This window comes from Pleurodeles waltl, chromosome 6 (assembly GCF_031143425.1).
Source record: "Pleurodeles waltl isolate 20211129_DDA chromosome 6, aPleWal1.hap1.20221129, whole genome shotgun sequence".
In the NCBI taxonomy this organism is placed as follows: domain Eukaryota; kingdom Metazoa; phylum Chordata; class Amphibia; order Caudata; family Salamandridae; genus Pleurodeles; species Pleurodeles waltl.
The window spans coordinates 823,404,274-823,548,452 of NC_090445.1; the positions used below are offsets into that span (position 1 = coordinate 823,404,274).

Genomic DNA, 144,179 nt, shown 5'->3' on the forward strand with positions numbered 1-144,179 from the left:
AACCGTATGGTAACAAGGGTATTTCCCATGAAAGGGCCAACCCTGCGGTCTAACCAAAGTAAGTTGCTAGACAAAGGGTGACTTAATGACATTACCACAGCCTCCAACTCAGTTGCAATGACACACCATCTCTTAGAAAAGCTGTGCACTGGTGGTGTTGGAGGGAGAATACATCACAGATAACAAGTAGAGAGTTTAAACTGGAGTTGAGAACCAGCAAATCAGCTATATTTTACAGCACAGCATTATAGTGAGATCGGAGCACAACTGCCATGCCTCCCATAATCTAGCCTACACTGCACTGTTGCCATTGGAACCAGGAAAACTTTGCATCATCATCTCAGGGTGATATGCTACCAGCATATCAAATTTGAAACAATGCGCTAAAAAATATTGTAGCCAAAAGATCAACTATTAAAATATCTTGAAGGAAAGTAGAGATAGGTAATACAGATGTATTATACTTAATTCAATAATGACATATACCTTGACGATCATCAAGGTATCTAGACAAAATCAATGTATTGTCAAAACGTGTGGATGAGAAGTTAAGAATAGTAAATCTGTGCTTACCTATATACACTTACCTTCGTGATATTGTGGTTTTATAACACAATATTTTTGTGTCTGATATTTTGACATAAAGCAATAGTGGCCAACTGAGGAGCGAGAAGCGATTGAAACAGAAATGAAAAGTTCCAAGATCAGAACAGAAGCTTAAGAACAGGCCAAGGAGCATTTGTCCTTTCAAAATGGAGGCCATCCACCTAGGCACATTCCGTCCACTGATTCATCCCTCTGGGTTTTAAATGCATCATTGCATCAACAGGTGACAGTATCACACAAGTACACCTTGGGCTTGCTTCATCAACTTTGCCTCCTTGCTAGATAAACTTGAACACCTGCATTCTTGAATACATCTTACTGAGTCTTATGAAATAATATACTATATTTTACACTGTGGATAAAATCGAAACTGTTATGCCGCAGAGTGGGAGGCGTAAGATGTTTGATTTCAAAGCTAGGCTATCATGGTGGAGATTAATAAAGTAACTGAATAACTAATGATGATTTTGGCTGAACTGGTTGGGGAACCTCCCATGAGATAAGAAAAATCACACATGGCATTTCTTAGGCTTCTTGTGGAAAATGTAAAGATATAAATCTACATGCTCATTAGATCTTGCATCAGCCAAGAAATTCTCAGTTTAGTAAAATTATATGCATAGTTTACTTATAGGGGGTTTCATGCAGGCCTCTTCTTCATTTGGTCTTTTGTTGTGGCATTCCCATCTTTATTCTGCCCATTTTAGCTTATGTCATGGGGGCAATGGATCAGCCCACTTCAGCTACTGGCTAACTTCACTGTGAGTGATCTTGCATAATGTTCACTTACATAGATAACGTTGTCTCCTTAAGTGCCAGAGACTACTGGTCAGTCCAGTGTCTGCCTTTTGATGAAACAAAAATGGATTTTGAATTACAATTTTACAATTACAAAACCAAAAAAAGCATTGGCAAAATCAATAGGTTGTCTGCCAATGCCAGGCATATTGGTTTTGCAAATGCTTGTTTTCTTCTCAAAGTCTCCCTGCTGATAATCTACTAAATAACAGCATGAGAAGAAGAGACCATAGCACCAAGCACTAAATTTGGGAACTGCGATTTAACCCATTCTGTAGCTGATCACTAAATCACTTTACAGAGTGAACTCAAAAACTACTGGCCAATCTCCCTGTTCCCCTTCCCAGCAAAGGTATCTGAAAAAATCATGAGCAAGCAAATCATGACACACCTGGATCAGAACCAGTTACTTAGCACCTCCCAATCTGGCTTCCACTGCAATCACAGCACTGAAACTGCCCTGATCGCAGCCACCGCCAACATCTGAACCCTTCTCAAATGAAGAGAATCAGCAGCTTGACCTCTGGGCAGCATTCAACACCGTATGTCACCACATGCTGATCGAAAGACTCCACCACATCGGCATCCAAGGAGAGGCGCTCAAATGGATCACCTCCTTCCTCACTGGAAGAACCCAGAGGAACCACCTGCCACCTTCCATCTCTGAACCCAAGGAGATCGCCTGCGGTGTCCCCCAGGGCTCATCCCTCAGCACCATGCTCTTCAACACATATATGACCCAGCTGACCAACACCGTCATATCCCATCGTCTCAACAAAATTTCCTACGCAGACAACACCCAACTCATACCTTGTCTCATCAACCACCCCACCACCACCAGACCCAACATCCACAGACACATTAAAAGCATCGCCACCTGGATGAAGAACAACTACCTACAGCTGAACACAGACAAGATGAAAATACTAATTTTCGCAAACAGCAGCAACACATTAAATAACTCCTGGTGGCAATCAGACCTAGGACCATGCCAGCAACCTCAGCCTCATCATTGACGACAGGCTCACCATGAAATCACAGATCAACAACGTCTCCGCAGCCTGCTTCCTCACTCTGCGCATACTATGTAAGATCTCCAAGTGGCTACCCTTGCACACAAGATGCACTGTCACACAGACCCTCATCACCAGCTGACCTGACTACAGCAATGCCCTCTATGTAGGAATCGCAGCTCACCTCCCACAGAGACTTCAGACCATACAGAACGCCGCAGCCAAACTTATCCTCGACCTTCCTCAACTGATCCAAATCACACCCCACCTCAGGCATCTCCATTAACTCCCCGTACTGAAGAGAAGCCAATTCAAGCTTCTAACACACGCACACAATACTCCACACAACCAAGGAGCCGCCTACATTAACCATGGCCTGAACTTCCACCAACCATTGAGAAGACTGCGCTCTGGCTCCCTTGCCTTACCTATACTCCCCACATCTACTGAAGCAGAAGTGGAGGACACTCCTTCTCCCACATCGCAGGATGGTCCTGGAACATCCTCCCCATGCAACTCCGGACCACCACCTCACTTCCAGAATTCCAACGGGCCTTCAAGACCTGGCACTTTATTAATCCTGATTGATTGATTGATTTTCAAGAGATCAAAGATCTCACAGCAAAGGAGTGTAATATTTGAGAAATATAGATCTGTGTAGATCACTACACATCTGTACACGAATTGAGCAAAATAGTTCCTATTGCCTGTGTGTACCACAAACTTCGAAAACACAGAGGGAAGGGCTTAATGGCTACAGGAATATTTCTGTGAACGGAGAGGCAGCTCAGTGTCAATGATAGGCATCTGCTCTGTTAACATCACGTCAAGAGGCTTATCCAGAGGATGCATGTTGTAAATGTAGTGAGTCATTCAGTCATCATAGCTGAAAATTGACTTGAAGGAAGAATCCACTGCACTACAAGGAATCAAAAATCCTAATGTTTATACTTTTCTCCTCGTGTGATTAGGAGTGCTTAATTTCAGTTTTTTTAAGGGAAGTGATTATAGAAGATACTCCACCTATTACAGTTCAACAGCAGTAATTAAACTGATGTGCCTGTAACAGGGTTACTATACCCCTTGAAGAACGGAGAGGAGATCTCGGAGAGCCACGCCCCCCGATAGAAGCAAAGATGGACAGCAGAGGCAGACTTCAATCTTGGAACTCGATAACCTGCTACGTCCCCAGAGGGACGTGGCTGGAGCAGGTACGTGCCCGCATACGGGCTCAACCACATTTTTGGTGCATAAGGCATACCTACGGGGAAAGATAAGAACGGAAAGAGGGTGGTGGGGAGGAAATATAATAGAAACCTTAGCGAGAAGCAAGGAGAGTACCTAATTGAAAACACGAATGCAAAAATATAAGAACTATTGAACTGTTTGTTGTCATTGTAATCACTTACACAAATTCACCGGGAAGACCCACCAATAGAAATAAAAAGATTTATCACAGAGAGTTCACGATTATTCACTCTCCCTTACGTACCCTACCTCTAATACGCATGAATGAGGAATAAAACCCTGGACTTACTTCCTGTTCCTGTATCCTTTGTTCTCTCCTCATGCTCCAGAGTGATGCCCACGGGACCCTGAGCTGTACCTAAAGGAAAAACAAATCAGAGACCGTTAAGAGAGAGAAAGAAAAGGAAAAGGAGACAGAGCATTACAGAAGAAAGAAAAAAGTAACGGGGAAAGAAAAAAGGAAAAGACTGGAAGAAGGAAATAGGAAATCCAAAGAAGACTTTCGAACACAATCAACCAAATAACTTAAGGAGGGTAACCAATAAGTAAAAATAAAGAAAAGTGCCATATTATACATCAAACCCAGTGTTCTTTATCTTGTGAGACCTTGGGAGGGGACTGAAGTAGAAAGAGGGTTTTCGTAGACTAGCCCACTACAGTGCCTAAATCAGTGGTCTTCAAATTTTTTAATGCCGCGCCCCCACGTTGAAAAATAAAAATCATTGGCCCCCCTCAGAATTTTGCACAAATATGTTATAAAGATGGCAATGTTTCAATGTGTCTAGAATTATTTAATCATTGCAGTCAAGTACTCTTACCTTTTTTTAAATGCAATTACGTTTCTGCTTAAAACAAAACACTGTTATCTGTGTAATGCTTCTTTTGGCCAGAGCCTGCCCCCCCCCCCCCTGCTGGGATCACTTGATGCCCCCCCCCGGGGGGCCGCCCCCAGTTTGAAGACCCCTGGTCTAAAGTATCTTAACATATTTGTATCCATAGGTTGCTAATGTCTCCTTGCACTTCACAGTTATCCATCACAGTACAAAGCGTCTTTTAGGAAAACCTTCCATTGCTGTCCTTAATTTTCAACTGGACTTCATTGTGCACTTCTACCAGGTGCTTTCTGTAAGGCTTTCTGGGATATAATCCATGTGCAGGCAATAGAACCCTTTATTTGAATAATATCAGTTATATCTATCAGTTATGTAGAAATGTAACAAATACATATAATCTTCGTGACCTTATTACTCATGTATAATTAGACTCGCTGAAGAGGTAATTTATATTACTAAAACAGAAAAAAAAGTCTGGTGAGATATCTAAATGAACAAGAGAACTTTAGGCAGATTTCTCCTAGCTCTCTGTGGCTCAAGGGCTGTTAGGCAAGCCCTACACCAAATAGTGGCATGTCCTTGCAAGAAAGGAATCTGATATTACTGCAAGCTCACTGAATAGTCAACTACCTCCTCTTTAAACTTTGACTTTCAGCAGATAGTAGAAGGGTTGAATGATCAAGGCTTACTGATGGAGGGTAGTATGGGGTAAATCAGTGCTATGAAATGTCTTACCATCACAAGTAGCACTTTATAAAACATTTGAATTAAAAAATAAGTAAAACAAGAATAAATCAAAGACTGGTGTGGTGCACTCCTCAGGAGGGATGACCTTTGGCAAAAAAAGGCAGGCTTCCAGAAATTTGACAGGCTTTCCAATGGAAATTAGCCATGCCCCAAGTCTGAAATAGGGCCATTATATCCTGAACGCATTTCAGCCTTTAACAGGACCCGCAGCATGCTCTTATTGCCTGTATGCATTCAGACCTCAGATTTGATGATGATGTTGACCTTTAAATGAGGACGAGAAGAGGTTCCTAATGTGCCAGGAATCCATACATTCTGAAGATAACTTTCAGATACTTATGATATATATTTGTGAATTTGTTGAAACTAATAGAGTGCACCTGACTCCAAGTAGCTGTCTGCCGCTAGAAACGCAGTAGAAAAAGCAGTGCATGACCAATATTAGATTAGGAGGACCCATGTTTTAACAAAGTTTAGTAATTTTACGAGGACAGACATCATCCTCACTGTTTAGACCTTAAGTGATCAACCTAAAAAAAGAGCTTTCAGGAGTATTAAGAAGTGGGGCCTTGGCTCCACCCACATGGTGGTAGACAGGAGTACATGTTTTGATTGGCTAGAAGTTGTGTGCTTCTACAGAGACATTGCTTCCTCTCCATGCATTATTTTGTTTGTTTATCCAGCTGCCTGAGGTAGCAGCAGCATGCATGGATGCCTAGAGAAGGCTCACTAACACACATAAAGTATCAAACTTACAATCAGATAGAGTTTGAACTTCGAAAGGCACACATACGGCCCTGTTAAAGTGTCTAACATAAGTAGATAATTTATGGTGTTTGCTTTTCTCTGGCAGCATCACAGATGCCCTTCCTTTTCTATCATTAACTTTAAACTTCAAAATGCAATTGAGTATTCGAGAGCAGTGGGGGATACCCATGGCTACAGTAATCCACATGCCTTTTTTTGGTCTCCCTTGACAGAGTAGCTGTCGCTGGAACTCATATGATCAACAGAAACAATTTCAGCTTAATACTGACAAAGGTGCTTAGATTTAACTCACAAGTTGGTTTCCCAGAGGAGTTGATTGGGCTGATGTGTGCTTCCACTAAAAACAGTGCTTTTAGGAAGCTTTTCGGCCTGTAGCAAAGCTTATAATCAATACAGCAGGACTGAATTGGTTATGGGGGTAAACCAATAATCATGGCTTTAGTCTTGATCTGTTTCTTCTGAAACATTACATTTATTTATTGTTAAAGTCAATATGCATTTGAGGGTGGATTGTTATTACTTTGCATTAAAGCCTACAGATAGGCATTTTATAATATGAAATCTCACACATTACTGTAGTAGGCAAAGGTTTTAGTGTTCGTTACCCCCTTGTACATACCATGGATTTAGAAGACTTGCACTGTGAGAATCCTTGTTAAGCCTTTTTAGAAGAGGTACTATTTTGCTTTTCCAAATGTAATTTCTATACATTTTTATGCCTAATGGTTTCTTTGTGTGAAATGGTAAAGGCTATAGGTTTTGTTGGTTCAATGGGAAACGTGATGTGAGATTCCTTAGGAGTGATCTGTTTAATATGGAATGTTAAGGCATAGCAAGTAGGCCTGGCTTATGTATTGTGAAAAACATGTGTTTAAGGGAATAGACTTTTAAGGGTCAATTGTTATTACACCGTGCTTAAGTCTGTAAGCAGGTATTTTGTTACAGTGAATCTCGGAGATAACCCTAGAGGGCAACCTAACAAACATGACCATAGAATATTCCCACTAAAAAGATCCCCAATAGACTCTATTAGTATGGATTTGACATTGTTTCTAATGTTATTGCTGATATTCTATGGTTGCCTTGTGGGAAAGCATACGCCTAACACAGTAGGTCTGAGTGGGTTATGGTGACAAGCCAATGGTAAAAGTTATAGGCCTGATTGTTTATTATGAAAAGTTATGATAAAGGCAGCAGGTTTGGCATATTGATAGTGAAACCCATATTTTAAATTCAAAAAGCATTTAAAGGTGGATTGCTATTGTTCTGTATTAGTGCCTACAGATCAGTATTTTGTTGCTGGAATCTCACAAATGACTATGTTACAGGCTGTAGACAGGTATTTGGCTATTTTTAATGTACAGATTACCATGGTAGTGTTTTTGGTGGTGAATACCACCTCTGACAAAGCCTGATAATAAAAAATGTGATGATTCTTGCTAGGTCCTATTGAGAGGGGTTGTATATTGTTTTACCAACCATACCTCTATACATATTTATAATTTTATAACTGTATGCATGAGGGGTTGCCAGGTCATGCACACTTCCGTAAGTCTGTGTTGGTCTTAGTGTCATGTCAATGGTCAATGCGATGGGCCTTATCTGTGCAATGGGAAAAGTTATGTTAGATTCCTTAGGAGTGAGCTGTTTATGAGGAAAAGATATAACAAAGCAAGTGGTCTGAATAACATATTATGAAAATCAAGTATTAAGAGTAGTAGGCTTTTAAGGATAGATGGTTATTACACTGGGCTAAAGCCCATAGGCAGGTATCTTTCGGTGATGTGCAAAATTCATGTAATTTAATTTGCTTTTGCATAAATATGCAATATTGTTGGAACATTAAACAAAATTAAATCTGTCATTTAGCATTATAGTTTAAGCTGAAATATATCCTCATGTCAATTTAGAATGCAAATATTCATTTTGCGCAAAAAAAAGCACAAAAAAACACAGGTGCAGAAAACAACAGAAGCTTGTATTCTAGTTGTTCACTTTCTTCCCACACTACAATTTTGCCACAACTGGGGTGTAATTATGAAATGCAGCGTAATACCAGCCTAATTTAAATTCTTCTAGGGGTCTAGCATTTGGTTACATAGAATCTGGCACAGTATTATAGGAGTCAAAGGGTCTTCATTAGTAAAGATTTTATATTATTTTGACAAGTGTAATTTTGTAGGTATTTTTAATTTTACTGGAGTACACCTGACGGATGCCTTGTGAGAAAACTTATGACCAACACAGTAGGTCTGAGCTGGTTATGGTGACAAGCCAATGATAAAGGTCATATGCCTGATTGTTTATAATGAAATGTTATGATAAATGCAGTAGGCATGACTGATTGCGAAAAGTATATGTTAAAGTCAGAGAGCAATTAGGATTGATGATGGTCTGTATTAATGCCTACAGATAGTTATTTTGTTACATGAAATCTTAGATTACCTTTGTAGAGAAGGGTTTTTGTCGTTACTCCCTCTTACCAATCGTAGAAGTCAAAGATTCCCACTGTAATAATTCTTGCTAGAATCTCTCTAGGAGGCCTGATAGGCTTACCTGTCTGCCAGGGTCTTGTAATGTGCTTCAATGTCAAGGCAGGTCGGCCAGTCCTTAACTTTTCAACTTTTCTCTTTTTATAATTACCATTTCACTTTGTTGATTCCCTTTTTATTTTCATTTTTCTTGAGAGGATAATACAGCTCTCTAGGCAGTGCTAACGAGTCACTTGCTTGCTTCTCATTTCATCTGCAGTGCACCACATCGCATGTGGCCACTTTCTCTAAACTAACGTGACCATCATGGAATGCCGTTTTACCATTCCGAAGGGCAACACATTGGTTCTAAACATGGCGGCCATAATAGAAATTTAAAACAATGATAGACTATGTTCAATAACTCTGCAAGAGAAACACCCGTTGTACATTTAATTTTGCTCTTGCAAGCACATTCCCGCTGTCTTTGGATGGCAGCGTGTTTTCTTTTTTCTACTTGCATTATTTTAATTTACCTTGCATATTTTGTTGACTGGGTGCGTTTTATTGAGGTTGTTTCAGGGGCTGAATGCATAAATTAGTTCGTGAATGCATGAATGGAGGCAAGAGTACAAAGATGAATGACATGGTGCATGAATGATGACTTACTGAGTGCCTGAACCCATCGATGACACACACTGAACTTTCATTTATCAGCCAGATCTACTGCCATTCCCAATATTCATTTTAACACATATAGACCCTTAAAAAGGGCTGCCTCTTCCTAAAGACTAGAATGAATACTCTGTCCCAAGAGGTGCCTGTTATTAAACAGAAATGAGCTGATTGTATTGGTAGGCACTTGTAAGAAAATGAACATTCACATTCTGTTGAAATTTTACTACTGCAGATGGCAACGTATACAGCCTAGTCAGGGGGTCGTGTCACTGGTAAGAATGCGTACGCTCTGGCGACAGGTGCTTCTCAGTAGTAGGAGCATCATAGGCTGACTTAACGTGGCCGTGAGAGGGAACACACTCTGACAAGCTGTGTTATCTCACTGAACACAGGTTGCAATATGGCGCCGGCCAGGCCTTGGTGACATCAGGAATGTGTGCAGTCTTCTGAGAACTGTCTCTGTGATAAGAGGACATTCATGGTTCTAACCACGCACGTGGTACTGCACTGCAGCTGTGTGTACCGAGTGGCTACTGTCATGCCAGCGCCGATCATGTCGCGGACAGGCAGACCTTCATGGAACATTCTGCAATACAAAGTGCTGCCTGACTAAAATGTGAGAATACCTACAATAATGCTGATCACACAGCTGAGCTCACAATATTTACTTCTGACACAATGATTTTCTTCCTCCAAGCGTGACTATCTTTGCAAATCTTTCCCGTAGTTTTGTCTGTGCGCGTGCGTGCCTTTATTCGTAATGCCATCTCTTTAATGGAGCCAACAGCCTTCCCAATTGGCTTTGTCAGTGCTTGTCTGTGAGTGCTTTATCATTCTGGCCTGCACATATGGCATTTGCGTATCCTTCCATTTTCCCACGCACTGCATGAAGAAGCAGTTATTCAATATTATATTTCTCAGTAGCCTAGAGTTAAACCTGCCCTGGGTACACACGTCAAACCAGTTTTTCTAGACTTCGAATGCATTCCTAAGAGGAAACACGTATTTTACTGTTTTTAAAACCGCATTCACTTTAAGCCGCCTCCGCCATTACAATTGTAAATAAAACACAATACTTTTGCTGTGCCTTCTACAGTAAATCGATACCTGCTTCGCCCCAGAGCTAACAAAGCTTCAACAGAGAAAAGGCGCCCACAGATTATAAACTTTAGAGTAGAAGATTGCCGATACAACAATCAGCGTCCAAAGAAAATGAGCCCCGATCATTCTTTTCATGAAGCTTAAAGCATCCACTAGGATTTCGCAGAACAGGCCAAGAAGGAAACAGGCCTCACCCCTTCTCCTGTCTGTACTGATAGCATAACCCATCCATTGGACCGCAAGGGGAGATTGGGGGAGCAGCAATGAGCCGTGTACTCCTTCCCTGCAGACGAAGGTCACACGGAGGAGCTTCAGGGAAGGCGATAGAGCACGGCCACTGGGGCGGAATAATTGATATTTCTGCCCTGTCATTCAGTCCTCAAAGGGTGACAGTTCCCTTAAGTCGGATGTCCCCCGGAACTTTCAGCTGCAGGAAACTGGATAAGTGTGTGGTAAAACTTCGCCAGGAGGAGCTAAACCTTAATAATTAAACTTACAAGGGGACGCGAATAGGTCGATGAACCTTTTGACTCGTATTAAGAAGTTCTTACCATAGCTCCAGTACATAATCAAAGTAATCAATAAAATCAAGAATCAATAGAGTCAGTAAATGTCACGCACCATGACCTTTCAGCCATGAATAGCCATACCTTTAGTAAAGTTTAGTAAGTTTATTTCCCTTATATTAACAATACTAAGGTCATGTAGATTACTCTCAAAGTCAAATGAAACATATATATAAACAATACTGGTTGCCCAAAGCGGCGGAAGAAACGCAATCTAATCAAAGCTTGAATCACAACACATTCTAGAGCTACAGTGCAAATCAATAGCAGAGTCAGTTGCGACAAACTTATAACATACATAGAATTCAGCAAGGTAATTCAGCAATCACTGGTCCCTGTAATTTGTCAGTCAATTGTGAGGGCCCTTAACTAACATCAAGTTAGCATCAGCATGTTGAGCTTCATGCAAAACAATTTAGAACACAAATTTAGGAAAAAACATCTAACTATAGATCTGTCAAAACAGTGCAGTTGGTACCTAGAAAGAAAAGGCATAAAAAGCATAACAGTCATGTATCATCATATCTACCTATCCACGGTATGGGTCAGCAAATCAGAATCAGTCTTCGTCCTCAGGTCATCAGTCGATCAGCAAAGCATCAGACTCTAAGTCGAGAGTATGAGCCCAATGACAGAATGAATCTTGAATCGCTTCTAAGTCTCTTCTCTCAATATCTGAATAAGTCTCATGGCAAAAATCTGAAAATAGGTCTGAATAATTCTCCTCTGTCGCATTGTTATATCAAAATCACCTAAACTATCCCCTAATTCCCTATTGGTCAGTTAATCGTACGTTTATACTCTACCCAATAATATTTCTATACCAAATCTATGAATTCTTACATTTCTATGATCACATGCAGTTGATTGGTTCACTTTACGATGTTCTCATCATCCGGCTCGTCAGGTGACAATATTGTTGCATCTTCAGCGCCAGTCAGTATCTTCATTATTCTCGTCCTGGGAAAGTACATCTCACACATATTACACATAAGTTGTTACACTAGCGGGAACATCATCTCCTTGTACTCAGTTCTCACGGAAAGCTTCTGTTAAGCACTTTTAACAAGACAATGGACATTTCACAGTTTAATTCACTCGGTCAGCATTTTTATTAACCGCTAAAAAATACAGCTTCTGCATGAGGCCTGGCAAGACTAGGCCAAGACACTCGCTAAGTTAAGGCCTACATTTAATAAAACTAAAGCATACTTCATAACCCTTAATATAACATATTACTACATTGATCAAATACATTTTCAATATTTCATAAGTATTAATCATTAATTAGTACATTTCGTGAACATTGGTGGCCATTCTTCGAGGTCACATTTTCAACACGTGCATTATTTTTCTATGTTAATTTATTTTCGACATAATTCAATTATCCAATATATTTAAACACTCATTAATAATTTCTAGTTAAAACACCTCTGTAACACCTTCATGAAGGATAACGTTTTCCAACTTCACTTGATTGCTTTGGTGAAGCCTGTAGTTCAGCCACCACACTTTGGTCAGTGCCACTTTTTTGTCACAGCGATGATGCAGAAAGAGCAGGAGGGGCTCCACTCCAGCCAGCGTGAGATACTAAGGGCTTGGGTTCAGGGGGAGTAAAGGCGTCCTCAGTGGCAACCCACAGCCGACGGGAGGGGGTCATTGTGCAGGCATGGGACGGATGGCCAAGTTCGATCTCAAAATCCTACATGAGAATTGATCAAGGGAGAGCCCCAAAAGTTATATTTTGGATTTAAATACTCGAGAAATGTTGATAAGTGAGGACAAAAGGAACATTGCCTAAGGAGACCCAGTTCTTACAAGGGCGTTGGGTGGCAGGATGCCTGTAGGCAGGGCTTTTAGTGGGACTGGTTCCTCTGAGTCTCAGACCCAACAGTAAATAAGAACGGACATTAAAACGGGTCCTATAAGCATGTCCTTAATTTTAATGACAAAACAGTAATTGACTGCTAAATAATCAATGTGAGAAATATTAAGGTAATCTATATCAGCGATTTGGTTCTGATTTAACTTTCGCGCATTTTACTTAATCTTGCATTCCCTAAGTGGGTTAGCTATTTCCAGGATGCTGTGTTTTTGTATTTTTTTGTGCAACATAGTACTCTTGTATAGTGCATAATCTGAACTGAGTCAGCTCCAGGTGTTCATATTGGGTCACAATTGTAAGATCTGGGGTTGAAGCCGAAGACAGTATGAATTTCTCACAGTGCCTGTCAATGGGTCAAAATGGTGTTCAGAATACACGGTCATCCAGTCCTTGGCCTCTCTGCAGAATGCACAGAGCAATGGTCACGTTTCCAATTACAGTTGTGGTTCTTGGCAAATGTGTGTGAAGGAGGTACAGTTTTCAAAATATTATTAAGGTAAATGTAAAAGAAAATGCAGTGTTTGCAGGAAAGTGGGTGTGTTGTGTGTTTGGGAGGGGGTGAAGTGAATCCACTGTCCTCTGCAATGTTAACTTTACAGTCTCACAATTTCAGTATTGATACAAGTTCGATATCAATATTTAAAATTAATGTTTTGGATAAATAAGTAACAACAAATTCATTGTTGTTACTTATTGTTCTAAAACAGCTTTGGAGCAATGCATCAGTGCTGAGCCGTGCAATGTCGGAGCTGCATCAGAATCCGGGAATTATGTGTTGTTCGGTCAACAATGCGGTGTCCGCAGCGCAGTCAGCAGCGGCAATGCATAGGCGTCAAGAGGAAATGAATCTGTTCTGATGGGCGCAATGCCATTGATGCGTTGGCTTTCTTGAGTTTTTGCACAGATACTCATTACCAAGGGCTGAGGACTTGATTGGTTGGCAATGCAGTGTTGGCGACTTGGGCAGCAGCAGCAATGCTTTGGCATCAAGAAGAGATTCACCAGTTCCAACTGGCCCAACATCGTCAACGCAGAACAGATACTCACTTCTATGAGCCCAGGACTTGATTGACACCACTTGGCAGATCAGGACTCACAGCAGACAGAGTCCAGGTGCTGGTTGCAGGCAGTCTTTGATGTCTCTGAGACTGCAGAACAGGGGGCAAGCCAAAAAGCTCTCGGAGTCACTCTGGGTTCAGAAGAGAGGGGTCCAGTCCTTCCTCGGCATGGCAGAGATCAGCAGAGAGAGAGAGCTGGGTAACTAATCAAAACAAAGAGCAGTCCTTCTTTGAAAGCAGTCCAGCAGAGTGGCACTCCCTGTAGCACCATAGTCCTTACTCCTGGCAGAGTTATTCACAGGCCCACTAGTGTACTGATTTGGTAGGGTCAGACACCCAGTCTTTATATCCAAATGTGCCTTTGAAGTGGAGGTGGCTTTTAAAGGAGGGTTGTGGAAGTGCACAGAGGTCCTTTGTGCCTCATCCCCAGCTCCAGACTATCAGTAGGAGGTAATCAGCCAGTTGTGTGGGGAGAGGGACTTCCTATTCAGGTGTAAGTGTCAGCTCCCCTCCACCTTTCCAGCCCAGGAAGAGCCATCAGAATGCAGATGAAATTGGGTGAGCGCTCAGACACACCTAACCTTCCTGTGTTTGTGGCTTTCTAGTGAGTATGCACAAGGTGTAGCTGTCACTCACCCCAGACGTGCATTGGTGACAGGCTACAGGCACTCAGATCTGTAAGAACAATTAAATGCCCGCTTTCTAAAAGTGGCATTTCTAAAATAGTATTGTTAAATCCAGCTTTACCAAGAAAGAGGATTTATCACTATCATTCCAATTATATGAATCATGATGCAGCTACTCCTTTCTGATCAGGAATTAAAGCTTAAAAGTATATGAAGGAGTTCCCAGTGCTGGCTTATGAGAGAAGCAGGCCTCACAAAAGTGACAAATGGCTTTGGGAGGTTTTCACTACCAGGACATGTAAAACCTAAAAGGAAATGTCCTACCTTTTACTTACATAGCACCCTGACATGTGGACTACCTAGGGTTTACCTTAGGGGTGTCTTATATGTAATAAAAGTGGTTAATAAGGCTTGGAAAGAGGCTTTAAATGCCAAGTCGTAGTGACAGTGAAACTGCACAGACAGGCTCTGCAGTGGCAGGCCTGAGACATCTTTAAAGGGCTACTTAAGTGGGTGACACAATCAGTGCTGTAGGCCCTTTAGAAGCATTAAAATGACAGGCCCTGGGTATATGGTATGCTACTTTACAAGGGTCTTACTCGTGAATAAAATATGACAGTTGTGTATACAGCAATTAAGCACTGGTTAGCAGTGGTAAATTGCTCAGAGTCCAAAGGCCAGCAAAAATATGAAGCAAATAGGCAAACAGTTTGTGGGAAGACCACTCTGGAGCTGAGAGGTCTAACAACCTCTCTCTATGACCAACCCGCTTAACACCTTCTAATGTACTACTATACTTGTCTGTGTAAAACAAAGATGGTTGTCATGATATATATATATCTGATTCATGACCTACCTGGAACTGACTGGGTAGCACTCTTTTAAAATAAACACCTGTCCCTCACCCTCCTCTTCCTCCATTTTAGACAGAGTAAGAAACATGAACCAACCTGGAATAGGGAACCTGTAATGGCCAAGTCAGGGTCCAGCCCCTAGAAAAAACACTCCACCACGTGTGAGGTTATAATTGGTGCATTGGGGTAGAGACATGGGTATAGAACTGCCCATACCAGAACACAAGGGGTTATGTCTGTTCAGAGAGATACGGTTTCTTTAAATAACTACTATGAGCTTGAGCTACATTGTTTCTATTATAAAGTGGTTGTCACATGGACTTTGGGAGCTAGAAGGCAGCCTGTGGAAATAACACTTACTTGGACATTTTCACTGTAGCAATAACTGCGCTACATGTTTATTAGTATATTTGTTTCCAATAGCATGTTTTATCGGGGAACATTTATTTTTACAGTCATGGTCTATATATGTAAAAACAATTAAAATTAATGTGAAGGAGTGGGTAAATACTATTTCTTGAGGGTTTCGAAAAGGAATGTATTTGTTGAGACACTAAGCATCTGCCCTTGCAGTTTGCTCAGCTGGTGACGGTGCAGTGCCTCGAGGGTCAGTGGATTAGGACGCCACCATCACCACTCACCTTACTTTTGTAACAGACGTGCACCTTCAGCTAAAATGTCATAGAAACCAGTTCGGTCGAGATTTTTGCATGAGCATTCCCTTCTATGCAGATGAAAGAGGTGGGGCGGATTTTTCTTGTTTACTGATGACTGTGTCAGTGGGCAGCACGCCTCTGCGTTTGCAAACAAGCTTTTCCCGAGCAGTCAGGTGGAAGGAGCCGAGCTTACCTGCAGACTGGCGATACCCTGTCAAACTTCTACACACACAGCACAGTTCCAAAGAACTGCCAGGCAAAGTCACTGCCAGAAGCTGCAAGGAGACCGGGAATCGAACTAAAGACAAGGGACAGTCAACTTTTTAAGTTACCTCAAATTGAGAGAACGACAACCAGCTCAACTATTTCCTCTGGTCTTGAGAGAACCACAGCGCTCACTTCAGATTTTGCAAAGCATATTGAGCATTCTTGACAGAAGCACCAGTTAAAGTGTGCAGGCCCCAGCTTCTGAAGTATCCTATCTGATCGTGAGAAGAAGGGGAAGAGGCGCCTGTGAAGATGGATAAATTCCGCATGATCTTCCAGTTCCTTCAGTCCAACCAGGAGTCCTTCATGAACGGCATCTGCGGGATCATGGCCTTGGCCAGCGCCCACATGTACTCGGCATTCGACTTCAACTGCCCGTGCCTGCCGAGCTACAACATGTCCTACGGCATGGGCATCCTGATTGTGCCACCCATCGTGCTGTTCCTCTTGGGCTTCGTGATGAACAATAACGTGTCAATGCTGGCGGAGGAGTGGAAGAGGCCCACGGGCATGAGGCAGAAGGACCCAGCCGTACTGAGATACATGTTCGCCTCCATGACGCAGCGTGCACTGATTGCGCCGGCTGTCTGGATCTCGGTGACCTTACTAGACGGGAAGTGCTTCATTTGTGCATTTAGCACCATGGTGCCTCTGGAAAAGCTTGGAAATACGACTGACATCGGCTTATCAGATAAAGAACTCAAGAAGATTCTGGCACGGCTTCCATGCAAAGAAATCTACGAAGGACATGAGATTGTCGCGCGAGAAGTCGCAACCAGATACCTGCGCTGCATTTCCCAGGTAAGAGAGGCTCTTGCAGTACTGCATGTTATGCATGGTGGGGCCTTAAAAGATAAGTTAGGTGGCAAAGGTAACAAGGGAAGAAGGAGACTAGTGCTAAGGTTTAAAATGACAGCTGGGAGACACTGCGCGAAGTGATGTGAACACAATGTGAAGGTTGTAAGTGCCAGACTGCATTCTGCAATCACAAACCCAGATACCTGCTAAGTCCGAGGACTGTGACTGCAAAACAGTGTTGAGCCATATACTAAACCCATTTGAGATTCGGTAAAGCCTTTCCAATGCAACCTGGTTTTAACAGCTCATTCCGGATTGCACATAAAAGAGGGTGCTTGAAAGGAGGATCCTGTTTGCAATTTGCAATTAAATGTATCACGGGTTTGTAACCGCATCTGCGAATCATTGAAAAGGTACTGGCTCTACAAAGAAGGTGGTGGGATAACCCATTTGCAAAGGGAAAGTTCTTCCTGTAGGACAGCTTCCTCGTAGGGAATTGTGTAGGGTGGCATCGCCAGTGACCTTTTTCCCCATTGTGCTGCTAATCAGGAATAGTTTTTGGAAAGTGGCAGTGGCTTCTTTAAAAAGGTTAGGTGTAGAGCTGCAAACGCTGGGATGGTGAACTGCTGTTCCTGGCAGGCCAACAGCCCTTTGCTTACAGCCAGGACAAACAGCAATCGGCCTAATTAATATTTGTGACTAGAGATTTTGTGACATGACCTAGTAGTACCTAGGTCACACTGCAAACTTACAGACGTCTCAAAAAGTTGGTGCTCAGTTTCTGACCACTATTTATTACCTGTTTTTGTACATGAAGCCCTAAGTTCGCTTTCAGATTTTCATTGGTTGTTTAAAGGAGAGTGATGGATTGAAATGCTTCAATTAATACAAAGTCCTGGGAATTATTCTTTGCATGATTCCATTCCATCATTTTTATCACGTCTGCCTGCGTCACAAAGATCAACCAAAAGGAGTATTCCAGCCGTGTCCGGCCGCTGGGAATGGACCACAAACTAGCACAGAAATATCAGCCTTTATAACCCTCAGGAATAGGTACAGCTTGAGCCCACAGGCAGAGGTCCAGCTCTCCGAGGCTGATTACATTCGGAATTCCATCCTTCACTTCTTTGCTGTCTCCTTGGTTATAGTACGTGCTCCTTGTTGTCAGTGTGATCTTGGATGTTCGTTTCGCATTTAATTACCCCAATTAATTCATCTTAGATTACCACTTGAAGTATGGTTTGCTAGTATGTCGTGTGGCCTTCACTGTATCACATACTAACACCCTTCTCTGTACACAGAATTGTATAAAAGTGAAACAGGTCGCTTCTGCATTGGAACACAAATACAGATACGAGCCGTCATTGACAACAGAGAGCGTAGACTAATGATCTGGGTGATTTCTTTCTTACCTGAAATCATTAGATCTAATTCCATAACATCCTTGGCGTAAGGTGCGATTTTGGGAACATCATGTCAACTGTCTTTGCCTCAGTTCCTCGCAGAGTAATACTAGATAGCGCTTCAAACAGGAGGACTTGATTTATTCATTTACTATAGATCTTTCAAGTGATACACTGTCGGTGTGACTGTTTCTAGACCCCGTGCCCTACCTGATTTAATTTGAGAAGTGGAGAATGCTTACATGACAGATTCCTCAGACTGCAGACCTGGATTCTAACTCGAGCTTCTCCAATATGTCAAGATTGTGTCATTTTGGGGAAATTGTTTTATCTCTGAAAACAACAGTTCAATGATCACGCTGAATTAGGTCCCCTTAGAAACACTTTGATAGCATTAAGCATCACATTAAAAATACATGAATACATTGTCAACCTGTAAGCTTCAAAAAGCAGATAACTATTGTTCGCGCCATAGGGGTTTCCTGGGTCACTCAGGGGGTCTTCAGCGCACCTCGAAGTGTGAGATGGCAAGCGAGAGAAGGGCTGTCAGTGGCAGAGAAGAGGATGAAAGACAGAAGAGGCAGACAACGAGAGAAGGGATAGTCAGGCAGAAAGGATTGATCAGCGAGAGATGGGAAGGTCACTTACAGAAAGGACTGTCGGTAGGAGAAGGGATGGTTACTGACCAAACGAATGGTCAGAGATAGAAGGGATGGTCAGTGACAGAACGGATGGCCTGTGAATGAAGGGATGTCCACAGGATGAAAACTCAGATTGGCGTCACAACAGGATAAATTGTAAACTGCATGAGCATTGCGAAAGGCATAGGTGCAGAGTAAGTGCTTGACCAGGAGAGTGACTAAAGATGCCCCAACTTAGGTAAAGTGAGCTTTCCCCTCAGAGTGCTTGTGCACGAGGCTGAGCAATGTGAAACCACAAAAGCCGGGATCACCAGCCACAATAATTCCTTTGAGGCCCAGAGAGACTGCCACTTTCTTTGTCTATATCACTATTGTACACTCCTGGCATTTTGGAAGGTGGATGCGAGTTATTTCAGTGTTGAAAATAGAGACATAGTTTCAAATGAAGTTAACCTGCACATATTTCTCTATTACACGACTCTTCTTCAGTATAAGCCCGAGTGCAGGCCCACTAGACAAAGATGCAACTTAGACGATTCCATGACAGCAGGCATCTTGATCCCGGGGTCCCTGTCAGAGGTGAAGAGAATAGGAAATCAGAGCTCTCTTTTGCCAGGTAGCTGAACTCTGGAGCCCTGAGATGGTGGCACCAACTGTATCAGCGGTGCAAGAAAAATGCGTCTAGAAGGACAGAAATAGAAGACTTCATCCTTAAGCCATTGAGCTTGAAGGCACTTTATAGCGCCCTCTTCTCAGTTGAGAAGAGACCGTTCCCTAAGCCAGATTCCTGGCCTGGACTGCCAGCAACAAGTAGACGCACTGGCTTGTCACTTCACAGGGCTTAAAGCCCAGGCTACAGCTGCGCAGAAGGGCCATCAGTGGGAAAGCTGGCAATTTATTAAAAGAGGCTTTAAGGCAGAGCCAATGAGTGAAGTGGTGTTTCCCAATTTCATTCTTGGTCCCCTTTAGCTTAAGCAGGACTCACACCAGCTTGGAGGCTGGGATTGACACTCTCTGTAGGGCTCACGTGCCCCAGCAGCATCCTGTGGTCTACTGGCTAAAATGTATCAGGCATGCTAATAGGATCTGTGGTCTAGTAATGTTCTGCCCCATCATAAACCTCTCTCAATGAACTCAATATTGATGTCTGTCTATAACCTGGTCCCTGGGTCCGCACTGAAAATAGTCCCACCGTGCTTTGGGAGTGACATAAGTCTGCAACCACCTATTCCGAAGGACCGTAACGTTCAGAGGCCTCGAAACAAAACAGTCCCAGACACTGCTGATAATGGAGGACAAAAGTCCACAAATGTGGGGCTTTTAGAAGAAAGGATGAAGTGCTGTCGACTTGAACCACGATTGTTTTTTTGCCAATTGTATTTTGAGTAAACATTTGCCCCCAGAAAGACATCTGCTCCACAAGACCCTATGATGGCACTGAGAATAAACTAAGCTGGGGCCTGGAGGCGAGTGGGGGCATCTCTGGGTGTCACTTTCTGCCACACCAATGCTGAGATTTCATGACAGAATGTGTGAAGATTGAAAGTACCTGACACTGAGTTAAATAGGACATCAAGTGTAGAGCAAAAAAGCAGTTATCATTACTGAGTCAGCCCTGCATCACTAAGAAATCACTGACAATAAAAATGCCAGAATGTTCATCTGTTTGATGATGTCTGCTTGGGAGTAGAGACCGATTGTGAAATCATTCTACGGATTGTCCCCCTTAAATAAAAATTGCAATACTTTAGTGAAATAGTTTTTTTTGTGTGAACCATAATTGTCCTCATTGCTTTGATTTAGAAAGAGCAGTGTTAAAAAGAGTAAGTTTATGGAACTAGGTGGCCCCTTAAACAGTCCGGGTTCCTTGGAGCACAACATCTCATTCATGTGAGGTTAGGATCAAGGAATGGATGACATATCCCCACAAAAACTATCCTAACGGGAGCAAATCAGCAGACCTACTGATGCGTCGTTAGCAGGGCCTCGAAAAATGGCACAGTCATATGAAACAAAATTTTGGTAAGAGTGAAAAATATTTTTGAGAAGACTGGGATTTTAATTTACATTTGGCTCTAAACACCTCGAAACAGTTTTGTGGCAGTAATCCCCTGCATCTAACAGTGCTCTGGCCTAGCACTCAGTGAAACTGGCACTGTTTCGATACTGCCTTGGTGTAGTGTGTATGGAGCTGTGGGACATCCATAGCCACCTGGGAAGCATTGGGCCTCACGCCTCCTGGGCAATCTCTTTTTCGGGTGGGCCATGAAGACTCCTTCCCTTCTCTTAGCAGGCAGGCATGCTTCTAGGCGCATCAGAATAGGTCCACTGTGTCTCCAGTAGAAAGATCAGACTTCAGGTGATGTTCCATCACTTCTGGGTGATTTGATGTTAGGCAGACACCAGCCCTTTGGTCATAAAAGACGTGTGACCATGTAAGGTGGTTTGGGTCCCACATTTATACCCTATTTGTAGACAGCATATGTCAATCCACAGGCCCAGCTGTAGAACCTGTTTATGGTGTCTCTCCTTTCAACTGCCCTTGCAAAGCTGCTCTCTAGTCCTAGCATTTGTAGAGAGTAATGATTCTCACAGCAGCTAGCACTGGGGCTTTCTCCATCCTGTAGCACCCATAACATCAGCCCAGAGGTTTGAGGTTTCTGCACCTAGCTGTCATCAGGCCATTGAAAGGAGTAATTAGGGACAGATAAAAGGGTGGGCCTCGCCTACAGACTTCCTCTTTTTTCACAAAAGTCTGCAGTAACTTTCTTCATCAATACCATCCACCAAATGATAGTGCTGAAGAAGTCTCATCGCCAGCTCCTTTCTAAACAGAAGGGCTAACATGATTAATAAAGGGAGCCTTGTCTCTAGTCCGCTCACTTCAGTGCCTGGGTTTCCTCCCTTCAGCTACAAGAATGCGGGAATACACTTCCCCTCTCTGGTAGCACAGGTCTCACTCTCTATCTTTTGCTAGATCTGGCTAGGGATAGACATAATAGATTCTTATGGCGTCTATTGCTCACTCACAAACCATGCACGTGTAGCACTCACAATAGACACACTCACTCTTAACACGTCCTCAGGATATAAGTGTAAGAGTCTTGTCATGCACACGGGAGCACAAGTTTACATAAATTGGCCAGTAGGCCTCAACTTGAGTGACACAAATAAAAATGTCAAGTCATACTACAGATTTCTCTTATCCACAATATGTTACCACCACTGCTCAGTGCACAATACAGAGCGGAGACACTAGTCTGCTCTCAGTAATGAGGGCATGCTTAGTGTGTGCTTGCAGACTGCCTGACAGATCCAGGACCTCATATAGTCAGGGACAGTTTTAGGCCTCTGTGCAGGGTTTTAAATTAGCAAGCCATTAGGGCCCTAGCACCCCTGTGTACCATCAAAATGAGCCTGGGGCGCCTTGCACCAAGCACAGTGTTCAGGAACCACTGGGCCATAAACAGAAAAATGTTGCATTGTTAAGAACTCTAGGATGTTTTCTTTCGTTAGTCAGACGTTTCTAGCAAAAGATTTTACATGGAGATAGGAGTTGGTACAAATATTTATTGAGAAAGGAAGTGGCAGGTGGTGTATTTACCAGCAAAATAAGCCACTCTTATTTTCCAAAACACTGCTGGGTTCAAAGATCAAGTTACAGAAGGAGATGGGAGTTCTACTGAGAGGATTTGTTTGGAAATTTTCCTTCATACTGTACATTTGCAAGCACATTAGACAGGTGTTGGTATAAAACATTAGGTTTAAGGCTTGCCTGATGCAGGCAAAAGCTGGAATATTTTGCAACTTAACTCAGGAGTAAGATGTGCACTATTGAATGACAGCTTGTGTGCAGCGGCAGCACGGCAATGCGCATACATTTTGGGAATGAAGGCTTGAAAATGTCCTGGTCCTTGCAAGTGGGGGGCAGGCTACTCGTCTGTTCGCCCTCTTAACCGGTCTCTGGAAGTAACACACACAGACTGCTTACGCAATATAAGTGTACCTGCAGATGCTATATTGCCCCTGGCGAACGGAGCGCACATACACAATAGGGGCGTAGAAAGTAGGGGTGTCCCAGATGCTGCAGCATCTTCAGCTCTCTTAATGTCACAGATGAACCAGAACGTGGGATGCCCAAACCAAAAGAATCAAAGTCCAAAAATGTGTCCAAACCAAGGTGAAAGGAAAACACTGGTAAAGGCAAAGTGTGGTGGAAGCTTCTGGGAGTCCAGGAAGGGGCTGGCAGAGCACTGATTTCAGTGTCATCTCGGAGCTGAGAGGAGCAGCACACTCCTGTCACCTCAGACCCCAGAAAGATGCTGAAAGTGCCTTACTGGGAACAAGGAGTGATGTGTGGTGCATTGATGGAAGCCCTGAGCTCTCCTGGCAGGTACCAGGCTCTCCCCACACACCCTCAGCTCAGGGGTCAAAGTCCATCCGAGACAAAGCGGTACCCCTCCGGCTTGCAGCAGTGCACTAGACGACGAGACATGCCAACAGGAGGCACAGACAGGAGAGAGCAGAGAGAAGATTCATAGACAGAATAGACAAGGTGTGTCGGCTGTGACATGAGGGGTGATTGTCCACACATGAGGCTTGAAGACAGAGACAGGACTCATGAGGGCACACACAAGACGTGTGAGGGCACAAACAGGAGGCCTGAGGACACAGTCAAGAGGCCTGAGGACACAGACAGGAGCACTGAGGGCACCACCAGGAGGCAAGTACACACGTCAGGAGGCATTAACACAAGCAAGAAGCATGAGGGCACATATAGGATACAAGAACAGACAGAAGGCATGAAGGCACAGGCAGGAGGCATGAGGGCACAAGCCGGACGTATGAACACAGACAGGAGGCATGAGGGCCCAGACAGGAGTCAAGAGGGCACACACAGGTGGCATGCGGGCATGGACAAGACATGTGAGGGCACAGACAGGAGGCCTGAGGGCACAGTCAAGAGGCCTGAGGACACAGACAGGAACACTGAGGGCGCAGACAGGAGGCCTGAGGGCACAGACAGGAGGCAAGTACACAAGCAAGAAGCGTGAGGGCATATATAGGATACAAGAACACACAGACAGGAGGCATGAAGGCACAGGGCAGGAGGCGTGAGGGCACAAGCAGGAGGCATGAACACAGTCAGGAGGCATGAACACACATAGGAGGCATGAAGGCACAGACAGGATGCAAACACACACAGACAGCAGGTCGGAGGACACAGGAGGCACGAGGACACAAACAGGAGGCAAGAACACAGTCAGGAGGCATGAGGGCACAGACAAGAGACAAGAACACATAGACCAGAGGCATGAATACACAGGAGTCATGAGGGCACAGACAGGAGGCATGAATAAACAGGCAGGAAGCAAGGACACACAGAGAGCGGGCAGGAACACACAGACAGGAGGCAAGGACAAACAGACAGTAAGCAGGAACACACAGACGAGGGCAAGACACAGATGAGGCATGAGGGCACATACAAGATGCAAGAACACACAGAGGGCATGAGGTCACAAGGGGCAAGGACGCACAAATAGCACACAGGAAAATACAGACAGTAGGCAGGAGCACCCGGCAGGTGGCAAGTCCACACAGACAGGGGGCAAGGACACACTGACAGGGGACAAGGACACACAGATGGCTTAGTTCCAATTATTTTCAGGAAGAAAAATCAAAGTTCTCCCAAGGCCAGTCTTACATCCCCCTACCCGCCAAACAAGAGTAACATAATGGGGAGCCACGGTCAATGATTAATAGGTCAAGGGAGCCACGGGTTGAAAGTGTTTGGGAACCACTGTGTTAGGGATATAATAAAAGTCACATTTTCTTATATTCATGCGCTTGGGCACTAATGGCATGGTAACTACCCAAATACTATACTGTTTACGTCCCTGTCCCAGAAGCCCTTCATATACCTCAGAATATATCACAACAAAAACTTAAAACAGGAATAAGTTTCAATTCTGAAATGCAAGGCACTGGAAATAATGACTATTTCTGAGACAGAATTAAAATGGCAAAATCTATATCTCCAAAATTTATGAATGCACATATTTATGAGGGTGTATGTGGTGTGAACTTGGCTGCAAAGAACTGGGTGCTGTAAAAATGGGGGTAAAGAAAAACACAACAGAGAAGGGACATGGAGTGAGGGAGGGGATGCACACAAAACGGGGGGGATTATGAACTGGGCCCCATTATCTGGGGTACTAGACAAGCACGAGGTTTTGCTTGAAAAGAACAGTATTAATTTATCTGACCTCCTAAAACAACTTTTGTGAGCTAATTTTTCATATCTACAAATTGAGTGTCTCCCGCAATTATTTAATTCGGGTTTTAACCCTTAATGCCCGTTCCAGGTTTGTAACAATACTCAAGTCTTTAAAAATGACTGGCAATGTCAATTCTACAGGGGTTTATACAGTGAAAGTATTTTCCCCCAGGTTTCACTTGCACATAACACAGGTACAGCATGTGTAGAAGCAATGCTATGTTTTCAAACACCAAAAACAGGCACAGGCAGGTGAAATTTCAAGAATAGAGAGTGGAGCAATGTACTCATAAACTCTTCGTTACTTTTCCAGTGAATCTGTCAGCGATTCGTGGCTTGTAGGTGCGAAGAAAGGCAGGATCTTTTTTTTTTTTTTTTTTACTGGAACCATATCAAGGCTGTATGAGCACATGGTGGAGTCCATGTTCCTGAAATTTTGATTTGAGGCAGTATCCCTATCTCTTAATAAAGAGATTGCGTGCATCGAGAAACGAGCTGGTTGAATGTTTGGCTACAACTCTGATACTAAAAAATGCAGAACCTTGAAATCACAATGGAACTTCATAACCTAAAAAGGAAGTCAATTTTAATAGAGTATAGACTCATAATTAATGTTGGGTGCCTCCATATGTCTTCTTCTACAAAGGTGTTATGGCATTAACACTGATGGCAAATGTCCTTCATCATTTTAAGCAACTAAAGGATTGCTGTCAAGGACTAAACCATGCGATTCGTGGTAGATAGGGGGGCCAGTCAGACAGGCTTCGGCATTTCATGTGTCTGTTCTGCATCTGAGCTAGTGCGGGAATCCTAAATGTCCCACTTTTGGCCCATCGTGGCAGACGATACAGGCAGAGGGACTTGTGAAGTCCAGCAATTTCAAGGAGTTGACACAAACAGCTGCCTTGAAGACTGTAGTGGTCCTGTTGGATGTCCCAGCCCTGGTACTGTGAACGCGACCCACCCAGAGGAGTATGTAAGTGGACATGGTACATGATGGGGAGAAGCTGCAGCAGAGATGTCCTACGCAACATGCTTTAGAACACACAATTTCTTTTGGCTGAGACAACACAGGGAAATGTGAGCACCTGCACTGAGGCGATCTTCAGGCTTGAGGTATCCACCCTAAAACCTACACCTTAGCCTGACTAAGTTAAAGGCTAGTCAGTCCCCACAGACAACGTATTCTGAGATTCCTTGATAATGAGAGTAATGAATCTGACCAATTTACTACTTATGAAATAAAAAAAATACAAATCAGTAAGATCAGGAATATTTGTTTTGGAATCTATTTTATTTTTTATTTTGATTACTTCTGGAAGTTTGATATGTCCGTACATATTTCTTGTAAATATAATGAAGGCCAAAGCTAGCACTCGAAGAATGGTATAGTGTTTTATTAACCAGAGACAATGCGATCGAGGTGGTCATTAGCTGTTCATTTCCCCGCCTTTAACCACACAAATTCTGATGAATTCATGAGCATGACAAATATTCTTGAGGCTTGTCCTGAGAACATGCCCTTAATGCTCATTTGCTGTGTTTAGCCTGTTTCGAAGCACTCACACAATGGTAGATCAATGATAGATTCGAAGGGAGAACATGATTTCCTAATATTGAGCAGTTTGGCCAACTCAGAAAACACGTAGTGAAATGCACAACTACTCATGCTAAGGCCCATAGCTGTTCCACTACACCTAACTCCAAAGTTCTTCCAACCTTTGTAACATTAGAAGCAGGGGAACATATTCAAAATGTGACTGCCCAAAAGCACACCATGTGCTTGCAAGTCGAGGTAAGGACTAAAGTGATTCACATTTCTAATTTTCCTGCTACAGCACTACTGGGATAAGAGTAGTATAGGTACAAGTTCAGGGAGTGCTATCTCCTGGGACATGTCTCTGCCGAAAGAGTCTTGTACATATGTTTAATGGAGAGTTCATTTCCAGTATATTTTGATAAAGTTATAAAGCGTGAATTAGATGTCAGGATTCATTGTTCCGTGACTAAAATGTACCCAAGCCACTTAATTTAGTGGTAGGACTGGTGCTGGTTGCCCATTATAGTTGACTTCCCTTCTACATGGAGAACCTGTTAAGTTTTTTTATAGCACGCATTATCCGCCTCTCTCTTAGCATCCACAATGTTTGCAAATAAGTAAAGAAATACAGAAAGAGGTTAGAAGGTCTTGACTTTGGGTCCTGTGGCAGTGGGTGCTTTGTTGGCAGCATCAGTGGTGGATAGTCTAGTTTACCATTGACCTTCTGAGGGCACACGATACCACTAAATTACAATTCAGCAACCAAGTTACTTTCTTTGTAAACCTGAATCTCCAATGACAGTGATATCGAGCAGCAAGGCTAACTCCATGAAGTGAGAGACAGATGGTAACTCAGGCACAGTGCGACAGCAATCACTCTTGAATGTCCGGTCAGAACTGTGTGTTTTAAAAATACTAGAAGCCTGGTTTAGAAAGTGGTGGTATGGAATGAAACCTTTAAAACAGGTTTGGTGAGTGACTCCCCCCAATAAATGCCTTTTGATGGCTCTGCACACAGCGGCGGATGGTACCCTTTAAAAGTGGTGGGGCAAGTTAGGTGCCCCACCACTCCCACCCCCAAAAAAAAACCACCCCCGCCTTCCAAAACCCCAAAATAAACCACCACTCCCTCCAAAAAGCCCAAACCATAACACTAAGTACAAAATAAACACGACGACTACACTTCCATGCATTACACACATGCATGCATTACACACACATGCACTACACATTTAAAATAAAAAATGGTACTTACCCACCGATGCCGGAAGAGCTACCCTAACCAATCCAGATGCTGCTCTCATGTTGTTAACTAGCATGTGAGCAACACCTGGATTGGATGGAGCAGCCTAGTTGGACGCTCGCTCCTTCAGGCCCTAGAGGCCTGTGCTGAATCTCCACCCAGCTGTCTTAAGACAGCTGAGTGGATAGCTTCAAAGTGAGAATGTCACTTTGGCTGGCACAAAACAGCCGGCCAAAGTGACATGCGCACTTTGGAGAGTCCAGTCAAGCCAGTGCTCCAGTCACGCCCAGCATGACACTGGGCTGGTAGGCGCTGCACCATAAAAATAAATTGGCAGTGAAAGCTTTTCGTTTCCATTTTATTTTTGTGTATGCGGCTCCCAGCAGGCAGTGGGGGCAACGCTCCCCCACCCTTGAGAAGAAACTGTCGCTGTCTGCACACCCAAAGCGTCTCTGTGCATGAGATGTGTCTTTTGAAGTGATAAAGGAAAGATGGTCACCCTAGACATAGGTTAACACTGCTGGCCATAAATCAGCTGTGAATTTCTAGAATATTGGCAAACAACAGTCATCTGCCTAAATCCGTCCATTGTGGGGAAGGGACGAAATGTGGCTCATGCTAAGGAACGCACAGGGGCGCAAGCTGACATTGTACTCTTGTCAAAGTATTTATAATGGAAGTGTTGGTGACCTTCTGTTTTTCTTGTTTGCATAGAAAATCAAGAAAAATATTTTTTTTAAAGGAAAATAAGGACAATCCTAACCCAGGCTCCCTTTCTCAGGGGAAGTTTTTACTGTTTTTTAAAGTCCACTCTAGATCCTATTTTGGTGGCAATAACACATTTTTTTCTCATTTTTACATAATGGCAATTTTAGCCATTAATGTGATTTGCTACTATTTGAAATGTACTTTTTTAGCTGGTAATCTTCTAAGAACAATAAGCAGCAAAATGGCTGGTGCTTGTGAGTGGATTCTCATCTTTCAGCGGTAAGTAGTAATTACAAATACTGCCAGCAGAATTCATGTTATCCCTTCTGTTACCAGGGCCATTGCATGTGACCGCTTGGCGAGTACTGTTTCACTGCATGGAAAAATGTGTCTCATATGCCATGTCAGAACACTGAGATGACTTCAAGATTATATCCCTTTGGATATCTCCAGCCATATTGCACCAATTATTGTACTATACATAATCCCTAACATGACACAGCAACGCCATCCAGAACCCAAAAACCTGCAATTGATGGGTATTTGAAAACTACTTCCTTGCAACTGAGGAGTGTCTTGGCATTGCCCTTAAAACACCTGGGGCCATATCATGAATTGGTGCGCCAGCTCAGAGCAGTCAAGCACCCCTTCTTTTGAGCATGAGGTGTCTAAAGTTCATACATATGACTCACAATGTCTCTCTATTAAGACATGAACTTAAGGCAAAACAACTCAAATACATAAAGAGATAATTCCAACTCACTGTCTCCAACTTGTGTTGTCTGCATTTCATGCATTAGTTAGGATAAATTCTGAGTTATATGCATATATGAACTTTAGACACCTGTTGTTGGACCTGGTCCTTTCTAAAGGCCATCCCGAGACCTTTTGCCTTCACTGCTCCAATTTTTGCTGAATTTGTTTTTGTTTGATTTAGGGCACTATACCACTGCTAACCAGTACTAAACTACACATGCTCTCTGCTTAAAACATGGTAACATAGTCGTATGACGAATTGGCATATTCAATTTACTTATAAGTCCTAAGTAAAGTGCACTACATGTGCCATGGGCATGTAAATTAAATGCTACTAGTGGGCCAGCAGCACTGATTGTGTCACCCACTTAAATAGCCCTTTAATCATGTCTCAGGCCTGCCATTGCAGTGCCTGTATGTGCAGTGTAAACTGCCATTTCAACCTGCAAAATAAATACTGATAAGTCACACCTATGGTAGACCCTAGATAGCCCTGAGGGCAGGGGGCAATGTATATAAAAAGTTGGACATGCATTTTTAAGTTTTACATGTCCTGGTAGTGAAAAATTCTTAAGTTAGTTTTTCACTACTGCAAGGCCTGTCCCTTGCATAGGATAACCTTGTAATTGCCTTATTATACTTTATAAGCGTAATTTCAAAATGGGAAGAGATAACCCCTTCAAGTATGGTGTCTCTGGAATCACAATTTAAAATCCTAACATGAGGTAAAGTCGGATTTAAAGTTGCAATTCTCAAAATAGCACTTTTAGAAAGTTGGTATTGTCTTGCCTTAGCCATTTGGTCCCAGCAGCCTGTCTTTGATCACATGAATGGGTGTAGTTGGCAGTTGGGCTTCATGTATTCCCCCCTAACCAGCCACACACCATGGGAGCTTAGGTGTGACTTAATAGGCCGTTACTTTCAGGATGGGAGGAAGGAGCTGGCCACAGCCTCAGTTACACCTAAATAGGTTGTGTCCTGTCCCCACACAAAGGGCTGCATACTCCCTGTGGTTAGTCTGGAGCCAAGGCAGGGAAGGCAGGACATCTGTGCACTTCAAAGGCATGTCTTTGAAGTCTCCCCCACATCAAAGGCATCGTTGGGTATAAGAACTGGACCTCAGGTACCACCACTTCAGTACACTTCTGGACCTGTGGATACTCTGCCGGGAAGAAGGATTGCTGGGGTGCTGAAGGACTGCCACTCTGATGGACTGCTCTATGCTGGACTCCTGCTTTATTGTGCTGACCTGCTGCCTGCTACCCTCTTCCCTGGAAGTGAGAAGGACTGGACCTGCATCTCTCCAACCTCAAACCCATAGTGACTCCAATGGCTAGTTGGCTGCCCACCTGCTCTGAAGTGTCAAGGACACAAAAGACTTCACACCACCCTGCTTTGGCAGCTGGACTCCTTCATCTATGGGTCTACTCTGCCAAGTGGTGCCTCCCCTGTCCTGGACACTTGAAATTGGGAGTGATGGGCTTCCCAGCTGAACCGACGCAACCTCCCTGCTGAGCGGTGCTTCCCCGAGCAGAACTGACTCATCTCCTCAGCTGAGCGGTGCACCCTTGAGCAGAACTGTCACATTGCTGCTGCTGCATGGATTAGACTCAGTGCAGAAGACTCGCATCTCTGCCGCATCCTGCATCTTTGGTTCAATGCATCACCTTAAAAACTGCCATTGCGCAACACTTCCCCAGAGAAGTCTTCACATCCCTCTTAGACAGCAGGCTCAACGACGATGCCAAAGCTCTGCATCCCAGCTTCACTGCTCATCAGAACTTACACGTCGCCACAGCTATGAAAGCATTCCCAACACCAACCTTCACATCTCAAGGCCCATCAATGGGATCCTCAATGTCGACGCAACAGGATCTCGCACGGCTGCCTCATTGCATCTCAGAACCAATCCTTTGCATCAGCTTTGCGCGCATCTTCGACTCGGATCCACACAACGCTCTGCAACCAGGATATAAGTTACTTTGTTCAGCAGGCCTAACTGGGTCACTGCAGCAGGCCCGCTCTCCATCACTGTTGGCCTGAACTTTTGACTTTGTCCTGCTCTGGCCGACCGGATAACCCTGATTGGTGCTTTCTGCTTTCACACGCTATTTCACTGTTTATTTTACAAAAATTCATAACTCAAGTTCTATTGATTGGATTTTCATCATTTTGATCTTGTTTTGACTTTATTTATTAAATCAAGTTTTATTTTTCTAACCTGATGTGGGATCCTTTTTGTGTGGTGTTTTAACTATCTTACTGCTTGAAGTGTTGCACAAATACTTTACGCATTGCCTTAAAGTTAAGCCAGATTGCTCTGTGCCAAGCTACCAGAGGCGTGCAGAGGTTAATTTGAGGTTTGCTTGCACCTTACCCTGATAGGAACTGTGTTTGCTGCTTGACCAGTGCTCACACCCCAGTCAACCAACAAACCAATTTCTAATACCTGTAATGCAAAAAAAGGCACTCGGCTATGTGGTGGGCCAGCGTAGCTGTTCATGATATGGTCCTAGTTGTCACTTGAAGTGCACAGAGCGGATATTTAAGTACTGGAAAACCAGAAAACACAGGAAAGCATTCAGTTTAGAAGCTCTTGCAGGCTTCAGCTCAGACAGTGCTGGACATGAGCAGGTTTGACTAAAATCAGAGCTGCAGGGCGGAGGTTTGGAACCAACCATAGTGGGTAGATGGCCCAATGAAGATATGTAGCCCAATATTGCCAAATGTCCCCACTCCAATATTAAGATGCACTAACTCAGTGTTGTTAAGGGACGTAGTAACCATTGGTATAACAGGTGCATTGGTGAGGGGGCCATCAAACTTTGCTGATTACTAAATTTTACTAAAGCAACGGCAGTCAGAGGATCCATTTTTCTTTCTTGCACCAGGGCCAATTGCCTTGTTGCTTCGCCGTTGTGCTTAATTTGTGCTGCTGGTCTCAGGTGGTGGGCATCAGTGCTTATGTTAGGGGATGGAACCTTTTTTTCTAGACTTTTGTCCCAAGTAAGATAGAAAAAGGCAAAAAGTGAAGAAGAAGAAGTAAGAGAATGACCCGAAAATAATGACAAAGAGAGAAGTTGGAATGAAAAGAACCAAGGAAGATTGAGACACAAAGACAGGAAGTGTAGGGTGATGGAAAAAAGGCATCCAGAGGAATTAAGATGCGGAAGTCTTAGTATTCCACAACCCCAGCATTCGACTTTTGGCCCATGCAATTTATTTGTTTCTAGGCACTGCACTAATTCAAGAAACATGCCCACTTGTTCTATGAAGAGCAGTAAAGTGAAAGAGTCTGTTTCTAAAGGCTTGCAGTGTTAAGCTGTAGATTGGGGCACAGGGTGACACACTTGCCGAGGATCACACATTTTTGTCAGACTAGTGGTCTGAGAATAGCGGTCAAGTCACCAATCTTCACAGCAGGCAGTGCAGCTAGCACACCTCCGCACTGGCAAACATCGTGCAATGCCAAGACATGTGCACAGTGACTCGAGCAGTATATCCTCTGAAGATTAACCACAAGGCTCATTGCAAAGCCACAGGGAGGATTCCTCACCATGGCCCCACGAACACCGCAAACACCTTCACTGAAGTACTTTGCCTAGTCTCCCCATGACACGGTCAGTTGAAAGGCGTGGCTGTCCACGGCCTTGGGTGGCACAGATGTGCGTCATTCGGTATTCACAGCTTCTGTAACCTGATAACATCGGTAGGATTAAAACAAGTCAAAGGCACTTTCAGCAAGCTGGGAGGAGAGAGGCGGCTTCAAGGGTGCAGGCCTGTGTGACTTCACAGAAGTACCTTGATTCCGCCTATGAATACTTTCTCGCATAGGTTTTTCTGTGGCCAGGGGGTACGTTCTGCTTTATATACCAGCACAGTTCTGAATTGGAAAACCCCACAGGTTTGGAATGCAGGTGTGGCAGTGGAAAGGGGGAGAGGTCACAAGGGAGGTAATAAAAGCCGTAGTCTGACACTTAAAATTCTACCACAAAGAAATTTGTGACAAGCACAAACGTGACAGACTGGCCCCTTCTGCGGATATCATTGTGTGGCAAACAATGTTCAGGGAATGATAATAAAGGTGGTTAAGGAACGTTCTGGAGAAATCTGTGTATTGTCTACTCACGGAGTTGACTCATAAATTAACGTAGAGGGTTACCGTGCTTGCTGCAAAGCACACCCTGTAACTCTCACATCACTGAGTTGTGTTTTATGTAGATAGGAAAGCTAGTTACTGCTTTTGACAGAGATGCTTTTGTAACTATTAGTTCATAAGTTGCAGTACTTCTAATGTAGCACAGTGAGCTATGAAGTGGAATCAAGGACCTGCATGCAAACAGAAAGACAATGGTGGTCATTACAACCCTGGCGGTAGGTGTTAAAGCGGCGGTAAAACCGCCAACAGGCCGGCGATAAAAAAAAATGGAATCACGACCGTGGCGGAAACCGCCAACATAGACGGCCACTTTAACACTCCGACCGCCAAGGCGGTACAAACAAACACCGCAGCGGTAACCGCCAACAGACAGGCGGAAGACAATGTACCGCCCACATTATTACAACAGTCCAATCCGCCACCTTTACCGGGGCGGATTCACCGCGAACAAAAACATGGCGGAAACAGGACTTGGAAGGGAAAACGCTCACCTCTACACATCCCATGAGGAACCAGGACGCCATGGAACCCGAGCTCCAGATTCTACCAGCCTTTATCTTCCTGCTCCTCTACCAGGAACAACAAAGACAGCGGCGAAGACCACGGTGAGTACTGCACCTACGACACAGGGGAGGAGGGAGGGGAAAAACAGTGACACATGCACGCAACACGCAACACTCCTACCCCCACCCTCACCCACTACAACACATACACTAATACATGTTGATACATTACATTAACAACCCCCAACCCCCCCTGGAAGAATGCAAGGACAAAAGGAAATCAGTCGAACAATTGTAATATATTCAAATACATTAATCAAAAATATATACATATGTAAAAATATTTACACTATAAACAAATATATACACCAAGAATACAAGCCCAAGGTATTCCACCATCATAGTCCGTGGACCACTGGGCCCAAAATGCATGGGCGAGGCCCACACTCAATACCCGAACAAGACAGAGAGAACACTGCTGGGGCATCAGATAGAAACAAAACAGGCACCTCAGGGGGAAGGGAAGGTGGGGCACCTCAGCCGGATGAGTGCACGACGCCAGATCCACGAGGGGGCTCCATGACCACTGCTGTATCCTGGGGAGTGCAAAGCCACAGTCTCTCAAGTCTTTTCAGTGGGTGGTTTGCCCACTGCTGCATCCTGGGGAGTGCAAAGCCACAGTCTCTCTCTCTCAAGTCTTTTCAGTGGGTGGTTTGCCCACTGCTGCATTCTGGGAAGTGCAAAGCCACAGTCTCTCAAGTCTCTACAGTGGGTGATTTGCCCACTGCTTTATCCTGGGGAGTGCAAAGCCACAGTCTCTCAAGTCTCTCCAGTGGGTGGTTTGCCCACTGCTGCATCCTGGGGAGTGCAAAGCCACAGTCTCTCAAGTGGATAACTGTCTCCACTGGTTCTGGAGGGGGCTTTGTGCCCAGAGTGTTTCATCCTGCCAAGGACTGAGGTAGTAGATGTGATACTCCACTGGTTCTGGAGGGGGCTTTGTGCCCAGAGTGCTTCATCCTGCCAACAACTGAGGTAGTGGATGCCTTTCTCTACTGGTTCTGGAGGGGGCTTTGTGCCCAGAGTGCTTCATCCTGCCAAGGACTGAGGTAGTGGATGTGATACTCCACTAGTTCTGGAGGCGGCTTTGTGACCAGAGTGCTTCATCCTGCTCGTGGCGGCCTCAGTAGTGTTGGAATCTTTGGCGCTCACTGGCCTGCAGTGCTTGTTGCGACGGTGTCCTGTTCAGCAGTGCTGGTTTGCCCACTGCTGCATCCTGGGGAGTGCAAAGCCACATTCTCTCAAGTGGATAACTGCCTCCACTGGTTCTGGAGGGGGCTTTGTGCCCAGAGTGTTTCATCCTGCCAAGGACTGAGGTAGTGGATGCCTTTCTTCACTGGTTCTGGAGGGGGCTTTGGGCCCAGAGTGCTTCATCCTGCCAAGGACTGAGATAGTGGTACCCCACCTGTGTACAGAGCCAGCTACACCTAATCAGGCTCCTGTGACATCCATGTGTGCAGCAATCAGGCATAGCCTTGTAACCAATGTCCCTGGGATTGATTAGGGAACTCCCAAGTGCACGGGGTAGTGCAGGGGGCTTCTATGTCTGTAGTGTCCGCCAATGGTAGCGGTATTGCATGCAGTCAACATGTCTTTCTTCTGTCTCCCACCCCCTTTTTGTGATCTCCATGCGCTTGTGTGCATTAGCATTATCAGGCGGAGGAGCAGTGGCACCGGAGCAGGAGGGAGCTGCATCTCACATGGCCCTAGAGGGCGAGACAACGGAGTCAGAAGCCACCAGTGGGACGGAGGGCGAGGGGAGCTCCACGGCAGGGACAGGAGCTGAGACCAGCAACACAGACTCCTCCTCTGATGGAAGCTCCCTTGCGGTGGCGGGCCCCTCTGTGCTCCCCACATCTACAGGTACAGCCGCCACCCCCCCCTACCAGCACCGCCCTCCCAGCAGCCCCTCAGCGTTTGCCCTGTGGCCCCTCACCCAGGAGGGTGGGCATCTCCTTTGCCCCAGGCACCTCAGCCCCTGCCTTGTCACCCCTGCTGCCCTCAGTGAGGAGGCCATTGACCTCCTCAGGTCCCTCACTGTTGGGCAGTCTACCATTTTGAATGCCATCCAGGGTGTAGAGAGGCAGTTGCAACAGACAAATGCATACCTGGAGGGCATACATTCTGGTCAGGCAGCCCATCAGCGAGCTTTTCAGACTCAGCACTGATGGCAGCCATTGTCCCTGTCTCTAGCCTCCAGTAGTAACCGGCTTCTGGAGTGCACCAGGCAGCAGGGCAGCCTGTGTGCCAAGGAGCCAGAGCACAGACAGTCCCCCACCTCAGAAGCACAAAAAGTTGGCCAGTGCCCGGCAGGAGAGAGGAAAAAAGTCTTCCACCAAAGCCGCTCCCAGGGGTACAGTTGGGAGTGTGAAGACAGCTGCGCCACCATCCGAGGTGGGGAAGGGGCACAGTAAAACAGGCAAGTCGGGGAAAACCTGCACGGCGGACGAGACCGCCACGAGCACCGCTGAACAGGACACCACCGCCACGAGCACTGCTGCCAAGGACACCACCAGCACCGCTGCAAAAGGACACCGCCGCCACCAGCACCGCTGCCAAGGACACCGCCGCCACCAGCACCGCTGAACAGGACACCGCCGCAACAAGCACTGCAGGCCAGTGAGCGCCAAAGATTCCGACGCTACTGAGGGCGCCACGAGCAGGATGAAGCACACTGGGCACAAAGCCCTCTCCAGAACCAGTGGAGTATCACATCCACTACCTCAGTCCTTGGCAGGATGAAGCACTCTGGGCACAAAGCCCCCTCCAGAACCAGTGGAGAAAGGCATCCGCTACCTCCGTCCTTGGCAGGATGAAGCACTCTAAGCACAAAGCACTCTGGGCACAAAGCCCCCTCCAGAACCAGTGGAGTCCCTGCTTCTTGTGTGTCCTGGGGACAGATGTATGGGCCCGCTGAGTGGGTGCTGTGCTGGTGTTTCCAGAGGGGGGAAGCTCTGTAGTGGCCTGTGACTGTGTGAGGGAACCGACTGTTCCAAGGTCCCAGATGGGCCGGGCTGGTCATCTAGATCCAGTTGGACAGAGCTGCTGTCATCATTGTGGGCCTCTTCTGTGGGTGGAGTGGACATGTCTGGACCCTCCTGTCCGGTGACGTTGGGTAGGGGTCCTGCAGGGGTGTAAAAGTATGATTATTGCATCTGTGTGTGCCATGGTGTGCAATGGGTGGGTGACCCTGTACCCCAGTGCTTGAATTCTTGTGTAGGACCTGGTGTGATAATGGTTTAGGGGGGTGTATGGGTATGTGCAGTGGACATGCTTTGGTGTTACATGCAGGCCTTGGGTTTGGGATGTGTGGTTTGTGATATTGGGACATATGTGAGGAGTTGGAGTGATGGGGGTGAGGGCGAGGGTGGGGTATGTGATAGCATGCAGGTGGGTGGGGGATGAAGTAGTGAAAGATTTGACTTACCAGAGACCATTCCTCCAGCTACTCCTGCGAGGCCCTCAGGATGCAGTATAGCCAAGACCTGCTTGTCCCATGTTGTGAGTTCTGGGGGAGGAGGTGGGGGTCCGCTGCCAGGCCTCTGAACCGCAATCTGGTGTCTTGAGTCCACGGAACGCACCTTCTCCCGTAGGTCATTCCACCTCTTCCTGATGTCATCCCTAGTTCTTGGATGCTGTCCCACTGCGTTGACCCTGTCCACGATCCTTCGCCGTAGCTCCGTCTTCCTAGCTATGGTGGTGTGCTGCACCTGTGCTCGGAATAGCTGTGGCTCTACCCGGATGATTTCCTCCACCATGACCCTGAGCTCCTCCTCTGAAAACCTGGGGTGTCTTTACGGAGCCATGGGGTGGTGTGGGTGATGTGTGGGGTGGTGTGTGTTGTGATGTGTGGGGTGATATTTAGAGGTGTGTTGTGTGAGGCGCTTGGATGTTGTGTGAGTGATGGTGTTGAGTGCCTGTGGATGCTATTGTTCTTTCTGGTGGTGTCTCTCTCTGGCCTTCTGTCACAATTGTTGTCGTAAGGGTTTGTGGGTGATGTGGGTGTGTGTTTTATATTGTATTGGGTCTGTGGGAGTGGTGTGTGTATGTGTATCAGGTGTGTGTATTTGGAATTGTCCTATGTGGTAGTGTTTTGTAAGAGTGTGTGTATTTTGAGCGCGGCGGTGTGCACCGCCAATGGAATACCGCGGTTGAAAGACCGCTGCGTGGATTAGTGGGTCGTGATAGTGTGGGCGTATTCCTGTTGGCGTGACGGTATCGGTTTTGTTATCGCCAGTTTATCACTGACCTTTGGTGTGGCGGACTTGTGTGGGTGTCTGGATTTTTGCTGATTCCGAGCTGTGGGTTATAATGGCTGTGGCGGTATTCCGCGGCCGCTGTGGTGTGTTGGCGGTCTTCTGCACGGCGGTAAGCAGCTTTTACCGCCAATGTTGTAATGACCCCTATTGTCTTTTTTTAACTGTCTGATCATCCTAAGGTTACTAAAAAGGGTTCCCTTGGTAGCAATAAAGTCTTATTGGTACAGACAATCCCAACCACGACATTACATTTTAAATCCTGATTTTGTGGTGCCCCAAATCATGCAGTCTTTATGTGCAATGCCTACCAGTAAAGACGATATGTAACTCCTACACCTTGTAACCCTCGTTGTTTAATGTAACTTTTCTTTTACAATGATTTACACACTTGTATTTATTGTGCCTGTATAATGTGTGTATTTGATGTAAAGGGCTCTGACACACTTCATTCAGATGAATACCACTATAAAAGTATTCAATAAAAACAAATTTGTAAGTGTTATTTAAATCATTATTTGTGCAATTACTCATGCTAAATACATCTGACATTCTTACAGTGCATACATGTCCCTTACATACAGGGGTGAAACAGTCATAGTTTCTCTTAAGCACTTGTGATAACCAGCTGTGTGCTTTTGTTTCCTGCCATGCATTAGCATCCAGGTGTTAGGCTCCAGATAGCTCCCAGACAAGATGATGCTCCAACCTAAGGAGGGCTCGTGGACCCTTAAAATAGGCCTTTGTTCTGGGCCCCACTGGAAGTGAAAATAAGAAAGCCTTTTATTGCTTGCAGGTTGCTGCTTAGAATGCTGAATATGTCCCAATGTGGGCAAATTACACCAGAACAAATTTAGCATATTTTACTGGGGCCTGCCCAGATACTGGATCCTGCACAATAGTAGCTGTGGGATCTGGGATCCCCATCTTATACACTGCATACAAAATGAAGAGAAGGGAAGGTAAAAAGTGGGGGACATGTGCCATTTCTCCTTGGAATATGAAAAATGGTTTCAATAACTTTGGAGGAGCGGCAACTATTCTTACATTTTCACCTCCCCAAAAGTGACAACATTCTCACCAGAAAAACTAAACGCAATTGAAAGAAACTGGTCTCTCGTGATCCTAAGTGCCTTCAACCCAAGGCCGGACTGTCCTGTTATTCCACCGGGCATTTCCCCAGTGGGCAGGAGCCGTCGGAGGCCGGTTAAGAAAACACAGGGCTGGGGCTGGCGCGCCCCTCACTTTCTCCAGCTCCATTAGGTTAATTGCAGCAAGCCGATCGGGTTTGGAGAGAGAGAGACAGAGAAAGGAAGGGGGGTGGATAGAAAGAAACAGAGGGAGAGACATAAAGGAGAGAGCTAGAGCAAGGAGAGGGAAGGAGTTGGGCAGGTTTCAGCATTTTTGCCAGGGCTACTTTTGGGTCTCTAGTCAGGCCCTCTAGTGAGACTCTCTCACTGCCCACCCCTACCTGGAAGGCAGCCGGCTCCACTCTCTTCGGGCCTGGGTGTGGAGGAGCAGCTGCCCGGCCCATATGCATGGGCGTAGGAAGTGTGGGGGACGCGGGGGATATGTCCCCCCCAGATTTTGGAGTGGGGGGGACACGGGGGACAAGGGTGGGGGGGACGAGGGGACAGAAGAATTTTCCCTTCTGTTCTGTAATTCGCAGGGCCATTAGCGCCGCGTGAAAGCGCTACCTATACTGGCCCTGCACTTGACCTGTGACCTGCCTCCAGGACACTTGCCCTCTGCCCTTTTGTTGTGCTGAGGCACCCAAGGGATTCCTTCTCACCTTGCCGCCACAGCTGCCTGCAGTCTGCACTTCTGAGAACAAAGGGAGAAGAGAGGCCCTTTGTTGATTGCTGTCTGCATCCCGTCCCTCCTGAGCCCTACCCTTCCCTTGAAAATCGAACCCTGAAGACAGCAGCAAGATTTGAGAAGGTAAAGAGGTTTGGGTAATTAAATAAAGTATTGCCAAGTAACTCCCTTTCTTTTTAAATCCAGTGCTGTGTTGCAGAGTATCTCCCTTTCTAAAAACAGTGTTTTTGAGTTACTGTGAGATATAAGCCGGGCAGGCTTTAGTGCGCTGGTGGCACCCTGTGCAGCAATGTTTGTTAGGGCACCAGTTTCTGTCACCACTCTCTTCTCTCCTCTGTCTCCAGCTTGCCTGCCCCAGAGCTAATTATTGTCCCCTAAGCTGACATCCTGCCTCCCCAACATTTCGGTCCCCTGTCTCTCCCTCAGCCTTCCTGGTATTTGTGAAAGCCCGCTCTAAAGGCCAAGGGCTGTCTGTAAATCTCATTTCCTGCCAATGGCCTGTGGATGGAAGCCAGCACTGGCGCAGCTCACAGGCTTTGCAGGACTTCACAGGCTGTGGTGGTACAGAGCCTGGCACTGCTGGATAGACGGCAGAGAGACTAGCACACAGCACGGGTCCCAGGAAGAACCAGATGGCCTGAGAGATGGACAAGGCTAGGTAAGGCAGCAGGGCCGGCTCTAGGGCGATGCAACCGGTGCCGCTGCACCGGGTGCTGACTTAGGATGGGGGTGCTGTGATTGGAAGTATATTCTGACTTTAAAAGCACCTGTTGGGTGTTCCTTGCCATCAACAGTTTTCAGGCAACTATAAAAATCTCAAGATAATTCCGGTGATTAATTGTCTTCCTGAAGAGAGATTGAAGTTTTGTCTAGTCAGAGTTTTGACTCATCATAACGTACAGGGTTACTATGCCTGCTACAAAGAACGTCTACATGCAGATCACAAAGTCTGTATAATGTGAATAGGTCAGTGGGTTACTGCTTTTGTCAGATGCAGGAAAGTACCCTCTTTTTGGCATGGTTACCCCACTTTTGACTGTGTTCACTGGGATCCTGCTAACCAGGACCCCAGTGCTCTCTCCCATTAAATTTGGTTGTTTGGACCACACACACCCCACATTTAGCGTACTGGTGCCCCTTATAAGTCCCTAGTTTATGGTACCCAGGGCATTGGGGGATCAGGGGTTCCCCATGGGCTGCAGCATGTATTATGCCACCCATAGGAGCCCATGTAAACCATGTCTGGAGGCCTGCAATTGCAGCCTGCGTGAAAAGGTGCATGCACCCTTTCACTTCAGGTCACTGCACCAGGTCACTCTAAGTCACCTCTATGGCAGGCCCTCCTAGCCAGAGGGCAGGGTGCAAGTACCTGTGTGTGAGGGCACCTCTGGAGGAGCAGAGGTGCCCCCACGAACTCCAGCTACATTTTCCTGGACCTCGTGAGTGCAGAGACGCCATTTTACGAGTGTACTGGACATAGGTCACTCCCTCTGTCCAGCTACATAATGGCAACTCAGAACCTGGGCATGTTTGGTAACAAACATGTCAGAATCATACCCCAATCCTATTGTCAGTATTGTTTGTATGATTCCATGCACTTTGGGGGCTCCTTAGAGGATCCCCAGCATTGCTCCTATCAGCTTTCTAGGGTTTTCCGGGCAGCCCATGCTGCTGCCACCCCTCAGACAGATTTCTGCCCTCCTTCTGCTGCTTGAGCAGCTAATGCTCAGGAAGGCAGAACAAAGGATTTCCTTTGGAAGAGGGAGGCAACACCCTCTCCATTTGGAAATAGGTGTTACAAGGGTTGGGAGGGGTACCCTCGCCAAGCTAATGGTATGCTCTGAAGGGCCTCCTTGCATAAACCAGTCTGTACCAGTTCAGGGACCTCAGCCCCTACTCTGGCGCGAAACTGGACAATGGAAATGGGTGTAACCACTCCCCTGTCCATCACCACCCCAGGGGTGGTGCCTGGAGCTCCTCCAGGTGGCCACTTGATTCTGCCATCTTGAATCCAAGGTGGGCAGAGGCCTCTGTGAGCATACGAGTGGCCAGGTCAGGCAGGTGACGTCACAGCCCCCTCCTAGGTGGTCACCCTGCTATGTGACCAATCCCCCTTTCTGGGCTATTTAGGGTTTGCCTCTTGGGTAGGTCCTCAGATTCAATGTGCAAGATTCCAGCAGGACTCCTCTGCAACGTTTACTTTGACTTCTGGCCACTGGAACCGCAACTGGACTTCACAGGAACCTACAATCTGCAGCTCCAGCAGCGACTTCACCCTGCAGCATTGTTTCTCCAGCTCCTTCCAGCAACTGCAACAATTAGCCCGGCTGTGCTTCCTCTGAGGGCAGCAAGTCTTCAGTCTGCATGAGAAGAAAGAAGGAAAATTCCTTGGAGCGAAGGAGTCACTTACCTGCATCTGCAGGCACCAACTGCAACAACGACCAGCTGCGTGGATCTCCTCTGCTCCTGAGCTGCGTGAATCCTGCATCAGGGGGTGATAGTCTGGAGTGGTCTCCTTGGTCCTCTCTACCAGCTGTCCAACTTTGGAGTAGGTAGGCCCTTGCCTTCCCATGCAGGACAGTACCCCCATGCACCGCGTCTCTTGCAGCTACCAAGGCCTGTTGATATCTCCTCCAAGGGATCTTCAGGCTCCATGTAGCCCCAGTCCCCAGCACTCTTCTCTGTGAAGCACAGCCCTCAACGTGCTTCGCCTGCGACATGGGACCTCTCTTCATGTGTGCTGCGTGGGCCTCTCTGCAGCTCCTGGGCTCCTTGCCTGTAGGTCTTCTGTGGGGGCTGCCTCTCCTTCTCCAGACTCTCTGCCTTGCTGAGGGTCACCTGGGACTCCCCTCCATGGGTTAAGTCCCCCTGGACCTTGCTGGTCCCCGGCAGCTCCACTTTTGTCCTACTGTGACATTTGCCTTTGCCAAGGCTTGCTGGTTGGTTTTTCACACCACAGACTGACTGCAATTCTTCATCCCGCATGGGACGTCGACTGCATCACCTAGGAACACTTCATCTGCTCCAGTGCTGCACTGCTGACCGTCTTCATCTCCGGGCCAAGCAACTCCTGCATCCACAGATGGGTGGGTAGTGGCTCCTGCCACGACCGGACACTCCTACGTAAACTGGACTTGGTCCCCTTCTTTTCCAAGTCTTCCTCTTCCAAGACCCACCTCTAGCTTCTTGCAGTCTTGCCTGCGTTTTGCAATATCCTTCTCTGAAGTCCTTTTGGTGGGTTGGGGAAAAACCAGTAACTTACCTCTTTTCTCCTGGTCACTGGAGGGCACTCTGGTACTTACCTTTGGGGTTTCCTAGTTCCTGCAGCTCCCCTCTACAGATTCCACTTCCTTGCGTGGGGACCCAGCTTTCGCATTCCACTTTTTTAGTATATGGTCTGGTCCCCCCTAGGCCTTCAGTATAGTAAAGTCACCTACACACTGCAAAGAGAGCAGAGCAGTTCCACCAGTTTCTCAGAGATGACCAGCGAGGAAGTGTTTATCCCGTGGGTTCAGACCAGGCCGTCCCTTGGGGGAAGGGCTCATTCTACCTGCGGTTGGCCTACATGTAGACTCAAGAGCGGACATGAAGTGCATGAGACGGCCATGTCCCCTGAATTACCTCTCGCGACTCCTCCAGAGAGAGCAGAAGCTCCAAATACGGAAAGGGCTATCCGGCGAATGACGTCAGAACAGGCCTCAGATCCCAAGCAGGCGCCAAGCAGAGGCACATTGTAGAGCGCCTACTATTGAAGAAGACTGACTAGAACAGGTGTTTTTTGTCAATGAAAGGATCCTTTAAAATTGATATATTGGTTCATCCACGCGTTCAGGAATCCAGTTCTGTACTAAATCTCAGTGAGAATGCAAGTACGTATATAAACGAAAATCTAAAGCCAGCGAAAAACTCTATGGACATTATTTAACGGACGGAAATGTTGTCCAGTCACGTACTTCGACGAGACCTCCACGCTCTAGGCCGTGCGTCCTGCTTCAGAACAGTAAAAGTAAACTCTGGCAGCCCTGGCACTGCCTGGAACGGAGGGGAGACCTTGGAGAGCGCCCCTGGCAGTACTGGGGTTCGGCCACAGCAGCAGAGGACGGAATGTGAAGAGAACTTTGACCTGTCGTATCTGTCAGGTGCGCGAGATTAACATAGAGATATGGGACATTTAGGACATTCCTGTCACTTCTTTGACCCATTGTCAAAATCCTCCAGTTTGCACATAAGGCTTCACTTGTTATGGCATTAAAGATTTCCTTTACAGCTTGAAAAGTCTGCTGATGGGAGAGAATGCTGTAATAATGTTGCCTTGAATACAGGCGTGCCACATACCACAGAAATACACCCCGGCACTAGCAGCCTTCATTTCTAGTGCGGCGCGTTCATTTCAGAAGAACAATGAAAGAAAAAAACTCGACCTTTCTAAACATTGTACCAATTTGGTAATGGTTATGAAATCTAAACTCCATAGGTGCAGAGTTTACCAAACCAAATGTTGGCAAACTGAATAGATGCAAAACACAGTTTCAATTCACAAAGTGTAATTATTCAGACGGAGCAGACACTATAAAGAGCCCCCACTTTGTGTTACTCTCTGGTGATTTAATAGCTTTGAAAATGACATTTGACTGCAGTGTATGGGTGTACAAGATTAATTTTCAAAAATCTGCGTTTCACAAAGTGCATTTGGTCGTAAATATAGGTTTATGGCCAAGTTTATCTTTTTGAAGCCAGCTAAGAATTTGTAAAGGGATTCCTAGAAGGCACAATCCCATTTATACGTGCACAGCTCTATACCAGGAGTCTCCACACCAGTACATTCCACTCAAGAGGTGGGAAAGAGCTCATTACACGGGAAGGTTGGTTGGCCTAGGAAGTTTGTAAATTCCCCAAAACAGCTAGATGTTGGCATTCACAAATTGCTGTATGTTAGAATATCACTGGCCAAATAACATCTGATCGAAGTATTGTGCTCTAACTACCGTTGACAAAAATATTACTCCACTGCCAGTAGAATATCCATTATTAAAACCAGTGTCGCAATATTTTTGCAAGCGATGTTTAATACATAATATTTTTGTCAGAGGTAGTTAGTGAACACTATTCTGGTAAAAAAAAATACCTCACTAAACTCCTTTAATTTTCCTTGCACGGTGGAAAGAGGCTGTTTTCTTCACTCCAGCCAAGCGCTGATGTTGATATCTTCTAGGGTCAGAACGGGAACGGATCAGAACCGGTGTTGAAGGGGGTGCAGGACAACGGCTTTCTCCATATGGAAACATTATCTCCTGCTGGGGAGAATTGTGGTTTCATATGGCATCCTATCCACCTGTGTGAAGTTCTCTGCTATGGAGGACTCCACACGCAGGGAACAGGACACTTTAAAAAAATCACCTGACCCCCTCACTAGTACGACTGCAAACCTGCACCAGGCGCAGCTATCCAGGCGTACTGCTGGGAATGTTCACGAGTGAGAAATAGTACTAAATATGCGCCCGCACATAGACGTAAACGTACTGGTGGGGAGGGGTGTGGCTGTGTGTGCGCGCACATGCGTTACATGTATTTATTTATTTATTGTCTTATATACTTCATTCAACTAGCTTTCTGATAGCTGCCCAATGCATATTTAAAACAAACTCACATTTATATCCTCTGTGGTAGCCTATAAATAAGCAATGTTAGCACGTATACAACATTTGCCACATAGCAGCACAACCGATCTGTACATATGATAAGGGAGAGTGATGCTTGTTAGTAAAATTACTCAGCAACAGGATACTAGTTGTATAGAAGTCGGTGAAGATAGCACCAGATCCCAGATAAGAGAGGAGGAGAGTATGCATGGATCCAAAAGAGAGAAGGAACCCCTCGTATATTCTTTCCAGAAGCCTCCCTTGCTAATTTAGAGGGGGCAACTCATTTGTTAAAAGGACCCTTACCCACAAGGGTAAGTTAGTGGCATGCTGCATTATCGGGTGCTCACCCAGGGTACCTCATGTACCTGGGTGGGCTCCACGTTGGTGAATAATGGAGCTCTTTTCATTATTTTCTTAAGGTGGGATCTGGGGTTAAGATTGCTTTTAGGAATCCAGTCAGTTCGAGTCCTTTGTTCCTTTATTGGCAAGATTGCAAACAGGTGGTCTGTTGTGAATGGAGTGATTATGGGCTCCTACATCAACGATGGTCCACATGTTTCAGCCAACACATGTAATGCCTTATGGTCAAATGGATTTCTTCAGGACCAGAAAGAAAAGTCTATCTCTACTTGTACTGTCTAATTAAGTTTTTGATTTTTGTACATCCTGCACTATTTGTGCTTGGCATTTATTATTAAATTACACTGATGCCTCATTCATACTTGCATGCCGTGCTTACAGACCATACTGGTATTCTCATCAGTTTTAAGCTGAAAGTTGAAGGGAGAGGCTTGGTTAAATTGTTCATTCAATATATACCTCTTTTGGTGAATGTTTGTGATAAGCACTAACATACAAATAAATAGTGAACTCACGGTGGTGCGCGTTATTTATCCAGACCACTCTTCTCTAACTCTATAAATACAGATGTTCTCATTCCAGACTCTTATAAAGGTGACATGGGGCCAGATGTAGCAAAGGTTTTTACCCATTCTGTGTCTATGGGAAAAAGTGTTCGTACATATGGCCCATGGTATCCTTTAAAACACGTGTGTAGCTCATGCGGTAACACCCACTCATAATGCATACATCCTCAATGTTTATATCCAAGCCCCATAGAGCCTTAAAGGTGGGCGGAGGCCCTAGTCGCACGCTGCAGGAGACAACGTTTGAGAGAAAGATGATTTAAAAGTATAATTCAATCCTTATTGTCTAGGCATACATGTTCTCAGAAGCCTTCAGCCCCCCTCACTTATTTCATCAAGGGAACGTGCCCAGCAGGAACCTTTTTGCGCCCTGCTGTATGCTACTTGTGTGTGCAACCTAATGCTAGTTAAGCATCTCCCTGGTTATGTGAGTTGTCAGTGCGATATGCTCATGTAATCGCTTATGTTTCTCTTGTAGCATTTTTTTCATCGTTATTCAGAAAAATGTCCAAAAGGTTGTGCCATAATATGGCATACAATGCTTCTGGATGCATAGTGCTCTAAAGGATAACACCCTGATTGTAAAGGAGTAGCCTACATTTAGTTATACACAATTGTGTATATGGCATTCAATGGTACAGTATGTATATGGTTCTACAGTGTAAAACCCCCGATTGCAAATGAGTAGCCTACATATACTTAAGCACAATCGTACTTACCATTTAAATGGGAAAGACTACAACTCAGGTCGGTATACTTACTAGAAAGTCTGCGCTTGTTTCTTATACCGAAATGCAGTATTCAATGTTGCTGGATGTCCAAGGGTCAATAATATAGCACCTTGATTGTAAAAAATAAAATACTTATAGTTATGCACAATTTTGCCCAACCATTTTGATCCTCAAGACTATAACTCAGGTTGGTTAAGCTCATCGAGATGTCAGGACTTATTTTTCTGGGAACTCCGGGTACGCTATATAGACTTGACCCATGATTCTTAAAAATATGTTGTAAGAATCTCTAACTTTTCCATTTCAAAATTGTTGTTGTGTGCAATCCTTAATTACAGTTGGGTTGATCCTATTTTTTGTGACATCCTGTCTGTCTGATTGGTTTAGGCTAGCAACCACTGGTTGCATGACCCCCTCCACCACAGTGTCTTAGGTAACTATCCTAGATGAAACAAGAATAATAATTATAGTATATTACTCCATGCAATATCATCATACAATCCTTTTGTGCAGAAAGCCTGAATGTCCATTTTCATACTTTTTCCAAATAATGTTGCTTCAGAGTTTTTGTTATCGCTTTCTAGTCACTCAATTACAACCAATTTTAGATCATCCATTGTGTGTCTCATTTTTATGTAGTGGCAGGCCATTTTAGTGATGGTTCTCTTAAATCTTATATTACTATGATGCTCCCCTATATGGATTTTTTCCTTTGTGCAGGTCATTCCCATATAACTAAGACTGCCATGGCAGTTGACCATATACATTATGTGTGTTGAATTGCAGTTTGTATGCCTCTTCAATGTCCATTGAACTTTTAATCCTAACTCCAATGTCTTGGTCGAGCTGGTGGGATGACATACACTACACTGGCCACATGGGTAATGTCCTACTTCTGTAGGAAGGTACCGTGCATTAGGAATAAGTTGTGCATTTGTTTTTCGTCTTTGTTCTCTTGTATGTGTCTCTGAGACTTTTTGCCCAAAATTTCAGTAGAGTGTTTTTGTCTGGGAGCATGTGATGCCTATCAGTGTGTAGGGCACCCAATAAACAGAACGTCATTAATGTGCCTCTTTCAAATTATGATGTTGTTCTGAAAGGATTTGAGGTATTAAGGATAATCATCCTTTCGCAGTCATACATGTATAAGCCTACTATACTGGGAGCAAATGTACTACCCATGGAACTACCGCAGGTTTGTTGATATATTGAGCCCTCATACTCAAAAACGTTTTTTGTCAATGCTAGTCTTACGCAGTCCATCAAGAAATGTCATGGGGTAAAATAATCCTAATGCGCAGAATAGAGGATTTCTTGTAGGACCTGTAGTTATCCTCCTGGAATAAGCTTGCACAGAAACGTTCTATATCTAAGCATATAAGAACATTTGTCTCCTGGGTTAATGCTGATGCTTTTTAGGACGACTAACACATTTGTAGCATCTTTTAGGTAGGTTGGAGTGATCTGTACCATGTGTTTTAGGAAGAAATCAACAAACTGTGAAAACGGTTTTAAAAACAGACCCTATGTCGGAAACTATTGTGTGTACCAGAAAGGGCATCCTGTTTTTGTGTACTTTACAGAATGTGTAAAACTATGTTGTTCTCAAGTATACAGTTGTCAAGAAATCAGCCTCCTGCTTACATATCCAGCTCCACATTTCTGCTTTTTCCAACATGGTTTTGATTTCCCTTTTGAGCTGAAGTGTAGGGTCTGTGTTTAGAATTCTGTAGTTCTTCTTGTCCCTGAGAAAGAAGATGCATTCCTTCCTATATTTTATGGTGGATTGTAATGTAATGCCCCCTTGTTTGTCAGCAGGTTTTATCACTCCTTGTCTGACCTTAGTACCTCTATTGCCTTTTTCTCCTCTCTCTACATATTATGAAAAGTCTTAATATCGCTGAAGTCTGTGGCTTCTACTTCATGAAATACTGCTTGTTCAAATGCTAAGATCTCAATCAGGACTGCCAATATTGATGAGCCGAAGGGTGACTTCTTTCCTAAGCCTGTGTTCACTTTATCACTCATATTCTCTATATTTTTAGAAAAAGCTTCCAGTGTCAATTTTCTGAAAAAATCCCCTAAATCACTATGGAATCAAAATTTGTCCGGAATGGAGTGGAGTTGAATCCTATGGCCAGATGTAGAAAGCCTTTTGCACGTCGCAAACTGCGAAAAACGCAGTTTGCGACGTGCAAAAGGCCTAACACGATGCACAACCTCAAATTGCGAGTCGGTACCGACTCGCAATTTGAGGCTGCGGCTCGCAAATAGGAAGGGGTGTTCCCTTCCTATTTGCGACCGCATCGCCATGCTGAGTTGCTTTGTGACCGCGAATGTGGTCGCAAACCAACTCGCAGTTACCACCCACTTGAAGTGGGTGGTAACTCATTCGCAAAAGGGAAGGGGTCCCCATGGGACCCCTTCCCCTTTGTGAATGACGAAAAAAATGTTTTTTCAGAGCAGGCAGTGGTCCTATGGACCACTGCCTACTCTGAAAAAACCGAAACCAAATGGTTTCGGAAGTTTTTCTTTTTGCAACTCGTTTTCCTTTAAGGAAAACGACCTGCAAAAAGAAAAAAAAAAACTGCTTTATTATAAAAGCAGTCACAGACATGGAGGTCTGCTGTCTCCAGCAGGCCACCATACCTGTGAGTGCATGGACTCGCTATGGGGTCGCAAAATGCGACCCACCTCATTAGTATTCATGAGGTGGGTCTTTGCGACCCCATAGCGAGTCGCAGAAGGTGTCTGAGACACCTTTCTGCATGCACTTTTGCGAGTTGCAATTTGCGAGTCGGTATGACTCGCAAATTGCAAGTCGCAAAATTTTACCTACCTACATCTAGCCCCTAGTCCCTTAATAAGGACTTGCAGTTTTGTTGGTGTAAGAACCCTTTCTGTTAAATTTGTTACACGTTGTATTTGTAGTTGTCCCTAGTGTTGGGCGTCTTGTCATGCTACTTGTCTGTACTCGTGGCTCCCTGTCTTCCTATTGGACGTCTGTGCATGTATTCTTCATGCCTCTGTGTCCATGTCTTCTTCCTAAAAAAGGAAGTCTGTCACTCTGCGGGACTCTCAGCAGTATCTGTTGATTGAAAGGAGTGCCACAGCCATAACATTGTGGTGAATGGTGGCAGAGGGGGCCTGGAAGTATGTCGCTTGTAAGTTAGAAAATTATTTCAATGTTGCTCTTTTCTTCCTCTCCGTCTACCTCGTTGTTCTTATCCCCTACTTCACCCTTCTGCATCTGATGATCTACCGTGCCAGGTCAGTGTCTGACCATTCATCCTTTTGGTGTGATGTAATGTGGTGCAAAGTACGGGTATATCCTTCCTTGAGAAAACTGCTTAACATCCTTTTGTAGTGTTTGTATCTTTGCATTAGGAAACGTTTGCAATCTGTCATTTTATTATGGACATCTTCAACTCTTTTTTGTAAACTGTGATTCTGATTGCTCTGCTGAATGACTCCCGTGTGCCTGTATTTTCGCTCCTAATGTCTCTCACAACCTCTTGGCAGTTATGGTTATCAGGATGAGGCAATCCGATCCATGGCGCTGTGCTAAGCGATCAGCAACCAACCTTTGCTAAAAGCTGATCCTCTAGTCATATGTGAGGAGCGTTGGAAAAAATTATGTCCCCGAGGGGCCCACATTAGATCTCCAATATTTGGTTACTACCCCACGTAGAATGGTCTTAACCTGATTGCGTTTCAGCTCTGTAGGTGTATCTGAGTCCTTTGACTGTGCAATAGTTTGTGCAATGTTAATATCATGAAGTAATGGAGGACCTGAAAGACCGAATAAAGGTCCTCCTCTGTATAGGGTAGTCGTAGTTTTGAGACATAGTAGTTGTTCCACCTAATATTTAGAGATAGAGAATATGGGCCTCCTTCTACGAGTTTTGTGCATGTGTTTGCTAATTTCAGGTTTAGTCTTTAGGTCAGATTACTAAATAGTGAAAGAAGAGTTTTCAGGTGTGTATATCTCCTACAGCTGTGCGCTGGCAACTTATACCAATTCTCAAAAGGGATGGGAGAGACAAGGTTAAGCCTGAGTTCCCTTCACTTCCTATTTATTATATCCCAAAACCTGAGAGAGGGAACCCATATTTGATCCTTCCCAGAGCCTTCCTCACTTTTCTAATGAGAGCATTCCCATTTTGTTGAAGGGACACTCACCCACGAGGGTTAGTTAGTGGCATACTTCATCATGTAGACACACACAGTGTAATATGATATCTGTTATCATTGTTGAGTTATGGGTGGGACCATGGCACAAAAGAGGCAACCTGGGCGATGATGGACCTCCCTTCCTTCACAAATGGTAATACATAGCATATTACACTCTGCACATATGCATATATGGTATATTCTGTTGTGTCAAGCGTAGTAGTTACAAGTAAAGGTAGCTTGCGCTGCTGTGCAACATGTAAAAAAAAAACCAGTGACAAAGCCAATAAATCTCACATAGACGAAACCTATTGGCTTTGACAATGCTTGTTAGGAACTGTCATGGAATATTTCCGAAGCTCTCTTTATGTGACCGTAGCCAGCAAAAGAGTTGCTGCTTTGACGTTCAGAAACCAAAAACTAATGCACACTGCCATGTGTTTTGCATGTCAGAGCTGAAACTTGACTCCCAGGCAAATCCAACCTCGTGTCCAACATTCAAAAGAGGAGTGCAGTGCGCATGCCCATGCTAGGAAAACAAGGGCTCGATAGAGAACATTTGAAATAGGAAGGGCTTGCTTATACTTTTCAACAAATATTTCCATGGACAAAAGAATTCCTTTGCAAAAGAAGAGATAACTGTAACAATAGTTAAGTAGTGCGGCAGAAACCTGAGAGCTGAACAGAATCGAATCATACCCTGGTGGGAAACAGAAGTACATTTCCAGAAGAAAGCGGATGCTCCTGGCGGGGCACACACCTCCAGATTGTTTAACCTCTTATACAAAAACATTAAAGGTTCTGTTACAAATTACACAACATTTACTCAATTCATTAGTTTGAAATATCTTAATTAAAATCACATATTTCTTTGAAATCATATGTTGGTTTGTGATTGTGCAACTGAAAAACTCAGATCTGTTATCTAAGCATATAAATGTTGCACTTAACAGCATTGTTCTATCTGGAACTCCAACGACAAACGCAATATCTTCTAGCATTTCTATCTTTTTTTTTTAAATCCAACTTAATTATGTAATGTTTTTCATATAGAAAAATTAGGAAACTTACTGAAAGTAACTTGTGACCAAATAATTATTTGATGATCCAAGACTGACAGGCTTGAAGTTGCACTCAAGCTTTTCCCCTATGCAAGAGGAAGGGGGGTCCACAAAGTACATTTGTGAGAAAATGTTTAATAAGCATCGGCAATGCTAATAGATCTGGCTTATAACCGTAAGCGTCTTTCAGTCATTCTTGATTTATGGACTCAATATGTCATCACACTTGCACTCTGTCTCTCATCCTTGCCCTCATGCATCCATTCGTCCACCCAAACTCAAAAAGGATATGTAAAATCAATTAAAAGTATAAAAGTAGCAAAAAGGTAAAAATACTGCTGCCTAAATGTGGTGAGTATATACTTGCAGTAGAAAATGTAAACATAACAGCCATCTTGGAAGGCTTTGTGCATCATGTATTTATAGTGTTGTAACATAGTGTAATAATCATTCACCCTTAAATGCTTATTGGTTTGCATAAAAACAGGTCAAACCGATGGCTTCTGACATAACGTTTCCCAACTAACCAAGTAGTCCTGTAGTATTTTTCAGTGGTTTGTCTCATAACCAACTCAATGCAACTGTGTTCAGCATAGGCATTTTCATGATGCCACCATGAGAGTTGCAGTCATAAAATTACAGCTATGTTCAAAATTACAGTTGGCAAAAATATACAAAAACCCTTCTAAGTGCACCTAACAAAGATGATCACTGTGCAAAACTACTCCCGCAGTTTGTTTGGGGGAGTAGCCAATAACAAAACCTTGCCTACTGTGGTAATCTTTGAACTTTCATGTGAGAAAATCCCAATTTATAGGCTTTTCTATTGGAGTAAATTTTGATTCCACAGAGTATACACAATGAGTCAAATCAAATCATACTGTGAGAAAGAGCACATACCATCATCAGAGAAATAAAGAAACAATGAAAAGGAATACTATGGCGGTCAATATAAAGTACAGGGTGCGCCTGATTACCAAACTATTGTAGAATAAACAAAAGAGTTTCGACAAAGATAATAGTTAATCACCAGCCTTGATTGACCCGAAAGCAGCTAAGCATCTCCCCCATTGGGTCCCAGAGTCTCATAGACCTATTCCTACCCTCATCATTGTCAATTAAGGAGATTTCAAGAAAGTCAGTATTCAAAAATTCATGGCACGAGAGCATAGGATTTGAGGCCTCCTTCAGAAGTCAGTGTCGAGCCAGCACTAATCTCGCTAAGGATATTGCAAAGAAATATACCCCACCTAATACCATGGAATTGTAGGGGAATGTCCTAATATTTGTAGCTTGCGGTCCCAAATCATGTTTTCCAGAATAGTCTGGTTAAACTTCCCCATAATTGAATCCCAATAAACTGTAACTGACAGGCAGACAACAAAGATATGCACAGCCCCTGCCTGCTCAGCCACACATCTGAAGCATTTTGCATCTTGTCTGATCTTCATAACATAGAGACAATAGAGCATAACACAAATATCGTTGACAAACTTCAGATAATGAGCTCTGACCCTCTAAACTTTCAGAACGCAATGCACCAGTAAGTTAGTGCGCTTAATATCATCTGAGGTTATTCTCACCCCAGAGAGTTGTTGGCTCCACTTATCTGCCCTAAATTGAAAACGGTCAGTATTCCGTCTTTCTTCAATTGAAGAATTCATTTTGTAAGCAAGGCTTATACTTCATTTGAGGGGGCATTTCATCAGCTAGCCCAGAAAACTGTTCAGATCACAACATATGTCTTCCGATTTGATATTGCCTAAGATATGCCGGACCTGAAGATACCGAAAGAATCCCATATTCTTCAATACAGTGTAATAATAATCCAGCCACTGAGGCCTATTAGATTTAACGTGATTTTATGTGTTGATTTTAAATATGTTAGACCTACTACATTTAGCATATCTTTTCAAAGTAAACAGATCAGACCTACTGTATCTGACATAAAAGTTCTGGTCATTGGCTTGTCACCATATCTAATTCAAGATTACTGTATTGTGTATATGCTTTCCCACAAATCCGAAATCAAGCATACAATCATAAAATTCCAAATTTGTCCAATATTACAGTTGGCAAAACCATGTATAAAGCCTTCTAAGCATGCCTAACAAAGATTTTCACAGTGCAAACCTTTTACACCCATGGAATATCAGAAACCCCTAGCCCACACAGCGAACTGGGATTTCATGTACCAAAGTCCCTCCCTAAAGGCTTTGATAAAGTGCAATAATATTTCATATTTCAGTCTTTAAGGCTATGGGCTTTAACATATGATTTTCACAATACATATGACCGATTGCCTTTGTCATAACTTACATAAACAGATCAAACCTGTTGCATCTAGCACAACGTTTTCAAATGAACCAATCAGGCATAGAGCCTTTATCATTTGTTTGTTGTCATAATAATCTCAGACCCACAGCACCAAGCATAAATGTTCTCACAAGCAGCCAGCAGGTATATTGGGCGGACGGGTTGCTCCATCACAAACTTGACGGATATTCCATCTGCTGTATTGCAATCCCATTATATCCTATGGGGATCGGAGCATTTGTGACAGAGTAACCTATCCGCCAAGCTCTAAATCAATCCCTTTGATATACAAACATCTGTATACAAATACAGTTGGCCTAGCAATGTAAAACATCAACTATGATTATCAGAGTGCCAATTCTTTACGCTCAGAGTTTATCAATGAGGGTAACCAACACCCAAACGCTTTGTTACATGGATTCTGTGAGATTCGATTTAACAAAATACATCTAAACAGACTTTAACACAATGTAATAACAATCTACCCTTCCTGTCAGCTGGCCCACGAGTGTTTCTGTCAGAGATGACCCACTCATAGCATTGAGACGCTTCAAGGGTGGAAGTTTCCGATGTCCACCGAGCATGGTTTGGGATGAAGAATAGCACCGCTATCGATGCGAGTGTGTAGGCAGTGTGTGACACCCGGGTGAAGGCTGTGTGTAAACGCCAGAGAACCAAGGTGAAGCAGCAGGAGGCTCGAGCACAAGCTTAAATTATGTGATGCACACTGGAGGCTCAGGACGACTCACACAATGTGGGTTCAGGTGCATTTTAATGATGATAGGAGCCTGCAATGTCTCTGTGGCTCTGAAGAGGAGGCCAGCAAACTAGCCCTTAGAGTCAGATCTAGTAGTCCTGTGCGCAGTTGTAGATGCAGGGCTCAATGGCAGAGCTGGCCTCTGAGGGTTCAAGGCAGACTCCAGGCTTTCTTCTGAAAGAGAAGTTTGCAGAAAAGTTCTTTGAAGTTCCATGAGTTTTTCTGCCTCCCCTGCCCTGGTTCCAAGCTGGCTGCACTGACAATACAGGGCTGTTAAGTCTATTGTAAGGAGACAGGACACCGCCATTTCAGGGGCAAGTTGGGCTGAGTTTAGCTCCGCCAGTCCCCCATCCTGCCAGTGGAAAGGCCATTCAGGCTCTGCTAATCACACTATTGTGTGACTGTCTGGAGGGAATTCACAAAGTCCTAACTGTCAGTAACACCTAGTCATGTGACCTAAGACCGGCTGCAGGCACACAGGGCTAACGGAAGGAGAATGCCAACTTTCTCAAATTGGCATTTTCAAACATGTAATGATAAAATCGACTTTACCACTGAAAGGGGTTTGTCATTACAAGTTCATAGGTATCAAACATGAAATATCTACCACCTCTCATTTAGGAATTACAGCTTATTAAATGTACTAAGGAATCCCCAATGTTATCCTATGGGAGGGTTAGGCCTCACAGTAGTGAAAAATGAATTTGGAGTTTTTCCCTACTTTCATGCAAAGCTTAAAAAACATGTCCTACAATTTATTTACACTGCACCCTGCCCTATGGACTACCTACAGCCTACCTTAGGGGTGACCTATGTAATAAAATGGGAGTTAAAGGCTTGGCAAGGGGTTTTAAATGGCAAGTTCACATGACAGTGGGACACTGCACTCAGGCTGCAATGGCAGGCCTGGGACATGTTTTAAGGTACTACTTAAGTAGGTGGCACAATAAGTGCTGCATGCATTTAATCTACAGGCCAGAATGCATGGTATATCACTCTACAAGGGACTTACAAGTAAATCAAATATGCCAATTGGGTATATGCCAATCAAACTATGTTTTGGGAAGGGAGCACAAGCACTTTGGCACTGGTTAGCAGTGGTAAAGTGCACAGAGTCCTAAGGCCAACAAGCAAACATCCAGCAAAAAAGTAAGAGGGTGAAGGCAAAACATTTGGGGTTGACCCTGTACAGAGGGCCATTTCCAACAATCACAAAACAGACTTACCCCTAAAAAAGCGAACTAAGAACTTCTTATTACAAAACTCTAATTCAGCAAGCTCTGTCATGGAGAACAGTAAGTTGCCCTTGTGTGGGATTCCCGAGAGGTGATCATGATGACTAAACTGGGACAGAACAGCAGCTGTTCCACTGCCAGTCGTGTAACACATCACAATTCAGATTTGCAAAAGGATCAGGAGACTACAGTAGGAGATCAGCAGTCATTTCCTTAATTTGAGAGGGCTAAACACCTTGATCTCGTTGACAGTGTAGTCGTCACCAGCCAGGAAAGGTTAAGTCTATCACAGGCTGCTCCTCATGATGATTTTCTGAGTGCAGCTATTGCTCAGTCAACCCTTTCACCAACTTGAGGTATTCTGGCTAAACTGGCACTTTCAATTCAGTCAACTGGTGTCAGGTCGCTAGGGGTTATGATTCCAGATCTACTATCACAGGCTACTAATAAATATCAACCATCTCAGCTATCTTTGCACCAATTATGTGAGAATATTTTGGAAGACATAAGGAGGTTCAAGGCATCTCAGAGGCAAGCAAGAGTAGAGTAATCTGAACAATATTGATCAGAAAAACTCTCTTTTCACACAAAAACTAGAAGAACTACAGCATAGGGTTTCAGACCTTGAAGATCATAGGAATTTACTTCTGAAACACTATGCGGCATATGAGAATTCGATTACAATGTTAAAAAATAAACATGAAGATCTGGAAAAGCATTCCCAGTGCTAAAATGTTAGGTTCATAGGAACTGATGAAAACTGTGAGAATGAATGTGGAATGATCCATTTAGAAGAGACACAAATATGAAAACAAAGACGGCTCATCGAGTTCCTGGTTAGCTCCACAATCTACAAGCCAAGTTTCGACATACCATTTTTGTCATTTTTTCTGATTACTGCAAAAAAAAGGAAATATTATCTAAGGTGTTACAACGAAAACATTTTGGGTTTGATGAAGATTTCAAATTACATTTTTTTTCAGAAATGACAATCATTTTGACCCGATGGAGGAAAGACTTTAGATACATGTTAGACCCCTTTAAGGCAGCAGGGGCACAGGCAACACGTTTTCAGCAATCTAAGTGAAAATTACTATACAAAGGCAAATTACACATTTTTTCCTCTGCCCACTGGCTTGGGATGTCTTAAAGTAACTGCCAGGGGATCATGCAGCTAGAAAATCAGGACTGTAATAGAATATTTAGTTTAAAATCTAAGTTTAAAAAACATTGTAGTACTTACCATAAGTCCATTAGTTCGATTATGTGCATCTTCACAATTCTTTGGAACTTTTGATTTTTGTTTTGTAACTGTGTAACTGTGCGCGGCAGAATGTGATCTAGGATGTCTATGGGCATCACGATTATGATCAGATTGTGATTTAGCCAGCAGGCTAAAGGATATTGTGTATAGAGTTTTAAGTGAAGATTGTCTTTTTAACTTAGTCATGGCAATTATTATTTAAATTTGATCTTCAGTGCCAGGTGTTCGGCATTGGCATTCAATATGAAATACTTTGTTGTGTGGTAAGGCTGAATTTAAAAAAATCCTTTCCTTTTTTTCTTTTTCTTTGGGACAAGAGTGAAGGCTTCATCTCCCATAAGAAGGCACACATGATGCAGTTCCATGGCACCTCATAATGTTTTTTGTTGTTGCAGTTAGAGGGTTTGTACAAGCACTACCCTCTCAGTAGGTTACTCCATGCAAACTTACTTTATGTGCAATTTCTTTCCAGATCCATAACATGACTAGAGATTGAAAATACTGCTGTGTAGCTTATTTCCAGCCTCAAAAACAACTCTTGCTGATGACCCCAGCCTATGACTGGCTGCAAAGGATCACACACACACACCCATTGCCTCTGATTGAAAATGAAATTAACTACTAAGCCCAAGCACTTCCTTAGATTTTGGTCAGTAGGTCCTACTGCAAGTTCCAAAACAGCCCTCCAAAATTATACTTAGAAGAGCATTCTTCCCCTAAAACCATCTATGAAATGCAAGCTCTACTATGTCTAGTATGTCTTAAAAGGACACAATTACTTAGTTGTCACCTAAATGAGACAAATAAACATAGCAGTGCTTAACAATGCCCCTTTGCAAGAAAAGTTTGGAAACTTACTTTTAAACACCTTGCAATTTGCCCATTAGCATCTTTTGTTGCTTTTAACAGAATGAGCTATAAGAAAAAAACTAGAAAGTGAGACAAATAGCAAATTGTTTCCCAATGTGGTAGGAAACTTTAAATATGAAACACAGAAATTATGTTCAACTTTCAGAAAGGGTGCTCTGCAGTGTTGAAACCAGAATGACGACAATCCTCTGGAATGTTAGTGTTCATAGAAGAAGGAGTGCACATCTCTATTCTTGGAACTGGAGACGTGCATCTGGCAAACCCATGTCTCATAGGTAAAATGTTCTGGAGCTGGAGGATGATCCCCATCCCTGGCCGCCCCAACCTCCTAGGCTTCTACAGTCTTGAATAAATGGCTAGAGATCTCAGGCTAAACAAGCATATCATTTCATTTAGAAGAAGACTACAAACAATACTATTCTCAGGGAGTCTAGGCTCACAGCAAAATACTGACCATACAGCGGCACCAGCACTTGCCTTGACTTGGTTCTGGAGCACCTGTCTGTTCCTGCTCTTGGCACATATCCTTCTGAGGCTTCTCAGGACAATGTGTTATTTGAGAACTGGTTGATCTCAGCTTGTCGGTTTCATCAAGGTGCTCCCTAATTACCCACGTCTTTTCATAAAGTCACATACTACTCAATTAGCGGATTCGGCCACTGCCACTCCAATGCCCTTTCGATTACCCGTTTTAAAGCCTAGGCATGTGATATTTCCAGTTTACCTGTACCACTGCGCAACACTCCTTCTCCACTCTGACGTACCCTTGAGGGATGCCTTACTCTTTAGCAACCAAACCCATGTTCTTTGTCTGCATTTGTGATACCGTAATCAAAGATCTACTGAAAATACATCTCCAGACACCAATCCTGGCCTTTTGGGCAAAGAGATGATCTTTCACAATGGTTGGGGGGAGACTGCATCTTTCACCTTAGGACTAGAATATTACTTTGAATGGATGGTGATCATCTGGGTGAAGAGTCAGAATTTGAAGAATATCCTTGTACTCTGGTTCTGGTGCATGCAGAGATCCAACCTGCCTGGTGGTGTTAGGATCAGTTGGCATTGACCAGAACAGATGATTTGAGTTAGAACAGGTTTTCAGAACTCCAGTGGGAAAGCGCAACACATAATAAAGCCTGAACAGGATGAAACCCTTGATTGGGTTCTCGATTAGCAGGAAGGGGAGCTGGTACTATTGTATAAGTAAAACAATCTGGCACTGAGGAGCTTGACAGAAATAATGAAAGGACAATCTTCAGATTACTTAGATTGAAACCTCGTTGTTTGCCTAGTGACAAAAATTGAAGGTGGTGTATCCATAAATCCATAAATCAAACCTGAATGGATCATTAATATAAATTGCCTTGTCCAGTAAGGACACAAGATAGGCAGGCCCGCAGTTCCTGTATAGTACTGCAATAACTAAACTTGACCACTCTACACCCATGAAATAAATAAATAACAAGCATTGTCTGCTCTGACGCACAACGAACACTACACACTAAAATGCATGGCAGCACAGGTGATTATTGTGTGCAGTTGTGCCAAAACTGTCATTTCCCCAAAATATAACTGGAAACTCTGAAATTTCAAGTTAATGCAAAATATGTATTTGTCTTAGTTTCTTTACCTTTTTTTCAGAGTCTTTGCTGTGATATGCAAACTCTAGAATGGCTGGTATGCCTTAAAGGTATGTTATTACTGATTTGCCACCTAAAACAAATAAACGTAGCTTCCCTGAACAATACCTCTTGAGTGATACGGTCAAAACCTTCCTCTTGGGCACCTTCATATCTGAACATCAGACATAGGACCATCCTGGGGAAGGGTTATTTTATAATTCAATAAAGGAGCCCCTGTCCAATATCCTCTACTTGTTTAAGCCTATGTTGATTGAAATTACCAGAGACACAAACTTTTTGGGTTTCACTATGGGGGAGTGTGCTGCCACAGTCAGTTCCAGGTCCCAAATTCCAGAAAAATACCTTACAACACCAGCTGTACAAATGCTATGTTTTCCAGAACTTTAAGGCCTACTATCTGGTCGCTGCTAGGATAGGGTGATACTACCAACCACTGTTCAGTACTTTTTTTCAAATCAAATATATTCAGTGGCATGACTGAAAACCATCATTTGTCAAAGAAGTGACTTAAAACTCAGCTAATTTTCAAGATTCTTCAGAAGGTGATTTAAATGGTTTCTGCAACAAATATATGTAGTGAAAAGAAGAACATACTGTAATGTTTAAACGTAAATGGCCAAATTCACTACCGAAGTGGACGTGTTTCAGACAGGTTGTATTTATATTGTAGTGTAGTGGCTATGTACTAAACACGCTTTTAGAAGAAAGATATTGCTGAAAGTTGTTGATTCTTAAAGCATCCGTGACTAATTAATTGAACAAATATTTTTAGAAAACAACACACTACTTATTCTGCCACATGCGAGCCCTCGGATCGGGCACACAAAATTATTTGTGGGGCCAAGTGCCAGGTAATACGGCCACATGCCTTGCGTGGTCGGGGTAATACCCTGGCCTCTCTGTCCGATGCCCTATGGAAGCCACCTGGAAATAATATGTGCCTCCACATTCCCGAATATGCTAATTTTAACGAAAAAGGGTCTATGTTTACCAGAGAAAAGCGAGGTTCAAATTTTGCTAAAAACATATAATTGATGTAAATAAATGTATTGTGTGAAATATATGTTTTAATTAAAAATCAAGCATTCATGCCTCTACACTGATCAGGCTCTCGATGCACAGCATCAGTGAATGTCAGATGTGATACACCAATCTATATTAAAAAATAATGCACGCATTTTTAACATTGAGTCGTGTGCCGTAATAAAAAGGACAAATAAAGGAACGCGAAGAACACTTACGCTCTATTTTGCTATTATCAGTCACACAGAATAGGGAACTATTCAAGTTAATATCCGCTATAACTGAGCATGAGAAATGATAACAGATGTGTGAGACATTATTGAAAGTCTGCCTTGCAACAGGAAATGCCAATTTCTACCTGGGACTCTTATGGGTGTGTTAAAGTGGTATGTTTACATTCGTGCTCAGAAGTGGCTATCTGTCTCTGAGAGCAGTATACAAAAATAACAAATAAACTAGATATGATCTGATATAAAAAACATTTTTTTTAAGTAGATGTAATTTTAGATATTGCAAGTCAACGTGTGTCTTTTGCACATATTTAGGGATAGCTCCGCTTATACATAACTCAAAGGAACAACATTTAAAAACCGAAGTTGACAGAAGAGATAGGTTTGACAAACAGTATTTGACCATGCCTGTGTTTGCAAGTGTGGGCACATTAAAGCCAGGCCTTTTGGATTTGCCATTACTTTCTGACTATGAATTCATCAACAGGTCTTTAGATGAGTAGTAGAGCAAGCAAGTGCAATGATCTTGATATTGGCAACTAAAAGAATACATACCTATACATAATAATAAAAACAAACTATGGCATTAGAAATAGTTTTCAGTTTTAAGGTCGGAATTCTAACAGGATAGGCTGAGAAGAACTAAGCTCTGCTGGGCAAATATTGGTGTTCGCATCACTTGGGCTTGTCTCTTTGTTTGGCAGTAATTGGCGCACTAACGCGCAGGCACTGAAGTTTAAACTGACATGCACAGCAAGATTTCTGCACTAATGCAGGCAATGCAAAAGCCTCAAGAGCTTTATTTGCAGCAAAGCAGATAGCAGTGAATGCTGTCAATGCAAACAACGGGCTTGGAAGTTTTGCAGGTTTAGCAACCATAGAGCACAAAGCTGCACTCTGACAGACAGCACAGGCCTTCCACTAGAAACTAACCTCATTCTTGGCCATTGTACAGAGCAAGTGTGACAAGAATTGGTGCCTTTACGTGTAACCATCCAACTCAAATGTAAATTACAAATTCCCTGAGGGTTAGCGTCATTACTCTGGCATGGGCTTAAAAACAAGATGAACATGGAACGTGTTGGCGATCTTGAACAAGCCTTGGCAAAGCCAATAGGTCTGGCCTATACAAAATATATTGGCTTTGTTTTGCCACGTTGTACACCATTGTGTCTCCAGTTCAGCATGGCTAATGATTAGTGGCATGAAGTGTCAGAGTGGAGTGAGGGAAAAGAGTGTTGTAGAGTGAGTTTGTCTGAATGTTGTGGTGTAGGAGGATTAGAGTGTTGTAGAGTAGAGGGGAGTAGGATTCAGTGGCAGAGATGTTGTGGAGTGGAGTGGGCTGGAATAGGGTGGTGTGGGTTAGAGTGGATTGAGGTAGTGGATTGGATTGGAGTAGAATGGGGTGGATTGGATTGGGGTGGCTTGAATGGAGTGGGTGGGTTGGTGTGGGGTGATTAGATTGGAGTGGGGTGGATTGAAATGGGGTGAGGTGGGTGGGATTGGGGTAGATTTGAGTGGGGTGGATTAAATTGGATTGGGTGGGTGGTTTGGATTGAAGTGATAGGGTTGGGATGGGGTGGATTGGATTGGAGTGGGGTTGGGTGGACTGGATTGGGGTGGTATTGATTGGATTGGAGTAGATTGGATTGGGGTGGATGTGTTGGATTGGATTGCGGTGGATTGGACTTGGGTGGATTTGAGTGGATTGGAATGGGGTGAATTGAATGGAGGTGGGGTGGGTACACTGGATTGGAGTGGGGTGGGCTGAACTGGGATAGGGTGAGGAGGTTTGTAGTGGATTGTGTTGGAGTGGGGTGGATTGGATTGGAGTGTGGTGGACTGAACTGGAATGGGGTGGGATGGATTGGGGTAGAGTATGGTGGACTGGAGTGGAACGAGGTGGGCTGGAGGAAGTGGATTGGATTCGGTGGGGTGGTGGATTGTATTGTATTGGGGTGGAGTGGACTGGGATGGATTGGACTGGGGTGGATTGCATTAAAGTGAGGTAGATTGGATTTGCATGGGGTGGGGTGTACTGGAGTGGGGTGATCTGGGGTGGGGTGTAATGGAATGGAGTGAGGTGTATTGGATTGAGTGGGGTGGATTAGGGTGTGATGGGGTGGATTGGATTCAGTGTGTTAGATTGGATTCAGGTGGATTGGACAGGGACTGGGTGGACTGTAATGGGATGCGGTGGACTGGATTGGGTTGTGGTGGATTGGAATAGAGTGGATTGTGGTGGATTGGATTGGACTGGAGTGGGGTGGATTGGAGTGAGTAGGATTGGAGTGGAGTGGATGGATTGATTTGATTGGAGAGTGGTGCACTGGATTGAAGCGGGTTGGATTAAGATGGTTTGGAGTGGGGTGGGTTTGACTGGAGTAGGGTGGAATAATGTGAACTAGATTGGACTGAGTGAGGTTAATTAAAGTGGATTGTATTGGAGTGTGGTGGACTGTATTGGATTGAGGTGGGTTGGGTTGCAGTGGACTTGATTGGAGTGGGGTGGATTGGATTGGAATGGGGTGGGTTGGATTGGAGTGGGGTGGGTTGGATTGGAGTGGGGTGGGTTAGACTGGAGTAGGGTGGATCAGCCTGCAGAGGGGGGATTGGATTGGAGTGGGGTGGGGTGGACTGGACTGAGGTGTGGTGGATTGGGGTGAGATGAATTGAATTGGAGTGGGATAGTTTGGACTGGGCTGGAAGGACAGGATTGGATTGGTGTGAGGTCGATTAGATTGGATTGGTGTGGGGTGGACTGTGTTGTAGTGGGGTAGATTGGAGTGGGGTGAATTGGGATGGAGTGGGTTGGATTGGGGTGAGGTATATTGGAATGGAGTGGGGCAGATTGTTTTGGATTGGAGTAGACTGTTTGGCATTGTAGTGGGGCAGGTTGGAGTGGTGTAGGCTGATTTAGATTAAAGTGGGACAGATTGGAGTGGGGCAGGTTGTTTTGGATTTAAGTGGAGCAGATTGTTTTGGATTGGAATGGGGCGTATTGGAGTGGGGCAGATTGTTTTGGATTGGAGTGGGGCAGATTGTATTTGGGTGGATTTGGTTGCATGGGGTTATTTGGATGGGAGTGGGGTGGATGGATAGGAGTGGGGTGAATTGGGATGGAGTGCAGTGGCTTGGATAGGGGTAAAGTGGATGGAATTTGAGTGGGCCATATTGTGTTGAATTGAAGAGGGGCAGATTGAAGTGGGGCAGACTGTTTTGGATTGGAGTGGGGCGGGATGGACTGTGGCGCATTGGATTGGGGCATATTGTTTTGGAGGTGAGTGGGGCAGATTAGAGTGTGACATATTGTTTTGGATTGAAATGGGCCAGATGGGAGTGGGGCACATTAGAGTAGGGCAGATTGTTTAGATGTACAGTGGGGCAGATTGGAGTGAGGCATATTGTTTTGGGGTGCAACAGATTGCAGTATGGCAGATGTTTTGGATTAGAGCAGATTGGAGTGGGGCAAATTGTTTTGGATTGGAGTGCGGCATATTGTTTTGGATTGGAGTGGGTCAGATTGTTTTGACTGGAGTGGTGCAGATTGCTTTGGAGTGGTGCAGATTGATTTTGATTAGAGGAAGCAAACTGGATTGGGTCAGATTAGATTGGGGTGGGTTGGGAGGATTCAAGTGGGGTGGTTTCAGTGGACTGAATTGGGGTGGTGTGGATTGGTGTGAGGTAATGTGGTTTGGATTGAGGCGGATAGTAGTAGGGCAGATTTGAGTGGGGTGGAATGGGATGTACTGCATGATTATGTGTTAAAGCATCATTTCAGAGATTACACATAATAAAGAAACACTGTCGCTTTGCAATATTTCGAACAAGTTAATTGTCATCTTTTGAAAACAGTGCCCACGAACAAAAACAAAAGAAAAGATGAGTGGAAAGTGAGAAAAGACGGCTTGGTGAAATAAAAGAAAGCTAGCTTTAGAAAATAAAATGTAACAATGTTGCATGTCCTGCTGAGCACTTTTTTGCCAGTCACAAGCCTTCTGTTTGTGGGGCACTAGAATTTAAAAAGAACAAAATAGTACCTCAATCACGTCAGGAGCAGCGGTCGGGCACTAATTAAGTTTAATCAATTAGTGCTTGATCCCTGCTCCACACAAAGGAAAATAAATTATGCCAGGTGTGCCTTTATGAATTATGAGGGGGTAAAGAAGAGTGTCAAGTAAACCAACAAATGGGGAATGACAGGTGGGCTCCAAGCCCTTTACTGAACACAACAGAGTTTCGCAAGCGAGACGCAAAGCAGCAGTTTATATTGCTCATAGACATACATGCAGATTCGTTATCTGCCTCAATAACTATTGGGGTTTGCTACCTCTATGATGAAGCAAGCTTTGTCACAGCGAATAGGCCCGGCATTCACAAGCTAGTACAATGCTTATTTTTTTTTATTTTTCATTGCAAACATATATTATAAAATGGAAAGAAATAAACACACATCTAACTACATGTCACCTCCATATGCGTGCTATAATAATTTAAAATGAAAAACATTCACTGATATGGCCATTTTACTAGTTATGTTTAGTAAATAACAAGCCTTTTAGTTGTGCCTTGTATTTTATTTTCATTTGTGAAGGAAATCATAATAAATTGTTTCCAATCCAAGTGCTCAAAATTGAGACAGCGTAAAATGTTACAATGTCCTTCAAACACCTTATACCAGCAGGTTTAAAAAAGAGATGGAAAATAAATCACCATCTAAATGGACATCTAATGTGCAAGCAAAATACATTTCCAGTACTTAAAGTTAATATATAAAACTAAGTAAAATAAAACACACTGTCAACCAGGTTTGTCACTGAAGAGAAGGGAAATATTTTAGGTGAGTGTAAACAATGTTTTCTGGATTTGGGAAGACAATCAAAGTGAAGGGAGTCAATGGACAAAACAACTGATCCATCGCCCCATGCAATATGGTGTAGATTCCTGAAGCAAAATATGACAGACAATTTAATAGACCCTTGGATGAAGCCCACTGACCAAAAGTCCCTCTGTAGGGGCTGTCTCAAAGCCCAGGCTCAAAAGCATGATAATGTCTGGAAAATTGATATTTGTAAGCGCTGTCAGCTTTCTTTGGAAAGATACAGGCAGCATTATACATATGGAAGGAACAATGACAAATCAACATGTGAGAGAAAAGAGGTAGTATTTGGGTGACAGCAATGAGGAGTAGACATTCCAGGGAAAAGCCGGAAGCCAAAAGGGAGAAATCACAAGTCAACACATGAGAGAGAGGAGGGAGGGTCTGGAGCAAAGTGGATCAAACACATCAAATTATACTCAAACAAACAAGTAATATAAGAAAACAATTCTGCTTGAATTAGGGTGAAGAAAAGTTTGGAACGTGTGGTTTGTATTTCATGTCTTATTTTAAAATAAAATTATATATTTTTAAAATAGTCTTTCTTATTAAACACAAAAAGTTACCTTCTTTGACATTAAGGGCCTGATTATGAGGCCAGCGGTCCAAGGACCGCCAGCTTCACTGTGACGGTCAGACTGCCGCAAATGTGGCGGTCCGACCGCCACATTACAGGCCTGGTGGGTGGACCTGCCAGGGGACCGCCGTCTCTGCCTGGAACGTGGTTCCCGACGGGTTCAACGGAGGGCAGAGATGTAACCAGCCATGGCGGCGCTGCCTGGCTGATAACAACCCACTTTCCACCAGCATTTTGATGGCGGGGACCCTGCCATTGAAAGGCTGGCAGAAAGTAAGTGCTGGGGGCCGTAGGGGTCCCAAATGTAGCAGAGCAGGATTAGGTATTTGCATAGTTTACATCTAGTGAACTATTGGCATTAAAATCGTTAATATGCTTGCAGACTCCCACTTAAAAGTAACTGAATCTTGGTGTCAGCTTATCTGGGTCAAATGGAAGACAACGATTGGACCTTAACATGGCAGATGCCACAAGTGAGTAGACGGAAGATTACAGAGTTCAATAGGAGATGAAAGGCAGTGAAAAGTGTAGGGTTGTTTAGGGAATGATGAAAGGGTACAATAAGGGCTGAGGAACCCTACAAGGGCTTAACGTCATCAGAAGTGAATAAAGGGTATACATATGGATGAGAAAGTATTGCCTAGAGCAGTGCTTAATTTGCGCTTGTTGTTTCCGGTGCGGAGCACCAGCACTTATTTCTGAGGGCCGGCACTTAGTTTTCTGTCTCAAGCATTTACTGCGAGCAAAAGACACATGGGAAAGATGGAGAAAGAGTAAAACAAAAAAACGTCAGAAAGGGGAAAAGCAGGAAGCTGTAAGAGTGAGCTGAAGGGACAGGGAGTGGCTGTAAATGGACTGAAGAGGCCCGAGGTGGTTTCGGGATTAGGCTGCATCAGAATTATGTGCTCACACTTTTAATTGCAGCAGCCGCGTGTTTAAGAGGAGAGCTTTGAGCACCGGCACCTTTTTATTTACAAATTAAGCACTGGCCTAGAGGGACAACTAGGGTTCTGGAGAAAACCAAGAAGACATGTATCGGTCTACATGGAGGATGGGCAGTGAAGAGTGTCAATAGCACGACAGAGAATAATAAAGCCCTGACTGCTCTAAACAGGATTTCAACTACACATGGGAGTTGGGGATAAGGAAAGAAAAATATTAGTCATCAAAGGGAATAAACTACATACACTAAGTTTCTGAGGCCTTCCACTCATGATGGCCCATCTGGAAATGAGACAGAGTTCTGTAAATGTGCAACCAAAGTAGGGCACAATCTGCTGGGCTCCAACACAGAGAAGACTTAAAAAAAAGCTCCTAGTTGAACTGTCCCATGAGGGCTTGACCCCAGCAGTAATTTATGTTATGCTGAAGAGAATGGGAAGAAATAGTGTTACTTGAAATGTGAGCAGAAGAATAAATTGGCAATCTGTCTGTTGTGGTGTTACTCAAACACCCAAAAATGTTAAATAGGTTGATTACTAATGCAAAGGCTCCATTTGAAGATGTATATGAGGCTGCAACTAATTGTGAGCCTTGATCCTTAAGCATTAGACTGAAAGGACTGATCTTAAATTAAAAAGTAATCCAATGACCACAAGTGTGACCTGAGGCGAGGAACGTAACTAACCAAAGTAGTGGAGAGTAAGTCACCAATGCTTGTGAGAGAACTGTGAGTGAGGAATCAGATGGTGCCGGCGGTAAATCTATGCAAGAGTACCCGTGCTGGCTCAGAGAATAAAAGGTATATCCTGGGCTATTCTGTTTCAACGATCTCCAACTATCCAGGAGGTACTACGTATCCATAACATATTTATTTGCCTCCCGGAACTCACTCATTTGAAGATTTCCCTGCGGTGTAGAGGATTCATGGTCTGGTTCCAAACTAGCATTGAAATGCCCTCATATCCGCACAAGGCCATCCCTAACCAGCACAATCTAGATTAAGATGATGAAAGACATAGGGTTCATCGCTACTAAATCCATGTACTGAGATCATTCAAAACCTAAATGAAAGGCATTGAGCAACTATTGCTGTCAATGTAGTCTTGACTCAATGTGCCGGCAAATAGAAATCTCCTGCATAGTGGAAACCATCTGATTAAAACCAAACTCATTAAGCAAGGACAGATCCTTTTATGCATTGTGAGTTTCCTGTATACTGATAATATCAGGGTACAAAGTCATAATTTTGGCCCTGAATCCTTGGCCTCAGATAGTCTCCCACACCATATCCTGCACCTCAACCAATACAAATGAGGGAAGAAGAAAGGCCAGAAAACACTAGCCACTGCTGGATATTTAAGTACTGGCTATCTGATTTTCTGCCTCCCACTGAAATAAATTCACAACCGACTGCAGTTTGCAGGTCATAAACACCAGCCATCATCCCCGCATCTCAGCAACCACCCAGCAGCTACCACGGTTTAGGTCTCAATAGATTAGAGCTACAGCAAGACTCCTGTGAGCACCAGCTAAGTGGTCTGTGATCTGATCACAAAACTCCAACACTCCAACAAAGTCTGCCATCCACAAAAAGTCTGGAAACTTCTGGACCACCTGGCACCCAGTGAAGATGTCAAGCATCATCATGTTAGGAGAACAAGGGGTGCACAGTACCACTTCTCCGCTCCTTACAATCAACTCAGGAGGCAAACAGCACAACAGCTAATCCTGTGAGTTTCTAAGCGCCATGAAGCTTAAACAGCCACTGTATTCCTGTAACCCAATCACTGTTGTTGCTATGAATGCTTTTGACTTCATTAATACTTTTTTTGTGAGTTAGTGTTTTTACTCCCATAAGACATGTTCTGCTACTGAATCTCCAAGCAAAAGCATACTTGCAAAAGAAGCTTTGCTGAGAGAGATGGAGTCTTAAATTTAACATGTCTGACTTACAGACAGATGGAATGGGGAGCAAAGAGTCCGCCACTAGAATCCATGACTTCTTACCCAGTACTTTCAACTGAAGGCCAAACCTTCTCCCACTAAGTAAAGGAGAACTTGTATTCAGGTTTAGCCACATTTTTGCATATCTGCCCCAGAGCATATATAAAGAACATGCTTCTCAATTTCAACGTGGCACTCATCATCCAAAATGACATTACATTATAATTGTACGAGTGCCTTTGACCTTTCACTTCTACCAGTAAAAGAAATGTTGACTTTGAGACATGATGGACAATAGAACAAAGGGATGAAATGTGCCCTTTCCACCTCTTCACTGGAACAAATGCATCTGTCGGCGCCACTGACTTGTGGAGAATAGGTTGATGCCTCCAGGTGGTTGAAAGGTGCTCATGAACTTGTGAAATGAGACTGTGAAACATCTGCTTTTCTCCAAGATCCTTCCTATTCAAATGTCTTGCCTCGATAGCACGTAACCCACCTTAACCCTACCTAATTCGCAGACAAACTAACAATATTTCCACAGTCCGCTCTGAAATACCAAGTAAGAAAAAATAAAGGAGGTGAAGAAAAGTGTAAACAAAGATATTAAAAAAACTGATTTGTGAGTTGGATACTCAAGCTTCACAAGGTAGATCCTTGTCTGTACTTAATATCAAGTGTTTCCACTGTGCTCTCCCTCTGTGAGCTTCACCAGGCACCACTGGAGCTGAACCTGAATCAGAACCCGCAGAACACATTGGTAGTAGGAGTATCCAGAAGCACATATTCTAGACAAAACATATTAGCAACCTGCTCACACCGACTTTAGCAGAATCAGTGCTTTTGTACATCTGGACCCACTCTCTACAAAGGGTGTGGTATGATTTATCAGGCTGAGATTTAAAAAAGCAGGAAACTTTGCTGCTCAAGCCTTAGAACTCCTTCCCCGGTGGTCTCCTCCCACTTTGTCCTTGTTACATTCACTCTGAAAAGATCACCTTTTTACTGCTCAACAGGTCTTCCTACTTATGGTATAAGTTTACATAGTATGTATTTTTTATTCTTTGCATTTATATAACACATCCTCATCACTTTAGTGATGATGCTTTACAAATGTATAGCATTAAATTAAATTCCTAATTGTATTATCAGTTAACCTGTAATTAATTGTTCTTTTCAAGCAGTAAGTACTCAGAAAACCGTTCTTTCCAGTTTATAGGTCAGTTTCGGGGAAAAGAGGACATCTTAGCTTACGACCAACCCTACTTTCCCTATCCCCATATTTTTCAAAAAGTAGGAAATGGAATTGTGATTGAAAACATTCATGACACCACCGCGGTGTTCAACATTCCCTGTTCCAGGCAGCAGCCTATCTTCGGGAGATAAGACAGTCACACACAACAATATTAGTCTATTCTTTGGGCGATATTTTCATTTGTTAATCCAGACTGTACCAGGCTATCACCATAGAGAGGTTATTTTGAAAGGAAACTAATATAAAACCCCAGACTTCGATGAGTGTCGCCTTAGTTAGAGTTTGTGGGACAGGACAAACATCGCAGATATTTCTTATGCAAGTATTACAAGTGCCACAGGCTATCATTCACCTCTTATTGTGATGGCATATCCCTTCCGCCAAACTCAAAATAAGGCACTTAGGGCCAGATGTACCAAAGGGTTTTTCCCATTCTGTGTCAATGGGAAAATGTGTTCGTACATATGGCCCTTAGATTCTTAGAGACACTTCTTACAAAGGGACTAGCAGGGGAGTGTTGGCAAGACAGCATTGGACGGATATCCCTTGCTGTATGCTGTTATCTCTGTTCCTGTATATGACAATTGTCTATCGCTCTTGCTACTCGAATCAATGTGTCTTGCCCTTGGTTTTCGATAACCAAGTCACATCCGGTTTAGTTGTACCTGCGTTTTAACTTTACTGTTACATGTGTTTGGGTTAAAAGTCTTCACCTGCCAGAAAGGTATTAGACAGACAGGAGTGGTTCATTTGAGAGAAACAAAGGGTGACTAGCTGGAGGCTCTGTCAGTGACGAAGAGTGGTGATCCGTATCTGCCACCTACGCCTTGGCTTCTGCCCTGTAAAGTACTAATTTAGTTTCACGAGTTTGCTGCACTCCCCGGTGAAGGTATGCATTACCTGCCTTTTTGCTTCATGAAGTGGAACTAAAGGAGTATTTGACAGCTGGCTAATGCTATATTCTATTAAATCTCGATGAATTTAAACACCAAACCATTCTGGACTTTAGGGAGCATATTAAATGATGTTGCAGTAGGATAAACACATACCCCCTCAACAATCAATTTATATTTGCATTTGCAGTTTTCCCACCGCTATGCTAAATGTTGCATGAGAAATCAGTATTACCACCCTCTGCTGATAATCATCTCTTGCAATGGTGGCTGGCCGCACCTCCAACACCTCTCTGGATTTTTCCACTAGGCAGTCATGTAGCAGGTGTTTAACAGATCATTTAAGCATTTTTCTCTGTTAAGAGTGGATTTTATTTTACATTTTCACATATTTTTCTTACACTAGTAACAATAAAATCAGTGGTTTTAGAATACTAATTGACAGGAGCAACTTCACTTGTAAATGTGGTATGAGAGGATTTTGGCTGTCAAATGGAAGCAGTAAAATGTGTCTTGGCCCTGATTATGCATGGGCCAGAATGGGGTGAGATACTCACCATACGTACATACCAAAGAAGGGAGAGATGAAAGATATATTTGTCCATCCCCCCAAACACTCAAGCCACTACCACAAAAAGGGACAAGGAAAACCGGCAGACCCTAACATACCAAATCAGAGCTCTACCATAATAAGAAGCATTGCTGGGTTGTAAACATTGCCCTCACCCACATCTTGTGGCATGCTTCATCATCGGGCTTTGCTTCAGCATCCCATTAATAGCCAATGTCTGGGATGGAGCCATAGGGGTGGGGATAGAGACAATACAAGACAAACATACAGTGATCCTCTCTGAAGAACACATACAAATTCTTGTTAAAACTGTCTCATGGGTATCCGGTCCAGTTTTTATTCATGCATCTCCTGGATAGGATTAAAAATCATAAATTGATGGTGATATCAGGAAATTACTGCCCATTTACCCCTCATATGCTACTCACCAATAAGCAGGATTTTCTATTGCCATTCTGGCCATACTAAATATGACCTGGTTACCCCTTTCTGATCAGACTCTACCACTCAAACAGTAGAGGGTAGTCTTAATGTTAGCCTATGAAAGGAGGAGGCCCCACAGTAGTGTAGTGGAAAATCAATTTAGGAGTTTTCCATAACCAGGACATATAAAACACACATGTACATGTCCTGCCTTTTACCTCCATGGCCCCCTGACCTATGTGTTACCTAGGGCCTACCTTAGGGGTGACCTATATGTAGAAAAAGGGGAGTTTGACTTGGCAAGTACTTTTCAATGCCAAGTCGAAGTGGCAGTGAAACTGCACACACATGCCTTGCAATGACAGGCCTGAGACATGGTTAGGGGCCTACATATATGGGGGGCACAATCAGTGATGCAGACCCAATAGTAGGATTCAATTTACAGGCCCTGAGCACATGTAGTGCACTTTACTAGGGACTAACAAGTAAACCAAATATGTTTATTGGGAAGGAATCAATGTTACCATGTGTAGGAGGCTGGCCTGGTATTAGTGGGTACCTTGTGGTACCTACATCTTGTGCCAGGACCAGTTATCCCTTATTAGTGTAAAAGAGGTGTTTCTAGCAGCTTAGGCTGATATAGGTAGCTATGACAAAGCAGCTTAGGCTGAACTAGGAGACATGCAAAGCTCCTACTATACCACTTATATCATATAGCACAATATCATAAGAAAACACAATACTCAGAGTTACTAAAAATAAAGGTACTTTATTTTAGTGACAATATGCCAAAAGTATCTCAGAGGATACCCTCACTTAGGAGGTAAGTAATATACACAAATTATATGTACACAAAGCCAAAACAGGTAAGTAACAGTAAGAAAAGTAGTGCAAACAATGAAGAATCACAATAGGATGCAATAGGTAGACATAAGTCTAGGTGCAACACAAACCATATACTCCAAAAGTGGAATGCAAATCACAAATGGACCCTAGACCTATGGGAGGTTGTAGAGGGTCACTGGGACTGTAAGGAAACTGTAAGGGTGTCCAGGATACCTCACCCCAAGACCCTGAAAAGTAGGAGTAAAGTTACCCTACTACCCCAGAAAAACAGAATAGTCGTGAGAGGGGATTCTGCAAGAACCACAAGCACCAGCAAAACACTGAAGACGGATTCCTGGACCTGAGGACCTGTAAAGGAAGGGGGCCAAGTCCAAGAGTCACGCAAGTGTCCAGGGGGGCAGGAGCCCACTAAACCCCGGATGAAGGTGCAAAAGGGCTGTCTCCGGGTGGAAGAACCCAAAGATTTTGCAACAACGAAAGGGGCCAGGAACTTCTCCTTTGGATGAAAGATGTCCCACGGCATGCTGGAGGTTGCAGAAGTGTTTCCAGGCAGAACTACCGCAAACAAGCCTTGTTACCTGCAAGAGTCACAGTTGAGGATTTTGGGTGCTGCTGGGGACCAGGAAGGACCAGGATGTCGTCCCTTGGAGGAGGAGACTGAAGGGGTGCTCAGCAACTCAGAGCCCCCAGAGAAGCAGGCAGCATCAGCAGAAGTATCAGAATAGGCACTTAGAAGATCTGAGGACAGCAGGCGACTCAGAGTCACAAAGGAGGGTCCCACGATGTCGGAGTCCAACTCAGCGAGTTGGGCAATGCAGGACAGAGTGCTGGGGACCCAGGCTAGGCTGTGCACAAAGGAAGTCTTAGAAAAGTGCACAGAAGCCGGAGCAGCTGCAGATCACGCAGTACAAAGGTTTGCTGTCTAGCATGGGGAGGCAAGGGCTTACGTCCACCAAATTTGGACAGAAGGGCCACTGGACTGTGGGAGACCCTTGGACCCAGCTCCTCAGGATGAGAGGGGACCCAGAGGACCGGTGATGCAGTAATTTGTTGCCTGCGTTGGCAGGGGGAAGATTCCGTCGACCCACGGGAGATTTCTTCTTGGCCTCCAGTGCAGGGTGAAGGTAGACAGCCCTCAGAGCATGCACCACCTGGAAACAGTCGAGAAAGCCGGCAGGATAAGGCGCTACAATGTTGCTGGTAGTCTTCTTGCTACTTTGTTGCGGTTTTGCAGGTGTCCTGGAGCAGTCTGTGGTCGATCCTTGGCAGAAGTCGAAGAGGGAAGTGCAGAGGAACTCTTGTGAGCTCTTGCATTCGTTATCTGAGGAATAGCCCAGAGGAGAGATCTTAAATAGCCGGAAAAGGAGGTTTGGCTACTGAGAAAGGAGGCTTGGCTATTGAAAGAGGTAAGCACCTATCAGGAGGGGTCTCTGACATCACCTGCTGGCACTGGACACTCAGAGCAGTCCATTGTGTCCCAACACCTCTGATTCCAAGATGGCAGAGGTCTGGGACACACTGGAGGAGCTCTGGGCACTTCCCCTGGGAGGTGCAGGTCAGGGGAGTAGTCACTCCCCTTTCCTTTGTCCAGTTTCGCGCCAGAGCAGGGCTGGGGGATCCCTCAACCGGTGTAGACGGGCTTATGCAAAGATGGGCACCATCTGTGCCCATCAAAGCATTTCCAGAGGCTGGGGGAGGCTACTCCTCCCCAGCCCTTCCCACCTATTTCCAAAGAGGAAATCCTTTGTTCTGCCTTCCTGGAACTGGGCTGCCCAGACCCCAGGGGGGCAGAAACCTGTCTGAGGGGTTGGCAGCAGCAGCAGCTGCAGTGGAACCCCGGAAAGGCAGTTTGGCAGCACCTGGGTTCTGTGCTAGAGACCCGGGGGATCATGGAATTGTCACCATTGTATGGTATTGGGGTGACAATTCCATGATCTTAGACATGTTACATGGCCATGTTCGGCGTTACCATTGTGACGCTATACATAGGTAGTGACCTATGTATAATGCACGCGTGTAATGGTGTCCCTGCACTCACAAAGTCCGGGGAATTTGCCCTAAACGATGTGGAGGCACCTTGGCTAATGCCAGGGTGCCCACACACTAAGTAACTTGGCACCTAACCTTCTCCAAGTGAGGGTTAGACATATAGGTGACTTATAAGTTACTTATGTGCAGTGAAAAATGGCTGTGAAATAACGTGGACGTTATTTCACTCAGGCTGCAGTGGCAGGCCTGTGTAAGAATTGCCTGCGCTCCCTATGGGTGGCAAAAGAAATGCTGCAGCCCATAGGGATCTCCTGGAACCCCAATACCCTGGGTACCTAGGTACCATATGCAAGGGAATTATATGGGTGTACCAGTATGCCAATGAGAATTGGTAAAATTAGTCACTCGCCTGCAGTGACAATTTTAGAAAGCAGAGAGAGCATAAACACTGAGGTTCTGGTTAGCAGAGCCTCAGTGATACAGTTAGGCCACACAGGGAACACATACAGGGCATACATTATGAGCACTGAGGTCCTGCCTAGCAGGATCCCAGTGACACAAGGGCAAAAACAAACATACACACAGTAAAAATGGGGGTAACATGCCAGGCAAGATGGTACTTTCCTACACCATGTTTAAGGGCCAGAGCATATGCACTTTAGCACTGGTTAGCAGTAGTAAAGTGTGCAGAGTCCTAAAACCAGCACAAACAGTGTGAGAAAATTGGAGGGAGTCAGGCAAAAAGTTGGGGGATGACCACCCAAAGGCTGTCAAGTCTAACATATGTCCCCCCCACCTGAAAGTGGGGAGAGCTACCCAACCCCTTGGGAGCTCTCATCATTAAGGCAGAAGAATCTGGAGAAACCATCAGTATTGGCGTGGTCAGTTCCCAGGCAATGTTCCACCATAAAGTCCATCATCTGTAGGGAAATGGACCACCTCCAGAGTATAGGATTTTCACCCCTCATCTGCATGAGCCATTTGTGGGCCTGTGATCTGTCTGACCCAGAAGTGAGTCCCAAACAGGTATGGTCTCAGCTTCTTCAGTGCCCAGACCACAGCAAATGCTTCTCTTTCAATGGCACTCCACCTCTTTTCCCATAGTAATAGCCTTCTGTTAATAAAGGCTACTGGTTGGTCTAGGCCCTCCTCATTCAGCTGTGCTAGAACTTCCCCTGTGCGATGCTCTGAAGAGTCCGCATGCACAATTAACTCCTTCGAGTAGTCAGGGGCCCTGAGCATATGTGCTGTGCACATGGCTTCCTTAAGAGAGTCAAAGGCTTTCTGACAAGCCTCTGTCCAATTCACCAACCTAGGTTGCTTTGTGGATGTTAGTTCTGTTTAGGGAGCCACTATGGTGCCATATCCCTTAACAAACCGACAGTAGTATCCAGTGAGGCATAAAAAGGCTCTCACTTCTGTTTGGGTTCTAGGTGGCTGCCAAGTCGTGATTGTCTCAATCCCTTCCCACCACCTACTAGGTGTCCCAAGTACACCACAGAACCCTGCTCAATCGGGCACTTCCTGGCCTTGATTGTCAGGCCTGCCTGTTGCAGGGCCTGGAGCACCTCTTGGAGGTGGAGCAGGTGTTCCTCCCAGCTGGAGCTGTAGACGGCAATGCCATCTAGGTAGGCAGCGCAGAATGCATCCTTACCAGCTAGGGCCCTGTTAACCAACCGTTGGAAGGTAGCAGGGGCATTTTTCAACCCAATTGGCATTAGTCTGAACTGGTAATGTCCCTCAGGAGGGGAAAAGGCAGATCTCTCTTTGGCCCGCACAGTCAAGGCCATCTGCCAGTGCCCTGATGTGAGATCAAAAGTACTGAGGAATTTGGCAGCGCCTAGCCTGCCTACAAGCTCATCAGCTTGGGGATGGGGTGTCTTTGTGACAGAATTGAGACCCCGGAAGTCCACGCAGAACCTAAGTTCTGGCTTAGCACTGGGTGTGGCAGCCTTGGGTACCAGCACCAGAGGGCTGGACTAGGGTCTGGTGGACTTTTCAATCACCCAAAGAGCCAACATCTTGACAAATTCCTCCTTGATACTGGCCTTCACCCTATCTGACAACCTGTAAATGTTGTTCTTTGCAGGGGTACGGTCTCACGTGTCAATATCATGGACACACAAGTGTGTGAGTCCAGGGGTGAGGGAAAACAGGGAGGAGTACTGCTCCAGTAACTGGTAGCAGTCCCCTCGCTGGTCCAGGGTGAGGAGTCAGAGAGATTGTCAACCTCCACTGACCCATCGCCTTCCTTAGAGAGGAAGTCGGGGGGACGTTCACCCTCCTCCTCCACACCCTCATCTTTCACCAGAAGCATGCTTACCTCAGTCCTCTCAAAACGAGGCTTTATTTGGCTCACATGGAGCACCCTTAGGGGGCTTCTAGGGGACTGGAGGTCCACTAAGTAAGTGGACTCCCCTTTACGCTCCTTGATCTCAAATGGGCCAGTCCAGCGGTCATGGGGAGCTCTAGGCTCTACTGGCTCCATTACCCAAACTTTGTCTCCAGGCTGAAACTCCACCAGGGTGGTCTTCTGGTCACACCAGCATTTTATTACCTCTTGACTGGCCTCGAGGTTGCTCTTGGCCTTTTTCCAGAAGCGTTGCATCTGGTTGCGGAGGGCCAGCATGTAGCTGACCACATCCTGAGGGGGTGACTTGGGAGCTTTCTACAACCACTTTTTCACAATGCTCAATAGAGAGGTTCAAAGGGACTGAACCCTACCCCCTTTGGAGGTAACTCTCAGTAACCAAAGAGAAGGCATGACAAGAGGACGTCTCACTTACTGTGATCATGCCTTTCAAGGTCTTGTTGAATCTCTGCACCAGACAGTTGGATTGAGGATGATAGGGCGTGGTGAACTTGTAGGTCACCCCACAAGCATCCCACATGGACTTCATGTATACAGACATGAAGTTTGTCAGACACAATTTCCTTTGGGAATCCCACACTGGTAAAGATCCCCATCAGAGTTCTGGTCACAACCGGTGCAGTCACCGCCCTCAGAAGGATTGCCTCTGGATAGCGGGTGGCATAGTCCACCAAAACCAGGATAAGCCTGTTGCCTATTGCAGTTTTGAGGTCCAATGGACCAATAACATCAATGCCCACCATTTCAAAGGGGGTGCCAACGATGGGGAGGTGGACCAGTGGAGCCTTGAGCCTTTTCCCTGTCTTCCCACTGGCCTGGCAGGTAGGACAGGACCTACAGAATGTATCTGAAGCTGTCCACATTCAGGGCCAATAAAAGTGGGTGACAAGCCTGGCAAAGGCCTTGTCTTGCCCTAGATGTCCTGCCAGGGGAATGTCATGAGCCAGGCCCAGTAGGAAGGCCCGGTAACACTGGGGGACCACCAGCAAACATGCTGTCCCAGCCTCCAATACCTTAGGCTCACTGTAAAGGAGATCATTCTCCCAATAGACAAGGTGATCACCAAAGGCTTCACCTGCTGCTTGAGCTGAGGCCTGTTGCCTCAAACCCTCAAGAGTGGGGAACTCTTTCTGCCCCTTGCAGAATTCTTCCCTGGTGGGCCCACCCTCAGCTTGCCAGCCAGCAAGCTCAGGTAGGTCACCTAGGGCAGCAGTGTCATCCGCAGTTGGCTTAGGGCCCTCCTCCTCAGGGACCCCGTCAATCACCACAGGAACTTCTGGGACTGGTTTCCCGCGCCCCTTGCTCCTCTCCTTGGCAGCTGTCTGGGCTATTCTTCCAGGTTCCAGACACCCTTAACTCCCCTCCCAGGCAGGCATGGACCTTGTTGTCATGAAGACCCACTCAAGCAATCCCAACATTTCCAATTTAGACCTTAGCTCTTCCTCCTTCCAGGTAGTGTGCTCAAGGTCATTGCCTAACAGACAATCTACAGGTATGGCAGGACTCACAGCTACTTTTTTTTTTATAAGCAACTTTATTAGTTTTGCATAACAACATAAAAACCAACAGGTCACATCCGCACTTCATTGACTTAACACTATACAAGTCCCACGTAAGCAACATGAGTTCACAGCTACTTTTAGAATACCAGAGCCCCCCCCACTCAAAGGGAACCAGAGCTACCAATAGGTGGCTATCACGATTGTCAGCAACTATGACTTGGTGGAATGTGATCGGGAGGACCTGCTCTGCTGACACCAGCTGACCCCTGACAGTAGTCATGCTCCTGTGTCATGCAGAGCCTCCACCTGTTGCCCAATGATGGTGACCCACTGCCTATACTTTGAAGTATTTGCAGGCATGTAGGCTTTTGGCACCATCTCTGCATCTCCCAGGGACACTAGGGTTACCTCTATCTGTTCCCCAAAACTAACTGGGACCACATTCTCCCCGAGCGCTACACTAGCTGACACAGATGTTTGCCCTCCAGTCCTCTTGGGACACTTGGAGTCGCCCTTAGAGTGACCATACTTAGTGCACTCTATACAGTGGGGTACAAACCTCCCTGGCTTTCTGACAAAGAACCCTTTCTTTTTAGACTCAGACTTGGACTGGTCACCACTATTCCCTTGGGAAATATTTTGGGGGTCTTTTGAGAACTCCTTATTTTTAAGTTTTTCTGCCCCTCTTTCTTCTGGTGCAAGCCATGACCACCTTTGTGGGTGTACCCCCAAGATCTCTTTTTGGATACTCTGGTGCAAGCCCAGAGGTCCGCCTCCTCAGCAAGCTTCCGGGGATCAGTCAGCTTACTGTCAATCAGGTGCTGGTGCAACTCTGTAAAGCAAAAACTGGGCATGTGCTCTCTCAGGACCTAATTATATAAACCCATATAATCATCTACTTTACTGCCCCACGGCCATCCATCCAGTACCTTGCTAAAAGAACCACATAAGTCTACACAAGTTTTGTTGGAGAGTTTGTCACTGTCCCTGAATTTCTGGCAATACTTTTCAGGGGTCAGTCCAAACTTGGCAATTAAAATGGCTTTCATGAGCGGGTATGTGTTCTGGTCCTTAATTTCTAATGTGAGAAGTGTGTCCCTCCCAATTATTGGCACGTGTTACCACAAGCCCACCCCACATTGCTCTTCAGGAACCCCATGAGCCCTTAGTGCAACTTCTTAAGCAGCAAACCACTTGTCAATGTCATCTCCCAACACATAACTTGGTGCCACAACTTTGGGTATACGAACCTTTTTGTCTCCAACAGGTCCTGTATGTCTGCTGCCACCATCACTGCTGGGTTCAGACTGCCTAGACTTGAGCTCCAGCTCTTTCAGACTCAGTTCATGAGCCAGAAGCAGTTTCTTTTCAGCCAAAGCCCTTTCAGCCTCAGCTTGTTTGGCTGCTCTCTCAGCCTCTCTTTCTGCTCTCCTCTCCTCCGCCTTCATGTTTAATCTGGCCAACTGCAGTTGAAACTCTCTCTCCTCCCTCCTTTCCACTGTGGTCAGGCTGTGACTTGAGACACTGCTCCCTGGTTTAGCAGGGAGCACAGATACAGGGGTGTCATCCCCCACTGTTGTTGGTAAATACTCTGGAGAGCCATCCTCTTGCTCTCCCAACTCAACATTCTCTCGTGAACGGGCTTCTGCCCAGGCCCTCAGAACCTTTTGGTACTCCTCCTTCTTGGAGGCACCTCAGGGAGGTTCTCCCATCCCCTTGCAGGACCATTTCAGCTGGCTGACAGTGTATGCCTCCAGCTTAGCTAGGTCAAACTCTCCAGCTCCTCCTTGAGACCCTGCCAAAGACATGTTGATTAGAATTTGTTAAGAATGTCAGCCAGGAAAATTGCAGCAAAAGAGAAAAAATGAAAATTGACCTTTAACTGTGGGTAGGTATCGTACACCTAGCTATTGTATGTCACTGCACAAACACAAGTCCTATCCTCACCGATGATCACCAGTGTTAGAAATGGGGTCTCTAGTTGGCCTTGTCCAAGTAGGGGACACAATCCTAGTCAGGGTAAATCACACACAATCCAAATTATCCTGTGCTCACCCTCAGGTAGCTTGGCACTGAGCAGTCAGGCTTAACTTAGAAGGCATTGTGTAAAGTATTTGTGCAATAAATCATACAGTGTCACAGTGAAAATACCACAAAAAGATACAACACAGTATTAGAAAAATAGCTGATATTTACCTGAATAAAATACGGTCAAAGCAATAGAGATTCAATTAGCACATGTTGAGATATCACTTTTGCCAGATTAAAAAGAGTCTTAAATCTTAGAAATCAACAGTTGTCTCTTGATTACACAAGTACCTGGTTTGCATCAAAAATAACATGCACGGAGGCCGCAGAGGTGGAGATGCATGGAAAAAGGTTTGCGTCCGATTTTCTGATGCGGCACAGACGATGCATCATTTCTTTCCACGCTACAAGGGGCTTGCAACATTTTTGGCGTGCAGTATTGGCTCTTCACTGTGATGAAATGATCTTTTTGATGCCCAGGGACGATGCAGGGAAAACCTGGATGCACTGGAAGGAGTCACAGGCGTTGCGTCAATGCGGTAGGGTGATGCTTCTAATTTTCTGTTGCACGGCAGGCACTGTCTTGATTTTCCACTCGAGGAATCGGCTGTGTCGTTCCAGTTCGGCTGTGTGTCGATCCGGTAGGGCTGTGCATTTAATTTTCTGTCGCAAGGCAGGCACTGCGTTGAATCTTCACTTGGGAAGTCAGGCTGTGTTGTTCTGGTTCGACTGTGTGGCGATTTCTCGGTCGCAAGACAACTGTGCGTCGTTTCTGGTAGGCTGTGCGCCAAAAATCGATGTTTCCTGAAGAGATTAATTCTTTTTGGCCATGAGACTTCAGAAAACAGGAGGCAAGCTCAATCCAAGCCCTTGGAGAGCACTTCTCAGCAAAGTCAGACGGCAGCAGGGCAACAGCAGGGCAGCAGTCCTTCTCAGCAGAGCACTCCAGATGAGTCCTTTGGGCAGAGAGGCAGTTCCTCTTGACATATTGCAGGTTCAGGTCCAGAAGTATTTGATTTGGTGGGGTCAGAGACCCAGCTTATATACCCAAAAATGTCTTTGAAGTGGGGGAGACTTCAAAGAGCGGTTTTGAAGTGCACAAGTTCCCCTTTCAGTACAGGACTGTCTGCCAGGGTCCCAGTAGGGGGTTTGGTAGTCCATTATATGAGGGTAGGCCACTAGCCTTCAAAATGTAAGTGTCAGACAGACAGGCTGTAAGGCACAGATGGATGTTAAGTGCAGAGAAATGCTTGCATTTCTAAAATAGTAATATAAAATCCATCCTCACCAATAAGCAGCATTTTCTATTACCATCCTGCCCATACTAAATATGACCTGGTTACCCCTTTCTGATCAGAGTCTACCACTTAAACAGTATATGAGGGTAGTCCTAATCCTAGCCCATGAAATGAGCAGGCCCCACAGTAGTGGAAAATAAATGTAGGGGTTTTCCACTACCAGGACATATAAAACACACATGTACATGTCCTGCCTTTTACCTACATAGCACCCTGCCCTATGGGTTACCTAGGGCCTACTTTATGGTTGACTTATATTATAAAAGGGGAGTTTAAGACTTGGCAAGTACTTTTAAATACCAAGATGAAGTGGCAGTGAAACTGAACACACAGGCCTTGCAATGGCAGGCCTGAGACATGGTTAAGGGGCTACTTATGTGGGAGGCACAATCAGTGCTGCATTCAATTTACAGGTGCTGGACACATGTAGCGCACTTTACTAGGGACTTACAAGCAAATCAAATATGCCAATTGGGAAGAATCCAATGTTACCATGTTTAAGGGAGAGAGCATATGCACTTTAATACTGGTTAGTGGTGGTAAAATGCACAGTGTCCTAAGACCAGCAAAAACAGTGTCAGAAAAGTGGAGGGAGGCAGGTAAAAAGTTGGAGGATGCCCACCCTAAGGATTTCAGGTCTAACACAAGCCATGCCAGGCTCAGGACATATATGGAACAACTAATGTGCAAGTGTGCACATATAGGCAAGGCAGGCTAGGCTCAGTATATACATGAAAACACAAATGTGTAAGTCGGTACATACTGGTAGGCGCCCCTTCCTAACTTATGTAGGGAGGGTGCGCACGCACTTTCCCACTGTACTTACAGTGGGAAAGTGCCCAGGGCTCTAAGGCCACTCAGAGAGGATCAGCAAAACCTTGAGGAAGAGCCAATCTCCTCGATGGGGAAACCACCTGGAGGTTCTCCCTTACCAGGGCATGGGACACCCTTGCGTCCCTGCCTTGCCTTCCTCCTACCACCTGCTGTGCCCTCTGGTTAGTAGCCTATGGGTAGTGGAAGGCCTACTCAGGGCTGGCCCCAGTGGGGAAGATGCCACCTTGAGTGTCGGCACACCTGTGCTTCCACAGGCCTTCAATACCAGGCCTCATACATGTTGGTCAGGCTACTGTGGTGGGTGGCACACTCAGTGCAACGTCCCACTAGTAGCCAGAGCCGTACCCGCCATGGGTATGTGTTGTATCTTTTTACAGGGCACTCCTGGGTACGGCACCTGAACCAATCAGGTAAGCACCTCTTCTTGGCATGAGTAGGAAGGGTGTGCGCACTTTCCCCCTGCAGTACAGTGGGAAAGTGCCCAGAGTCCTAAGACCAAGCACAGAGAGTCAGCAAAAAACTGGGAGGAAAAAGCCTAAGGTTTCAGGGAAATCAACATATGAAAGGCCAACATGAGCCCCTCCCAGGCTAAAGCCAGGGTGGGTTCCATCATTCCCTTGATAAACCACCCGGCTCAGAGGGATAAAACCTGGACGATGGCCCACCACTGCAGTTGTACCCCCTCCAGCCCTGAGCCTACTGATCTTCGAAGGCTCTCCCCTGCTGCTCTCAGGCCCACTCTAAAGCCATCTTTTTCTCTTCCATGGCTAGTCTCCTTTCAGCTAGGGCCTGCTCACTTTCCAATTTGTGAAGGACTTGCTTTTCTTCTAAGATGGCAAGGGCTAGTGCCCGCTTCTTGTTCTGTGTGACAAGTTCTGACTTTAGTGTCCTTTCTTCCCTTCTGTCCTCCAGCTCTTCAGAGGACATGACCCTGGAGAACACACTGCTATTGGTGGGCAAGAAGACCCTCCGCCCTGAAGGACAGGGGCCTCCCCCATCCACCGTTAGTCCATTCGAGAACCCCAGTGCCAGCTCATGTCCCTCCCCACAATCAGGTCTCTCCCACAGTTCACTGACCTTTCTGGGTGGATTTCTGCATTGCTCACATGGCTTTCTGGAGATCCGCCTTTGTGGCACTTCCCCTGTCAACCACCCCCCTCTCCTGGCAGAACCCTTCAAGTTGCATCAACATATATAGGTCCAGCTCCGCCAACTTGAACAAGTCCCCCTTAGAGATCAATGGGCGAAACAATCCCTGACACCAAGGGCAATCCATCCTTCAGGCACACTTTAGGAACAAAGGAACACTTTTGCCAATGTGACGTTGAGGCGCGCAGTCAGTTACCATGTGATGCTGAGCAAAAGCAAGTCCTATCCCACCGCTTGACAACCAAATGTTAGGCCATGTAATACCAAGATGTAACACATCATCCCCTCGCATTACTTACAATATTTATTTTGGTAGTGCTCCACCAGCACCACCAAAATAAAAAATATTACATTTTCTGGTGTGTTTATAGATAGATTATGCTAAATATTTTTGCCTCAGTTGTGCATTTACAAGAGGTTACTGGGTTTATAAGCGGGAGATAGACCTACCTGGTGCTGAATAGGCACCTCCCTTGCAGACCTCCAAGTCCCCCTCCCTGTGTTGCATGCACGCAGTGTGGCCTGGTGCAAGTTTCAAACGAGGTCACTGATCCCACTGGGCTCCAGGTAAGGTGGCAACTCCCAAGTCTGATAAGATCAGTGAGTCTGCAGCATACAATACCAACTGCAATAGGCCTAGCAGTTGCATCCTGCCAGTCAGGCTCGACTTTTCTGCGGGGTGCAGCACTCAATACAAATCCATAACTTGCAGAATATAAAATCTTAGGAGCTGAACTTTAGAAGTCTGGTAAAGAAATAAGGGACATTCTACTATTTACATTTAAATCTAAAAGGAACCTTAATTTCAGTGCAGATGTCTAAAACAGAATTGGCAGCACTGGGACCAAATAGAATCCACTTGCAATTGACCTACTAGAATTTCCCAGAAAATGAATGTGGCAGTGACTACTAATACGATGTGAGAAATATGCTATGCTGAAAAAGTACAGAAGTGGAATTTTAAAGTGGAGGACTGTAGTTGAGACAGTTGAATTGTTTTTCGGAGTTGTAAATTGTGATGTCTCAAATTGGAGCACTAATATCGAGGTTGGGATATACTCAGAGAAACCCTGACACCTATGAGTGGTTTGTTACATGATATACTTTCACATTTAGGGGGTCATTACAACATTGGCGGGCGGCTTCCACCGCCCGCCAATGGTGCCCATTACAACATCCCCGCTGGGACGGCAGGCGCAAACCTAGTTTACGTCCGCCGGCCCAGCGGGGATGCGGGCGCAACATAGGAGCCGGCTCCTAATGGAGCCGGCGGTGTTGTGGCCGTGCGACGGGTGTAGACAGTGAAAAGCTGCACGGGGCCCTGTTAGGTGGCCCCTGCACTGTCCATGCCAGTGGCATGGGCAGTGCAGGGGCCCCAGGACTCCCCTTACCGCCAGCCTCTTCCTGGCGGTGCAAACCGCCAGAAACAAGCTGGCGGTAGGGAAGTCATAATCCCCAGGGCAGCGCTGCTTGCAGCGCTGCCCTGGTCGATTATCACCGCCGGGGCTAAAACGGCGGGGAACCGCCACGGTCGAAATATGGGTCTCCGTACCGCCAGCCTGTTGGCGGTATGGACGCCACTTTAGCCAGGGTCGTAATGACCACCTTAATGTTTTCTCCTCCGTGTTTGAAATGAGGTCATTGGTGAGATATTTCTAATCATGGAAATAATACTGGACAACTATACATGTGTAGAAGCAACAGTGATGAATCTATCTCCAATAATGGTGGTCTTGGTATCAGACTTTGAGAAAGCCTTCAACATAGTTAATTGGGAATAGATATTTGAAGTGGTTCATGGAATGGGGGATAAGGTAGAATATGCTTGGGTGGATTAAGCTGCCTGGCTGAATAATGTCAGATCCCCTACAATAGTCAAAGAGGAACAACACAAAGATGCGCACTGTCATCTCTGGCATATGCACTAGCCATGGAGCCACGGATTAGCACACTGACAGCAATGCGCAGAAACATCTGAATCATAATCTCACATAGTAACACATGTAAATCCCTATTTCCAGATGGTGTCTTAATATGTGGCGTATTTAGAGTTTGGCAGATGAGTACTCGGTCAAAGCATGACGGAATTCCTGTCCGCCTTATTAGAAAGTGCCATAGCCTATAACGCGCTAGTAATATGGCAAACTGGATCTCCGTCACGTTTGTGATGGAGGGCCTATCCGCCAAACTTCCAAGATGAAAACAATGGGCGTGAGTAGGTGGTGGCAATACTGGAAGACTTTTGCTAGTTACAATTTTAAGGACTAAATATATGGGTAATGTTGTCCTAGAGGCTATTTTTCCCCACAAACAGTCATATATGATTTCTGGTGACATATGTACAACAGTGAATTGAAAGCAGTAGATACTTCACATAAATAACTATGCACTATTATTTAACCTTTTTTATGCCTGTTACATGTATCACAGTAATAAAAACATAACTTTTCCTAAATGAATTGTGATTTGCCTAGGATTGATACCTGGCGATATCTTCCCCCAGTTTTACTTCCATTTTGGAATGTGTTCTGCTTATTCCAGGGTTATTAGACAGCCCCACAAAATCACTAATAATTTTCTCCGTAAGTCCTTTTTAATATTCACTGCATAGAAGATTTTTCAGCACATCTTGGTTATTTCAATATACTTTAATCTGTGTCAGCACTGTGAGTAAATTTGACAAAGTGGTGCTAATTCACTGCTCGACCAACACAGGCCCAAGCACCCATACTAGTTGGAATCCGCTCTTTATGATAGAAGCCAAGAATCTTTAGATACCTTGGAGTGTAGACATATCTCTCCCCGGTAGATGTGGTGGAGGGAAATTTAGGCAAAGTGATATAATCCATGACAGATAACATAACTTTCTGTAAAACACTTCCAATTGCACTAACGGACTGGGTGGCACTATTGAAAATAGGTGTCTTATTCCATCTCTTTTACCGTTTCGCCAATTTCTTCTATTTAATACCTGGAAAAATTGTTAAGAACTGAACACAATACTGACAACTTTGATATTGAAGAATACAAGATATCGGGTGGCACTAAAGACACTCCAACTCCTGGTTTGAGTGCGCCAGATTAGAAGCTATATTGCATAGCAGAGCAGCAGCAATGAATGCTGGCAAGTTTGAATGTATACTTATACATAAAACAAACACACAAACATTTGTTTATATATATATAAATATACATATATATTTATACATAAGCAAAGAAAAGATAAATATAATACTCGCACACTCAGATTTCAGGAACAAAAAAAGATCAGTTTAATCTACACAACGCGTTTCGACTGACACAGCAGCCTTGGTCACGTGACCTTTGGGCTGATTGAGATCATACTTCGAGTACTTTTGTAGTCATATATTTATACATATGTATAGTGTACCACGATTAATAAAATAATGTATAAACAAATATCTATATATATATAATTGAACTAATAATTCTTCTTGACATCAATATAATGTCAAATAAATATTTGTATGAATTATATTAGACTATACATATAGTAATAAAAATAAAATAAATACATTTACATAATTATTATTCATTACAATTATTATCAATAAATAATGTTATTCAATTATTAATTAATTCACTTCCCACCCTACACCCCTACAAACCTAGCAGCCCACACCTAAAATACACCTTAAAAAATAAGTATTCCATAGTTTTAAAACCAATCAATTAATTAACAATTATTAATTAACTGATTGCTTAGTTAACTTCCCAGCCTAGACCCCTACAAACCTAGCAGACCGCAACTAAAATATAATTTAAAAAAATATATTCCATCATTCAAATCTTCAAAATTCAATAAAAATGTACAAATGATAATTAATAAGTAATGAATCAATAAGTATTCAATATTTTACATAATTAAGAATTAACTAAGTGGTTTTAACAAATTATCAATAAATTATTAGTTAATTATTACTTAACTTTCCACCCTAGACCCCTACAAACATAGCAGCCCAAAACTAAAATATAAACTATTCCATAAATTACATAATAAGATACAATTAATGAACAATTAATGATTAATTATAAAGTACTACTTAATTTCCCACCCTATACTCCCCCAAGCTGAACTCCCAGTAAATAAAATATTACGAAAATAAATATTACATAATTTACATAACGAACATTCATATAATTAAATAAAATGTATTAATTCATAATTATTATTAACTAATTAACTTTGCAGCCTTTACCCCTATCAACCCAACAACCCACTAGAACACTATAAATTACTATGAACAAATTAATATTTTTTTTAAATCACTTATATCAAGTAAAATAAATTCAAATAATTACAAAATGCAGTTTTAACCACTTTAATATTAAAAAGGATATTAAAAACATAAATATTATTTAAAACAATATTACGTACCTAAAAAACTTTAATATTGTCAACGATATTTGTGCATCACAATATTTATGTATCACAATATTTATTTCCGATTTTTTTAATCTTTATATTTTGTCCAAACACCAGTTTCCCAGCAAAACCTCACCCACTTTGGGCATTTTCAGATGGCCGAAGTCTTCAGCCACCCTAAACTTAGGCTCTAAGGGCTAGGTATGTGTATGGGGAGTGCACTATACTAATAATGATGTCCTCCCACATCTAACACTAAAACCAGTTTGAGGCCCCCCCTAACAAACTCACAAACAATTGTCTGGTAATATCAAAGCTGAACTTTCAGCAAACAGACCGTAAATGCACACAAAGTGATTTGGCATTCTGTTACCCTCCTTCAAAGTGCTCTCCCAAATGTTATTCATGGACCTAGCGGACCTATCACACAGGCTGCAACAATGTAATGTAAAAAAGAATGCTCACAGCCCCGTGGTCACTCGGCCTCAGTTCTGGGGCACCTGGTCCTGGGGCAGCTCTTCCTCTCACTGAGTAAGATACCTGGCTGATTGGAACGACAAAAGAGGAGGCAAGCCCAGGTGTGAGCTTCATCTGTGCTCCCTGTCAAGGGGAGGAAGACTCCTCCCCACAACCAAAGCCCATTGTCTGTGGCCTGGAAGCAATTTACACCTCACCACAGAATAGCCATTAAGCTGTCAGCTGTCTGGTGAATACTTACAGAAGGGCCTCCAGAGGTTTAGGCAAACAAAAGATAATTTTTCTACTCTACCTTTTCTGTAATACTGAGATAAAATTCGACTTTACCATTACATTCAATTTGTTTAACTATTAAATTCGAGACCTTGAACTATTTCTCTAGCTGTTTTCTAGGCAGAGATAGCATTTATTAAGATTAATATTGTATCCTGATTCTCTGGCGTAGCTCTACACCCATGTGTGACACAGCTGAACTTTGTATAATGCACCAGCGATGAATGTGAAAGACAGGCTATTGTAGCCCAACAAAACACTACTCAACATATTATTGAAAATAGAGATGTTGCTTTTGGGTTACTAATAATCCCATAACGGGATCAGGGGAATGTGGTAACAGTAACAGATCTTATTTCATTAGTCAAAATATCACAGACACTATAACAAGACAAATTGACACTTTTATGTAAAATGTATTTATTAGAAGAGGAATTTGCTGTTTCTAAGTAAATCTAAAATAACTACACAAAGATTTATGAAAACAGCAATAAGACTCAATATAAGTAACAAGAATAAAATGAAAATTTCTAGCATGTTTAAAATGTTATTCAAATGAGTGCCTAACACCCTAACATCTACTTCTATGCACTGTGCTAAGACAGCATGGAAAGCAGATCATCTTGGGGTCTAGAGTTTCTTAGGGAGAAGACTCACTGTATACATTTTTGATAGCAAAGGTTGTTTTATCAACAGAGGCGTGAAGACAGTGTTTCTCGTGAAAGGCAAACACACGCTGCAGTCTTCCTCTGGGAGATTGTTTTATTAACTTTAGGGGAGAGGTAGCATCTGCAAAGTGTGCTGGCAGTAGGTCAGACCATCTCTGATAGAATCTTGGGTGATAATCTGGGCTAAGGACCTCTCCTGACAAGTTGTCAAGTGGTAGTCTTTATCTACTTCATCTTTTCAGGAGTTGGAATTTCTGACATAAATTTAAAAATGTCGGACATAAATTATGTGCATCAAGGTGTGCGTCCCAGGCATTTGCCTATGAAAATGAAGGATAAAAGGATGTCAATTCAGGCAACATTATTTCAGCTATGTTTGAAGGTGTTCTTAGTTAACCTCGACATGGTGGAAATTAGACATTTGACCCAAACAAATGTCACATTAAGGGCCTCATTTCGAGTTTGGCTGATGGAAAAGCTCAACCACCAAACTCCACACAGCGACCTCCCCACCGGATTCATTACAAGTTTCCCGCTAGGTCGGCAGGAAACAAGATACAGCATTGTCTCCAGCTCATAATCGAGCCGGCGGCAATGCTGTAGTGAGCAGAGTGCACCAGGACCCTTGCAATGTTCACTGTCTGCAAAGCCCCCTGCATCTGTTCTCCGCCAGCCTTTTCGTGGTGGTGTTACCACCATGAAAAGGCTGGCAGAGAACAAGGTCGTAATCCGCAGGGCAGTGCTGCCCTGGTGGGTTAGGATCGCTGCCACTGCCAGGCCACTGGGATCCATGATGCTGGCAGAGCTGGCGGTCGGACCGCCAGGGTTGTTATGTGGCGGTCGGCCTTAAGTGTTGTATCTATGTCAACAATTCAGTGACTTGATGCTTTCGTAGTTCTTAGAAAGATAAAGTCAGGTGACATCTACATCTAATGGCAGATATGGCAATGGTTCTACATAAATCGGAAAACTTGGCAACTTCGATTGTTTAAGAGTGAGGCGATGGCAACCTCCATTAGTCAAGAAATAGTAGGGCCTAAATAAGATGGAGTTGGACCTTTAGGGCTTTACGTCGGTGCTTTCCTACTGAAAATCCAACCCAACTGCAGTGAAAATAGATTTGAGGTACTAGTCGCTGTAAGGATATGTTTAACATTAACCTTGAACTATCCTACTTTTAAATATCATGTACCCTGTCATAGTGTGCACTAAAGCTTACTCAGGAGTAACTTATAAATATTTAAAAAGAGGGTTTTACACCTGTCAAAAGTGGTTATTGTAACAGATCAAATTTGCAGTTTAAACTTGCACCACATCACTGTGCTGCTCATGGCATCAAGGTAGCCAGACAATTAAAATACACCCAACTTTAAATCAAAGCTCTGATGGCACCAACCAAGTATAGCAAGTAAGCCTGAGCCACAATAGAAGAGCTCCCTTGTCTCTTCCATCCAACCATCTATCCATTCATCCTTTAACCCTTCCATCCACATGCTGCTATCCACCATTACTCCTTTGCATGCTGTCATGTATTCATTGTCTCCTCATCATACAATCTTTCACCATTCCATCCTTCCATTGGTCATTCCATCTATCTGTTCACACATCCATTATCTATGCATGCATCCATCCACACATCCATCCACCAAACATCCACCTTTTGACTTACCCTTTCTTCAATAAGCCTTTCCTCCATCAATGGATCCTTTTATCCATTCATACATCTACCCATCCATCCACTAAAACACCCATTTAATCTGTTGTTCTTTCATCTGTCCATCCATCCAGCCACCCATCCACTTACCCATCCTTACACCCAACTGTCCATCTACCCCATCTCTTCCATCTATCCACCCACTCATCCTTGCATCTTATCACACTTCCTACCTTTCTTTTACCCTTCCTTACCTTCTCCATTCCTTCCTTTCACCCTTTCATCCTTCTTTTTTCCTTTTCTGTAAACCTATTGTTCTTTCTTCCTTAGAGCATTAAATAAGAGCTTTGACTGCTGAATTGCAGACAGAAGCAGCACCCCACAACTGCTGTAGCTGCTGAAGCAGGAGATTCAGTACGCCTCTGCATGTTATGCCTGCAGTCATTCTTGTCCTGACACTGTACTGGGTACCACAATGTCTGTTGCCACACACCAGTGACATTAAGCTTACAGGCCTTGGGTACACTGTGAGTACTATTACACTAGAGGCTTAGTGATAAGTTAAATATACCAATCAGGAACATACTCATTTTACCTGTTGATTTGCAGGTGCAAAGTGCCCAGTTCTACAGCCAGCAGAGATAGGGTTCAGCAAAAACGCCAAACATTTTGGGATGACCATGCAGTAACAGACATTCAAACTCACACAATGCCAATGTATGACACATGATATTGGTTCCCCACACACAGTCTCCAAGTGAGGAGCCAGTATCACACGGTGGTAGGAAAAACGAGCTGGAAACCACTGGAAGCAGTGGTTTTCAGCTCATTTTCAGAGGCTTTTAGTTGCTTATGCCCATTAATGGGTGTGAAAACATCTCAGGACATCGGCAACAGCCTCAGCAAGCTTTAGTTTTTGTCTTTTTAGGGGGGCGTTGGAGCCGGAGTGGGGGCAAAAGTGCCTCTTAAGTGCTTCTCGGCGTGAGGCCACGCTGCCTCCAAGGCCCCATCCCCTCCTCACACTGTGAGGTTTTTGGTGAAGTTGGCAGATCTGCAATAAGGGCAAATTATCAGCAGTAATCGCCGAACTTCCCCTCACTAATACAAGGACGCTACTGATGAACCCCCAGAGGAATACATAATCAGCTGTCCAAGCTACTAAATGTGGAAATATAATGTTAGTTAGATGTGATACTTAGTAAACGACAAAGTGTGACAGCATATCACCATTAGTCCCAGTAGGGACTTTGATTGAAGCATGTCGGACAGACGTTAAAACTGGAGTGAACATGGAATCCAAACATTGGAAATCTGTGTCGAGAAGCCACCTTTCTGAGCTTTCAAGCCCTGGCCCAGGACTGCAGAATCCGAAAAAGACACATTCTGAAATGTAGCAGGCTACTGAGATCCCTATGTGTGGCCTTGGGGGGAAATGTTAGGGTCGAATCACTTAACTTCTGAGTACTGCATTATACCCGCGACTGCGAGAGAGATGGACACAGGGTAGAAATGGAGAAAGTAACGAGAGCAACTGGACCAAGATTATACAACACACAAAATGAGTCAAGGAATGCCCGCTTTAAACTACATTTAAAAGTTTTGTATCGTACATACTTAATACTCAAGATACTCAATACTCAATTTATACAAAATGTCCCTCATTGTATCTTCAAATTGCCTTAAATGGAGGGAGATGGAAGCCATCACCTATCACATAGTGTAGGTTTTTCCGAGGATTACAGATTATTGGAGGAAGGCGATGGGAGTGCTGATGTTGGGTAGAGCCTCACTTCTAAAAGCCTGTGTAGATATACTAGGTCTACATACACACACAAAGAAAGATAAACTACGAAACAGAATTTTAATCCTGGCCCTTGTGCTTACCAAAAGATGCATAGCCCACAGTGGGAGGGCGGTCATGAAGCCGTGGCTAGAGCAGTGGCGTTAAATATTAGAACATTGTGCAGACATAGAAGGAGAAGTCCTGCACTTCAAACCACTTAAGGGCGAAGGCAATGACACTGGTGTGTAAAGAAATGATTACAACCTGCAGAAAGACAGCAAGTAATGACAGGCCACCTTAAAATGTTCATTAGAGACGAGATATCTTAAATCTTTGATGACAAAGCACCATCTACATCTACAGAACAATGTAATTTACCTGACCCTCAGCAGCACAGTAATATATGTAGCATAAAACAGGTACTACCCATACACCCATGCAGACACAAAGACGCACTGTCAAACCCCTGTTAGTAGTTTGACTCTAAACTGTTTATTATGTATTAACAATTTGTATTAAATTGTACAAACGAAAATACCATTGAAACGCAGCCGTGGCCTGTCCTTAGGGCGGAGGGGCCACGCCCCCCCACCCTTTGCCCCTCATTAAGAGTGTCTGTCAGGCTGAGCAAAGGTCAGCCTGACAGACACTCTTCATGTTCAGCTCAGACAGCCAAAAGTGAGACATGCGTGATTTGCGCAAAAACTGGCTGTCGGAGCTGAACTTTGCTGGTCTGAAGAAATTACAGCTCCTATGGGCGTGACCTCCTCAGCTCAACAAAGGTGCCTCAAGGCCCTCCCCCTCGGTGATGAGGGGAAGCGTCACCCATTGACTTCGACCTGGGCACTTCAGGTTTAAGCCCTGAAGCAACCAGGGTGAGTTTCAATCAGTGTCACTTCATCACAGAGTGGGGTGGGGTCAGCAGTCTCACTGACCCCATCCTAATCTGTGACAAAGTTGGGACTGCTGCCTTCTTAGGTCAGCCAATGAGGGAAGGCAGCTGTCCCAACTCTCCTGGGACTTCCAAGGCTGAAGGTAAGTGTGTGTGTGTGGGTGAAGGTAAATGTGTGTGTGTGTGTGTTTTAAATGAATGTTTGGTGCGTGCGTGCTTGTGTGAATGAATGAGTGTGAGTGTGCGTCCGGCCCCATCCCTCCTAAAATAACCGGCCACCACTGTTGAAACACCGTACTGCAATGTAATGTGGACACCCGAAAGAAAAATATAACTGAAGATCCTGCATGCTTGCAGGTTGGATTATATGCTTTCTAGTGTAAAACACAATAAAAACGTGAAAATAAACAAGTTTGTGCACGTGATTAAAATGGAAACCACTGAAGAGTCAATTTATGTTGTTTAATCCAACAAATGAAACAAACTGTGCTAAAATTCTCCCCTTTATTCTTGTATCTTCCAGGCTCTGGGCTGGACATTTGTGCTGCTTATGACTATGGTGGCTTTTCTTGCGAGGTCAATCCGTCCATGCTTCACTCAAGCCGCCTTCTTGAAGAGCAAGTACTGGTCGCATTACATAGACATTGAGCGCAAGCTCTTTGATGAAACCTGCACAGAGCATGCCAAGAGCTTTGCCAAAGTATGCATTCAGCAGTTCTTCGAGACCATGAACAAGGACATGAAGCTGGCACACCCACACCTTCAGGAGACGAAGACCTCTGAAAACGAAGAGGAAGATAAGCTCTTGGGCATCACGGACCAGGGGACCATGAACAAGCTCCTGCAGCACTGGCACATCTGCAAGCCCCCGCTCAACCTCAACCAAGAGGTGCACCAAAATGGCAACGGGTACATCAAAGAACACAATGAGCTGAACAACTTGACGCTGCCCAAGAAAGAGATAATAACATACTACAGCAAAGTCTGATCTTGTGGCCAGAAACACAAAACTGCGCATGACTTGCATTTCCGATGTGCAATGTGACACAGTGAAGATGTCAATGCAAGGAGCAACGGCATCGTGGCATCATTTGTGTGGCATACAGAAGACAGCGTTTAAGGATGATCTCTGTTATGATGATATGATTTCTTGGAAACACTCAGTAGTAAAATTCTAGAAGCCATCCTAGACTGATATGTTTCATACGAATACAAGCCTTGAGTCAGAGCTTGCGATAGGTTCACGAGGAATCATCTGATTTTACGGGCACACATAACCTGAGAAACAGGCTGATGTGTGATATCGAAACAGATAGTTAGGGTAGAGAATTCATTATACTTTAATATATTTAAACTGTGATAAATGATACCACATCGTCAATGAAAAGAGACCACTTTAAGAAGGAGTCTATGAAAACAACTGAGAATGACTTTGTATATTAGGCAGTATTACAAACAAATATATACAACCTAAAAAAGCAACTTCTGTGGATAGGTGTATTTTTACTAAGAAGAGTGGAATAGTTTTCTAAAGTGTCTTCCCTTGCGTGGTCATCCTAGGCTCTGGATTACTCTGTACTTGCAAGCCCTGCTTTCTATTGCACAGCGAAGAATAAATATTAAACATGTCAATTTAATTGGACAAATCCCTCTGCTAACACAGATTTTTCATTGTGGGTCATATGGAGCGTGTCCCATTAGTGCCATCTGCCATTTAATGCTGCCAGCTGATGATGTTCCAGTGATGCATAGTCTATTTGAAATAGTCCAGAGCCTAGAATACAGGAATTTAGTGACTTACTGGTAGATGAGTACTTCAGGCCAATGGGAGAGGGAGGGGGAGGGGTGGGACGGTGGAAAAGCTGTGAATGTTTAAAGTAGCAGGGTCTGATTAAAGCACAGTGCCATTGGTTCTTGTTGATTCCCACGCCAACACCTCTTTTGAGATGTCAGGTTCTTTCAATAACGTTGTTTAATATATTATAACTGTTAAGTGTAAAGCGATTTCAAACAACTTGGTTAGGTTATGTTAATACGTGGAAAAAAGCCAATACACAAGGGAGCAGGTTTTGATGACGGAACAGAGCCATGGCTCTTTACAAACACTACACATTTTCTTCTTTGCTAGCACCATGTTATTTTAATAACTTTCTTTAATGTGTTTCTACTGTTACATGTAGAGCGCTCTGGTAAGAACTGGTTAAGCTGTGTTAAAAAAATGCTTTAATAAAAAATAAATATTAAATTATTTTTTTTTAAATAAATTGTATCCAACTGTATGAATAAAACAGCAGATGCTGAGGAATTATTAAGGGCCTGATTAGTCGTTTGACGGTTTTACTGCCGGCCTGTGGACGCTGGCCCAGTCAACGCAACCAAGCCTGCGGCCTCCCGCCCGCCTTATTAAGATGTTTCTGTTGTGCTGGCAATCTCGCCGCAGCGGTCTTCCGAAGGAGATGCACTATCATGCTAGGAACCAGGGGCGGCTACTCCACTAGGGCGGAAGTGTGTCGCCCCTCCGCCAGCAGCAGCAGCTGGCGAACTTCTATAATACAACGATAATAAACTATATTTATTATCATTGTATTGTAGAAGGGGCAGGGCCAGGGACAGTGATGAGCACAGAGGGGGAGTGCTCAGCACGCCCCCTCAGTGCACATGTATGTTTGGCTGGCCGTCTCATTGCCCGGTTGGAGAGAGCAGGCAGAATCTCCCTGTCTGCCTGGGAGCGCCCTGGCTGGGTGTTTCAAGCAATCCAAACGCCACTGTCATGCTGCCAGCAGCATGACAGCAGCATTCAGATTGGCCGCAGGGCAGGCTGGGAGCCTGTACCTGCGGCGAAGGAAAGAGGAGCTGCACGGTGGTGACTGCAGATACCTTTTTTTTTTCATTATTAATTTTTCTCCAACCAACCCCCACTCCCCCGCATGCCGCTACGCCCCCCGCCACGGGCCGCTCCTGGTAGGAACCCCACTTTTTGTAGGTTTCATTCCACAATGTAAATACATATGTATGTACGTACACAAAGCAAGTCTGAAAAGACACAAATATGTATTACACCTATGGAAAAAACATACCTTGTCCAACAGTACAGGTCCACAGCCATTATAAGAGTGAAGAAATGTACAAGTGGCTTACCTTAGGAGTTGTATTTTCTTCATTGGCAAGTGTCTGCAGCAAAGCGAGGACCTTGACGAGGTGCTCCGTGACAGGAAGAGGAGAGGAAACTGGATATATAGTGAGTTGTTACCTTATATCTCGTATACCTGCCAGGTCGAGTGTGGCGGACTTCTCACCACAGTCGGTTTGGCGGTGAGCCACATTGTAATCGCCCATGCGGGAACAGGGGATGGACTCCAGCTATCAGTGACTGTAGCATGTGACCGCCGTCGATGTGGGAGGGAAAGACAGGCAGACGCAGCAGGACAAGGGGTGGGCTTTCATCAATGGGACCACCCAACATCGTAATTCGGCTGGTGAACTGCCTAGTTGGTGGTCTGGAATTTTGCCGCCGCAACTGCAGATTCAAGACTTCCAAAGTTGTAATCAGACCCTAAGCTTGCTGTTTTTTTTTACCACACGTGACGTTTGAGTGCATTAACTTAATGGTAGATACTCTGTGCAATCTATTCTAAACAATATGAAATCCTGCAACGGTGTTCTGGTGAGAATATGAGGTACAATATCGATTAGTACTTTATAAGTGACCCAACCTCAATTGCCATATTCACACAAGCAAAGAAAATAGACAGGTATCTCAACTGGCTGGTGGCTAGCACCCAAAGTAAGTCAATATGGCGATTGTAGTAGAGCCGGAAGTGTCTCAGCACAAATTTATAGGAGCACGAGTCAGACTGTGGTTCTGAATATAGATTTAAAAAATACCGGGCTACCAAAATATTAAGGCCAAGCTATTGAGTACTAACATTTAATACACCCTAAACTTAAAAAACAAGCATTTGCAATGCAACGGGTCTCGCGTTTGCTCGCGTTAGAGCTATTAGCGTTGTAAACTCCTAACTGGACTTTTCTTGCCACATAAACTGATAATGAAAAGTAAAACAGTTTCATATATGCAAGCCGATGGTCGCCATGAGCATGAAGGAGACACAGAAAAGGAAACAGAAGTTCGCTCGCAGTGTAACTTATTAGCAAAAGTGCAATTATCCATGTTACCGGCAAAAGTGCAATTATCCATGTATCAGGGTGGATGTCATGCAAAGCGCTTGACTTCTGCCCAGCAAGATCATGCTGCGCAGGAAATGAAAAGATAAAGTAGTCCAGAAACCAGCTGAAAACACAGAGCCTCGTATGTTTTCAGTAGTTGGCCGGTGTGCTCGAGGAGGGCTAAGCACTGGAAAAAGCATGACGTATGCATGCCTTTCACAAATGGAATCAATTGACTTTTAAAAGGCAAGCCCACAAACTAATGAAAGTAACGGGCATGACATGGGCGTGATTTGAAGCCCACAGAAAGATCACAACATGGTCCAGAGCACTTGCGCATGCTTGACCTTAATAACAAAATATTGATTCCAAAATATTGTCCTATAAAACCATCTAAAGTTAAACAAAATCCAATGCAAAAGTATTGATATATATTGAGATACAAAATTAACATCAGAATTAACAAAAATATAAAAAAACTGTAAAATAATATCAATAATAGCATTTTAAAATATAAAATGCATTTAACTAAAATATATTTTGAATTATGAAATTTTGCTTTTTATAAATACATTACATATAATCAGAATTTATTTTGTAATTATTATTTAAACAATATGGGCCTGATTCTAACTTTGGAGGACGGTGTTAAACCGTCCCAAAAGTGGCGGATATACCACCTACCGTATTACGAGTCCATTATATCCTATGGAACTCGTAATACGGTAGGTGGTATATCCGCCACTTTTGGGACGGTTTAACACCGTCCTCCAAAGTTAGAATCAGGCCCTATGTTTTGAACATTACAAATATTCAAAAAGAGTATAATAATTTTACATTCAGATATTTAATTTACAAAATGCAGATCAATTAAAAGCTATTTTTAGAAACATCTATTTTTCTGGAAAAAATAAAATTGAATATCTTCACAAATGCATATATGTTTTAAAAAATTAAACATATAGCATAATGTCTTATACATCTATGAAAATGTAAAACTATTTTAATATATTTTAATTTTTAACAAATTAATAGATAGTTGGGGGAGGGGACTAGATTTACTATTCAAACGCCAGCCCACAAGAAACTGGGGACAGTGCATCTATTTTGGGGTGGGAGGCTTTAACTATTCTAACTCCAGTTCAACTAACATTGACAAAAATGCAGGTATGTAGGAAGGTCAAATTAACTATTCTAGCTCTAGTCCAGCTAACACAGAGGAAAATGCATCTATTTGTGGTCAGACTCACTTTTCCACTCTAAACTAAACAACATTGGGAAACATGTTGGACACTGAGGTGAGGGGGAGATAATTTCTATTCCCCCTCCAAACTAATTAACAGCGGGGAAAGTGTTGTAGTGCAGGAGGGAGCTGGGGCTCACATTTACTAATCTATCTATAAAATAAGCAAAATTGATAAAAGTGTTGAACTGTAGTAATGGGGTGGTGGATTTACTATTCCCACTACAAACTAAGCAATATTGGGGAAAGTTTTGGACACAAGACTGGTCATATTTACTATTTACACTCCAAACTAAGCATCATTAGGGACAGTGCTGGAATTGGTGGGGAATAGAAGTGTCAGATTTAATATACTTGCTCTAATCTAAACGATACTGGAGAACATGTTTGACTCCTGAGGATTTGATTTACTATTCCCACTCCAAACTTGGCAACATTTGGTAAAGTATTGAATTCTGGAGGCAGTGGAGCAAGTGAAGTAATCCCAATCATTGTAGAAAATATGGTGGAAATCCTGTGGGTCTCCCAACTCTAACAGAAGCAGAACAACTACTAGTCTGGTGGGGCAGGAGCTTTGCTAATTTGTGGTTGTGCTCCTATCATGCCAAACTCTAAATTAAGCCTATTGCATTTACATTTACGAGTTTACCCTTACCTGCTATATTCTTTGGTCATTAACATAACACCGGGCAAAACTGGCTATTCATTTTGGGGAAACCAATGTATTTATTATCTGTGAAATGGCAGAGAAATACTGATATTAAAAATGTGGTAAAGTCCAAACATTGTGCTCTTATTTGGTGTGTAATTTTTGATGCACGTGGCCCACACAAAAGAAATCACAAGACCATTTGAGTTCTTACAAATGGCTTTCTGAAGACCATTCAGCAGGATCTGAACCACAAAATATCACTGTGGTAAGAAATATATGTTTAAAGGATTATTGCATTTTACTATGCAAGTCCATCTTTGGAAATCCCATTGAATAGTGGCACAGCCTGTACAGATTCTCAACGGTACCTGCCAGGTAGAACTCCATATATCTTAGAGGGCAATCTAAGCGCCGACCTTTCAGCTCACGGGGAGTATATCTGAATTTGTGGGACACAGGATGAAGCAGAAGGAACTGATCACTATGTAGCTGTAGACCTTAGGGAATTTATCTATCAAAATGAACACCTTATGGATATTTTCTGCGTAAGCCTCTAAAAGAAAGGTGTGGTATTATGTGCATAAATTCTGATTTTTTAGGGCGGTGAGAGATTTCAGTTGGTGCTTATTTACCCGGCATTTCTGATACATTATGAAGTGGTTTGCAGAATACAGAGTAAAGTATAGGAGACAGATGGCAACCCTGGAGGCCCATCTTTCAATCTCCATTCAGCTAATGCAGTTCCCATTAAAGATTAATCTAGTGGAGGCACCCTGGTAGAGGGATATAATTAACCTGGTAAACTGAGATATGTCCTTCATGGAGAAATACTTTAAAGTTACTACGTAAGAAACCTTCTTAAAATCCAAGAATTAAATGGCTACCTATGTTGATGTACAGCTAAAGTAGTCTATTGCCTTGAACAAATAGTGTGTATTTGTTTTCAGCAAGTTACCAGGAGCGAATCCGGCCTCTGAGTTTTTATAGCCAATCTCATAGACAGTACCTTCATAAGTATTGTATAATCAAAGTTAAATAATTTGATAGTCTGATATGAGCCACAAAGCTCTGGATTTTTTTCCGGTTTAGAAAAGGGTACTAAATGCTCATGACTGAATGATTAAGGTGCTGATTTATACTTCAAAAATGTGTTAATCAAGAAAATCACTCATGGGTAAATTCAGACCTTGTTAGTTTATAAACTTCACTGAGCAGTCCATCTTCCTGGCGGTAATGGTGTTATTAGCTTCTGAGCCTCATCATGTTATAGAATCAATAAGGATCAATTGTGTTTAGATAGAGACTTTATTCAGATTAGCAGCATCCAAAAAACTTTAGACCCTCTCAGATTGAGGGGATCAGTCTCAGAAAATAATGGCTAAGAAAGGCTTAAAAATATCCAGTTCGAGCTGCTTTTCCACATTGATTCCTAAAATCACCGATCCTTCCAAGCTGGCATTTTGACTATCCTGTTGTCCTCTTCAAAAATCACTGAGGCACCATTTACTGGCTAATGATTGTTTGTGGGTTAACAATGTCCGTACCTTCTGGCCCACTGGGTCCATTGCGAACTCCTGCCTGGTTCTAAACAATTTCCAAGTCCTGAATGGCTGCTTTCACCCACTTTCTCTTAGTAACAATCCATATGGATGGGATCCACTTAGGGTTGCCACCCGGCCTATTTTTGTACCAGCCTGTCCTACATTTTTAAGACCTGGCCTGCATAAATATTGAGAAAGAAGTAAAATCTGTGTTATTTCTCTTCTGAAACATAAACCTTTTATAGCAAACGCATAAAGAAATAACTTAAAACATAGATGAGAGCAACCTAAATCGTCCCAGAATTAATTTTAGTGCAAACAGAAAAATAATTGCCCTGTTACAAAAGAATCATAACAATTTTATACAAATTATTTTTTACTTGTCAGCTCTTGGCTATTTGAGAATGGAATAATGCAATCAAATTGCCAGTATGTTTTACTAAAAAAAGTGTCAATCCTAAATCCACCAAGAAGCTAGATCTACTCTCAACAGAATGAAATTTCCCTTATTAAAGGCATTGGTGTATGGCTTGAAATATAAATCAGGAATTATCGTATAGGTAGCAAACTACTGGCTTCCACACAAACAAGGTGGTGTTTGGCCAAAATTATCTATTTACGTCTTACTATTATATTTTATCCTAAAAAGTGTCGAAATATATTCTGATATGCCCTCTGCCACACATCCACAAGTCCACAACTTTGCTGAAGGAGAACTTTTGCTTCCCACATCCAGGCACTCCGCTCATAATTGTTCTTTGTAGAAGATGCCCTGGAGTATATATTTTGCACGGTGAATTTTACTTTTTAACCCCTCCCAAAAGAAATGTAAAAGCGTAGGAGAACCGACATTAGTTCTTGTAGAGAACGAGGGTTTTCTATTGTAGGGCCGTAATAGCTAACCACTATCCCGGCCTTTACATGTTATGTTCAGAACCAGCCACCCTCGTACTGATTTTAGTAAACGCCTCTGTAACAGCAAGGAATTGAGTCTTCCCTAAAGGAAGATTGGCCAACTCCTCTGCCCAGTGCAGGAGCAATGGCACAATGTACCCCCTGACCCTAAGAAATGATTTCAACTTGCCACACCTCCATCTCAACAATATGCGCCCCCTGCATCAAAATCAAATCAGCATCCAGTTGCTCATAAACGTTCGACTCTTCCTTTTAATTGACAACTCAGTCGCATTTCTGTCAGCACTTTTACGTTCACTATCTGCCCCCAGTTTTAGTTTTTTAAATGTGTCTTCTTTAGCACTAATGCCCCGTTTATTGTTTTTGTCATATCCACCTACCACTTCCGTTCTTAGCACGCTCGCATTCGCCCTTCTTTAAGGCAATGCAGGTTAAGGACACAAGAACCCTAACCCCTGATGACGTAACAAAGGCCCCCGCATCCTCCGCACTTGTGGAGGGGGCGAGCTCCATGGGGCCTCTGGTCTGAGAGCTCCTGAGTGAGTACGGTGGGGGGGTCCCTTTAACTTCTATGCGGGGCGGGGGGTCAGGTTTCGTTATGCCACTGGTGAGCATTCATTCCAGATGTGCTACACGACAAAAAGATGTTAGAAAAGGGAGATCATTCCCTAATTTAGCCAAAATGAGTTACCATGTTTTCATCCACCGTTCACCAAAGGAGCCCTTTACCCAATATTATGATTCATATGCCCCAGTGCAGCCCCATTGCAGCATCGCTCCAAAAAATTGAATACAAGTAACTACTCCGTTTTAACATGTATATCAACCAGGATAATTTATCTGTTTACTGATTTCTTCCAAAAGGTCTCTACTTCATCTTGAAAGGACAATGATTAACCATCCCCACACAGAATGTTAGGACTATAGAGCTTTATAAGATTTTAGCGTGTAAGACAGTCTGGTAAAATTTGGGAATGAACTGATGAAGCTCTTGATGAACCTAAGAAGTCATAAAGGTAAAATGTGGAACTATCTATTTTCTATAGTCACTGAATGTAACGCATGTTCCTTTTCATTAGGCCTCCCCTGCTTTGATTTTGTAGAAGGGACCAAATATATGTGAGTTATGGTTAGGTTAGCATACACTTCATATGCATGAAATTTGCTCAGTGGTCTCTGGAATGACTAAACGCATAAACTTACTCTGATGACAGCAATTTTCAAGGTATTATATCTTTATACCTAGGGTCTTAATGGAAAACAATAGTACGTTGAAGCTGTTCTTACTTGAATTCTACACTTCCATAATATGTGCCTCCATTTTGTTCAGTTCCTCATTAAATACTTCCAATTTCATGTTCATGAACTCTATTTACCTAATGTCGTCCTATGAAAAATGTTAATATGTTTAATACCTCTTAGCACAGAACACAGTATGCCATATACTTAACTATTTGTGCTGTGTTGACCAAACCTTTTCCGTGTACTTTGTTTCTACACATCAGGTCCAACTTCTGCTCCTGCTTTTCTTCCCCTAGTGATGTACCTGAGTCACTGCTGAGAAACCGTTCCAGAACATCTGATACAGTTCAAGCTTCTTCATCTTACTTGGGTAGACACAGGGGTCTAAAATTACCAAGAGAGCTGTACTTCCTAGTGGTTGGAAAGATATAAGTACTCATTCCCCGATCTAGACTTAATAGATTGTCTCTGTGTTGCCTTAGCCACTGAGAAACACACCTAGACTTGTGTAGTGCTGCTGTCCTTTACCTTGAGCTCATGCTCATCACCAGACATGCCTTGCCTGATGGGTATCAGAGAGCAGTAAGCAACACATTCAGTGACTCAGGAGAGTCCTCCTCTTCATGACAGGATGCTGTGATAGAAACTGAGGTAAAGTAGTACCATCTAACTTAACCGATGCAGCCTACTCAGTGCAAGTAGGGTTTGTGGAAAGACCTCTTTCGCTTCCTAGTAAGTCAAGTTTGACACTCATTTTTCTTTGTGGAGGAGGCAGATCTTTCTCCCACCTCGCCGCCAAGACCTGGAACGCCCTTCCCTTGCCCCTACGACAGACCGAAGACCTGCTGACTTTCAGGAAGCAGCTCAAAACCTGGCTATTTCAACAGTAGCAGCACCCCCCCACCCCCCCCCCCCAGCGCCTTGAGACCCTCACAGGTGGTAGTGCGCTCGACAAATACACTGATTGATTGATTGATTGATTGTGAAACAGTTAAAACTATCGTACAGCCTGCACTTAATATGTCTTCAGTAGTTGATGGCGATGAAAAAGGGCATCTTTCTCATCTTACCCACCCCCTTCTCTGTTTTGCAAAAGCCTGGACATTCTATTACTCAGCTACCTTATTTTTAGTCTCACCAGTGACTGGTAACTGGCACCTGACCTGTGCCTTTCTTAGGGCCAACTGCCCAGCGCCCTAAAGGCATGAGGGCACAAAGAAAAAAAAAATTCTCTAGTGAGTGTTCATTACACCCCTTGTATTCCCTGAAATATTAATTAAGTGCTTTTTCATGGGTCTCACGAATTTGTGGTTCAAATACACAACTTAGGTGCAACAGAAGTAGCAGCTCTAGCTAACGTTGGAGTGGTGAGAAAACGATGTAATGATGACAGAAAAGTGGCATGGGGTTTTCAGGAGCTATTTCAGCATCATAGTAACTTTCTCATGCTCTCTGCTCTCTCTATTGCATCCATACTTGTGCTCTATTGTATCAGTTTCCACACTTTGTGCTCTATTTTCTTGTTTTTTCACATTGCTCTCTTCTATCTTTTTTCCACATTTGGGCTCTTGTTTTTCCACACACATGCTGCCTGCTCCTTTTTTCCAGACTTGTGGTCTACTTCTCTTTTTTCCCACACTTGTGGTCTATTTTGCTTATTTTCCACACGTGCTCTATTTTTCTTCTTTTTTCCACACTCATGCTTCTTTAAACCCCTCGAGCGCCTTGAAGACTTACCTCCCTCTCCTCTTGTGCTGCTTCTCTCCTCCTCTCTTGCCCCTTCAGGCCCCACAGCTCCCCCTCACTCCCTCTCACTGTTTTTCAACGCCCCCCTGCTCCTGACCTGCTCTCCCATATCTCCTTGCTTGTTCTCGCATCTTTTTCCCATCCATTCTAACACCGCCCACCACCCCCATGCACCCCTCCCAGGACATACTTAATACCGACCATTGCGCGACTCCGAATTGAACAGGTGGAACTTCCCCCTCCACTTACCTGGGACTGATCCTCCGACCAGTCCTGGCCCTTTCAGACCTAACCTTTGCATCTCGAGGCCCGAGCCTTGAACCTCCTTCAGCCTCCTCCGTCCTCTCTCTCTCCCATTCGCTCACTTCTTTTTGGGCCCCTGGCCCTCTTTTTCATGATATCTGCTCTCTCTAAAATGTCCATACTTTTGGTCCTTCTATCGCATTTCCACACTTGTGCTCTATTTTTCTTATTCATCCACGCTGCTCTCTTCTATCCTTTTTCCACACTTGTGCTCTACTTTTGTTTTCCACACTTGTGCTCTACTTTTCTTGTTTTTCCACACTTGTGCTCTATGTGCTTGTTTTTCACACCTGTTCTATTTTTCTTGTTGTTCCACACGTGCTTCTCTTTGGGTCTCTTAAACCCCTCTGAACCTTTCTCCTTTCGGCCTCCCTCTCCTCTTATATCACTTCGCTCCTCCTCTCTTGCCCCTTCAGGCTCCAGAACCCCTTCAGGCTTGCCCTCCTGTGCTTTTTCTTCCCTCCTGCCTTCCCCGACTCCTTACTGTCTCTCCTGTATCTTCTTGCTTCTTCCTGCCCATGCTGCCCCGCCCACCACCCTCTGCAATCCTCCCCCTCCCAGAGCCTACTTAATGGCAGCCACTGTGTGATAGCACCGCTAGCGCGCCAAAGGCAAGCCCATCTGTGGCGGTCTGTGTCTAGACCATGGCAAGTGCCACAACTCCTGGTCCATTCAGCCCCCAACGCAACACAACACCTTTCCTCTGTTCTCTCAACCAGAATGCCCAACAGCCCACTCCTGCCACACCACTCCACATAGCACAGTAGGGCCATATTCCTGCTCCCACTGCCACTTCACTTACCACTTCCCTTCTACACACGCCCCCACACTCATACACCCACATCACCCACCCAGACCAGCACCCCACAACATGCAACACTTTTCTCTCAGCAGACACTTGGGTGCATGCTCTTCAACACCCGCTCCCTCAGCAAACACTCCATTGAAATCTAGGGCCTCCTTAGCAACAGCACAGAAGTCCTTCTCTTCCTGACAGAAATAAGCTGAACGCTTGTTGTCTCCCAACATCGCTGTGGCCATCCTGGCGGGATACAAAATCACGCAACATGACACTCTTCACAAGCCAGAAGCTGGACTCACAATTATCTTCAAAGACATCATCAAATGTGCCACAACCAAGGACTCAGACACCCTCTTCATGGAACACCTGCACTTCAGCCTCCAAACAAATAGCAGCTTCCCCCATAATGACCACCAGGACCACAAACAAAGTTCTGTAGCCTCATCTCAGATTTAATCGCTTCCCTCAGCATCAAATTCAAGGACTTCATGCTACTCTGCAACTTCAAAATCCACTTGGAAGACTTCACTAATTCCTCTTCCACTGCCCTACTCAAAAGAATGAACAATATTGTACTTAACCGGCTCGCCACAGACCCCACACACATCGCAGGACACACCCTAGATCTTATCTTTGCCTCCGGTAACATTAAACACAACTCTGCCTCACAGCTCACTTGGACCAACCACTCCAATATGCACTTTTAAATCTCCACACTGCAAGTCAAAGCACCCACCAGTATCAACTTGCCCAGTGAAACTGGAACAAAATGAAAGAAGCTGACCAGTGCAACAGCCTTGAAATGGACAAACCCAACACCACCGACAATCTTGACAAGGATAACACCAACTTCAAACAAGACCTGTGCAGACTTATTCACACCCATTAAAAATCTACAAACATTGCAGAACCAACAGACAGACTACCTGGTACACAGACAAGCTACAGGACTCCAGAAGATACTGCAAGCAGCTGAAAAAAACATGGAGATTCAACCATGAAGCCGGAGCCAGATCTACCCACAATGTCCCACTCATGCACTACCACCATCTCCTGAGAGATACCAAGAGAACAGCCCTTACTGAATGAATTGAAAATAGGTCAAAGAACTGCAGAAAAGTCTTCTTTATTATCAAAAAGTTCTCCACCCACAGCTTACTCCATCACTTCTTCTCAGGAACTCTGCAACAACCTCACCAACTTGTTTCAAAGCAAAAGCAGTAAGATCTACAGTAACTTTGAACAACAACACAACCCCAAGGACATCACCAACAACCTAGCCACCACTAGCCAAGACACTCTCCTAACCAACTGGAGAGCACTCACTGAAGAAGACACCACAGCAATCATGAAAACTGTCCATTCAGGGTCTCCAGCTCACTCTTACCCTCATTACAGCTACAACATCGTAGGACCACTGATCAGCAAAATCCTCACCCACATTAACAACTCTTCCATCTTAACCGTCACCTTCTCTGAAGACTGGAAACATGCAGTAGCTAAGGCACTCCTTAAAAACCTTCAGCTGATAACAGCAAGATGAGCAACTTCCATCCTATCTCCCTGTTTCCATACACAGCCAAAGTGATGGAGAAGACAATCAGCCAACAACTCACCAACCACCTTGAACTTCACAACCTACTCAACCATACCCAGTCCGGTTTCTGAAGCAACCATAGGACAGAGATAGCACTCACTGTTGCCACAGACAAGACTCGCACCATACAGGATCATGGAGAAACCACAGCCCTTATACTACTTCACTCCTCAGCTGCATTCAATAACTTATCACACTACAGTCTCATCAGAAGACTGCCTGACAAAGGTATCCTCAACTGGATTTTCCCCTTCCTCACAGGAAGAAAACAAAGAGTCAGATTCCCACTCTACACATCAGATCCCAAGATCTTGATCTGCAGAGACCCTCAGGGTTCATCACTCAGCCCAACGCTGTTCAACATTACATGACACCACTCATCAACATCATCAGAGCACACAGCATCTCCATCATTTCCTATGCTGATTAATCAATCAATCAAACAGGATTTATAGAGAGTGGCTAATCATCTGCGAGGATATCCAGGCACTGAGAACATAGCTGCTAAGAGGATCAGTTGAATAGACAGGTCTTAAGTCCTTTCATGAATTTCAGAAGAGAGTATGAGATCTGGAGGTGAAGGGGGAGGTCGCTACAGGATTTCCCCACGAGTTAGGAGGAAGAGCGTCCTCCACTGTTGCTTCAGCAGATGTGGGGATGTGTGCAAGGGAGAGGGAAGTGGAGCTGAGGTATCTGGAGAGTTGGTAGAAGTTAGGTGGCGGTTAATGTATGCTGGTCTTTGATTGTGAAGAGCCTTGTAGAAATAGATCAGCATCTTAAATTGACATCTCTTCTGAATGGGAAGCCAGTGGAGCTTCTTGAGGTGGTGGGTTGTGTGGGTCTGTTTGGGGAGGTCGAAGATGAGTCTGGCCACTGAAGTCTGTATGGTCTGCAGTCTCTTCAGGAGATGCATGGTGATTCCTGTGCAGCGTGCTTTGCCGTAGTCCAGCTAGCTGGTGACTAGGACTTGAGTGACATTTTGTCTGGTGTTGACAGGGTGCCATTTGAAAATCTTACAGAGCATGCGAAGAGTGAGGAAGCAGGCAGAGGAGTCTAAATTATTCAGGTTTTTCATGGTGAGCTTGCTACCTAGGATGATGTCAAGGTTGTGAGCATGGTCCTTCGGAGTGGGTGCTGGTCCTAGTTCAGTACACCATCAGAGGCCGTATGACACAAGTGCCCTGGGGGCACAACGGGCATTTTTGCCCACTTTTTTATGCCCCCGGGGCACTCTGGTATTACAGAAGGGGACGCAGATGCGTGTGCGGCCCCTTCTGTAATATCGATAGCCCTGGCACACACATAGCGCCAGCGCTATCATCAGAGGGCATCCCCTCATTTGCATGGGGGCCAGGCCCCATGCAAATGAGGGAATCCATTTGCTTATGCGCTTGTGCCGCATTACTGAAGTGGACACTGAGGCAAAGATGCGTTTAGAAGGCACACTGAAAACGTACACAAAAAAGGTGCTGCACTTACAGTGCGCCTTCTAATGGCAGCCCTCTGGGGGGCAGAAAAGAGGACCCTGGGGGCAGTGCCTTCAGTATAATACAACACACTCAACTTGTTTGCTCCATATTCTGTGATATAGCGCAAGAGTCGGTCCACAGGGACGTTTTTCTCCAGAAGATCAACAATTGCGTCTTATCTATGTTTAGTTTTAGGCAGTTGTAATTCATCCAGTAGGTGATGCCCTTCATGCATCGGTGGAACTTGGCCTCTGTGGTGGAGGAGTCTTCGGATAGTAAGCGGATAAGCTGAGTGTCATCTACGTAGGACATGATGTTCATTCCATGGTTTCTGATGATGCTGGCCAGGGGTCATGTAGATGTTAAAAAGTGTTGGGCTGAGGGAAGAGCTTTGAAGGACGCTGCAGAAGATGTTCTTGGGTTCCGAGGTGAAAGTTGGGAGGCGGATTCTGTGGGTTCTTTTGGTGAGAAAGAATGCAATCCATTTTAGGGCGTCTCCTTGGATTCCGATGTGATGAAGCCTCTTGATAGGGGTGTGGTGGGATACGTGGTTGAATGAAGCTGAGAGGTCAAGGAGGGTCAGGACCGCCATTTCTTCCCAATCGAGGAGGGTTCTGATGTCATCAGCAGCAGTGATCAGGGCGGTTTCGATGCTGTAGTTGGTAAAACCCAAATCATCTTATTAATGTCCAACAAGTCCGACACCTCCAGAACCAAGTTCACCGAATGTAAGACCAACTTGGCAGAGTGGATGAAAAACAACTGCCAGAAACTTAACTCAGACAAGACGGAAGTGTTGATTTCGGACACAGGAACCCCACCTGCTGGTCTTCAGATTATGGTCCCACATCCATACCAACCAACCCTGCAAGAAATCTGGGAATCATATTAGACGACAAACTCAACATGGCAGCAGAGGTAAATGCAGTTAGCTCCTCCTACTATCCATATACTCCATATGCTTTGAAAAATCTTCGAATGGATTCCCAGGAACTGCAGACATACCATAACTCAAACCCTCATCACAAGACTAGACTATGGAAACTCACTATATGCGGGAATTTCTAACCACCTCCTCCACTGACTTCAGACCATCCAGAACACCACAGCAAAACTCACCCTGGATGTCCCACGTTGCACCCACATCACTCTACACCCAAGAGAGCTCCAATGGCTGCCTATATCAAAATGCTGCCAGTTCAAACTCCTCATGCACGCATACATGGCACTGCACAACATAAGGCTAGCATACCTTAAGCCACCTTCACTTCCACCAGTCCACCAGACACCTGTGCTCAGCCTCACTCTCACTCGCACACACCCCCCATATCTGAAAGGAGAACGGGAGGCCTAGCTTTCTCACAAATCACACCCAAAACCTAGAAAACACCTCCCTCTACACATTAGGGCCTCCAGCTTGCTCCTTGAATTCCGCAAGAAGCTGAAGACCTGGGTGTTCAACTAACTACCCATTGCCGACTCACTCAGCAAGTATACCCAAAGTTCTCTACATAGGGGCCCTCCTGGAGAGCTCTACAAGAAAACCAAATAAAAAGATATAAAAAAAAAAAAAAGATAGGGGGCACCACTAGATGCATGCTCATACAGCCAGCCACCAGCACAAAAAATCGTGCAAAGTTTTGCTTGATTGTACCTACCTAGCTGTAACTTCTTTCATGAGGTTATCATATGCTACATGACTGCTATAAGGTGCGCTCAGTCACTCCTTGTTTAAAGCGAATCCCCATCCATTGAAAGTATTCAGGAGGCTGATGGCAGATGGGATCTGGTGAGTCCGAATCTATTTCTTGACCCTCCGTTCATGCAATGCCGGCCATCAAGCTCCAATGACTCTGCTGAAAAATATTTTTCCCTATGCCGATCCCCCTTCCCCTACAATCCCATCAACTTTATAGATGTTCCCTACGGACAATGGAAACAGATTCACTCCTGCCATTCTCAAGAATAAATTTCTGACCTTTCTAGGATAGGAAGTGGACAGAGAGGAATTTATGATTACCAACAAAAAATGTAAATTTGTCGGTGTTCAGAAATACTCAGGGCATTCTTATACTATAACTCCCACGCCTCTCCTCTGTTCATAGTTTTACTGGCATGGACGTCTCTCTGTTTTAGAAAGGGTCAATGGTCTTGGCCTGAGCTGCATGTGCTTTGATTCCTGTTTGTGTAGTGTCTGAAGCCTCCATCCACAATAGCACCTTTTACCAGCTTCTCTTCGTGTGCACATTCAGCTCAATAGAACAGTGGAGAAGGCATGACAAAAAGAGCAGGAAAGCATGGATTGACCAGGACTGTATGGGTAAAGCTCACCCAATCCTACATCACTGGCAGAGCACTTCTATTAGCAGGAACACAGATCTCAAGTCCTACAGCACTTACAGAAAACTGTTGAGAGGAGGCCCACAATGCAAGAATACTTTAACCTGATACTTACTTTAAGACAGTGGTGGAACAGCATTAAAAAAAGTGAGGGAACTATGATGCTGCATGCAGTGGGGGAGGGGCCAGTGAGCGTGGGGGTGGGGTCAAAGGTGTGGCTACAAAAAATAAAATGCTCTTTAAGTGTTTTTTGGTCTTTAAGCGTGAGGTTCCTACATATAAAATAACATGCAGCTTAAATGAAAAACTCATATTAAAAAGTTGTTACTCATTGGGAAATGCGCTATTGCAGTAGTTCCCAACCTTTTGGCTACTGAGGACACCCACCGAATCACTACTGAAAGCCGGGGACCCCCAAACAATTTGTAGGATTTAAATTTCAAACATTAAACCAGTAATTCACAAAAAATACACAAACTTGTACACCCCAAACAAACACTCGAATTACTAAAGATGTAATTATTTTATATTGAAAAAATTGCAAAAATCGAAAAAAATGTATGGATTTCAGGAATGCTGAATCCTCAGTTCAGAGTCTACATTTCCCAATCGATTTCTGTTTTGATTTTTTAGACACAATATATCTGAGAAAGCTTTTTCATATAAATATGAGGTGGGGAAAGGAAGTAAAACCATAAGGGCCTCATCTCTCCATAGCCCCTCTGTCATTTGTATTTAATTTGTTTTATAGCACCTCTCATACTAGTGTAAGGTGTTGGAGCACTCTACAGGGGACTACAAGGTGTAGGATTCACATGTCATTCACACTGGTACACATTTTCTAAGAGTGCTTTTTGTGGAGAAACACAAACTCGGGATTCAGAACATAAAACACAGTTGTTAGTGTTGACTTTAATAATAAGAATGTATTTCTATGCAAGCAAATCTTTTTTAGCAGAATAAGACTAATAAAAGACTTGGTAAAAAACATAACTTTCTCATTTCTGCCATGCCGTTTGCATGCAACTCTTTAATGGCAGTTCAAAGCTCGCTGTGCTAGATTACGATTGCAATTTATGAACTGCACAGTAACAAAAGAATCTCTGTGAAAAAATCAGTAACCCACAGTTCTATCCACATAAAATACTATTCTTTGCATGATAGATGTTCTTTGCAGCACGCATATTATCCATCTGTGCTACCTTGGATGAGTCAAAACTGGCACTAGACAAAACTCCCATCACTATCCAGTAGGTACATTAATCACCAGAGTCATCTTGATGTTTTTATGTTTGACCCAAAAGCTTCTGGATGTACAAGGAACTTTGCAGTGCTTTCAAAACTGCTGCACAAATGAAGTAATAAATATAAAAACCAAGCATGTGTTTCTGTCAAGAGGCCCCAGCTGGAGAGGTGCCTTTCTAACTGCCCAGGCCTGAGGACCCCCTGGGAATGTGTCAGTGTACAGTGCAGCGGTTCCCAAACTTGGGTCCGCGGACCCCAGGTTAGGAATCACTGCAGTGTAGTACATTATGTATCCTCTATTAGTTAATGCACTGGAGAGGTCTATGTGTAACCAGCCACAGAATTAAATATCAGTTGGTGCAGTGGAAAAAAGTTTCTTGTGTATTTGTAGAGTTCTGAAGTCACAAACTGTGACAAAAATGACTGAATATGTAATTCATTATTTTAAACTTGCATTACATACAGTATAAGATAAACTACTACAAAATGTGCAAAATGTTCAAGATAAAAAGGTTATTCCAAAATATAGATTTTAAGAATACTGAGAGTGTACGTCATGCAATTTATTTGCATTCCTTTCCCTTCAACACCTCCAGGTCTAGTAAACGCGATATAAATACAATTACAATTAAAAGCAGGCACTTCACAGCCCAGTTGTTAACTCTTTGCACTGCCACCCAAAAAGAATAAATCTTTGGCATCACAAAGCTTTCAATGACTAGGTTAACTAAAGCAAATACTTGCCCCAAAGCATCCTTTACATCTGAAGATTAACTCCTTGTGCATATTTGCATCTCTTTCAGGCAGCAGGCACCCTGGCAGGAAGGCTTGTTTAGCTATCTGCCCGGCTTTGGTTTCTCCTCATAGGAGATTTGATGAATGACACTTCGTCTGAGGCATTTAAGCTGTCAAAGTTACCCATCCCGGGGCAATTGTTTTTTTTCTTTTACAAAAAGTATGGGAATGGTATTTCATACATCAGAAAAGTATGGGCGCGTCGTGTCCCTCCGATCCCACCCACTTTGATCACTGCCTTTACAAGGCACTGGCAGTCATTGGCGTGAGCTCACAGTATTTCCAATCATTTTGACTATTCACACTCTTAGCATTCTCACAAACATTGTTATACGCACACACCTCATGAAATCACCATCTTCTTGTGGTGTTCTCAGCAAATGATTCTATTCTTAGAATCATATGCCACGAGAAAGAATCTGGAATATAGAATGTAAAGGGCTGGCATAGACGGTTGAAGGAGGAGGCTGGAGACGCGGCTGATGGATGGGGTGTTACTGAATAAACCTGCTTAAAGTCTTATCAGTGCATTCTGTTTATTAACTGATGACTTCACACTTCTTCTAGGCCCCAGCCTAGGGAAGAGGCCGACAGGACCTGGTTAAATTCCATATTTTTTTTAGAATTGTACTGCTGAACAAAAGCAGACTCTTCCACTCTGAAAACCATACTGTCCCTCTATGAGATCTTACGTAGTGTGCACAGTATACGCCAATCAGACGGTGCGTAGCATTGCCCAATCACAGCACACGGGCTGACATATAACGCACACAGCTGTGTGCCACAAGGTGAGGGCATCCAGGTGGGTTTAACGCCCTGGCCCCTCAGATATAACAGGCGATGTCCAAGCGCACACTGCCAGACCCACAGCGCTCAAAGCACTCCCAGTGCGCACTGTGGGAGGATACGGCCACTAAATTGTGTCTTCTTGGCTGCTCTATAAAAATCTTGTGTGGTCTTTTATCTCCTTCCGATGCTCACCAAGGTCCCATTATAATAAAAAAAAAAACTTCTTCTGTCATTTCTACATAGAGGGAGGTTACTTTTCTATAATGTTCACACTTAAAATCTGAATTTTTAGTATTTTTTCCAATATTGATTTCAGTACGATTTCATTCTTACGATCACTCAGTGGCGTAGCGTGGGTTGTCAGCACCCGGGGCAAGGCAAGTAATTTGCGCCCCCTAACGGGCAAGGCAAGTAATTTGCGCCCCCTAACCCGTGGATTTTAGCACTCGAGTCTCTTCCAAGATGTTGCGCCCGGCCCCCCCTGTGCCCCCCACGCTACGCCACTGCGATCATTCGCTTAAAAAATGTGGAAAATTCTGTTTCCATGCTGTCTCTTCCTAATATCTCACTGAAAGGCAAACTTTCAGACGAGACCTTGATTCTAACAATAAGTTCTACAAGGTTACAATCAGGTAAATTCCAAAAGTGCTATACGTGACATACGCGATGCGAATAACAAAATGTAGTATTGGCATGTTCTTTTTTATCACTGTTTGTGTTTAAAACTCTACATTTCGTCATTACATTCACAGTGTCCAACTGCTCGGGTTCTAAAGCATTTTACATATTATATTCGTCATTGAATGATTGGTGTCTTTTTTAATTTCTTGTTTTACTTATTACACAGATTCTTCTGCCTCATTTCTACCAAGTTATTCATTTTTGATGTGTGTGTGATTATTCCCCGTTGCTTTTACTCATGAATTTCCCCTAAATGCCAAATAGGATTTTGTAAGGGAGTCGCAATACTAGACTACCCCTCTTTTGTAGAGCTCCTGATCAGGTAAGAGATATAACGTCTATTACTCAGCAGATTCTTCAGCACCTGTAGCTTAAAATATACAGGGCCTTACTTGGAGTTTGGCGGATGGTGGCCCTGCAGTCCCGGCAGTAATACCCATAACCAAACATGCCTGCGTTTTGCTACATGTCGTTTTAATACCGAAGCAGGAAAATGTCTGCCGGCGTGTAAGTGAGCGCCCCTGGATCCAGTTCATAGACTCACAATGCTAACTAAAGCTTAGATGTTTTTAGAGGGCATTCGCCTCCCCACAGGATTAGGTTTGCTCGGCAGAAGCTTGCAGTGATGGGCATTTACCAAAATGAAAAGATGTTCAGATCACATGGGGTTCTCCTGTGGGCCAGAGAAGTCACGTCTTTTCCAGAATGGTGGTGGATCTCCATATCAATCATGCCACGAGTCTCTCAAATTTCATTGCTGGTAAGGCTTTACAACTGGAAAAGTCTTTGGGGGCCTTTCTTTCAAACATGCAGAAGGTGGTTTGGGACGCTTTGAATGCTGAAAACCGGGGTGGATCTGATAGCCTGGGGAAACCCTTGGCCAATATTTCTCACTCCTCTTGTACATACTCAGGCACACAGAGAAGATCAGGCAGGCTGTTAGCTTCAAGAAGTGTCCTCTGCAGGAATCTGGATTCCCACTTCCCTTACTCCACAGTTAGATGTTTTGGCATTTAGGAGTTCAACACAAAGCAATCAGAATTCAGCAGCAAATAAAGCAATGCAATTTCTTGGGGTAAATCAGAGAGACCGCTCAAGTATGTAAGATCCAGCATCTATTCCAGAGATGGTCTTTCTTGGGTGAAATCCCTGGGCCTGATTTAGATATTGGTGGATGAGTTGCCTTGCCACAATGGTGACAGATATCCTGTCTGCCAAAATCTAAATCCTATTATATCTTATGAGATTTAGATTTCGGCATGCAGGATATCTGTCACGTTTGTGACGGGGTAACTTGTCCGCCAATATCTAAATCAGGCCCCATCTTCCAGGAAGGTTTCTGCAAGGTAAGAATGATACAGATGACCATATGTCTCACTGTTTTAAGCCAAATAAATATTTAATGGCCTGGCTGGCTCACTAAATAACAGTAACAATTTGCAGCCTTTAATAAGTAATGGCAAGGCCAATAGGTCTCGCCTATGCATGAGCTACTGGCTTTGCCAATGTGTTTCAGCCATGTTGTACACCAGTGTGGCTGCTGTTCAGCATGGCTAAAAGTTAGTGGAGTGGAGGAGAGTGGCATGGAGTGGACTGTCCTAGATTGGAGTGGTGAAGAGTAGAGTAGAGAAGCGAAGAGTGGAGTAGAGTGTGTGGAGTGGAGTGTCAGGAGGAGTATTGGTGAATGTCATGGTGGGGTGTAGAATAGAGGGGCATAGAGTGGAGGGGTGCAGAGTAGTGTAGAGTAGATTGTCATGGATTGAAATAGAGTTGTAGAATGGAGTGGCATAGAGTGGAGTAGATTCGTAGAGTGGAGTAGCGTAGAGTGGAGTTCGAGTAGAGTGTCAGAGAGTGAAGTACAGTCATAGAGTGGAGTGGGGTAGAGTGGAGTAGAGTTGTAGAGTGAAGTGGTGTAGAGTCATTGTCGTGGGACCATTTTAGTTCCCTGCCTAGGCACAGGAGATAGCTTAGCTTTTAGCTTGCAGATCTGTTGCCACTTTGACCTATATATCAGGTCAGAGAGTGAAGTACAGTCATAGAGTGGAGTGGGGTAGAGTGGAGTAGAGTTGTAGAGTGAAGTGGTGTAGAGTCATAGTCGTGGGACCATTTTAGTTCCCTGCCTAGGCACAGGAGATAGCTTAGCTTTTAGCTTGCAGATCTGTTGCCACTTTGACCTATATATCATGCTCTGTTCTATTCTATTTAATTATTCATTTCCTTTTAGCACTACTTGCAGATGCATGCATTTTAGAGAAATGTTTTCATTTTCCTAATCAGTGTCATTCTGAGAAAGCGTCATTATCAGTAATGTACGTGTATAATGTGATCTTGCTTCTTTTCTTTTACGTGGACAAGAACAGAATGCAAACATGTCAGATATTTTTTATGCAATTGCCTACACAAGTTTGTGCACACAATCTAATGTTTAGGTACATACTTGCATCAGGATTCCTGCACAAACAATAACATGTGCCCTATAAAAACAATTCACAAGACCATGGTCATTGGAGGGGGTTCCACCAGGATACACCATCTAGACTGCATGCCGCTTTGCAGCGAATCTCAGCCTTGTGTCTCTACGATTCCTGATCGGGAGACTCAGGGGCCAATCTCATCCAAAGGTAACAGGGTTGGGGGTGTTTCTCATGGGAAACGTACTGGCAGATTAGGCTTATTATGCCCAGCTTTTGCTTTAGGGTAGGGTCTAGGACTTCTTACTAGGAATTACATATTTCATGCTTACTGCAATATGTTGGGGGTTTGTATATTTACCACTTTCATCCTCACCATTCTGCTTCTGTTATTTCTCATTGTCATAATCCTTGCTGCACATGCATTTTATCATAGATTGCAGTCTTTTCAATAACTATATTGAGAACTGACCTGTATCTTCTTCATTGCATGTGTGTGTGTGTGTAAGAGACTTATTTCTAACAAGAGAAAAGGGGTAAGATTTGTTACACCACAACTTCCCTGAGAGGTCTCCACAGTCCATGCGCTAGGCTGCCAAAAATCACCTTTACTACCCAGGGTTTGGGTGAGGTACTGCTAGAGAGCCGGGAGGTTTGGCCCAAAAGATTCTAACTGACGTAGGAGTGACTCAGTCACCTACGAACAAAACAGTTGCCACCTCTAATCCAGCAGTCTTGCTGCGAGGGGAGAGTCATTCACAACATTGTAGAGTGGAGTGGATCAGCATACATTGAAGTACAGTGTCGTAAAGTGGAGTATAGTGGAGCAGAGTGGAGTAGAGTGTTGTGGAGTGCCATAAAGTGGAGTGTCATAGAATGGAGTGGAGTGTCTTAGAGTGGTGTAGAGTGGAGTGGACAGTGGTGGACTGTCTTGTCGCAGAGTGTTGCACAGTGGAGCAGAGTGGAGTAGAGTGGAGTGGCGCAGAGTGGAGCCGCTTAGAGTGGAGTGGCTTAAAGTGGTGCATGCATGGTGTGCAATTGCACCGCCATTACAGACAACACGTTTTCAAATTAGATTACCATTACATGAGCAATTACAGTTTTACTGATACAACTATCCAGGGCATAAACGATAATGTTTGGAAATGGCATCACCTAGTGTACTGATTTGTTTTCATTGTATTAAAATATTAGTTTCCACCACACTTCAGAACTGAAAAAAATGTACTTCATTCCCAGGGAAGCTTCCAGAATGCCCACAAGAAGTCTTTTCGCAACCAGACCGCTGTGCATTCTGGTAGGCTTCGATCTGAAAGGGTACAATTTAGAAACATATTATTCACACAACAATTTAGATTCAGGATTTTCTTATATATCAGATGTCTTTCAGTTTTAGCATATGAAGGGGCTGCCATCAGCGAGATATAAAAAATAGACTTTTTATTAGGTTGTAGGTTTGCCCACACTCTGGCACCTAAGACACCCACATGCTGATAGGACCCAAAAAAGTAGCAGAATGTGATACATAGACAATAATTAACATTTCAGTCTTGGTGCTCATTTAATGCAGAAACGTGTTCCGCAGAGTCTTTAGGGCCCATATAAAGTAATACTTTTCACGTGTGCACTTAAAACAGCATTAACATGTACATAAAACAGGGCTGAAGTGTGTCATACATCACTCATATTACCAACGTAGTTATACAGTACTGGAGTAAAGGCTTGATGCATTAAATACTAGTACACAAGTACTGAGGCAAAAATGCAGGCTTCTGCTGCCAATGAAGGTCATCAACAGACACAAGCCAGAGTCACAGAAGAGGCATAATCACTAATACTTAAGCTGACGTTTTGAGGTAATACTGTCCCATTAATAAGGATTATCATCACTTTTAATGGAAGGACGCGAGTGTATTCTGGTGCGCTGTTGCTTAAACCTAGTTTGCAGACAGGCCAAATGCCCTATTTGCCCCAAAATGCTTCTTTTCCAAACTCTTTTTGCCCAGTGCTGATGACATGGTTTTCCTTTATTAAAACCCTGTTACAAAATGACCTGCCTTTGGTATAAGGCCTAAAACACAGTTGCTATGTACACTCAAGAACAGGTGTTGTAAATCATCTGAAAACAAAAATAATATGAGCAGGTAACTTCCATGTGGATTTTAGTTGGTCTTGTAATAGCATTGAACAACTAGAAGCAGCCTATCGACCTGCTGAGTACAAACAACCTTACACAATAGGTGTTCAATGTAGGTGTGGCTGAGCCAGCTCCATAGCTGGGTTCCAGGATGATTATCGACTATGGCGATTCTTTCCCTTTTAGCAGTTGCATGTGCATTTACCTAATGTGGGTACCATGAAAAACTAGTCCTGGACCATCCCCTCCTAGACATACACCCCTGCTGTACATCAGGCATGCTCAAACTGTATGTAACACATTACCAAGAGCATATGATTAACCTACTCCTAGAAAGTATATAATACTACGATAATGCCAACATATACATATGCTGCTCAAGTTCAGGGAAAACATTCATTTAATAAAATTATAGTTATTGAAAGTGGGGACATGTGCATTTGCTCCACCCAGCGACTCTGGATACAACTTTTCTGAATTGAACTGAACTTTACAGGAAAATATGGTATAGTAATATTACTGATAATGTTTTGTAAGACCTCTATAATTAATCTCCGGGGGCTGTTATTAAAGACAGTGCCTGGGGTGTGTGCCTCATTTTTGCACCCTCAAAGCACTGTAGTTTTACAGCAAGGCAGCGGTGGCCGCCACAAAATAAAGGTGGTGGGGCAGGTGGAGGGGGTGTGGAGCCAGTACAGGTTGAGCATGTGGGTTAGGGGGGAGGGGTTAATAATAATAATACTACTAATAATGATACCTAATAAAAAAACACTTACCTGGTGCTGCCGGCCGCCTTGCACACCTCTGCTCCTCTGCTTCCTGGTCCCAAAGCCTTCCTATGCAATCCCTGTGCTGCTCTCATGCTATGACCAAGCATGAGAGCAGCACAGGGATTGGCCTGGGTGGGCTGATTTGCCGCTCGCTCAGGGAGTCTGGGCTGATTCTCCAACCCGGCTGTCAAATACAGCTGGGTTGGAGAAACCTAACTGCGCATGTCTGTTTGGCCGGTCTACAACGGCCGGCCAAACAGACATGCACATTTAAGCACCATTGCAGAGAAACCGCTGCTGCAGAAAAGGCCACAGAAGCTTGTGTAACCCCTTTTGTAATAAAGGTAGCAATGGGGCACATATAGGACCTGCACTATCTTAAGAGGTCATTCCCCCATGTTCATGTGGACTTGGCCCCAAGCAAATGAGGAAAGCACCTCTCCGCTTGTGCTATATTACAGACATGGGCGCAAAGGCAATGAGGCCATTAGACGGTGCACCTTCTGTGAGCCACAAAAAGATGGGCACAGTGAGTGTTCACTCTAGGGCAGATCTCTGGGGCAAAGAGGGTTCCCATGGGCTCCCGGATATCCCCAGTGCTAGTGGGTGAGGTCACTTACTACACATGCCTGCAAGGGTATCTCTGGCCCCCAAATGAAGGGCAGACTGGTGCAGCCTACACAAACGGACTGCTCCCAGTCTACACAAATGGACTGCTCACAGACCAGTGCAAGTTGTGATCTGCTTTGGGGGCAGCGCATTATGGGTTATAAGGCGCACCGCCCATATTTGTGTCCTTTGCATCAATTTGAGGGTGTGCCGGGGCGCAAACAGGGAGAGTGCACCCTATTTGTAATACACTTCCTGGTCTTACTTATGTTACTCTGATTGCACGGCTACCCTGCCATTAAAAAAGACACTTGGTTACTGGGAAAGTGATGTTTGTTGCACAAGCAATGAGCTGGTGGAAGCAAAGGTGGAATCACATGCGGTTAAGCCTAAGAGACCTGCCGCTGGAAACACTACAGAGATTGTGAGGTTACCCCAAGGCGGAACGCCAGGGAGGCACAGAGGAAAAAGGAGTGAAAGAGAAGATGGCATGAGATGAGGGGCGCTGTGTGATGATCGTGCATGCCGGCATTCATGCGATGCAAAGTGATGCTCTGGTGCACAACAGTCCTTGGGTGTTGGTTATCAGGTAGAGAAGGCGGAAATTTGTGAGGATAGCTAGCTGCTAGGTGGTCTCCAGGGTCAGACTGGGGCAGAAAATAGGCCTGAGACCAAAATAAAAGTGGTCCCATTAGTGAATAAGAGAGGCTCATGCTTGCAAACTGGAACTGTTTTGAACTTTTAAAGACACAGCTGTATTTGTGTTTTCCAAGGTATTAAAGACTGCATGGTTTTGAGCTTGATGCAAGCAATGTTTGTTTTAATGTCAGAGAAATCAAGAGTAAAAACCGGACCAGAAGACCACAAAACAGGCTCAAAAGTGTAAAAACAAAACTGACTTATCAGACCAGCCCTTCGCCTGACTGCACAATCGGTCAGTTCTCACCGGAAGACTCGCCTATCATCTGTACTGAATACTAAATAAAAAAATTCTCACATGCAATGTGTCAGGGTGATCATGCCCTAACCCACATCATTTTAATGGCAAGCTAAATTAAAAAGGTAGAAATCGACCAAAGGAAAGTATCAGAAAAAGCTGCAGCATATCAAAAAGAAAGAAACTAAAACGTACCGGTGAAAAAAAGCTGGGAACCAGATTAAGAGCCTGATTGCGAGTATGGCGGTCCATGGACCACTGTACTAGCGGAGGCGGTCAGACCGCGGTAACCTTGGTGGTCTGACCTCCACATTATGAAGCACACCACCACCAGGATCGTTGGTCCCGACGGGTTGGCGACAATGCAAGCTGTGGTCGGAATGCACGCTGTCTGCAATGGCAGACAGTGCACATTCCGAGTGTGCTGTGTGCGGCGGCATTGGCCTCAGCTCTCGCTGAAAGCAAAAGCCAATGCCATCGCACTGTTTCCACCAGCTAGCCCGGGGAAACAACATAATACGGCGGTGGGAGGCTGCTGACTCAGTGGCTACCTCCGAACCGATCTAGTGGCGATTTGGCGCTGAGGCCACCGAGATCGTAATCAGGCCCTAAGTGCCATGCCTATATGCAGCATTGTGTGCAAGAAAGCTACTCTGCTGCTTACACAACCAGATTACTGCTGTGGCATTTATGAGTATTGATTAAAACAAAATTCAAATGGCCTGATTTAGTTATTGGCGGAGGAGTTACTTTGTCACAACTGTGAAGGATATCCCGTCCGCCGAAATCTAAATCCCATAGGATGTAATGGGATATAGATTTCGACGGACAGGATATCCGTCACTGTTGTGACAGAGTAACTTGTCCGCCAATATATAAATCAAGCCCAAAGTTTGCAGGTGTTTGAAACAATAGATGTAATTTATCCAAATTGTGCTTGTGTATGCTTATCAGAAAATGTATGCTCATACATACAAATAAGTAACTGTACGTGCATGTCTATTAATATAAAATATGGTATTAGAATGTGTTATGGCTTCATCCAACTTTTTTTATAGTTATCGTATTTTTATGTTTGTTTAAATCACGAGTTAGGACCAAACATGCTTTGAATAGGATTGAGTAAAAAAGTGTATTTTCCTCATCTCCGACTGCGCCTGGATTGAGTGTGCTGAGTGAAAAAGGACAGGTCTGCGACAGTAAATTAGAAACATGTAAAACAAATCTAAATATGAAGTGATGTTAAATCGAACAATTATGCCATTCTAAAAGGCACGCAATATGTTTATTCCTGAGAATGCAGTTATGTGAGACCTTTGGTGTAATGCAAGGCCAACAGCAATATCACTGTCTTCCAGAAAAACAGTTAACTCTCAATTGTTTTTCTATAACAGAGACGGTGCGTTAAAATAAAACGGGAACATAAACATAACTTTTTTAAAACATTGTTGTCATGTTGCTTATGTTGAAAAAAAACATACGTCCTATGTTTCCAAGCTTTCGCCAGTCTCAAACAGTAATCCTTGCATTTGAATGTAGGAACTGAAGCCTGCTGCAAGTTGTTGCTTCCTGAAGGATACATGCAAGCCTTGGAAGGTGTTGGCCACAAGACCCGGAACCACTGCCACATAGAGCCAGTCATGGCCGCTCCTGACGCGGCCTGCTCAGTTGCCTGTATCTGCCACTGCACCCGCCTCCTCATAATACCAGCACATTACAAGGGCATGCGGGGGCTGGTCCGCCTTTGGTGCATAAGAACCTATGCGGCTTCACTGCAGGATGCACTGCTAGCGCCACGGCCCAGGGCTGCCCCCAGCTCAACACCCTGGAGCTACTGGGAGATTGAATATTGAATGAGCAGGACAACGTCTAGTCCCACTCGTTTAGTATTCAATATCCCAGCAAACCCTGCTCTCTACGAGCAAAGAGCTCGTCAACATGGCTACAAGAGCAGTGCTTAATTAGAGCCTGTGGTTGCCGGTGGGACCAACCAGCACTCATGCTTGGGACCCGAACTTATTTTTATTCATCAGACTTTGACCCAGAACAACAGAATGAAAGGTAGAAAAGGAAGAAAGATGGGAAATCAGCGACAAAGGAAGGAAGCAGGGATGGAGAATAATGAGCAAGAGTGGGATAAAGGGTCAGAGAAAGGAAGGTGGTGTATGAGAGAGGCATGATGTGGAACCAAGATCAAACAGAGTTGGTATTTGGCGGCCACTACAACGCTCGGCAATGCCAGCCATGGGCTTTTGAGAAAAGCTGTGGACCTTGGCATTTATTTTTTTAGAAATTAATCTCGGTGTAAACCAAAGCAACCCCGTGCAGTCATGGTGGTCAAACGGAGGCTGAAAAATAGCACTGAGTGCCTGCTTTTGTACAACTTGAACTTGGGTGGCTAGGTGCTACGAGGGTTTCACATGCAGGGGGACTGTTGCGGTTGGTAAGACTTGCACATGTCTTGTTACTCACACATGCACCCCCGGATCCAAGTCAACTCTCTGGTTGGGACACAATATGGTGATGCTGCTGTCTCCTTATTAAAGTGTTTAGCTGCATTAAAGAAACAGCATGTAGTGTGCTGCCCTAGAACTCAAGATAGTGGTTAATCAAGTGTTTGTTGGTTATTAATGGTCATTGTTGTGATTAATCTTGTGCTCCATGTGTTTACTGTAGTTTCTTTGTGGTTGATTAACAGCATTTAGGTGCTATTATTACTGAGTTAATTGAAATGACTGATAGGAAGAATTGATAGTTTCGACCAGATTAGTTACTGCTAGGTTGCAAGCATCTGGTTTCAAAAGAGAAGTTGTTGTGATCTATGAGGTGAGGTGTGGGCAATGCAGAAATACAGCAGTAAAGAACAAGGCAGACAAGTATGCCACTTAGAGCATGCAGACAGCAAAGAGTAAGAAGGTTGTTCGATAGAAAATGTAGAAATGTAACCTTTGTCTGTATCATGTTCATATACTCCGGTTTAGCCTAGTGTTAACCATAACATAGTTAAACAAGAATGTGCCCATATTGTATAAATAAATATGGATGTTGTTTTATAGCAGTATGAGGCTTCCTGTGACATTGAATGTGCCTTTTAATTTTCATGGCCCATAGTTGTACATTTACATATTTCCTAAAGGTGCAGCCTCACAAACTTGGTAAGTGAAAGCAGGATTTGGGAGAATCCCAGACCTTTTTTGAGGAGAAGATCCTGACACTTGCTCATTAGAATTGTTTTTGCTGAGAGTAACAAGGTTCTGTCACGCTTTTAAGCTGTATTTACCTGGATTCATAGAAAACATATATATATACTGGCTTGATTTTTGTGTATGTTAGCTTTATGCTCCTAGTGACTTTCCAGTGAGAGCCCTGGTCAGTTGAAATGACAATTGTCTTTGAACTTTTGCTGTACTACTAAACCTAAGGTCCCACTAGCATTTAGAGTAGAAGATATTGACAAAGTACGATAATCCATTTTTCGTGAATTTAAAAAGTAACCATCTACCGTCTCAGTCATGACCATTTAGGTCAATGGCACATTCTACCTTTTTTGCAAGTAGAGTAAATACACCATTCTTTTTCTTAATACTGAAGGAACACATGCAGCCATAGATCCATGAATGTTGCTTACTGCGAACTTCTGTCTCTTCCGCCCTGGTCTCCTGAAGAAGTATGATATCAGCTTTCAATTTATGACAGTAATCTAATAACTTCTTTCACTTAATTGGATGGTTGAGGCCTTTAGTATTTAGAGAAATAAGTTTAAGTGAAGTTTGGGCCACAACAGAGTATTAGGTGGCAGGTCATTCCATTAGCAAGATTGGCAGCACCTCTGAGAGTGAGGCAAAAGGGTAGGTTGGACAGATGATAAATACTAGGAAAAAGGAAGATCATGAATCTTCCAGAGAAACAGGAGAATATCCGTAGCAATTCGTTACAAATGAAAGGAGTGTGGATTCTGCTTGGCAACAAAAAAAGCATTGTACCAACAGTTGACATGAATAACTCAAATGCCCAAAAACATCACGAGCTACCACCAACCCGTGCTACCCACCACCCCAAAAGCCAAAAAGGGAGCCCTGTAGGCCTCAGTGGAGAGAAACGGTCCCAAAAATGAAGTCTGGACAGGAGCAGAACAGCATTTAAAGAAACTACAACAGTGTACATATGTTTGGTAACAATCATATGTTGTGAACCTCTAAACTAAGATGTGACGGACCTCTAAAAAAAGGAGGATCATTGGAAGTTATTATTACAGAACCTAACAGTTTCAACTCCTAGATTTACAATGGTGTAACTGGCAGATGTCACCGTTGACAGAAGCAAGGTCGAAAACGATGCCTGCGAGAGGAGAGGTGTAACATTTTAAGAATCCTTTTCATAGACCTATGCATAAAAAAACATTTATCTAAGGATATCAGCAACAGAGCTCAATTCAGAAAGCAAGTGCAAGAGGATATAAACTTAGGATTTCAGTTGGATGGTGAAAGAAGACATCCTTTAACGTACAGGTGGTATGGATGCAAATCAATGTGTCATTTGGGAATCTGCTAATTGTCTCAGAAACATCTCTAAGTCCTCGGGTTCATCGAAGAATCTTGGTTTACCCTTGAAGCTGATCTTCATCTTGGCAGGACCTGCAAAGGAAAAAGTGATGTCCACGGATTTGAGTTCAGGGCGCAATGCCAGAAATATTTTCCTCCAATCAACTGTAGGCTTGGCAAAGTCTTGAGAGATTCCAATTTTGTGATCATTCCATTGAATACTTATGATCTCTTTCATTGGTTCCAGAATGATTTCTGTGGGACAGTATCAAAGTGTTCTGAAGATAAGGGCCCTAGGACGGTTGTGAAGAATAGCATTGGAGTGATTTGGAATCCTATGAGCTCTTTTGATTTCGGATGTACAGTCAAATGATATATCCACCCCCTGGGGAAGCCAAGATTCGAGGAAGGTTACACAAGTCTTTTCTTTGGTTTCTGTATTTTCTGTTAGACCAAAAATTCTTGAATTCCCTCTTCTGTTTTTGTCCTCTAATGCTGAATTTTTTTTTTCTAACGATATCGCTTTGCGTGACAGAGAATCTGAGTTCTTTGTGAGGCAGCTTGGTTTGTCTTCCAAGGTACTTATTCTTGATTCTGCTTCATCCTTTCAGTTGGCGAGAGCTCACACATCTTGCTCAAGACCTCCCATTTCATGTTGAAGATTTTCAGTGTTGGCTTTGGTAGATTGTGATAAGACATGTAGAGCTTTGAGTTTGAGGAGGATAATTTCAAAGTTATTGGCCAGGTCCTGTTTGCCTTTGATTGAGGAGGCCGACAATGGAGGATCTTGTTTGGTTTATTTCTGAGCAGATTTGATTCTCTCTGATCTTTTCATCCTCTGTGTTCTTTTCTGGATGTTTTCTCTTTTTTGTGTCTGCCATTATTAAATGGCTGGTGTATTCGTGATGACGATATGTTACTTAAATGTACACAGAGTTACTGGGCAGACTAAACAACAACCACTATGGTCACGGTCAAAGATTGTGTTGTAGTCTTCTGGCACTTTTTAGTTGACCCCTTATTGTAGTATCTGAAGATGAGATATAACTTTAGTGGTGCAGTGTAGATGTGGGAGCAGACTGTAAAAGCAAGGATATCCTTGCTCAGAAATGTATAGACTTTGAGAGCTGTATCACATGTTCAAATGAGGTTAAATTAAGGCTCCAGTCTAGAGGAGAGCAATACCCTGTATAAATATGGCAGAAATTTTGAGGGTGACCGATCCCAGTGGGATCATTTAACACCACATGAATTTGTGTTAGAATGTGCCCATATGTCTCGGATAGAAAATTAATTTAAGCTTGAAGGTAATGTTCTTTCTACAACTCACATGGGACATTGGTGGGCATTGCATTTGCACTTAGGGGCATATTTATACTCTGTTTGCACCAAATTTGCGTCATTTTTTGTACGCACATTGGGCTCAAACTGAAATCCATATTTATATTTTGTCATTAGACCTGTCTAGAGTCAAAATATTGGAGTTTGCACCATTTTTTGGATGAGTGAACCTACCTTGCATCAATGAGATGCAAGCTAGGCGTTCCCATCCAAAAAATGGTGCTAACCCCATAGTGCCATATTTATTCCACTGTTCTAAAATGACACATGGGTGGGAGATTATTTATTGTCTGGGTCAGACCAGGCGTTAGGGGACCTGTGGACCCATTTCCATAGTCAGACACCATGGAATGGGTCCACAGGTGCCCACCCCAGCCCCTGAAACACCCCTACGCACACTAGAGGGACACCAGAGGATGGGGGACCCCATCTCAGGTAAGTAGGGTAAGTATAGGTAAGTATTTTTTGGTTTTATTTTAAAGGACCATTGGGAGCCCTAAAATGGCCCCCCTGCATGGCACTGGGTGCAATAGCCATGCCCAGGGGACACTGGTCCCCTGTGCTGGCCATTGAGGTGGTTGGCATGACTCCTGTCTTTTATAAGACAGGAGTCATATGTTATGGATGATTGTGCGTCAGGAAATGACGCTAGGCTGGTTTGAGGCATTTTATTTGCCTCTAACCAGCCTAGCGTTGTTTTTTGATGCTCAACCTCTATCTCCTCTCCAGCCACCCCCACCTGGCTAGCGTCATTTTAGTTGACGCTAGCCCAAGCTTAGTGCGGGCTTGCGCCATTCCATTAATATGGCACCCGGCTGGCGCTCAGGAATGGCACAAGCCGGCGCTAAACTTTTTGATGCAAAACTGTGTTAGCACAGTTTTTCACCAAAACGTTTAAATATGGGCCTGTGTCTGGACTGCTTATAGATGGATGATTTGACACAAGAGACATATACACTAACAGCAACCCTTTCAGTAAATACATTAGAGTCTGGAAAATACAACATCTTTGTGATTTGACTGGAAGTCAAATTGGTAGCCAGAGCATTTGTTGGGTGGCTGACCAAAAGAAATACATTATTAAAATGTAGTGTTACATTCAGTGCCAAGGAATTGGCTTTTTTGGATTTAAGAATTGGTGCACATAAAAATACATTTAAATGTAAGGTATATTATAAACACACTGACCGAAACAATCTCTTTGAGATTCGACAGTTTTCATCCAACACCCCTCAGAGAGAATCTGCTTTTTGGCCATTTTCTGAGATTAAGACGAAACTGCATTGACACAACCAATTATGAAAGACATGCAAATATACTGACAGCGAAAACTTGAGAGAAAGGCTATCATAAATGGATTAATATGAAAGCTGGAAAAGGAGCACTTAGTAACAGCTGTGGGCTTCTGTTACAATCCTCTGCCAAAAGTTAGACAATTTAATCTGTGCAACAACTTTTAACCCTTATTCCAACAATGTCAAGAATATAGTAAACAAACATTGGCGAATGGTATTAGGCAAACCCATGTTCTCTTTCAGAAAAGGGAGGAGCATTTGCAATATCACAGTGTACACAAGACCAAGCATCCATGAGAAAAGAAGTTCTCAAAGCACATGATGGGACTTACTTTCGCTTAGTGGTCATTATCAAACAGACCCACTCTCAGAAAGAAACACAAACACACTCACTGTGCCACATGCCCAGGAGAAAACAAAGGTAAAGGCGCAGAAGAGAACACCGGTGCACCATCAGGTGGAATCCTGGACACACTTACAGTAGGAAACACAGGCAAGTGCACTCACATGAACTACAAACTGCTGCACTTACTGGTGAAAAGGCAGCCAGACCACGATGCAGAAAACACAGGTGTACTCTCAGTGGGGCTCACTGGTGCATTCACACGAGGAGACAGCAACGCACACAGCGGTTCACTCATCAGGAAAATAAAGTGCGCTGAAGAAAACTAAACAAGCATTTTCAATGCAACGGGTCTCGCATTTGCTCGAGTCAGAGCTATTAGCGTTGTAAAGAAAGGAAACGCAGCACAATTGCACTATGTAAAATGCAGCGCCATCGCGCTGCGTGGAAAATAAACAGATAAAGTAGTCAGGACCCCAGGCTGAAAACATCAAGCCTCGTATGTTTTTAGTAGTTTACCGGTGCTGTGTATGTGGGCTAATCACTGGAAAAGGCATGACGTATGCATGCCTTTCACAAATGAAAGCAAGCGGATTTTAAAAGGCAAGCCCACGAACCAATGTAAGTGACTGATGTGACATGGGCGTGGTTTGAAGCTCAAAGAGAGATTACAGAATGGACGGAGCGCTTTGCGCTCGCCCATAATAAAATAAGTCAACCTACGAGGAAGCGAGCTTGCTCACAAGAAGAATAAGAAGCCCACTCGCAGGGGGAGACAGGATGGGCACCTTCATACTAGGAAACATAATCACATAAGTACATAGGTTCAGAGTTAAAGAAAGAAACTATACGCATCATGTAGAGTCTAAGTTCACCTCAAGAGGTTTCCTGGCGATATATAACAGACTTGCGGTGCTAACCAGATCAGTGTCATTGACCTTGAATGCATGAAAGGTTAAACAGATGCCGGGATTCGAACATAAGATATTGGGGAACTGAGAGAAGAGTGGGGCACGGGGTGATGTAGATGGAGAATCGGTGCAAGGCGTGTGGAACTGAGTGATGAGTAAAAGAAAAAGGGGACTAATACAGGGAGACGCACTCCATTTAATTTTTCTTGAAATGAAGTTCAGCCGCGCCACAAATCACGGCTCGTTGGACACTTCGGCCTCCCTAGTGGCACTGTGCGGGTTTGTGGTGACAGAGAAATAAAGAGGGATGTGCCCTAACATTCATGCATATCTCTCACATTCTGTTCAATGACGGCTCCAGGGGGCCAGCCGATCATTAATAAAATAAATTATATAGAGATGACAGAAATCCAATCATTAGAACCACATTACGTTCCATAAGGAAATTACAGTTAAAAACGACAAAACATACTGGTAAATACCCCCAATGCATGAAAGGAGTTTTAGTTTGTAAATCAGGAGCTCAAATGAAAACCTAGGATTCTAGAAAGAAATGCAAAACGCTATGAAGGGCAGAACTTTACTCCAATGTCAAGCTATGTTGCAAATAGAAAACCCTCATTGGCCACTAGAGGGAGTATTAACATTGGTTATGAAAAAACTCTTGTCCGCATTTTCAGACACAATTAAAAATACACTTCTTCCGCCTCAAGTCGCAGGCCTTTTCTTTTCAGGTGATCCACCTCTCCCTGGGCAGAAGGGAAAAGTGCTCCACATAGCTGGCTTCCCTAGGATGTTCTGCATTAAAAAAGGAATATAATCCTTACTGATTGCTCAACAAGGCCCACCCGCTCAACTCAGTCATCAAAATATCAAATTATGTAGTCATGCAGTTCATTGTCCTGCAACATAGGTAATATTAACGCCTTCCCTGCTAGACCTTTTCCCTCCCTGTGCTAAGCTTTTTTTTCAGCTATTCGGGTAGTTCAGTCTTAGGCCCCCATAACATTTTGTTCACATAAGGTATCCACACCACATTTGTGTCCTTTTTTTCCCCCCCAACATCCTGGGGATTCTAAAGTTACCCAGGGTTTGTGGATTCCCCTAGAGGGCACTGAGAAAATGGGCAAAATATAGCAAAATTTTGAGTTTCTTGGGAAAACTGGAGAAAAAAAGTGCTACAGAAGAAAGTGTTTGATTTTTTTCTCTGCAAATGGTATCAACAAAGGATTTGTGGTGCTAAAGTCACCATCTTTCCAGCTTTCAGGAACAGGCAGACTTGAATCAGAAAAACAAATTTTTCAACACAGTTTTGGAATTTTACAGGGACATAGTCCATTGTTCCTCTTTTCTTAATGCTTTCAACCTCCTTCCAGTTGTTGGCAGACATGGGTGTGAAACCAATGAAGGATCCTGGAAAGCTATAAATTTCTGAAGAGTAGACATAATTCTGAATTTAGCAAGGCGTCATTTGTGTAGATCCTTCAAGGTTTTCCTATAGAAAGTAATAGTTGAAATAAAAAAATATAGAAATTTAATTTTAAAAAAACAGCCATTTGTTTCTAAGTTTTTATCTGTAACTTTTTCTAACTATGGCAGATCTTCAAAAGCAATGTATCATTACGTCCGCTAGACCCTTCTAGTTGAAGGGATATATAGGAATTGTAGGTTCACCAAGAACCCAAGGTACCCAGAGACAATAACTGAGCTGCATCTTGCAATGGTTTTTCATTCTGTACTGGGTATGCAGCAATTCATATGGTAAATTATAGTAGGTATCAAGGAATTCAATGTATTTCCGAAAAGGGCACAAGATATGCCGTTTAGAAGCAGGGGTTATTTGCACACCTGAGAATTTGTGGGTACCCATACAAGCATGTGAATTAGAGGGTATTTCTCAAAATTACGTATTTCTTGCATATTGTCTTACATTTGGAAGGTTCAAATACAGAAAAATACAATGGTAATAACACTGGTTCTGTTATTCTGTGTTCCCTTAAGTCTCCCAATTAAAATGGCACCTCACTTGTTTGAGTAGGCCTGGTACTCACGATAAGAAAATCCCCAAAAAGTGTTTTTTGAGCCCAACTGCAGCTGGAACTGAGGAAATCAAGCAAACCTATATGTTTTTGAAACCTAGACACCTAGGGGAATCCAGGGTGGGGATATTTGTGTGACTCTCACTAGGTTGCTTTACCCAGACTTCCTTGCAAACCTATAACAGTGACAAAAAAAACAAAAACACATTTTCCTCACATTTCTGCGATGGAAAGTTCGGGAATCTTCGCAGAGCCACAAACGTCCTTCCACCCAGCATTCTCCTAAGTCTTCTGATCAAAATGGTACCTCAATTGTATGGGTAGGCCTACTGCCCATGACAAGTAACAACCCAAAACACAACATGGATACATCAAATGTTTCCAAACAAAACTGACCTGTTTTTTGCATAGTGGGTAACTGTGATTTTTGGACTCTACCTCAGCTGGCACCCAGGGAAACCTAGCAAACCTACACATTAAAAAAAACTAGACCCCTATGGGAATTCAGGAAGGGGTGATAAGGTTGCTTTACCGACATCCCCTTGCAAACCTCAAACTTTGACTAAAAAACACATTTTCCTCAAATTTCTGTGATGGAAAGTTCTGGAATCTGCACAGAGCCACCAACCTCCTTCCTCCCAGCATTTGCCTACATCTTCTGATGAAAATGGCATCTCACTTGTGTGCGGAGGCCTAGTGCCCGTAGCAGGAATCATGCCAAAACACAACGTGGATACATCAATTTTTTCCACTCAAAACTGACCTGTTTTTTTAAAAGTGGGTAGCTGCGGTTTTTAGGCCCTAGCTCAGTCAGCACCTAGGGGAACCCAGCAAGCCTGTAAATGTTTCAAAACTAGACACCTAGCGAAATCCAGGAAGGGGTGACTTGTGCGGCTCCCACCACATGTTTTTACCCAGAATCCCTTGCAAACGTCAAACTCACTCCCAAAACCCCCAGGGGGGCTAGAAAGGATGTTCCTATGTGTGCCTGGGAGTGGGGACACTGGCATGCCAATTGTGGGCACCCCACCCCTCTTTTATAAAAAAAAATATCCCCTGGGCGGATTGGGGGTAATAAGCCCGATCTGCCCTCTGGGTGGGCAGAAAGACTGCTTGTGTCTGGAGAAGGGTGGGACATTGGATTGCCCATTTTAAGCAGCCACCAGCCCTATATGTTAACAAAAAAAAAAACTGGTGTCTAGTGGGGTTTCTGCCCCCCTGGAAGGCACATGGGGGTAATAACTCCCATCTGCCTCCTGGGGGGCAGAAAGGCTGTTCCTATTTGTGTCTGGGTGGTGAGGGCATTGGCATGCCCATTGTCTGTAGCCCCCACCCCTCTTTTACATAAAAAGTGGGCATTTGGGGGGAATACTCCATCTGCTACCCGTGGGGTCAGAAAGACTGTTTGTGCCTGGGGAGGTGTGGGGGCATTTGCAAGCCCATTTTGGGCAGCCCCCAACCCTATAAGTTAAAGAAAAATAACCCTTGGGTCTTGTGGGCTTTCTGTCCCCATATATCCCCTGGGGAGGCAGAAAGACTGATTATGGCATAAAATTAAGGGGAAGCAAAAGCCCTTGCTCAAGGGGCCTCTCCCCCCTCCCTTGTGTCTAGTGGGTGAATCCCTGCCTACACCTACACAAACCTACCTTTACCTACTTACAAATACTTCTACCTTCATCTACCTCTACCTCACTCTACCTATACCTCTACTTACCCACACCTACCTAAACCTCTACCTACACCTACCTCTGCCCACACCTACCTCTACCTACACCTACACCTACCTCCCTCTACCTACACCTCTACTTACCTACACATACCTCTACCTACCTACACAAATCTACCTTTACCTACTTACACCTACCTCTGCCTACCTCCATCTCTCTCTCTCCTGGTCTCCATCTCTCTCGTGTCCAGGCATATCAGTAGTGCAATAGAGGGAGCTGCTTCTCTGTCTTCTTTATATGCCAATAGATTTCACCTTTGTTTCACAATCCAGTTACACTGAAAGACAATACAAAGGGGAAACCTGTTGGCTTTGCCAAAGCTTGTTAAATATTGTTTAGCACAAATTAACTAGCAGCAAGTACGCAAGCTACCCTACCTCAAAGATGGACTGCACAAAAAAAGCCCTAAAAAAATAGGTGGGTTGTCTCATTTAACATAGTCAATGCACAATATATCACTGTCACAGGAAATCATGTCACAGAAAGTGAAACCGCAACTCTACCATACCCTTCAATTTAATGGCAAGATTTTTGGTTTCCTGTCAAAGCTAAGGCGCAAACTTTGCTACATATATTGAATATGAAAATAAGTATATGCATACAGTATATATGCTCAAATATAAACCGCACATACATGTCTACACGTTCTTCCCTGCAAAGCAGTTAATGCTGGAAGCACGTTTGAGCCTACATTTAAAAAAATTGTACAAGGTCATTATCAATATTAATTTATACATATGTTGCAATGAAAGACAAATTATGGAACTCGAAAAAGCCTGGTCTGAACCTAGAGTCCTAAACATTAATAGTCCTTTGGTTCAATTAACCCATACAAGGCCAGGCTGGCCATACTAGGCATCAGGCATTTCCCCGGGAGGCTGGAAGGGTGAGGGCTACTTTTGTTGCTGGGGTGCCGGTTTTGTACCAGTGCAGCAGTTTTAAAAACACTGCAGAGTTCCTTGTATATCTAACAGTTTTCAGACAACAATAGAAGTCCACCATTACACTGGTGATTAATGTACCTGCTGAAGAGAGATTGGAGTTTTGTGTAATGGCAGCTTTTCATCATCTAAGGTAGCCCAGAGGGTTCATATGCTTTCTGTGAAGAACATGAACTATGCAGAACACAGAACAGTATTTTATGTGCAGTGCTCATTGGGATACTGCTTTTGTCACAGAGATCCTTTTGTTAATGTGCAGTTCATAAGTTTCAGTCATAATGTGCACAGTGAGCTACGATCTGCCACCAAAGAGCTGCATGCAAACTGCATGATACAGGTTAGAAAGTTGTGTTTTTCCCCCGTCTTTCATTATCCTAATTTTGTTAAAAAGGGCTCATTTGGGTAGAAATAAATTGTTAGTAAAGTCAACCCTAACCGCTGTGTTACCTTCTGAATCCAGTATGGAAGACGTGAATCCTACACCTCGTAGTCCCTTTGGCTTGCGTAACATTTTCTATACACTGATTTATACCTGTATGATTCTTTGTATGTGTGCATGATGTATTGTGCTCCAACACCGTACGCTGGTAAAAGAGGCGCAATAAAACAAATGAAATGCATGTGAGAGAGGGGCTATGGAGGGGTGAGTGGCACTGTAAGAGGGGGATGGTGAGGGAATCATTGAAGAGCCCCAATGAAGACTGCTGTATCCTGGTGCACTGTAAGGCCATAATTCACTATGCTTTAAAACCGAGTACAATTGAATATATAATGAAAAGTGTTTTGTAGAATGCACCATTTTGCCACTTTTCCCAAATTGTCTTGGGGGTGGGAGGAGAGAACCCCATCTCCTCCTCCTGCCCCATTGTAGTGGTCGTTATGCCCTCAGTGGCGGCTGGTATACCAAAATTTGCCAGGGCTGCTTTGGACTCCCAGTCCGGGCCTAGACCCACACAATTTGGCGTCTGTACATTCCTAACCGAGGCAGGGCAATACCCCGAAGGAGTTGGTGTCCACATCGTGTGCCTGATTTCTAGCTTTATGGGCAATGTGTGGGCTCCACTTGCACAGCAGGAGTCAGCATGTGTGGCCTCAGCATGGCCCGGACAGCAGCACGGAGGCTGAACGTGCCATAGGCAAGATGCCATCCTGCTCACTAGGGTTGTGATAAAGAGTCTTCCTGAACGTGGATAACTCGCAGCCAGCAATCATTTGTGACTTCAAAGCTTATTCACTTTTGTATTTCTCGAACGCACGTGACGTGTCTTCAAACTTGTGAAATGATTATTAATTCATTCAGCAGGCTTCTGATGCAAGGAGTAAAACGTAATAAATGTAGTCAACAGTTTGCTGGAGCAGAACACACATTACAATTCAGTCTTTCAGGCCCAGACCTGGAAACTGTACACTCGGTGATAAGACAAGCACAGTGCTGCAAAAGCCGCCTTTGCACTCAGCGTGAATGACACTGATTTCGCAGCGCTGCATCCTCTGTACTTACTTCAGACTAGATTGTTGGACTCACCTATAACACCCGGTACATGCCCAGTGCAACAGCAACTATCGAGGCAGGAATGCTGGAGGGATGTGGCACCGAGTCCTGATTTAGGTCCACGTGGAGGGAATACTCCGCCACAAACGTGACGGATATCCTTCCGCCATAGGATAGAATAGGGTCGTAATACGGCTGACAGGATATCCCTCACATTTGTGTGGAGCATTTCGCTCCACCGACTTCTAAATCAGCCCTAAAGCTCTGCAATTTTGAATCTGTGGTGCTGGCTTAAACTTTCCTTATGTCCAATATCTCAACAGAATAGCCAAAGGCATTGTGCGCTGAGCAGCTCATCAGCACTCTAGGTCTCTTATTATCAGAATTATGCGGCAGAAGAGAGTCAAATTATGTGGCAGGATTGAGTAAACTATGCGGCAATGAAGGCAAATTATGTGGCATAATGCAGCACATTTTGTAATAGTATTCATTATTTTGTCATTTTTAAACATGGTAGCACTGTCTGGGCATTCGTTGCACCTCATTAGTACCAACTTAACAGATAAATCTAACAATAAGCAATGGAAAAGTGACCAATCCAGCTTTGCAAAGGGCCTTCCACCATGCAAAATCACATTGCTCCTTTTTTGTAACTTTTGAACCATTTGAGCAAAAAAAATGTTTTTGACAATCTGCAGATTATGAGACAGATGATGGATTATGTGGCAAATGTGACAAATGTCTAATTATGCAAAAATCGCAGCAGCCGCACAATCATATAATTATTGTGGCCCTGCTTACTATATACAGGGTGCATTGCCCCTTTCTGCACCACAGAGGAGACTGGGCAGTGCACCATTTGCCACTTACTGTTCACAGTGCAGATGGGGCTGGGCAAAGGTCCAAGTGCCTCCACTATGGTCATGTTAGAGAGTTATTCATATACATGGTCTGGGAGTGACGGGAGATACAAAGCTACGGGAACTCAGTATTTCATCGCTTAGAAAGAGTACTTGGCTTCCCAACAGAATACATCCCTAAACAGGAAATCACTGGAGTTTTCCCAGGATGAGAGGGGAACAGAGGACAAAAGTTGTTTGTGGGGATTGGCTGCATGTTGGCTAAACAAGACATAGCGGGCCACTGGATATCAAAGGAGGCCCCCGCTCCTCAATCTCAAAGTGGATGAGCGGAATTGATTATTGTTCATAAGCAGTATATCGGTCCAGGGGTTGCCCACAAAAGTACCACAAAATCTGGGGACATTGTGGAATGAGTACAATGAAATACCATGATCTGGCCACCAGTATAGAGGCCCCAAGGGAAGACATGCCGGCATCTCATTACGGGCATGATTCAGTTGGTGGAAAATTGGGATGGGCCCCCTGTGAACAAACTGTGCTTTACTATGTTGGTTACTGTACATGAAAGGAGATGCTATGTGAAGGCTATGTCGTGTGGGCTGGTTGTACATTGTTCATGTATTGTTCAAATACATTGTTGGAAAACCTGATAAAAAGAATGATTTAAAAAAATTGGCTCCCAGTTTCCCACTGTAGACTGGAAGGGCAGTTTTAAACTGCTAAATCGATATTTTCATTTAAGGTAATGGCAAAACCCCAAACCTCCCTTTTGACTGTACGTAAGTCACCCCTAAGGTAGGCCTAACAAGCCTTAAGGCAGGGTGCTGTATGTTAAAAAGTGGAATATGTACTTTTACATGTTCCAGCAGTAAAAACCCAAAATTGTTGTTTATCCTGTGAAAAGGCTAGTAGCCCCACTGGCAGGTACAGAGTTACAGTCTGACTCCTCATTGCTCCTCAGCCCTGCTAACTTCTGAATCGGACTATTAAAGTTGGTACTGTAAGATATCGAAAGAATCAGTGCATTAAATCCGATTTAATGATTTAATTGACTCTAAAGTCACTGATGGGGCACTAGCGTGCGTCCGTGGGGTAAGTCGCCTGGAAGTGATGGCTTTACAGCTGAATTCGATCAGACTTTTACTGCAGAGATTGCTCAGCAGTTGCTTAAGGTGTAGCTAGAGGCTGTTATGTTTGGACGTGGGACGCTCCACTATGGAGGGGTATCCACTCTTGTTGTGGACGTGATTCCCCCTCTCTCCAAGAGCAATATGGTGCACCCCTGTGGTAAGAGGTGCAATAATACAAGGCGGCCGGGCGGGTTTTGGCGCAGCAGTTGAAACCACTAAGTAAGCGTCCTGTCATTATTTCAATCCACGTTACCGAGCTGCTGCACAGTTCGGCAACGCAACAACTTGGCGACGAGGTGGGCACCCCCAGCAGCGTCACAAGGCATCTTTTCAGTGCGGGCATGCATTTGTATGATCGCCAATGCACTGGTGGAGTTTGGTGCATGCAGGTCGGTCGCGCATTGCACGCACATACCGTAATGTGGTGGCTGGTGGCCTGGGGTGCGGCGGTGACGATCCAGACAGCGGAGCGGATCGGTGGCCCTGCCCTTTCCACACCCTGTGGTCCTGCTAGAAAGACTGAGGGGAACGTGCTCTCTCTGCTCTACGGGCCTGCTGCCAGCCAGATGTCTGCCAGGCTACTGCTGCATCTCCCGGTCGGGGCATGAAGCACACAAGGTCCTGGGCAGCCTGAAGGATTACCCTGAAAAAAGGGTGGTGACGACCCTGGAGGACGGCATGAGGCCCATCTATCGCCTAGGAGCACTCCCTCAGCCAACTTCACCTGCAAGTTACCTGGAGGTAGGCCAACTTCAACAGCACCTGTGCATCACAATCAAAGTACGGAGGCCTCTGTACGGTGACTGGCAAGTGCATATCATTGGACAGATCTAGGGAAAGGGCGCTAACTTTGCTGGTGAAGCGCAATGTCGGCCGTAACGGCGCTGGACCGTTTCTTAATTGACAGACCACCATCAACCCAGGCGGCTACGTGGAAAGAATTGGTCGACAGATTAGAGACATACTTTGCAGCCGTCGCCTTGGACAATGATCGCCGCCATCCCATGCTCTTACATCGGGGAGGGGCGGCCATTGATAAAATCAGCAAGTCCATCACTGAGAAAGGACCACCTTTCACATACCAGTCCTTAAAGAGGGCCCTTACTGCTTATTTTTAACCATTAGCCAACCCAGACAACGAAAGATTCCTTCTGTGTCAGACTCGACACCTCCCTGAGGAGTCGGTGGACACCTTTTACGCAAGACTCCGGGAACTGGCGAGCACCTGCACCCTGCCGGATGTGGAGGATGAGATTCGAGCACAATTCACCCAAGGGCGTCACTCGGTAAAGCTGAGGGAGAATATTCTACAAGTACTGGGTATGTCTATGGCACACATGCTCTCACTGGGGAGATCTAAGGAGCTATCGAAGGTGCGTGCAGCTCATATGGAGGCAGCCCTGCAAACCGGTAAAGACTGAACCTGTGAATGCGGTTTCTACCGCACAAGCAGACAGAAGGAAGTCACGACAGAGGACAAACACAGCCAACCAGACATGCTACACGTGTGGAGGATCCTAGCCCCACCAAGGACAATGCCCTGCCCAGAGGAAACAGTGCACTAACTGCAATAAACCAAACCATTTTGCCAAGGTCTGCAGGTCCACCTCCGCCAAGAAGTCAAAATAACCCAAGACCGTGCAGGCTGCACAGATCCACACATCGGATGATGGTGAAGGAGATATGGATGACGATGAGTCAGAAGGCACCGTACACGTAATTCATGCTATGCAACCGGGAGGCAGCCCCAGGTAACGCATCCCCAAATGCAATATACGTGTGGGAGGCAACCCAGTTGTTGCTCTCATAGACACAGGAGCCTCCATTAACATCATGGCTCTCCAAGTAATGAAGATGCTACAACTGAAACCAATGCTTCTTACCACGACCACAAGAGTGTTTGCATTTGGGTCATCTACTCCACTTCTGCTGGCAGGAGTGTTCACAACGGACATTACGCACGAGGACCAGACTGTTAGCAGCAATGTCTATGTCACCAAAACTTGGTCAGGCATGTTACTGAGTTGCCGGACGGCCGAGAAGCTGGGTCTGGTGTCCTTTGTGTTCAGTGTACACCAAGAAAGTGTTGAAGGGCTAATAGCAAAACACTCCCACCTGTTCCAGGGAATTGAATGTTTGAAAGATAGACTGGTACACGTCCTTATCAACCAATCCATACAGCCAGTGGTCTTAAAACATCGCAGAGTCGCATTCCACCTAAGCCCCAAGGTAGAAGAGGAATTGCGAAAACTAAAAGCAGCTGGCATAATTGGGAGAGTGGAGGGATCCACTCCTTGGGTCTCGCCGATCATGGTCATGCTGAAGCCTAAACAACTTGGTGAGGTGCGGATTTGTGTAGATATGAGGTTGCCTAATGCAGCTATTCATCGTGAGCGCCACCTAACCCCAACTATTGATGATATAGTGGCTGAAGTGAGTGGGTCGAGGTGGTTCTCAAAAATGGACCTCATGTCAGGCTACCACCAACTCATGCTCGACCCTGAATCCAGAGCCATCACTACTTTCTCCACCCATGTGGGGCTCCGGAGGTATACTCGTCTCAGCTTTAGAATCTCCAGTGCCGCAGAGGTGTTTCAGGACACGATACGAGGGGTAGTAGCTGGACTGGAAGGTGTCATCAACATAAGTGATGACATATTGGTACATGCCCCTACCATCGAGGGACACTTGGAAAGACTTCGGGCCACATTCGAGCGACTCCAAGAGCATGGCTTAACAATTCATAGAGAACAGTGTGCGTTCTTACAGCCTCACATTGCCTTCTTCGGATATCACTTTTCTGACAAAGGAGTAATGCCAGACCCAGAGAAGGTGCATGACATCCAGACGGCGCCTGTACCAACATCGGTCACTGGCGTAAGGAGTTTTCTGGGCATGGTCACATACTGAGGCTGATTTATTCACAATCTAGCATCTCTAACGGCGCCCCTCCGAGAACAGACAAAGACTAACACTACCTGGGAGTGGGGACCTGCACAGGAAAATGCCTTCTGTGCCACCAAGAACGCTTTGTCTGACCAGACCACTTTGAGATACTTCGATCCGGCTAAGAAGTCTGAGCTAGCGGTGGGTGCAAGTCCAGAGGGACTTGGAGCCATTCTGTCTCAACGCAGTGAACAAGGGGACCGGGCACCGGTGGCCTATGGCAGTAGAGCTCTGACTGCGATGAAACAACGTTACTCCCACATTAAAAAAACAGGCCATAGCGGTCCACTGGGGTTGTCGTTATTTTCACCTCTACCTATATGGCCAGCCCTTCACGATGGTGATGGATGATAATCTTCTGGTGCCGCTCTTCAAC

General features: G+C 44.2%; 1 protein-coding gene across 1 annotated transcript; it reads left to right on the plus strand.

Moving 5' to 3' along the window:
* The first annotated feature begins 16,029 nt into the window (after positions 1-16,029).
* CALHM1 (calcium homeostasis modulator 1) lies at positions 16,030-98,107 on the plus strand. The gene is made up of 2 exons (XM_069239476.1): positions 16,030-16,976; positions 96,367-98,107. The coding sequence occupies exons 1-2, from the start codon at positions 16,428-16,430 to the stop codon at positions 96,829-96,831; spliced, it is 1,014 nt and encodes a 337-aa protein (XP_069095577.1). The 5' UTR covers positions 16,030-16,427; the 3' UTR covers positions 96,832-98,107.
* Positions 98,108-144,179: the final 46,072 nt, after the last annotated feature.

Coding starts and splice junctions, on each gene's coding strand:
- CALHM1 (XM_069239476.1), top strand. CDS start 16,428: ATGGATAAATTCCGCATGATCTTCCAGTTCCTTCAGTCCAACCAGGAG. Junction 16,977..96,366: donor ACCTGCGCTGCATTTCCCAG/GTAAGAGAGGCT, acceptor TGTATCTTCCAG/GCTCTGGGCTGGACATTTGT.